Genomic DNA, 130,631 nt, shown 5'->3' with positions numbered 1-130,631 from the left:
ATTCTATATGTCATAACTTCATAAATGGCGGCGTTTTGATACTGAAATGAATATATAACCATTACATACATCTATTGTTTGTCATTATTTTCTTTCTAATATTGAATAAAACATATATTAAAACAGGACTAGTATGCATAAAATACACATTGTATATATGTATAAGCTTTTACTATAATAATTTTGAAAAGATATTATTTTATTTATTTCCCTGCCCTTTGAATAGGGTCTGAGGCCCTTTGATCTTTCTTGCGGCCCTTTGACTTTTCCGTTTTGCGGCCCTTGTCATGTGTGGCCCTTTGGACTAGCCCTTTTTGGTGCATATGAGTTCAGTTTTGAGGATTTGTTCACCGTTTGTATGGTAGGCCTGCTTTGGCCTTCGGTAAACCATCTGTCAATGTTGTTGTTTTTTTCAACTGGAATCTTCCCATATTGTTTTTCTTTTATTAACGTTCGGGATCAGCCATGGTCCATCATGTTATGATCAGGGCGGATACAGCTTTTGAAAAGGGGGTGCATAGTTAATTTTGACCGAGACCAAATGGCAAGCTTAGAATGTGCGGCTTGGGGATAAGGTGGCAAATATACACAGCCTTCCACGTCACTTTGTGTCTTTGTGACTCCAATGGTTAGTTGCATACATTAATCTGCATAAGAGCTAACCTCAACCTGTAAAACTCGGTTTTCATTTTATTGTTTACCTGAAATTATCTTTCAAACACACAGACACTTTCACAGACTTGGCTGTGTTACAGTTTGTTACAGCCAGATGCATTAATTAGTTACTTGTATGTTACCTCTACACTAAGACTTCTGTGTCACAGAAAACTACTGATAGAGGATGCATTTCTCAAACATACACAGTCTGCGATGCTTTTTCACATATTTGTGAACTATCTCATCAGAAACTATTTTCTTTGTCCTGGTTCAGGTGGATCAGTGTCAGTCCAGTCAAGCGCTCCTGATCCATGGTACCCCTCAGATGCATCTTCAGCCTTTAAGGCTGGAAATGTCCTTCCAAGCCTAAGTGCTTGTAACTGGAAGTGTAACGGCAATTGTGAGCAGCTTACGGATGTTAGGGAAAAACATTCTCATCAGCAGATTTCAAAGCTTGGATTGCACCTTCAGAGGTATTCCCGTGACAACCAATGAAGGCGCCAACTTCGGAGTTCTGCCAGAAGAGAAGACACCATTGGCAAAGTCATTCTCCCAGAACATTAGGGTTTGCTTCCAACTGTAGTAGATCTGGTTGCTGTACAGCCGCACATGGCAGAAGACCAAACAGTTCAATCTCCAGGACGGTTCTCTGACTGAACCTTTGTGTTCATCTCTTCTTGCAGGTGGTCAAGGAAAGGAAATTCCATCAAATTCGAGCTTGAAGTGTTCTTGGGGAGATTGGGATGGTGTATTCGCTTTCTGTGTCATCCTTCACAATCCGAGGAAGACGTATTTCAGCATCATCGCTGTTCTGCAATAGCACAAGCTTCCACATACCAATCATGACTCCTTTGATCTACATCAGCCCCTCATGGTTTTGATCATTGATACCATTTCGTCAATAAGTTTGTGCTTCATGCAGATGTCATTGTCCCTTTTTGAAGTTTGACTGCCAGTGGTTTAACAGCCTCAAGCGCATTATGGCCACACCACAAACGCCATGATGTGTTGCGAATCTCTCAGAATGGTCAAAAGCCCTTTGTGCTTTTATGGTTGTTCCTCTTTTGTCCCATGCCCAGTTCTCATCATCACGATAAAATGTCTGCATGGTTTCTGAGGGATATAGGATGGCCTCAAACATGTGCAAATGTGGCTATACAACGTTTGAAAGACCTCAAAGCACACATGCCTCTCTCAACCCATCTAGTCTTGCAAAATCCCCTTAAAGACGAGTTCTTTTTCGTATCAGTGCAAGACGCTTTCAGAACTCTCTCTAAAACCTCTGGCGTTTTGATGAATTTCAAAAAAGAGCAAAACTTTGGTTGATGTTGTCCATCATGTTTCTGATTGAGGGATTTTGCATGAAGCCGCAATACTCAGATTCAGAACATGGCTGCTGCAATGCGTACAAAGCCGTAGGTGCCAATGTTTTGACATGAGCCTGAACACCAACTCGAGATGAAGACATGCAGGATGCACCATCATAGCTTTTCCCTCGACACTTGGTGATATCAATACCTTGGTCTTCAGTGACTTTAAGATAGCCTCTGCAATATGCTGACCTGTTGTTCTTTTCTAAATGTACATAATCAAAGAATGTCTCTTTCATAGTCATTGTATTTTGATCAACATATCTCAGGCAAAACCAAGAACCCCAAATATTGGAAAACGTATTCTTTGGTGACTTCATCTGCAATCACAGAAAACACAGCCCCTTCTTTTTTGAAGCTGAGTGACCATCTCTGAGCGAATGTGGTCACCAACTACTTCAATGAGTTCAGTTTGAACTGTTTTGCTGGTATATTGCGTTTCATCTGCCAAAACTAAATGATGACGTAGTTCGTCATCTCTATCCGCCAGTAGATTTACTATGGCCAGCAAGTTTCCCTTTGTTTGGTTGTTCTGATGTCCTGTCATCTCTGTGCCCCTCAGAGACAAAACCTTTGTCTGCCACAGAGTATCACTGTGTCAACTATTTGTTTCAGAATGTGGTGCAGTTCAAGTCGTACATCTCCCCTTATTCTGTTGAGATGTTCCGATAAGGTAACGACTTTTCAGGTTCTTTGTAAATGCGGAGGAAGTCCAACGCCCCAAGAACAGCTTGTTTGTGAAAAAAGGTATTCTGGTGAGTCTCAAATGCACCATTTTTCGCAGTTGCTTTAGACAAATTTGTGAAAGGATACTTTACTAAAGACCCTGCGCACTTTCGCTCATCACCCAGGTTCAGAAACAGAACACACATTATACATAAGCCTCCACCTGCTGCTGGACTGTACACTAGCCAACTGTACTTATTCAACCAGCTGTGCTGGAATACAAGACGTGTTACTCGTTTCTGTTGTGGTCGAGCTCTTGTTTGCGAAACAAACCCATCATATTCTGAAGTGGGATGAAAGTGATGTTTCGGGTATTTGTATTTTGATCTTTACCAAAAGTACTTTCGAGGTTAAGTTTCCTGAAATAATATCCCCGACGTCAATCCCGTCATACCCAGCAGACGTGCTCTCCGTCTCAACTGGATCAATGCCAGGCACCGACATTTTCGGCTTCTTGTTAGCTGGTTCACTGCTGCTGTCCTTCATATCCCTGGTATCGGATTGTGAAAACCAGACGTTGTGAAGCCTTTTCGGGTGCCTTTTCCCCATACACTATCAGCTGAGTATGTGTTACCCAGATTCACACTTTTTCACTTCGGAAAACTCTGTATCTGGCAAAGCACACTTACTTTCCATCTCTCCAGTTTCAATAGAGGCCACAAAATGGTTTCCATCCCGCTGTGTTCGAAGCTGGTCATGTGCGTCCACATTATACAGAAAGTGGGGTCTTTATTTCCCCAACGAGTGGTGTGATGGTTTGGTGCATATCCTTTCGATCAGTTGCTACACTGAATGTTGGGATAAACCGATATGACCCTGCGCTGAAAGGCATTGCCTTCCGCGTATGTGTATAAGAGAGGAATACCGTCCATTGTTTACAGTGTTAAGTACCTCTTTCTTTCCGAAATGTGTGTTGCATAGATGAAGTCGCAAGCGATTCAGCAGCTGCTGAGGGGTAACAACGACATACTGTAACAAGTTCTTGCTTTTCCTGGCTTTCCCACCTGACACATAGAAGCAAGTGATGACTGGTTGATGTATAGCTTCTTTTCATGACAAGTTCATTTATGATACGCACTCGGCATTCCAGATGGTGAGTTTCATCACCCCCAGCGATTTGGTGTAAGGGCAAACCAGACACCTGACCAGCTGAAAACTCTAGGGTATGCGCCAAATATTGGGAATGGTTATTGTCGTGAAGAGATATGGCACCGCTGTCCCATTGAAAAACAATGTTATAGACTGTTGTATCTCAGAAATTACAGTGGAGATGGATTGGCTGTTTTAAGACTTTTTCTTCATAATCATCTTAGTGTGAGATACCGATCATAGGTCCACCGAAAACTTTGAAAGGGCGGGGGTGCACCGGTTTTCACGAGAGTTTCAATGGTCTTTAATAACTTTCAGGACAAAATGGGGGGCGCGCACCCCCGCACCACCCCTCTGGATCCGCCTCTATGAATGGTACCTTTACAGTTTCACTTAGTATTTCAGCGCTTTGCGCGTAGGGAATGTCAACACCAGTCTTTAACAAATAAAAACTTCTCTGAGCGCCATAGGCTTCGCCAATTGAAACAGTGTAGTCTATCTTGTTCTTATTGGTTTGATTTTAACAGAATGGGCCTGCAGATTTCATCATTCAGGGCTTTACAGGCATTTAAGGCCTACTGGCGGCAGCAGGCCCTGATGTCCAACTGGCAAATTAAAGTATTGCATACACTGTGTTAAAGCAAAGTTATTTCTAAACGAGTCCATTTGTAATATCATGCAGAATTCCTATGCCAGTGACCAATGTGCCGAAACAGATACAGCAGGGCTATTCAGTCAAGTTATATAATACTGTTAAAACGTTCACCCTGTTCGATCAAGCAAAAACAAAAGTGCTTATTGTCGTAAAGGTTCATGGCTTGGAGGGAGGAACAAGAAATCTTACTTAATCTAACTCGTCTGTGTGCATGAGCGTGCGTTGTGCATGTGGATGTGTATGCTTTCTTATGCGTGAGTGTGGGTCTCTCCTGCACTTCTGTGTGTCTCTGTGCGTGTGACGTCAAGTTGTCAACCAATGAGATTACATTAACATGGTCCTGCATTGTTAAACATAGGCCAGATGTTGTTAAGCCACCTCTGTGGAGATGGAGATTTAGAGTGACAAAAACCTCCAAGAGGCTGTTTGGATGACAAAAGGGATGACTTCAACTTTCTTTTCATGTCGAGTAATGTTACAACAGCTTTAGCCTTTGGTGTTTACATTTCACAACATTTAAGGTACAATCGGACATGCTTTTTTCTACCAAGCATTTCAAACAGCGCTAAGATTTCAGAAGGTGTTCGATAAAGCTTACAACATAAAAAGGGATAAGTATAAGTTTATGGTAGACCTGTGGAGGGCATTTGAAAATATGATACAGTAGTAACAAAAATTATGTCGGATGCAATTCCTATTTTGACTTGTACCATACGTTCCGATTTTGGTCAGGTGACTAACCTTTGCATATATTTGGACCGGTGCCACTGATACAGCTATGGACACTTACTATTGCGAACACCTGGTGTCCTCAGTGTCCATAAACACATACTCTGTCATGCTGTCAATCACTGGACTCGCTGTTCCAGACTCAATTGGTTTACAGTCCACGTCGTACAGCTGTAACACTACTGAAGAATGTGGCGTCAAAGCAATATTCTCATTATATATGTCGTCAGAATTGTACGATCAACTGTTCCTTTAGAAAAAATGTCACTTCGATGAAGAAAAGGTTTTACCGTTTCTATTTACAGATATGGAACATGGAACTACAATTATTTCCAAGAAACAAGGCATCCCGGGGCCAGCACCAACGTAAGTTGTATTGAAACACTGGTCTCTGTAGGCTTCATAAAACTGTGTTGTCCCTTTCTCCTTGTGTCGAGCCCTTGGTGTCATTATCCGCAATTTAATCAGCGTACAATCGAGCATGAGTTTTCTTTTCACCTATATATCTTTGTCAAAAGTTGTTGGATCATGTTTGAAGCATTCACGGTATTAGCAAAGTTTTCGAAAATGTTTTCGAAGGACATTTGGAGGATATCTTTTACATTCCATGATCCTAAAATAGACGGAATAGTAAAATGAATTTCAGCAGTCTGAGGTTTCTAACCCATTCAGTTATCTATCTATCTATCTATTTAACTAAAATTGTTACATAAAGAAGAATATGATTCGTTCAGGCTACAAAATGCCGATTGCCCTACAACGAAATGACTGCTAGACAGAGGGGAACATTAAATCTTGAAAACTGAACAGGGACTAACCTTGTTGACCTATTTACTGGAGACCTTGGGAAGAGATTTGGATATTACAATGAATGTGCTTGTGTGGGGGCTAAATATTATTGAACCTAAACTGAAGTATTAGCTTAATGTCATTCTTATATAAGTGATGGCAGGATTTGTATATTTTTTTTTTCTTATGTTTGTGACAGTGCAAAATATTGGTCAGGGAACGCTCATCTTTCCTCATGAGCTGTTGTATGGTGTTTCGTGACCCTTCTGATGACACAGCAGGAATTTTATGATTGAAGGGGAATTAAAAAAAAAATGTCTCTTTTATATCGAATTCAGCATCTGATAAAACGAATCGTACATAGTGAAGCCCCATCTCATCCCATTGCACGCTTTTTGTTTTAGTTTACAGCATACGTTTATATTCTATTGACAATAATCAATCCTTTTAATCTTTGTTTTCCCTTCAAATTTCACTTTTGGATTCAAATTCAGCATTCGGTAAAACATTTGCACTTTGGAAGTAGGTCTTGAGATTTTCAGGATCCTTTGCCTTATCTTAAGCCTTTTTAGATTGCAGCATGCATTTATATTTTTTAGAAAATATTCTCTGCTGTTAAACTTGTTGTGGCAGATGACGAAACTGGAGAATATTTGAACGTAAGATAAACATAATAATGTCAAGTTAAAATATTGTAGCAAACTTGATTCAATTCATTTTTATGCAGAATTTCACACATGATCTGTATGTACGCCTGTAGTAAGCAATATGGAACTGTTTTATGGGTATGTATGTATGTATGTATGTGGGTATGTATGTATGTATGTATGTATGTATGTGAGTGAGTTATAATTTAACGTCACATCGGCAATATTTCAGCCATATCGTGACGAGAACATTTTACATTGTAATGGAATATGTATATATTATAAAACCTGTCATCGAAGGACAGTAAAACAACTAGAATATCACAATTAGATTTAAAACTAGTGTGGAAGGTTAAAACTAATAGCACTATTAGGACAATACAAGATAAAAACAGGCTATAGATCGCCAACAACTGAAGGTCGATCACCATACCAGGGACCATGGGGACTTACAGTACCTTGGCTACCTGCATGGACCCTAGTTGGATTTACACCATCCCTTCAGCTGCTGGCGATTGTAAGGAATGTTAGCTACAATTAAAATGACAAATATTCTACGTTTAAAAATCCTGGTAAGTTTAAATTGACTTGCGAAGTTTTGGGACTTACGTACCCTCTCAGGGGGACAATAATTTTACAATACTTCAACCTCCCTTGAGAGTACAGCCACTAACAATCTAAGTTACTTATACACACTACCAATCATTAAAACACAGCTATATACAGAATATATTAATCAAAATTCATTAGTGAAATCAATTTCTTTTATAAAACCAAGAATTAAATGAAGATGAACAGAATTAAAAAGATCCTTAACAGTTTTAACATTGAAATATTTATCCCTTATGATGGAGAATTCAACACAGTCAAGCAGGAGATGTTTGACTGTGACTCTCTCATCACAAGGGATACAAAACGGAGGATCTTCACCATTTAACAAATATTTGTGAGTATACCTTGTATGGCCAATACGACATCGTCGCATGATGACCTCATCAAATCTGGACTGACAACCCAAGTAAGTGTAACCGATATAGGGTTTTATTTCATGTTATTTATTGATACCTACTTGGGTGTCCCACTTCTTCTGCATCAGATCACGGATGTAGGTTCTAATGCAAGCTTTGTAATCAGAGTATGGGATAAGAAGTGGTGTCACAGATTTGTTGAGTGCTGCCTTGGCAGCAAGATCAGCCATTGTGTTCCCAGAAATGCCAACGTGGCTGGGTAACCAACAAAAGACGATGTCGCATTGGCCAGTAGCAAGATCATTATATAATTCGATTATTTCAATTAAAAGTGGATGTTTGCAAGAGAGATTTTTAATCGCCTGAAGGCAAGAAAGAGAGTCAGAAAATATTATATATTGTTTATGTTTGGGATGTCTTTCAATATATTTAAGAGCTGTTAAGATGGCGTTTGCTTCTGCTGTAAATATAGAGCTGTTATCAGGTATTCTAGAAGATATTGTTCTGATCCAATGACAGTGGCACATGCCACTGCGCCACCATCCTTGGACCCATCTGTAAATAAGGATTTGTATGTATTATAGTTATTTTTAATTGATTATATTCTTGTTTATACTGTAATTCGTTAGTTTCGGATTTTTAAACTTTGTCAGTGTTAGGTCAACTTGTGGCCTAACTAATTGCCAAGGAGGAGAAGAAAGAAGACGGGAAGGAGATATATTCTCCAACTCAATGCCAGCAGCAGAAATATATTGTTGGATTCTTATCCCAAGAGGTGGAACAAGTGAAGGTTTTTTATTATACAAGTCCTCATAAAGAGGATTAAAAACGCAAGTGTGAGCAGGATTGGATTCATTAGAATATAACTTTGTGATATATTGTAGGGACAATTTGATACGGCGAAGTTTTAAAGATGGCTCATCGGCCTCAACGTAGAGACTGTCAACGGGAGAGGTTCTGAAAGACCCAAGACAAAGTCTTAGACCCTGGTGATGGATAGAATCAAGTAGTTTGAGGTTGCTTTTACAGGCCCCACCATATACGATAGAGCCGTAATCAAGTTTCGATCGGACCAGTGATCTATACAAATGAAGGAGGGTGGTTTGGTCCCCTCCCCACTTTGAACTGGAAACGACTTTCAACAAGTCGAGTGCCTTCAGGCATTTGGCTTTTTAGATTTTTGATATGTGGCAGAAAGGTTAAATGCGAATCAAAGATGAGACCAAGGAATTTAGCTTCCTTGACAACTTTGATGGGTGTGCCATTTAATGATAATTCAGGATCTTTATGAGGTTTGTATTTCCTACAAAAATGTAGACAGTTGGTTTTGGATTTCGAAAATTTAAACCCGTTTTCAAGACACCATTTATGAATTTTGTTGAGACAAATTTGTAATTGTCTCTCAATAGTTCGCATGTTTTTACCACGGCAAGAAATATTAAAATCATCCACAAAAAGAGATCCATCGATTGAATCACTTAAAACCTTTGACAGACTATTTATTTTAATACTAAAGAGTGTGACAGATAAAATACTGCCTTGTGGGACACCCTGATCCTGATTGTAATGATCAGACAGGGTAGAACCCACGCGAACTTGAAATTGCCTGTCCGTTAAAAAACTGTGATATAAAAAGAGGCAAACGGCCTCAATCCAAAAATCGTGTAAATCTCTTTAAAATACCATGTTTCCATGTGGTGTCATATGCTTTTTCTAAATCGAAAAAGATCGACACTGCATGTTGTTTTAATAATGGCATTTTTAATAAAGGATTCTAAACGCACTAAATGATCGATAGTACTTCTGTTTTACGGAAACCACATTGAATGTCTGTTATAAGGTTATTAGTTTCCAAGTACCACACAAGTCGATTATTTATCATGCGCTCCATGGTCTTGCAAACGCAGCTAGTTAATGAGATTGGTCGATAATTCGAAGAATCAGTATGATCACGTCCAGGTTTAGGGATGGGTACAATAATAGCATCGTGCCATGAAGAAGGAAATTGTCCAGAAGTCCAAATATCATCAAAAATGTTTAAAAGGGTTTCTAAGCATGAATCCGGTAAGTAGTTTCAGGAGCTGATAATGTATGTTATCAGCACCTGTAGCCGTATCATGAGCTTGATCAAGAGCAGTATGAAGCTCATGAATAGAAAAATAGTTCATTGTAATCTTCCCATTATCTGAAATGAAATTAATAGTTTTCTTTTCCTGTTGTTTTTATAATTTTGGAATTGAGGTAAATAATTCGATGAGGAAGAGTGTTTGGCCAAAAGTTTCTCCAAGTTTATTTGCAATATCAGATTGACTAGTTAATAATTCGTCTCCATCTTTAAGATGCTTAATGCTAGATTTAGAACCCTTACCTTTTATTTTCTGGATCATATTCCATACTTTTGATATCGGCGTTCGTGAATTTATTTTGTGATACATACTTTCGCCAGGATTGACGTTTATTTTGCTTGAAGGTACGCCGTGCCTTAGCATTTAAAATTTTAAATGTATTCAAATTATGGACCATAGGATGGCGACGGAAATAATTCTCAGCTTTCTCCGTGCCTTCCTAGCCTGTTTGCACTCATTGTTGAACAATGGTTTTCGTATGTGTGAAATTGCAGAGGATTTGGGGATACACTCATCAGCAATATTAATTAGTTCATCAGAGAAATCCTTTATAGGATCAGTACATTCTATACAGAGTTCGGGTTTAAGTCTGCTACAACACAGAGCTTGATACAACGGCCAGTTAGCTTTTTTAAAGTTCCATCTCGAATATGGAGTAACATCAGTTGGGTATACAGGTTTTAGTATAGTAGGAAAATGGTCACTTCCACATAGGTCATCATGGACTGACCATTCAAATTCATTTAGTAATTCTGAATTCGTGATTGATAAGTCGAGAGCAGAATAGGTTCCTGTACCAGGGTGTAAATACGTGTTGGAACCATCATTATAAATACATAAATCATTGTCTGAAGAAAACTCCTCCAGTAGTTTACCTTTAGCGTTTGTATTGACACTACCCCAGAGTGGGTTGTGCCCATTTAAATCTCCCATAATAATACAGGGCTTCGGGAGTTGGTCATATAGAGCTTGAAGATCAGTTTTGTGAAACGTTGAAGACGGAGAGATATATACAGAACACAATGTAAACGCAACATGTAAAGTAATTCGCACTGCAACAGCCTGCAGATTAGTAGTTAATGAAACTGGGCTATGGATAACATTCTGTTTGACTAAGATGGAAGATCCGCCAGTGGCCCTGTCACCCGGAGGTGAAAAACAATGATATGCATTGAAAGAACGCAGGACAAAATCATCTGTCTGTTTTAAATAGGTCTCCTGCAGACAGAACGCTGATGGTGTTAAATCCTGACTAAAAGCTGCAATTCATTGAAATTAGTCCTTAGTCCTCTGCAATTCCACTGTAGGATATTATGCTGATAACCTATCTTTTAGGGGATTTATTGGGGATCTACCCCTGCACTTGTTTGGTGGGCGACAAGCTATGTGCCCTACTACGGACGTTTTCAGACACGTCCATATCCCTCAAGAGATCCATATTTGTTGAATAATTGAATTTGATTTTCTGACCCCTTTGGGGCTCTGCCACTGAGTTTTTGGAAACATCTGGCTTTTTAGTTTTGGTTTTAACGAGACTTTGCTGAGACTTTGTGGACAACTGAGAAGATGGTTCATGATCAGGGGATGTCTCTGATTGATTCGAGATGTACCGGGAAGTGAGTTTTACAGTTTGTGTAGATGTAGCAGGCGAGACAGGTTTAGGAGATTCTGTTTTGACCCAGGTTAAATCTGTCTGACAACTAGCAGATACTTTAGTTACTCTAGATGTTGCCTCAGCCGTTGTTCTGGCAATGGAAGCATAACTGTCTGTCTGTTCTGAGCCGTGGACTAGTTTCTTGGCATCTGCAAAACTAATGTTTTGCGTGAAGTTTATTTGATTGATTGCCATTTGCTGTTTCCATACGGGACAGTCCTTAGAGTAAGCTGGGTGGTTCCCCGCGCAGTTGATGCACTTTTTGACAGTGCTGTTACAATCTTCTGTTGTGTGTGTCTTTTCACCACAGTGAGCACACACAACAGACAATGTACAAGTATTTACGCCGTGGCCAAACTTCTGACATTTAAAGCACCTCAGAGGGTTTGGAATGTACGTCTCCACATTGAGGTTACAATAACCTGCCTTGAGAGATTTTGGGGCAATGGGTAAAGAAAAAGAAAACAGATAAGTATTGGTTTTGATGGTTGTATCGTTTTTACGTGTAGAAAAGCGTTTAACGTAGAGTACACCCTGATCCTTCATTTCGGAAACGATATCTAGTTCCGACATGTCAGCCAGCAATCGCTCACGATCTCTAACGATTCCCTTGCTCGTGTTAAGGGTCTTGTGAGCCGTGACGTTGACGGGAATGCCGACAAAAGTTTCAGTGTTCAGTAGGTTGTTTGATTGGTGCCTCTTGCCACACTCAATTAACAACGCACCAGAACGTAATTTTTTAACGTTCTTCACATCGCCAGCAATGCCTTGGATACCTTTAGACACAGCAAAAGGATTTAATTTTAATGGTGTATCATCTTTTGTCTGAATTACAACAAAACGTGGCCAGTAATCAGTTGGTTTGGGCAGTCTAAGGTCGTTGTCAATAGGGTCATTGTCAAGAGGACGTTTGGTTTTTTGTTTGGAGTTTGATAAGCCATGGTTATTTTTTTAGATTTCATCATCCGAGCTCCCCACCCACCACGGAGTATCACAAGGACAATGCTAAAAACAAGTGGATTTCTAACTTGCGGCACCGAGGATACCCGGATGATATACTCAAGCAGAAGAATTAAAAGATTAATAATTCCACCAGATTGGCCCATGAGCCACCGCCTTCTGGGCATAAGACTCTAGGCAAAGTTCATAACATCATATTTCAAAATCACAAACGTTTTAGATAAACAAGTAAGCCCGAAATTAAAACAATTCCAAATCAAATGTGTGCAAAGACATAGATAGATATAGTCTATACACAGGGCTTGGCGTGACCAGCCGATTGATAGAACCGGGCCAGTTCTACCACCCGTCTAGGTGAAGTAAGGGGCGAAGTGGTGTGTTGGGCAAAGGAACACTGTTCCGGGAACCAATGCCCTCAACCACCAGCCTCCCGTCCTCCACCGACACAGGGGCGCAACCCACGGCAAACGGGTTGGTGGACCTAATATCCCCCCGGGTCCACAACGGGGGGTTGAAGGGCGCTTGGCGTGACCCAGCACCCACCACGAGGAGGTGGCCCTTCATGGCTGCCTTGTATGTATGTATGTATGTATGTATGTATGTATGTATGTATGTATGTATGTATGTATGTATGTATGTATGTATGTATGTATGTATGTATGTATGTATGTATGTATGTATGTATGTATGTATGTATGTATGTATGTATGTATGTATGTATGTATGTATGTATGTATGTATGTATGTATGTATGTATGTATGTATGTATGTATGTATGTATGTATGTATGTATGTATGTATGTATGTATGTATGTATGTATGTATGTATGTATGTATGTATGTATGTATGTATGTATGCTTATATCATGCAAAGTCGTGCAGACTATAAGAACTCGACGAGAAAACAGCTGGTAGGTTAACAACACGTGCACGTTACCTATAAGAGGGGACCTTAAAACAGCATATGGATAAATGATGTTTATTGGCATTCAAAAATACATTTTGTATCAGATTGTATATGTTTCTTTGAGCTCAGGTTCAGAAGATATGAAGTGTTTTGTGTAATTTAACCATCTATGACGTTTCTGTTGTGCAGTATCTTTCTTGGAAGGACTCCCACCTATATTATCGCCGATCTGGAAATTCTCAAAGAGGTTATGGTCAAGAGTTTTGACAATTTCAGAAACCGGGTGGTAAGTAAAACCATTTATGGCCCCTGAAAGCAATAATGTCTGCCTTTTTGACAATGTCATCCTACTAAACTAAACACTTAACACATCAGCACACACTAGCTATTGCTGTTACTCAGAGTAACAGATGTCACGTGGTGGTTAATCATAATTTTAACAACTGCTATTGAACCCTATAAATGAACCTTAGATTTGGGCGTAAAGATAATGTAAAAAGTGTAACCATACAAATGGAATGAAACTTAACTGTATTCCTTGCTTCTGTTTTCAGATATTTTCGGTACCCTACCCCTTAAATTTAGCTTTGTTTTTCTTGGAAGATAATGCTTGGAAAAGAGTGAGAAATACCATCAGTCCTTCATTTACTGGTGTCAAATTGAGGCGGGTAAGCGATTGTTTTCGTCTATATGCTGCGTGAATGAATACACTTTGAGCAGCAAGTCAAACCATTGATTACACAATGTAATTACAGTCGCGTTTCTTGCTTACTGGGTTCCGTCCTTTTGCGCAACTTAGTGCAATAACCAGTCCAGAATTTTGAGACCAACTCATTCAACTGGATATATATATATTAAATCAGTATTATTTGATACATCTAATCACTTGTATATGGCAACACTACGTTCCTTCTAATCCTTGCAAACAATCGTGCAGCGTGCTCTGTCGTGGAAATCGCAAAACGAAGCTCGGCCGCTAGAAAAGTTAGACGGTCTGGTATGGACTTGATATTATATCAATCACATTGTACGTCAAAACAAATACACTTAATAAGCGCAAAGAACACATAACAGGTGTGTAACCAGTGAGCCAGATGAATTGTGAATCATTGCACGACCCCTTCAAACAGGGGCAGTCTGTGACTAGTTAACGACATGCTGCCTAAACCTCGACATAAAATATCGAAATATGATTTTTTTTTTAGCTTTAAAATTAAAATTAATTTGTTAATAACATTTTCATATGAAACAAGGAATTGGAATTTACTAATAGTGTTACCTTAGTTGTTTGTAGTGTCTCTTTCACTCACACGGATTGGCTGAAAAGTAGGTCATTGTCTGAATTGGTTAATCAGACTCATGTTTCGGTTTGGATCAATATCAGTTAGAACTTGATTTTTTGGGGGGGGATTTTGTTATTGTTGAAATGAGACCTGAACTTAAAATAGATCCACACCGTATACAATCAAAACTGTGTCAATCATGACGAGGTGACAACAGGTTTAACGTCGATTTCACGATGATTAATTTATGTAGAGAGGTGCATACGCGTCTCTGTGTGTGACTTCTTGTACAGATGCCGACATATGTTGCTCTGTTAAAGCTAGACCACTGAGATGCTATACCACAGTTACACAAGGGTAATCCCCTGAGGCATATTACTGACTTCGAGCTGGCCAGTACTTGTTACCCTACAGATGTGCTTTGGTTTATAAAATCTGGAGATAGTGTCACAATTTGTGACTGCTATATGTATTGTCGAAATTAGTTTGTTTTTCCTTTCTGTATTTAGATGTGGCAGACAAGCTGGACCAACTGCATCGACTTACAAAGCGGTTGTGTTGAGAAATAAATGGGGATTGCATCGTTGCGTGTTCTGCCTCTAAATATTTTAGGCTCAAAACTTTGATAGCCCCTCGTATGGAAGGAATTAGGTTGTTTTTCGTTTCTGTATTTAGATGTGCGGAGCCATCAACGATTGTGCAAGGACTCTTACAACAAATTTCGCGAAGGTCATGGGGAAAGACGCTGGAGTCAATATGAAACAGTGAGTGTATTGTTCGCAGTATGGAGGTATTTAATTGTTTCGTTACATTTTGATGTAGATAGGTATATCACACAATTCCAAAAGATTATTCCTTGTGTGATCAAAAAGAGTGTCCTCCGCCATATTTTCAGTGTGTTAGTAAATAGTACAATTGGACAGTATGATACCAAATACCAGAGTTAAAGCCCGGACAAAAATTGGTAACATGCATGCCACACTCCGTCGTGAATCATTACTCATCCGTAATCACGTCCCTATCATGGCAAACTAATGATCATAATTTGTCGTATCTGTTTGTTGCTTGACGGCGCAATCCAATAATTGACAGATCAGAATTTGAAATGACTTTGGAATGATAAACCATATTAGAGAAAACTCTAGTTTACTGTTAAAACTGCAGTATTATACGAATCGAAGTTCGAAATGTTCTCTTTTAGATACTTTGGAGCTTTCTCTATGGATGTGATTTGCCAAACTGCATTTGGGATAAAGGTTGATTCGCAAACAGATTTCAACCACCCGTTTGTCGTTCATGCTAAGACGTTATTCCAACCAACAAAACTGGCAGTGGTATCCTCAGCATTGTCAGGTAAGAGACTAGGAAACTTATTCAATAATGCCGGTTAAAGTAAATTCCCTTCACGCTGCATAAATTCAGTAACAGTAGCTGAATGTAATGGCTTCGTTAAGTGAGTGAGTGTGGATTTTTTGCTTTTTTTGTTTGCCGCTTTTTGCAATATTCCAGCAATATCACAGTGGGGACACATGAACTGGGCTTCAAATATATGTGGGGATGCAAACAGGGCATGACATAAATGTGACGTGCGAACGCTTTAACCATCGGTACATCCCAATGCCTGCATTGTTATTAGGGGTCCATGCCTTCAGGCAGGAGACCTATTGTAATCGTTCGGATTATTATTATTATTATTATTTATTATTCCGCCGATTTTTGTACCAAAAATACCTCCTAAACCAATGATCCGAATCGCTTACAAGAAATCAAACAGATGCTCACCGAGGTGAAGATATTCCCCTTAAAATCTCTAGGCTCTAGGCCCAATAGCAAAGGGGAGATAATTCAAAATAAATTCCAAAATTTCAAAGTTTGACATCTAATATCTCAAGAACTCATTGTTCCAACACTTCCAAATCTCTTGTACAGATGCACAATCGAATTCCCAACAATTTTGCCTGCATGGGTCAAGTCGCTAAAATGTACCGTTTGGCAGGTATTTTTGTTTTCAGTTTTTGGCCATGTTTTTCAGCAGTTTTCTGAGTAGTTTGCTCCCAAAATGTGCTGAGCTCCAACCATCAGCTCTAGACATTCCAAACATTCCATAACTGATGTCCAGTAACCATTGTGCCGTAGACCCAAGAACAACTGAGATACAGCCTTTTAAAGAGGGAACTATTTCTTCTCCAGAACTTCTTTAAAGGTACCTCACCCCCGCGACCCCGGCTGTATTTGGAAGATCCGCTCGCCTGTCAAAAAACGTGTTCTGGCTTCGTTTTGGAATGATGATTTCTTGCCCTCAAATACAATAGATAGAACTAAAGCCAAGGATCCCTCATCGTTGCTTGCAACGACATTTTAAAGGTTGAAATGGATTCTGTTTCTGTTTGAAGATGCTGTTCCAGCACTTGGACCAGTCTTCAATAAGCTCGGCCTTGGACTCTTTCCACAAAAATCCGTTGCCTTCTTTGAGACGATCACGGGTGAAATGATGAAACAGCGTCGAAATGACAAAACACACCACCAAGAGATCAAATACATTTTCTATTCGTTGTTTTTAGTCTCGTCTATGACGTTCGTTTTCTTTGTCCATAGTTTGGATATTGATAAACTGTTTTATTCACTAACATTATCAAATAAAGAATCACGTAAATATTACAACTATTTATGTTTTATTGTGCTTAGAAATGTGACACATCAGTAGTTCATAAATAACGTGTTTCATATTATTCTTATTTGAAATTATTGTGAAGGTAACTCAACAAGAGTATACTTAAAGATAAGGAAGAGCAACTTTCTCCATCTCTGTAAGGTCCCCTGCCCTCTTTCTAACTCAAACGTTATAATCACTCACTCCAAATACTGGGATATTGACAGTCTGTGTTTGTCTGCCGCCAGGAGGAACCAAACTATGGCAACATTGGGAAACTGAAGTATCTGGACAACGTGATCACAGAGACGCTCAGGCTCTACCCGCCGGCTTTTGTGTAAGTGACACAATAGGGATATAAAGGCAATATAATGTAATCTAGTATTGTTTATAGCATAAGGCTACTACAGTTTGTCTAGTTACACGGTGGAATTCTAGGTTAGCAACCTATACTGGTGGTAGGAGATGACCATGTAGATCGTTTGGTCAGTCCTGGGGCCATTGTTGATTGTGTGTCGTTGTACCACGACTGATCAGATCTTTGATCACAATACTGTACATGTCCTTGTCTGTTCCTGGATCGATTGTTACAGCTCGCAGTCATATATAGGTGGAAGATTGCTCAGTGAGGCGTTCCACAACAACCAAACATTGGCATATCACCCTGCTATCAGAACTTACATACACCAAACTCACAGGGTTTGTAAACAAAGCAGTATTATCTTCCATATATCTTCCCACATTACTATAACTAAATACTGAACCCAGCTCAGTCATTCATTGACATAACATCAATAGTAGCTACCAAATGTAATGAACAGAAAGATCGAAAATTACCGAGTGTCTGGTAATCCTTCAAACATATTTTTGCAAGAAACCTGGTAAAATGTAACATGTTAAGCATCAATGCACAACAACTAAATCACATTTAAAAACATCTTGCCTTTCCCAAGCGTATCCAAACGTATTCTTCATTCTAGGATTGACCGAACTGTTTCTGAGCCCACTCAGATCAAAGGCCTAACTTTCTCTAAGGGTCAAGATATCTTCATTCCTGTGATGGCCATACACAGAAATCCTGAGCTCTACGACGATCCTGATTCCTTCAAGCCAGAAAGGTATGGGTCTGACATCGTGATATTCTAGCTGGTGATTTTAAAACATGCAAAACAATCAACTCTGGAATATATTGGTAACAAACATAACTGAGCCCCAGAATATCAGACGGTCGGCCTTCATTGAAGTCCATATAGAACAATATGGCCGTACTCGGCTATACATGGGATTAACAGGAAGTAAATGAGGAAACATCTAAAACCTACACCTCTTTTAACTTTCCTCCAAGATCTAGTTTATACTCTCTGCCATAACTGAAATACTGTTGTTTAAAGCGGTGTTATAGACCAGTGAAGAGTAACACATATTTCCGGACTCACTCATGCTTACTTTGAACCCCCATCGTGTACACTAACCATCCTACATTTTTCGGTACAATAAGTTTTGACTATTTGTTAAATGTATCACAGTAGCCTACATGTGTTCTAAGCATTGCCTTGAACAGATAGACTGAAATATTATAATTAAGTAACTGCAAGAAACTGTACTTCAGGTTTGAAGACCAAGACAAAACTGTTGCCTTCCAAGCTTTCGGATTTGGCCCCAGGGCCTGCATTGGGATGCGGCTTGCTCTTGTTGAAGTTAAAGTTGCTTTGGTTAATGTTCTGAGGGCCGTGAAGTTTGATCGTATGCCCGACACACCGGTAGGATTCTTTCATTATATAATTTTAGAACCAAGATATAGAACATCAGTGGAACATCAGTCGGTACAAAAAAAACCCAACTAAACTTAGCAATGAAATGGAAGATTCACTTAAATAATTTGCAATTACGAATACTGTGTATGAGTGCAAACAACCCTATGCTTATAAATAAAGAAAAACGTTTGGGAAATAGATTTGATCCACAACACCTTTTGGTCAGGTTTAATGCCTCGGAACAAACATTTCTTTTATTAACTTAGCATACTTAAATATACCACTGAACACACTATGAATCTCGGGGACTTCAGACCACCAGCACAAAACATCAACCCAGTCGAATTTAGATCGTTAGAGCAGAAGAATACGCAGTCCAGACTGTACACAGAGACAAATTCCGTACGATGTAAAGGGACAAATAGCTGTGAAAATTATATTATGAATGAATAACTGGAAAGCTAAGTGTTTGCCGAAAGGATAAGCATGCTCAGTCAACAAATGAAACAGAAATCACATCAACGAAGTTATCAAACAACGTTTTGGTTATGACCCAAACGTCAGGATTATCAAACGACAGCACTCTCATGCAACTTTCGGGTTATCATACTACGTTAGGGTTATCATACAACTTACTGGTCTCCATGCAAATATACATCTCTTCAGCGTAGCATTTAACATTTGCCAGATAACCAAACAGATTACATCTTTGAATTCATGTAATTCCGTATTGGTTTCGCTAACCTACATTTGAATATATTGTGTTAACTTAATAATGAGAAAGGCCCCCAAACAAATCACTGCTAACTTAGTCCTGTTTTGGTAATAAAAGAAATCTTAATTCCCAGGATTTTAGAGAATTGCTTTTTTGCTGGAATAAGGACAGTTTATTTCTAAAGGAAATTCACAAAACGGCTTTGCAATGGAAAAGGGTTAGTTTGTTTCTGAATGTTGTTCATTGATCATTGCGTTCTTGTTTAGGCTATAGACATAACCACGTACTCCTATTCATGTTACAACTGCATATATATTGTTTTCTTCACAGGAAGTATTGACGTTTGCTCAGAATCCAACTATTCTTCAACCAGACAAGGACATCATACTGAAAGTGTCTCCAAGATGTTGAAAACGGCGACAATGCAACATTAGTTCAAAGAATGTATATGTCTCCAAATTGTGTACAAACCAATGATTATATATATATGTTTTACCACTTTAAATCAGTGGGCATCGAAAACTGATTGTCTTCCACCTTGAATTCTTATAATAATCAAACGAGAAGCCTTGCACTTTTGGCACATCTGTATTGCTTGTAAATCTTGTTCTCTGGTGTGCTGTGCTGATGTGACACTCAGCCTGTAAGACACTCAATCCGTAAAGTGAGTGCCATTGGCTTAACCTGGCTCTGTATGTTTTAACGCAAAGTTTAGGTGAAACTTGAAGTTATGCAGGTCTCAGGCGTTTATTATCTTGGTGAAGCAAGATCAGGTATGACGCTAACCAAATGAAACACATTGAGGGACATGTGCTGATGCCGGTATGAGCTAATGCCCGCATTCAAGTGTGTACATTTCAGATACTTTCCTGTTTCCATGACATACTGAAATTTGTATATCTCATTATAGCTTCTGAATAAATTTTACCATAAGTTACTGTAATTATACATCTCAGAAATAGAGGCTAAGGGAGTTTTGAAATTGAGTCAACATGCAACCAAACACAATACGAAACAAAGCTTTCCCAATTTATATATCTCCAAACGCTTTGTAAGTATAAGATTTCTTGCTCTCACAGCATCGAATAATTCTGAAAAGACCATGCGATTCCCACCGACATGTAACATATTCTGAAAGCCATTAAAAACGCAATTGGTATTTGTTGTCCTGAAACTTACAAAAGTTCTATTGAAGATTTTTTCCTGCGATACAGAGGATGTAGGGATAAAAGGCTGTTATTCTGGCCCATTTCGAGTTCGAGTCCCGGAGCATTCCTCTCACATGAACTTTGATACTTAAAACTGAACCTTTGACATTTCTCGTAAACACAACCACATTCATGAAACACGTTGTGCACATGCATTACCTGCACCCAGGCCCTGTAAAAGCACAAGGAATTGTGGAACTCAATCACTTTGAAAAAATGCCACACTTGACACAAGACGAAAGGAATCAGGTTATCGGTATGGTCAGCCAAGGTGCTTCAGATGTGATGATTGCCAGGCACTTTAATGTGCATCCATCCACTGTAAGTCGACTCAGACAACGTTTTCGGGATACCGGAAGTGTTGCTGATCGTCCGCGACCTGGTGCACCACCTGTGATAACAGCTCGACAAAACCGCAATATCCGAGTTTCACACTTGCGAAATCGGTTCCAAACAGCTGATGATTAGGCAAGGAGGACAAGTGGGATAAGTCAACGTCTTTTCAGCGCCCAAAAGGTGCAAGGACGCCTTGCTGCCTTCAACATCCAGTGTCGTCACCCGTACAGTGGTCCAACCTTATTGCATCGCCACAGACTTACCAGACAGCCATGGGCAGCAAATGGGGCCAATCTTGGCAACAGGACATGGCCAGATGTCATTTTTTCAGATGAATCCAGGTTTAACTTATCCTTTGCAGATGGACGTCAACAGATTTATCTACGTAAAGGAGAAAGACTTGCGCCAAACTGTGTCCTTGGACATGATCGTTTTGGAGGGGGTGGTGTCATGATCAGACCACAGACCATCAGAAGCTGCAGACCATCTAACAGCTGTTCCTGAGAAATGTGTGTCTTTCAATGCCCCAAAGACTGCGAGCATGTCTTGCAGCGCACGGTAGACACACACGATATTGACTGCAAGTGACCCCCTCCTTTGTTTGATGTCGTTGTTGCTTCACTGATGTTGTTGTTGACTGGACATTTTCAGATAAAATTATTCACAGATGTTCATTTAAAACATATCTGCCAGTTTGGTGTATATATGTTGAAATTAGTGTGAGTAAAGAAAGTATGAATGTCAAATTGAATTTTTAATGGCTTTCAGTATATATTAAAGATTTATAACTGTATCGAAATGTTTGCGCTGTATTCATGCCGATGCATTGAACATATTCTGACTGTTTAACCATATTTTAACCTTTGTCATGCCAGTGTTTCCATATGGGTACATGTCATAAAAGGCTTTGTAACTCTTTTATGCGTGAAGATATGTTAATGCTTTTGGACCATATTGTTCTTAAGATAATTGCCAATGTTCTAACATTTCAAAATTATTCTTTGAATCTTTTTTAAAGAATTGACCAGGGTCCAAAAATGCCCCCCCAAAACGAGTTTTCAACCGAAACCGTTCAATAAAAGAATTGACAAATACAATTGCAGTATTTTAAGACTGTTTTCACATGTCCTTACAAACAAATGATATAAGGGAATAAACGGGCAAAATACATTTTATCATGGTAGCAGGAATTAAGGTCAAAATTTTGAATTGGCAGGATCATCGTTAAGATCAATATATTCACATAAACTGTATTAACAGATAAGAAAAACAACAAATTATCTGTTCAATTATTAATTTCGAATGATATATCGTCCTTGATAAAACCAATGAATTTATTTATGGTTATTGAATTTTCTGTCCTTTTGACAGCAATGTGATTGGCAGGATTCGCGAAAAGCATGCTAAATATGCGGGTCTCGGCTTTGCAATGTCTCGCTTGCTTCCCAAGTCTACTGTCATCAGGTTCCCCATTGTTCTCGCTGCCCTTGGTTTGGTACCTCCTGATCTCTTGGCGCAGATCAGGAGAGTGCCCGGGTTCTCAGCCAGGAGCGGGGAGTCTACATATTCTCCGGAAAGTTCTTGGTGGGTTCGACTAGGCAGCGTTTCCTGAGAGAAGTCCCATTCGCTGTCTGGGCTGCATGTAGAGGGGACAAGGCCCTGAGCTGATGATGAACCTTACCAGCATGACTGTGCCAGGATCACCAGAACGGTCTTTCCTATATACTATTTTGAATCTGAAAAACATTAAAATAATCTATTTCTATAGCGCCTAATTTCCTCCATCCATACAGGTTGCTCAGTGGAGCTTTGTACAGGACATATAAGAAAAAGTAATTGAGAATAGCTAGTCACAGGCTTGCTTGAAGAAAAGTCTTAAATGAGGTTTGTAAGAGAAAGTCCTTACAGGAAGAGGTGGATCGTTCCACAGTAGAGGATCTGAGGCAGAAAAAGCTACAGTGAGGACGAATGACAACAGAACTAGACTTCAGAGGAGCATGCTTATCCAATATTCGTGATACGCATACATCAGTCTTATCATCAACTCCACAAGAATCAGAGAGTGACTGTAGCAGCTCAGAAGATCCAATGTCATTAGAAGACTGCCTTATGTCTATATTTCATGTCTTCCTGTAGCTAATTTCTTTTCTCACTTGTTTAGTGAGTTTGAAAGAGCACTGAATAAGTGAATGATCATATATCTGTTTGTCACTAACATCAACGACATCGAGAATATGACAACTATCCTTGGGTATGACTAGGTCTAGTGTATGACCTGATCAATAAGTTGGACCAGACACGTGCTGTAGGAGATTGAAATATACCAGCATGTCACAGAAAGATGTAGCAAAGGAGTCAGACACAGAATCAACATGGATATTGAAATCCCCCCATTAAAACCAGATGACCTGGTTCAAGAGCAGGTTTGACAAGGCTGGACTAGCATTCAGGAACACTTGCCACATGGCTTTTGTCGCTGAAATTTTGCGAAGAAAACCCATTCCAGCTGCGTTAGTGGAGGTAGCAATCAATACCAATCCACTGTAAACAAATATTTCATTACCTAGGTATTCCCAGAACATTCCTCCATAATCAATTTAGGTGTTAAAGAATGTTTGTTCACTATATTTCAAAGAAATAGAAGATGTGTTACAAAAAAAGTAGTGATTGTTTCATTCTTTACGATGATCCTGCTAATGTTCCCATATGGGAACATACCTGTATCCCTGAAACCGTTCTTGATATCACTATGAAATTGTGGATTTTTCTTAGTCACACCATTATGAGATTCTCCTGTAAAGGACAAGGTATGATAAGGGTGGTTTTTGGCCCACAAACAAAATTGGCTGAACACATGTTATTTGTTTAGAGACAAGATGGCTTTGCATAAAAAAGCTATTTTTTAAATGATCTGAGGCCATAATTTCAATGTAGAGGGGCCAAAAATGGGTTTTATAAGTTCCCATGAAAAAATAACAAGAAATCTGAAATATCAGTGTGCCATAATGACTTATATACAACTATCAGTTTATTTACATACAAACAGTATCAGTTTTGCAACAGGTATTCATGATGAAGAAACATGTCAACATCAATCACAAGGTTTTAACTTCAAGGGGCCCAATTAGGGTTGCAATACATTGTGGACAGTAATTCAATTACTTGCCAATTGATTACAAAAAAGCTCATTATTCACAACTTTCTTTGCAAACATAAACTATAGGTCAATTTTACAACATGTACTTATGATAACCAATCATGTCCCACGAAAAATCACAGGGGGCCCATTTTAGGTCTAATTACATTTTGGGCACAGCTTGATTTTAACAAGTAAGTGTTAAAAGTCAGTATTCACAACCGGTTTTAGCAAATATACAGTAAACATCTTATTCACAACATGTTATTACAATAACCAATCATGTTGCACTAAAAATCACAGGTCTTGACCTCAAAGGGGCCTATTTCAGGTGAAATTACATTCTCGGCACAGCTTGATTTTAACACCATGTAAGTGTTAAAAGTCAGTATTTACAACATTCTTGCAAATATATACAGTAAACATCTCATTCTCAACATGTTGTTATAATAACCAATCATGTTGCACTAAAAAGCACAGGTCTTGACCTCAAAGGGGCCTATTTCAGGTGAAATTACATTCTTGGCACAGCTTGATTTTGACACCAAGTAAGTGTTAAAAGTCAGTATTCAAAAATCTTCAAAAAGTAATTATTCACAACTCATTCACTGCAAAGATATATAAAACATCCACTTTCACTCTTCATCCACATGGTCATCAATCTCTGAATCAGTTTCTGAATCACTGTCAAGAACTGCAGCATTCAACCGTGTATCACTAGAGTTGCTGGAAACTGGCATATTGTTTTGGTGTCTGTCATACCCAGATCTTCTCTCAACTGAAAAACAGATGACTTTATATCAAAAGAAAATTCTGTTTTAAAACTTTGATATTATAAATCTATTCAAGGGTAACATTACTTTTTTATTTTCAAATCTCAGTAATCTGGCCTTGAAGGCTTATGCAGATTTACTGAGACATCAGTATTTCTGAAATTCTGTCACATTAAATTAAAAAATTGAAGAAAAAAATATTGGTTATTTTTTAGCACTCATATAATGCTTACCTTCCACCTCAAGTTTTAAGTTGTCATCTTCATGAAATGACACTCCTGAAATCAGTCCAAGCAAATTTCTCTTATCTGAAATCAAATATTTGAAATCATAAAAGAATTATCATTATGTTCAAGAAATTGGTGCTTTCTAATTTTTCTAATGCTAAACATGTCAATAGTATAGTTATATAGGGAAGGGAATTGACCTCCAAAAGCATAATCAATTGTTGAGGCCACTTTTTGATCAATTATAGATATAAGATAAAAACAACTGTTAGAGCACATGAAAACAAAGGTAATCAGTCCTCAGTTTCAATATGACAATTGAAACCAATAGTCATTGATTCTGTAAACATATTTTTAAGAAGAAAGAGTGAACGCTGTAATTGATTATGTGATTTGGTTATCAGTAATTGACTGGCAGCCCACAAAATATCCATAAACTAATTATTTGTTTGATCAGTGCACCACTAATTAACAGCTCTGGGCAGTTTGTAAATATTTACTTAAAGAAATTACCATACTAACATTTTGAAACAATGCTTACCTTCTACAGGTTCTTTATTGTGTGGGAACAAAGTGGAAAAGTCAGTGTCTTCAGGCTTAAACAAGATTTACATGATGTTAATTCAAGTTTGTTTGAACAGTGTAACTTACATTACTAAACTTAAGAATTTTTTTTTACAAAATTTGTATTTCATGTGCACAAGTTTTGTCAGCCAATTTACAATGTTTAACTTAACTTTTGAAGAAAAAAAAAGAAGAAAAGAAAAAAATTATTAGGATTTGAACCTGAATGTCTGATAACAGAAAAAAATTCAGAGGCCATCACTGTAACCACTAGGCTACAGATTCTACTGTTACTATTTGTAACTTTAAGCTTATATATTACACTTTGCAACAATGTGTCACTTGGCATCTGCTTGTTTTTCATAATCTGCTAGACCTTGATACAATGTTCTTATTCTAACAATATTAAATGTAGCCTGATATATCCTAGCAAACATCAAGGTACATTACTTTTGTTAAAATGTGTATGTTTATACACAGTTACACCCAGTGGAATGCCAGTGTTATTTGACAGTGACAGGTGACACAGAGGGGTTTGCTAAACAGATGATAGAACAAATATGATAAAATTCTAGCATAATTACAAAGATTCTCACCTTTAGAATGCTGCCTGATCATATTTTGAAAAATCTTCTGATGTCTTCTTATTTTTCTAGCAGTGATCAACAGGGTCTCCAAAAAACTACCCTTGTTTACCTCAAAGTAATCAGCCTTGAGAGTCCCTTACGATATTGAAATTTGTTAATAAACATGTTTGATAAGTTCATTTTAGTGCTCTAAAACATTCCAAATAGTAATGAATCATGGTATAGTTGTGTAAATGTGACGAATAGTTTTCAGAGATATTACTTTACGCCAATGTTTATTTTTGAGATGTTGTATGGGGCAATTTCATACAACAGAAAAAATGTACTTTTTTAAACATTTTGATATGAGCAAAAGCGTGACCCACCACAATTTTTAGGAGTGCATTCTAATTTACTCTCTTCATGTGTGGTGAAAAAATTGGGATGGGTCAAGCTTTTGCTCACACTTTTTATCACTCTGAAAATATGAAAATGCAGGTTTTTCGAAGATATTGTAAAATAGGTTAACTTTGAGGTCTTCAAAGAGGAAAAAAACAGCACTAAAACGTATAAAAAAACATATGGAGGTAATTTCAACAATTTATTTAGCATTTTTTATGCTAAAATTATCATGTTGTAGAACTTTGAATATCATGAAATTTTGTGGGCCAAAAAGGGCCTTTATCATACCTTGTCCTTTGAAGTGTGTCTGACAATGGGATGTAGTACCGGTATGATAAAGGTTAAACAGGCTTCTGTACATGTGGTGTAATAGCTGCAAACATCAAACATTCATTTACGCTGAATTAACATAATAATCAAGGCAATGTCACTTTAGTGTTTCTAATCCATACTAATGATATATACAATTACGTTGGTTGTGCGAGGAAAAAACAAAAATATAGTTTCGATAGATGAAGCATGACAATCGGGACGAAAGAGAGAGAGCTGTTCACACAAGCGATGTCACAGCCATTACGATGAATATAAATGCAGGCAAACCTGACCAGCGAGGTTAGTTTTGTAGGTACATTTGCACGGATTAGGTGAGCGTCTTTGCGCTGGTTCTTTAGAAGTTCACTAGCTCTGAATAATCTTAGTCTCGCTATGTTAACATCATCAGGACAGACAAACCGTCAGAGGTTTGCGAAGATTGCAAAATTTCATATCAAGCCCAAAATGTTTTCATGTCACAGCAATGATAAATCTATAAACACTAGTCTTGCAAATAGATCCTCACAATACAGGATCACGAACACACGTTCATTCCCAGTCATTACTACCTATAGCTAGAGCAGACAAGCGCAGTGTATGCACACGACACCTTTTACAGTGAAGGTCACCCCTTTCCCGACCACCAAATGCAATCAGTATGCATGTGTCAATCCGGGAACTCAGCCCACATCACGGTCAAGCTGACACGTCCCCATTTCGCAATAACTAGGACACGTATGTTTGTTCGTCGGTGTTATAAGAGCCGTTTACTGATTTAGTCGTCATATCGACATGGAGATCTTGGGGCTTGTGGACGTGCCGCTGTCTCTCCTCCTGTGCTTGGCGGCCACAGTGCTGATATACATGTGAGTAAGGAACTTTGTTTGTGGAAAACAGTTAGCACCGTCGCAGCATATCTAGGAGGCTTCATTGTGTAACAGAATATAATTAGATATAATTTGACATGATATTGTCGAAACAATACTAATTCTAAAATGATTCCATTTTATAAATTTATGCAGAATACATTACCATTGACATCAGCAACAAATAGAGTAGGGTTACTCAGTCAAGTTATAACATACTGTTAAACGTTCACCCTATTCAAGTAAAACCAAAACGCTTATTGGCAATTTTATGTAAGCAAAGATACGCTGACGCATTTGAAACTCGCACGTTCATGGCTAAAGGGGAAGAACAAAGAATCTTATTTAATCTAACACATCGGTGTGCATGAACGTGTGTGGTCATGTGTATGTTTGCTTACATGTGTAAGTAGGGGCCTCCCCTTCTCACTCTGCGTGTCTGTGTGTGTGTGATGTCTATCAATGAGATTCTTTTACATAAACACGGTCCTCACATAGACCCGAGTTGTTTAGCCACCTCTCGTGAAGATGGAGATTTAGATTGAGAAACAAAACTCGAAGAGGCTGCATGAGAAAAGGGATGATAAACTTTGCTTATGTTTTGGAGTGGTGCCACTGACGGAGGAATAGACGCTCACCATTTCTTGAACACCTGGTATCCTCAGTGCTCATAAACACATGCTCTGTCGTACATGTCGCACAGCTGTAAGACAACTGAATGTAGTAGTCCATTGTATTATGTATTTTCGTTCAAAGAAATTGGAGATTAGCAACAGCATACATTTTCTTAAACCACTCACTACACTTGATGTAAAAAACAATGTTTCCAATTATTCCCATCATCCCATTGGTGGCCATCTTGGATTTCAAAATTGCTGCCACATTCAATAATGTGTCACCCTTTTTTTTCACTTTTAAGTACAATTCTGGTTCTATTTTCAGTATATATTTGAAGATTTTATGCTGTTAAGGATTACTTGTATACACCACAGTATCAAAGACACTGTTACTGTGTATACATAAAGGGGAAATGTGTTATTATATACAAAATTTAAACATTACATATTTCATATCAGCTATTTATGATATATATATCTATACACTGAACTCCCAGACACTTGTATATTGTTATACTTATTTTGCTCTGTATAAAACAAGAATATTATGAATGTTAAGATAACCACATTAGCTGTTAAAAATCAATGAAACTACTAACTTGTTGATCAGTGGTGTAAGCATAGGAACAGGTTGAAGATGAATGTCCACAATGTCACAGAATTGATAGGTTAATGTCTATCCTCAGATGTTGCAATCTTCAGACAGTATAAGCACCAAATACACAACACCATTTACAGCAAGTCATCAATATCATCGCGATTTCCATTTCAGACATGTAATCATATCTCCAATCGAAAAGTTGTCATTAATGATGAAGGTAAATATCCACAATGTCACCGAAAGGAGAGGTCTTTCACACTCATCATAAGATATATTTACAGCAGTTCATCAAAGTTATCATCAGGAACTGTTTCCTCCACTTGAGACTCTTCATTCTCACACTGATTACTGCATTGACAAAGTTCAGTACATGGTAAGTCCTTTGATTTGCATGTACACCGCTGAGTTGAACAGTCTGTCTTGCACTGGCATCGAACCATCTCGAGAATAGCCTGGGGAGCTGGCAGAACATCTGTGGTGACTGGTCTAAGCTGAGCATCCTTATTCCTATGAAACCCGTATCTCATTGGGTCCAAGAAGACTTGTTTGGCAACATGAACTTGAGCCCATACCCATGCCTGCATCTGAACTCTGTGAATGTGCTGTTTCAAGGCACCAAGTGTTGGAGGGAGCCTATCACTTTCAGCCATGTGCTTGCAAAAGAGATACCATCTGAGTTCAGGAATTTCATTCAAGGTGATTGATTTTGGACAATACACAGCACATACAAACCTAGCTAATGTTGAAAAGGTTTCTTCATCAAGATCTTCTCTACAATACAGCAGCTGCAAAGCTTCAACAGTGTCTTCGGGTGGCTCTTAGAAACGTCTTGAACCAAGTTGTCTTCCCAATGCGAGAAAATCTACCTGTGTTATCAGCTCCAGAAAAGGCATGGAAGGCTGGCAGAGCCTTCGCTTTTTCAACCCCAAGTGATTTCCATATAGGCTGTATTTGTACTTCACCTGATGCCATGCAGATAGATGTCTTTACTGGCAGGTGATCATAATTTGCTATGATTAGCACGAGGACGTCAGTATCTTGAGAGAAGAAAACAAGTTCAGAGTCACACGAGTTTCGCTGAGATGCACAGATGGCTTGGTAGATCATCAGTGTGTCAGCCTCTTCATGGTTGTTTGACTGTTACTGTTACTTCTTGTGTTACCCGATGCTGAAGAGCTTGATGAATCCTTGTTGTGTACTCCATGGTCTTTGTTGCTAGGTACTCTGCAAGGTCATCCTTGGTTTGGTCATGAGATAAGAATCGCTTCAATGTGATGTGATTGATTCTTGTTTCATCAGTTATTTGGTACTGGACAGGATCCTTGCCATGACGTCTTTTTTCCCTTGTTGACCATTTAAGTGAATCAGGTTTATAGGTATCAAACACAAGAATGACTTCATCAAATTCTCGTGTAAGGCTCATCAGTCGGTTATTGAAGCACTGACTTAGATCCTTTACTGTCTCCACTGCAGGAAGTAACGGTGTCATCTTCTGATGAAGAACCATACCTTCAGCTACAGCAATCCTATACACTGCAGAGTCAATTTGGTCAAGATGAGGGGCCATTTCTGGATCACTGATCATAATATTATGACTTTTACCCAGTTCCTCAAGGCAACTGATGAGTTTTGACTTGTCTGTACATTGTAACAACATGCCATCCGGGGAAAAGAATGCTCTTGGTGTCAGTGTAAATTCATAGTTCCCTATAGCATGTTTCAGGTCAATATCGCGGCTTGATCTGGCTAAAATCATCAGCCGTCCATACAAGTCCTTTGTTTCTTTCAGGTCCACAATCTTGTCTCGAAGTTTCACTGTTTGTTTCTTGCTGTCAGACATGTAGAGATGGTTGTTTTCCTTCTTCACTGGAGTCCATAGGCTGACTTTTCCATTGATTCTTTCTGCCACATATTCTTCATACAACTTTTGCCCGGTCTTATCTATGTTGAGTATCTGAGAGACATACTGATCTTGAATATATGCATGTGTTATCAGATTCTGCAGCTTGTCCCCTTCAACAGTAAAAGGATTCCCATGACTCAGGATAGCATTCTTGATTTTGTCAACTGCAATATGGTCCTGCTGGATAGCACCTGGTGCAAGGTCATGATGCTCCTTGACTTTAGCTGCTTCAAAATCAAACTGACTTTTGAACTCATTTGCTAAGCGTGACAACTCAGGTGCTGCCAGAAAAAAACGCTGTCTTGCATTTGCATTCCGTGATATGCCAACAAGACCAGAGTGTACCTTCATTAGTCTGTTCAGTTGTTCACATGCATGATCAGCTCCAGTGGACACAAGGGGATACCTTTCTTCGAAAATGATTTATTTCCATTAGCCAGTTCATTCCATGTGTATGGATCTTTTGACCTCAGAGCATACATATCTGCTAAGTGTCTGGGCCACAGTCTTTTGTATTTGATCCGATCCATTGCAAAAAAAGAGTTTGCTCAGTTCTTCACCAGCCTCTAGATGCAACCTAAGATCTGCATTCCTTGATGCAGCTATGAAAATGAGAATGTCTTCAACACGGTGTAAGTAGTTCATCATTGACTTGAACATGGCATATAGCGTCAAATCAACACATTCTCATTTTATCGTCAGAATTGTACGATTTTAGAAGAAATGTCATTTGGATGAAGAAAAGGTTTTGCCGTTTCTATTTACAGATATGGAACATGGAACTACAATTACTTCAAGAAACAAGGCATCCCGGGGCCACAACCAACGTGTTGTATTGGAAACACTGGTCCGGTAGGTTTTATAAAACTGTGTTGTCCCTGTCTCCTTGTGTCGAGCCCTTGGTGTCATTATCCGCAATTTAATCAGCGTACAATCGAGTTTTCTTTTCACCTATACATCTTTGTCAAAAGTTATTGGATCATGTTTGATGCATTCATGGTATTAGCAAAGTTTTCGAAAATGTTTTAGGGGGACATTTTTCGAGGATATTTTTACATTCCATGATCTTGAAATAGACGGAATAGTACAGTGGATTTCAGCAATCTGAGAAACCCATCTCGGTTATGTATCTATCTTTTTAACTAAAATTGTGTAATAAAGACGAACATGATTCGTTGATGCTTCAAAATGTGGACTGCCCTTCAAAAAGCTGACGGGTGGACAGAGGGGAACATTAAATACTGAAAACTGAACAGGCACTAACCTTGTTGACCAATTTACTGATGACCTTGTCAAGAGATGTGGCATTACAATAGACGCGCTTGTGTGGGGCCTAAATATTATTGAACCTAAATTAAAGCATTAGCTTCATGCTATTCTTATGCAGGTGATGACATGATTACATATATGAAATAGACCAAGGAAACTTATTCCACTACGTAGACGTGACTTTTGTCTTTTGAACAGGATATCAGGCTGTGGATCTATAATTAATAATGAAAATTGTGTGCATCTTTCCAAATGGTATATACGTCTAGCATCATGATGAATTTCCAATTTTCAGGCAACGCAAAGAAAAGATGTGAGTGTTGCTAGTACAACCGTGATGCAATACAATGAGTTCAGCAGCCTGAATTCTGATACGTTTAGAGTCCTGCGAGTCCTTAGATTAGTTATCCTTCGCCATATTTTGACTTCTTTCCCGCATTTCCTCGGGTCAATACTTGATTTTCTTTTGTATATTCATTTCTCATGTTTGTGACCGTACCTAATGTTGGTCAGGAAACGCTCACCTTTCCTCAAATATCATCCCTGTTTTATTGTGTTTCATGAACCATCTAGTGACATACTTGGAAATTGTAAAACGGACTCTGCGTAAAAAAAACCCCTCTGTTCTTTCAAAGTCAGTGTCGAAATCCAACAGATTTCCGGGATCTGATCCCATTTCACGCCTTTTTAGTTTGCAGTATACGTTTATATTCTTTTGACAATAATCTCCCCTTTTAATCTTTTTTCAACGTTCCCTTTTGGCTTCAAATTCAGCATTCGGTAAAGCAGATGTTTCGAAGTAGGTCTTGAGATGTGTTGATATTCCTTTGACAATATTCTCTCCTGTTAGACTTGTGGCAGATGAGGAAAGTGAAGAATATTTGAACATAAGATAAATATAATAATGTCAAGTTGAAGTATAACAGCAAAGTTCATTCACTCCATTTTATGCAGAATCTCGGACATGATCTGTATGCCTGGAGTAAGCGATATGGGACTGTTTTTGGGTATGTATGCATGTATGTATATTCAGTTATATCAAGCAAAGTTAGCCAAGCTCGTATCGCCGTCACACACAGACCAGATTATAGGAACTCGATGCGAAACCATTCTCGTTAGGTGTAAGAACGTGGCCGACAAGACAGTGACTTAACAACATATGAGTATTGGCTTTTCAAAATACATGTTTGCATCAGATTGTATTTGATTCTTTGAGATATGGAGTGTCTTGTGTTATTTAACCATCTATGACGTTTCTGTTGTGCAGAATCTTCCTTGGAAGGACTCCCGCCTATATTATTGCTGATCTGGAAATTCTGAAAGAGGTTATGGTCAAGAGTTTTGACAATTTCAGAAACCATAGGGTAAGCAATGCCGATTAAGGCCCCTGAAAGCAATAATGCAGGCTTTGTGACAATGCCATCCTTCTAACCTAAACACTAAACACATCGGCACATACTAGCTACTGCTTTTACTCTGAGTAACAGATGTCAGATGGTGGTTAATGATCAGAATAACTGTTATTTGAACTCTATTAATGAACCTAGGATTCGTGTGTATGTATCAAGTTTCACCATACAAATTAAATGAAACTTTATTTTGTCAACTGTAATCCTTACTTCTGTTTTCAGATATTTTCAGTACCCTACCCCTTAAATTTAGGTGTGGGTTTCATGGAAGACGCTGCGTGGAAGCGAGTGAGAAATACCGTCAGTCCTACCTTCACTGCTGTCAAACTGAGGCGGGTAAGTGACTCTTTTCATCTATATGCTGCATGAATGAATATACATTGAGTAGAATCAATATCGTTAGAACTTGATTTGCGTTTTCATATTTTGATATTGTTGAAATGAGACCTGAACCGAAAATTTACCACACAGTATGCAACTGTGTCTGTCATGAACTTCAGAAGTGAAATGACGAGGTGACAAAAGGTTTAACGTCGACTTCACGATGATTAATTTATGTAGAGAGGTGCATAGGCGTCTCTGTGTGTGACTTCTTGTACAGATGCCGACGTATATTGGTCTGTTAACGCCTGACCACTGAGACAACACACCGCAGTTTCATAAGGGTAATCCCCCGAGTCATATTAGTGACTTCGAGCTGACCAATATTTGTTACACTTCAGATGCGCTGTCCACTTGACCAAGGCTGTGGTTTGTAAAATCTTGACATAGTGCCACAATTTGTGACTACTACATATATTGCTGAAATTAGTTTGTTGTTGCTTTCTGTATTTAGATCTGTGGGGCCATCAACGATTGTGCAAGGACTCTTACAGCAAATTTCTCCAAAGTCATGCAGAAAAACGCTGGGGTCAATGTAAAAGCGTGAGTGATTTTATCCTAGTCAGGGATATGTGTTGTTTTCGTTACATTTCAATATAAATAGGTATAGTATTTCCATAAATTATTGAGAAAAATGTTTCGGCAAATATCTAATACATGTATTCATAATTATATAGACGGTTTACTTAACTGAATATGTTGAGATACGATTCTCTTACAGTCTAAGCGTCTTTTCTGTATTTGTGAGACCTCCTTGCCATACAACCAATACACAACTGAATGCGCCGAGGTACAGTACCGATCAAAGTTTGAAGGAAATGATCGTGTGACAGCGTATCCCAATATTCGACCACTTCTTTCTTCATATCCTCAATATTTCTAAGTCCTGTTTGATTAATTTTGTTCTTCATTAGTCCCCACACATTCTCAATAGGGTTACGATCTGGGTTGCAGCTGGGCCAGTCTAAAACTTAAACATTTTCGTCCGACAACCACTGTTTTGTGTAGCCCGCAGTGTGTTTTGGGTCGTTATCATGCTGGAAAATCCAATTATCTTCATATAGTGTTCGGGCCTTTGGAAGGTGGTGATCATTTAAGATGTTAACATATCAAATTTCCAGTGAAAATACACAAAGGCGTCACTCCACGTGATGATATCCCACCCCACATGTGAAATTTCGGGCTATCAAAGGCTATTTATGGCAATGGTGAGGGAATTCCGCGCTTTTTCACCCATTCTTGTCTAAGAGTTTCATTACATACCTGAGGACGTCCTCTATTAATCATCCCATTTCTGATATTCTCAACGCTTTTCAATTTTCCCCTACTCACAAAAAGTCGCCGGCGATCCGTAGTACTGGTCCCGGACTTCCTTGGCTGCCCTGCCACTGTCTTGTGCTCAGTCCCAACTCTTGACTGAATATTCTTCTGTTCTGTATACTGTAGACAGAAGAATGTCATGTCTACCAGATAACTCTTTTGCATTAGTTTAGAGCAAATTTTCACACAGTTCGGAAAAAGGCAGACAAAAATTTCATCAGAAAGAAAAAAAAATTATCACGATCTTGATTTTCGTGAGCCCTACACCAGTTGAAACGTCTTTCTTTTTGTGCACCTTTCATCAATGGTGAGGGAATTCCGCGCTTTTTCACCCATTCTTGTCTAAGAGTTTCATTACATACCTGAGGACGTCCTCTATTAATCATCCCATTTCTGATATTCTCAACGCTTTTCAATTTTCCCCTACTCACAAAGTCGCCGGCGATCCGTAGTACTGGTCCCGGACTTCTTGGCTGCCCTGCCACTGTCTTGTGCTCAGTCCCAACTCTTGACTGAATATTCTTCTGTTCTGTATACTGTAGACAGAAGAATGTCATGTCTACCAGATAACTCTTTTGCATTAGTCACAATCCTTTCAAAGTCATTTAGAAACCAGCTTTCTTTTCTCTACATAACGTAACACCAATTTCAAAATTCTATTATTAGTATCAGGAAACAAAGATTTTCTCAATAATATCTGGGAATACTTTATATCACACAATTCTAATGATTATTCTTTGTGCGACTAAAACGAGATCTCTGCCATATTTTCAGTGTCTTAGTAAATAGTTCAATTGTTGAATCCCTAAATGGATCAAGGACAGTATGATACCAAATACCAGAGATAAAATTCGGAAAAAATCTTGTAACATGCATGCCACACTCCTTCCGTCGTGAATCATTTTCATACGTAATCAGGTCCCTAACAAACTAATGATCATAATGTGACGCATCTGTTTGTTGTTTGACGGCGTTCTGTAAAAAATCGACTCTGAACTAGACAATCCAGTGACTGACAGATAAGAATTTGAAAAATGACTTTGGAATGATAAACCAGATTAGAGAAAACACTAGTTTACTGTTAAAAATGCAGTATTGTATATACGAATCAAAGTTCGAAATATTCCCTCTTAGATGCTTTGGAGCTTTCTCTATGGATGTGATTTGCCAAGCTGCCTTTGGGATAAAGGTTGATTCGCAAACAGATTTCAACCACCCGTTTGTCGTTCATGCTATGAGCATGTTCCGACCAACAAAACTTGCATTGGCATTCTCAGTATTGTCAGGTAAGTGACGAGAAAACTGACTCAATATACCGGTTAAAGTAAATTTCCTTCATGCTGTAAATCTAGTAACAGTAGTGGCATGTATTGGTTTTGTGAGTATTGTTGGTTTTTTTTCTTTTCTTTTTTTCCACATCTAGCAATAATCCAGCAATATTACAATGGGGACACCAGAATTTGGTTTAACTTTTTACACGCATGTGGGAAATCAAATCCACACATTATGTCGGCATGAAGACACGCGTTAACCACCAAGCCATCCCAGTCCCCGCATTGTTATTTAAAGCCTGGCACCCGTGAAGAGCCACCTCCTCGTGATGGGTGCTGGGTAACGCTAAGCGCTCTTCAACCGCTCGTTGTGGACCCGGGGGTATATTTGGTCCACCAACCCGTTTGCCATGGGTTGCACCCCTGTGTCGGTTGAGGGCACTGGTTCCAGGAACAGCGTTCCTTTCCCCAACACACCACTTCGCCCCTTACTTCACCTAGACGGGTGGTAGAACTGGCCCGGTTCTATCAATCGGCTGGTCACGCCAAGCCCTGTGCTACAGCTAAATAATGTTGCACAAAATATGAAAATTATTAGATGATATTTTTAAGTCTTGGCAAATTTTTGAACTGAGAATTTCAAATACACAAATTCATGTTTGTTTTTTGCCTAGAGTCGTATCCCCAGAAGGCGGTGGCTCATGGGCCAATATGGTGGAATCATTAATCTTTTAATTTTCCTGCTGGTGTATATCATCCGGGTATCCTTGGTGCTGCAAGTCGGAGATCCGCTTGTTTTTAGCATTCTCCTTGTGATACTCCGTGGTGGGTGGGGAGCTCAGATGACGAACCTTGAAAACTTAACCATGGCTTACGAAACCCCCTTGAAAAAAAACAAACGTCCACTGGACACTGATCCAGTTGATAATGATTAACGACTGTCCACGTCCATTGAATACTGGCCACGATTTCCTGTAATTGAAACTGTTGAAAAGACACCATTAAAGTTGCCATATCTAAGGGTATTCAAGGCATTGCCGGTGAAGTTAAAAATATTAAACGTTTACGTTCCAGTGCTCTGCTGGTTGAGTGTGGAAAACAGCAACAAGCCACCAACCTTATGAGTACAGAATCGTTTGTCGCCGTTCCAGTCACAGTCACGGCTCATAAAACATTAAACACAAGCAAAGGAATCATCAGAGACCGTGATCGATTGTTTGCAGATGTGTCAGAACTTGACATTGTCTCTGAGATGAAAGATCAAGGCGTACTCTATGTAAAACGTTTCACAACCCGGAAAAATGATGCTGTTCTAAAAACCAATACCTACTTGTTTTCATTTTCTTTACCAAATGCTCCAAAATCTCTTAAAGCAGCTTATTGTAACATCAATGTAGAAACGTACATTCCGAACCCTCTAAGGTGTTTCAAATGCCAAAAGTTCGGTCATGGCGTCAATACTTGCACATTGTCTGTTGTATGTGCTCACTGTGGTGAGAAGACACATACAACAGAAGATTGTGACAGTAATATAAAAAATGTACAAACTGTGCAGGGGATCATTCCTCTTACTCTAAAAGCTGTCTTGTTTGGAAACATCAAATGGAGATAAATAAAATCAAATTAACCCAAAACATTAGTTTTGCAGATGCCAAAAAACTAGTTCAAAGCTTAGAGCATAAAGAGAGCTATGCTCCTATCACCAGAACACCGTCAGAAGCGACAGCTAGAATAACAAAATCATCTGCATGCTGTCAGACAAACTTGACCTGGGTTAAATCTGAATCTCCTCTGAATTCTCACCTGCAATATCTACCCAAACAACAGAATCAGTTCCTAGTCCGTCTCAAAGCCAATGTGAAACATCCTCTGATCTTGACGCATCATCTCAGTCGACATCACAGTCTACACAGCCCCTTAAAGGCAAATGTAAGAAGCAAGATTCTTTGTAAAAACTCAGTGGCAGAGCCCCACAAGGGTCAGAAAATCAAGTCAACTTATACAACAAATATGGATCCTTTGAGGACATGGACGTGTCCGAAACTGTCCGTTCTAGGGAGCACAGCTTGTCGCCCATCAAAAAAGTTCGGGGAAGATCCCCAATAAATCTTCCCAAAAGATAGTTTATCACAATCATATTATACAGTGGAATTGTAGAGGACTGAGGACTAATTTCAGTGAATTACAACTTTTAGTTCAGGATTTAACACTATCAGCATTCTGTCTGCAGGAGACCTATTTAAAACAGACAGATGTTTTTGTCCTACGTTCTTTCAATGCATATCATTGTTTTTCACCTCAGGGTGACCGGGCCACTGAAGGATCTTCCATCCTAGTCACACAGAACGTTATCCATAGCCCTGTTGCACTTCCTACTAATCTTCAGGCTGTTGCAGTGCGACTTACTATGCACGTTACGTTTACATTATGCTCTCTCTATATATCTCCGTCTTCAACGTTTCACAAAACCGATCTTCAAGCTCTATATGACCAACTCCCGAAGCCCTGTATTATTATGGGAGATTTAAATGAGCACAACCCATTCTGGGGTAGTACAACTACAAACGCTAAAGGTAAATTACTAGAGGAGTTTTGTTCAGATAATGCTTTATGTCTTTATAATGATGGTTCAAACACATATTTACACCCTGGTACAGGAACCTATTCTGCTCTCGACTTTTCAATCATAAATTCAGAACTACTAAATGAATTTGAATGGTCAGTCCTCGATGACCTCTGTGGAAGTGACCATTTTCCTACTATACTAAAACCTGTAACTCCATCTGATGTACTCCATCATCAAGGCGGAATTTTAAGAAGGCTAACTGGACTTTATATGAAACACTGTGTGCTACAAAACTGAAACCTGAACTTTTTATTGACGTCCCTGATGCTATCAACTGTTTTTCTGATGAACTGAATGCCATAGCTGATGAATGTATACCACAGTGCTCTGCAAATCCACATATCCATAAACCATGGTTCAACAATGAGTGCAAACAAGCTAGGAAGGCAAGGAAAAAAGCAGAACATTATTTCTGTCGCCATCCTATGGTGCATAATTTAAATAAATTTAAAATGTTAAATGCTAAAGCGCGGCGTACCTTTAAACAGAATAAACACCAATCTTGGCAAAATGATGTATCCAAAATAAATTCTCGAACGCCCATGTCCAAGGTATGGAACATGGTCCAGAAAATTAAAGGTAAAGGTACTAAATCTAGTGTCCATCATCTTAAACATGGAGATCAATTACATACCAATAAATCAGATATTGCGAATAAACTGAGTGAAACTCTCGCTAAACACTCTTCCTCTTCTAATTATGTGCCTAAATTCCAACAATATCAAAAACAAGAAGAAAAGAAAACTATTTATTTCAATTCAGATAATGGGGAAGATTATAATGAAACATTTTCTATTCATGAACTCCATACTGCTCTTGAGCAAGCTCACGATACTGCTACAGGTGCTGATAAGATAAATTATCAACTCCTGAAACGCTTACCAGAATCATGTTTAGGGACGCTCCTACACATTTTTGATGATATTTGGACGTCAGGTAAATTTCCTTCCTCATGACGTGGCGCTATAGTAGTACCAATACCTAAACCTGGACGTGATCATACGGATCCGTCCAATTATCGACCGATTTCACTAACAAGCTGTGTTTGTAAAACCATGAAACGCATGATAAATAATCGACTTGTTTCCGTAAAAACAGAAGTACTGTCGATCACTTGGTGTGTTTGGAATCATTTGTTACAAACGCTCTAATTAATAAACAACACGCTGTGTCTATCTTTTTTTATCTTGAAAAGGCATATGACACTACGTGGAAATATGGCATTTTAAGAGATTTACATGGCTTCGGATTGCGAGGCCGTTTGCCTCAATTTATAGCTAACAGACAATTTCAAGTCCGCGTGGGTTCTTCCCTGTCTGATCATTACAATCAGGATCAGGGTGTCCCCCAAGACAGTATTTTGTCTGTGACTTTATTTAGTATCAAGATCAACAGTTTATCCAAGGTTTTAAATGATTCAATTGATGGATCACTTTTTGTGGATGATTTTAATATTTCTTGTCGTGGTAAAAATATGCATACTATTGAACGGCAACTGCAGTTGTGTTTAAACAAGATAAATAAATGGTGTCTTGAAAATGGCTTTAAATTATCTAAATCCAAAACTAATGGAATACATTTCTGCCGTAAATACAAACCTCATAAAGAGCCTGAACTATCTCTAAATGGCACACCCATCAAAGTTGTGAAGGAGGCCAAGTTCTTGGGTATTATTTTTGACTCACACTTAACGTTTCTACCGCGTATTAAATCCCTTAAAACTAATGCCTGAAGGCACTTGACTTGTTGAAAGTCGTTTCCAATTCTAAGTGGGGAGGGGATCAAGCTACCCTCCTACATCTATATCGATCACTGGTACGTTCCAAACTTGATTATGGTTCCTTCGTTTATGGTGGAGCCTGCGAAAGCAACCTCAAACTATGAGATTCTGTCCACCACCAAGGTCTCAGACTTTGTCTTGGGTCCTTTCGGACTTCTCCTGTTGACAGTCTCTACGCCGAGGCCGATGAGCGATCTCTTTCACAACGCCGTATAAACTTATCCTTGCAGTATGTAACCAAACTATATTCTAATTAATCCTGCATTTAACTGTGTTTTTAATCCTCTTTATGAGGATCTGTACAACAAAAAGCCTTCTCTTGTTCCGCCTCTTGGTTTGAGAGGTAAACCATTCATTTCTGCTGCCGGCATTGAGCTGGAAAATATATCTCCTTCCCGTCTTCTTTCTTCTCCTCCTTGGCAACTGGTGAGGCCTGAAGTTGATCTAACTCTGACAAAGTTCAAGAAATCGGTAACTAATGAATTAAAATATAAACAAGAATATAATCAATTAAAAAATAAATATACTACACACAAATCCTTATTTACAGATGGATCCAAGGATGGTGGGGCGGTTGCTTGTGCCACTGTCATTGGATCCAGAACAATATCTTCCAGACTACCAAATAACAGCTCTATTTTCACAGCAGAAGCTAACGCCATATCAACAGCTCTTAGATATATTAATAAACACCGTAAATATAAACAATACATAATCTTTTCCGATTCTTTCGTGTCTTCAGGCTATTAAAAATGTTTCTTGTAAACATCCACTTTTATTAGAAATTATTGAATTGTATAATGAGCTTGCTACTGGCCAATGCGACATCGTCTTTTGTTGGTTACCCAGCCACGTTGGCATTTCTGGGAATACAATGGCCGATCTTGCTGCTAAGGCAGCACTCAACAAATCTGTGACACCACTTCTGATCCCATACTCTGATTACTAAGCTGCTATTAGATCTTATATCCGTGATCTGATGCAAAAGAAGTGGGACAGCCAAGTAGGTATCAATAAATTACATGCAATAAAACCAACTATCGGTTACACCTACTTGAGTTGTCAGTCCAGATTTGAAGAGGTCATCATACGACGATGTCGTATTGGCCACACAAGATATGCTGATGAGTACCTATTAAAAGGTGAGGATCCTCCGTTTTGTATCCCTTGTGATGAAAGAATAACGGTCAAGCATGTCTTGCTTAACTGTGTGGAATATTCCATCACAAGGGATATTTATTTCAAATCACAAACTATGAAGGATCTTTTTAGTAATATAAGTTCTCATTTAACTATTGCATTTTAAAAAGAATTAGACTTGTTAACTGATTTGTAAATAGATACATATTATACTATTGGTAGTTTAGATTAGTAACTGAGTAACTATAAATCCAACTATGGTCCATGCAGGTAGCTAAAGTACTGTAAGTCCCCATGGTCCCTGGTTTGGTGATCTACCTTCAATTGTTGGCGATCTATAGGCAGTTTATATATTGGATGGTCCAAATAGTGCTATTAGTTTTAATTTTCCACACTAGTTTGAGTTGTAATTGTGATATTCTAGTTGTTTTACTGTCCTTCGTCGACAGGTTTTTATAATATACATCTATTCCATTTCAATGCCACATATGTTCTTGTCACGACATGGCTGAAATATTGCCGATGTGACGTTAAATAATAACTCACTATTTAAAGCCTGAAACAGATTCTATTTCTGTTTGAAGCTGCTGTTCCAGCACTTGAACCAGTCTTCAGTAAGCTCGGCTATGGAATCATTCCACGAAAATCCGTTGCCTTCTTTGCGACGATCACGGATGAAATGATGAAACAGCGTCGAAATGATAAAACACACCACCGAGAGGTTTGATTAAATCTAATTGCTTTTATCAGAGAGAGATACGCACATGAACATGCACGTGAATGTGTATGAGAGAGATGCATCTCCTTGTTATTAGGAGATGAGATGTATAATTGTCTGTTATGGGAACATATCAGATATCTCGCCTGTCATCTAACCATAAATTATGTAATATCGTATACTGAACCACAAAAGAAACGTCGCTTTGCAAAACCAAATGCAAAATTTTGATCTTGCAAGGTGGTGTTTTTATTATGTTTGTACCGTTTTCTTAACATGTTTTTCAATCCAAATTGACAGTTATTACCAACATCAGTGTGTTTTCTGATGAAAACGCATATCGACCAAACGCACCGAAAACGGCAGACATGGTAAAAGGTTCCGTATGACATTCGTGAAAATGAAAATGCACGTGCATGTCGTGACAACCCTACCAATGAAAGCAGGTCCCAAGTTCTCCTGAAATCGTTTTTGTTTTGACACAACCACCATGCCACGTCTTACGAGAGATCAGAGGAACCAAGTCGTGGGACGATTGCAAGTTGTCCAGACTGCACGGAGGGTAGCCAATGATTTTAATGTTCATGTTAGGACAGCAGGAGTGGTATCAGGTCACTAAGAACACTCAAGACCGTCAACGCAGTGGGCGACCACCAGTAACATCACAACGTCAAACATGACAGCATGGGCGCAACCATCTGCAGGATCGCTTCCCCAGAGCAACGGAAACAGCACGCCAGACCATTTCTGACTCAAAACAGACACATCAGTGCCGATACAGTGCGTTGGCGTTTGAGCGGAAGAAACTTTTGCTGTCACAGATCATATCACAGTCCTGTCTTCACCGCTCATCACCGCCAAAGCCGACCAAAATGGGCAACTCAGCATCGAAATTGAGGATATCGACAATGGAGAACTGTGCTGTTATCTCATGAAAGCCGATATTGTGTTTCGACAGTCGATGGCAGAGTGAGAGTATGGCGAGGGCGTGGTGAAATGTTTTCCAATGAGTGTATTGTTAAAAGAGACTCGTGGGGTGGTCCAAGCATCATAGTGTGGGGTGCAATCGGTCTGAACAGTTAGCTGACACCGTGGTGTTCCAGAATCTTGGTCCAGGATGAGGAAATGACATGACAATTGCTCGCTATATTTTTTAAATCATAAGACCCCACGTTGTACCACATTTTGGACATTACAGAAATCACATCTTCCAGCAAGACAACGGTCGTGCCCACACTGCCAGAGCAACATTGGACTTCCTAAGACAACATGACATCCACACCCTACAATAGCCTGCACTCAGTCCGAATTTAAAACCAGTAGAACACCTTTGAAACGAGATTCAAAGAAGACTGAATGGCCTCCAACCAAGGCCGACAACTGCGGCTCGACTCGATCAGGCATTTCGCAGAGTATGGACCCAAGTGCCTATGGCCTTCATCAACCGGCTAATTCATTCCATGTATAGACGATGCAACGATTTCATCGATGCCCATAAAGGCCACACACGATACTGAGTTTGGGGTATCTTATATGGTACCATTTTGGTGATTTGTTTGTGTGAAATCTAAATGTGATTCCCGAAAATGTGTTTACGATAACTGTCAAGTTTGAACTCAGTCCTCCTATTTGATTGTTAATTAGAGTGAATTAAAGTGTGTGCTTTAAGAAACCCCTATCAGTGCGACTTTTCTTTTGTGGTTCAGTATATATATTGTGTTTCGTGCGAGGGCAGTTACGAACATTAAGTTTTCAATATTTACACTAGGGAACAGACTTCCTGCAAATGATGATGGATGCTTCGATAGAAGAGGGGAAAGACAACAACAACGATGATGGTCAAACGGTCAAACATTCAGTCAGGCGTAAGTAGGCACTTTTGGGAAAGAGCAGACCCCCGTTTATGAAAGCGCTGTTTTTCTTATATTTGTTTGCGTTTCATTGTCACTACCATGCATTCACCCGGCAATGACCTTTTTTCGATTAGTCAGATGTATTTATTGTACGTAACGTCATCGGACTTTGTCGAGGAAGTTAGTTATTTGCCCTCTCTATGTTTTACTGATCGTTGTTACAGGGTATACATTATTTTGCAAGCAAACAAAATGGAACACATATACTATGTATATACTCAAGACAACTAGAAACCTGACACCACTTCATTGGTAACAATTAGGAGGGGGTCAATTTGTTTTAGGTTCCTGTTCTGCCATACACACGGCCATGACATGTTGGGTGTTTCAGCGTGGTCTTGGTGACCGATACTATGGATTGGAAGCATTTTGTTCCAATGGTCGATTGACACGGGATTGTCCAATCATGCTACCAAAGAGTATTTGTTGTGACTCCTTCTGCTTGTATATGGTCCTGTACTGACATTTTAATATGACAACGCCACGTCCAGTACTACAGTTCTGACGTTTTATATTAGTTTACCTACATAATTGTATATAATAATGCATTATTTTATTATAACTATGCTGTCATCTACTTTTCATCGCCCGTGTTGTTACCTGACGACAACAGTATGACACACAGATATTTTCATAATAATGCACAACTGCTTCTGACGTAACTTTTGTCTCATGACAAGTTTTTAATTGAGTGGAGTATATGTACTTCAGAAAATTGAAAACACTAAAATTGTAAATTTACAATCATGTGTGTCTAGAATGACATATCCAGGATAATTATAGAACGAAAGTGATGTGACAGATGCTCATTAGACTAGTGTCAAATCCACATTTTACAGGTAGTACGGGTAACAAAAGTTTCAACTTACAGATCTATCGACGGATGAAATAGTTGCTCAGTGCATTACGTTCTTTGTCGCTGGTTACGACACTACTGGGACTGCCCTTACCTTCATATCTTACAACCTGGCGAAGAACCTGGATGTACAGGAGAAGGCCTACGGTGAAATCAAGGAAATGTTGGGAAATGTCAGTATCAAAAAGTATAAGTTGTCTTTAGGTAAAGGTGGACTGACAATTTATGTCTGTTGTTTTCAGCCTCGTCTATGATATTCGTTGTCTTTGTCCATAGTTGGGACTGTTTCATTTACTAACATTATCAAATAAAGAGTCGCACAAGTATTACAGCTATTTATGTTTTATTGTGCTTCTAAAATATAATATACCCCATAGCAATGTGGCACAGTAGTTCGGAAATGACTTGTTTGATATTATTCTCAAACACTGTAACTACCCCTGCCCTCCTTCTAACTCTAACGTGATAATCACTCTTCCAAATACTGGGATATCGCCCGTGTGTTTGTCTGCCTCCAGGAGGAACCAAACTATGAGAACATTGGGAAACTGAAGTATCTGGACAACGTGATCTCAGAGTCGCTCAGACTCTACCCGCCTGGCTTTGTGTAAGTGACACATGTTTAACAATAGGGATATAAAGGCAATATAATGTAATCTAGTATTGTTTATAGCATAAGGCTACTACAGTTTGTCTAGTTACACGGTGGAATTCTAGGTTAGAATGGTTCCCAGCAACCGATACTGGTGGTAGGAGATGACCATGTACACCGTTTGGTCAGGCCTGGGGCCATTGTTGATTGTGTGTCGTTGAACTTTGTCCACAATACCGGACATGTCCTGGATCGATTATTACATATTATTAGTCATATATAGCTGGATGGTTGCGTTCCAACACAAACAAACATTAGCTTATCTCCCTGCTATCAGAACTTACATACACCGAACTCACAGGCCTTGTAAGCAAAGCAGTATTTATTCTATGTATCTTCCCTCCATAATATAACTGAATGCTAAACCCAGCTCAACCTTTCACTGACATAGCATGAAAAGTAGGTACCAACTGTAATGAACAGTAAAATCTTGAAACTTACCGAGTACCTTATAATGCTCCCAAAGTATATTTGCAAGGAACCTGGTACAGTACAGCATGTTAAGCTTCAATGCATAACAACTAAATCACATTAACAACATCTTGCCTTTCCCTAAACTGATCCAAAAATATTTTTCGTTTCAGATTGGACCGATGTGTTTCTGAGACCACTCAAATCAAAGGCCTAACTTTCTCTAAGGGTCAAACTATCTTAATTCCTGTAATGGCTATACACAGAAATCCTCAGCTCTACGACGATCCTGATTCCTTCAAGCCAGAAAGGTACGGGCTGACATCGTGATATTCTATCTGGTGATTTTAAAACATGCAAAACAATCAATTCCCGAAAATGTTGTTAACAAACATAACAGATTCCGGAAACTGCTGTTACAAAAAATAACCCAGCCACAGAATGTCAGATTTGTCGGCTTCCATTCAAGTCAGTTTTTTTCCCGTGTCGCATTTCGTTTCGCATAGTTGGGACCCTGAGTAGGTCAGAAACATGATTCGAGTATTATTCGACAATCGCCAGAACCATAGAGCTATATTCGTGGCAGTAACAAGAAGTAAAAAGTAAACATCCTACAGTTTTCGGTACAGTAAGTTTTGACTTTTTGTTAACTGCATCACAGTAGCGTACATGTGTTCTTAGCGTTGCCTTGAACATGACAGACTCAAATATTATAATCGAGTAATTGCATAAACTACACTTCAGGTTTGAAGATCAAGACAAAACTATTGCCTTCCAAAGTTTCGGATTCGGCCCCAGGGCCTGCATTGGGATGCGGCTAGCTCTTGTTGAGCTTAAAGTAGCCTTGGTCAATGTTCTGAGGGCCGTGAAGTTTAATCGTATGCCCGAAACACCGGTAGGATTATTCCATAATATAATTTTACAACCATACATGTGTCATCTTTCTGCAAGAGGTTCGAATGTTCCAATGTTTGAATAAATATATAGAACATCAGTGGAAAATCAGTCTGTAAACAAACCAGACACAAAACTGAGCAATGGAATGGAAAATTCACTTAAATAATTTGGAAATATGACTACGGTGAATGAGTGCAAACAATCCTATGCTTATATGCCTTAACGTTTGGAAAATAGATTTGATTTACAACTATCAGAAGGTTCTTCATTGACCATTGCGTTCTTGTTTAGACCATAGACAAAAACCACGTACTCCCATTCATGTTACAACTGCATATATACATATGTCTTGGCTTGTTTACAGGAAGTATTGACGTTTGCACAGAATCCAACCTTTCTTCAAACAGACAAGGACATCATCCTGAAAGTGTCTCCAAGATGTTGAAAACGGCGCAAATGCAACGGCAGTTCCAAGAATGTATATGAGAATATGTCTCTAAATTGTGTACAAACCAATAATTATATATGCTTTACCACTTTAAATCAGTGGGCATCGAAAAGTGAATGTCTCCCACCTTGAATTCACTTCCCTGATGAAGTGTTTTCAGGGAGAATGAAACACTTACAATATTTCCATGCTAAAATTGCAGTTGTGGCACATCTGTATTGCTTTTAAATCTTGTTCTCCTCACAGCAAATCCGAAGTGCTGTAAGATACTCAGTCCGTAAAGTGAGTGCCATTGGCTTAACCTGACTCTGTATTCAAGTTTTAACGCAACGTTTAGGTGAAACTTGAAGTTATGCAGGTCTCAGGTGTTTATTACCTTGGTGAAGCAAGACCAGGTATGACGCTCACACAATGAGAATCATATTCAGGGACAATCTTGTATTGGGACCCTCGACTATTGTTTGTTGCTTTTTTACCTGACTTTTGGGCGCAAATTGTACAATTTCGACTCGTCTGCCCATGCCCCCGGTATGAGCCAATGCCGGCATTCAAATGTATATATTTCAAATACTTTCCTGCTTCTGCATAATACTGCAATTTCTACATCTCATTATAACTTCTGAATAAACTTTACCTTTAGTTACTGTAATAATACATGCCAGGAATAGTAAAGGCTATATTTCATTTTTACAGCAATAGAGACTAGGGCAGTAATGTCCAGATATGTTTCTGTCTAACCTACAGTCGACGCAGTTTTGAAATTGAGTCTACATGCGACCAAAGACCAAACGAAACAAATTTTTCTCAATTTATATATCTCCCAAACTCTATGTAAATATACGATTTCTTGCACTCAAAGCATCGGATAATTCCAAAACGAACATGAGTCTACCGCCGACAGGTAACATATACTGTAGAATTGTACCTAAATGTTTGGGCTGTTGTTATGCCAATGCAATGGACATATTCTGACTGTTTAAACAGGCTTCTGTACATGTGGTGTAATAGCTGCAAGCATCAAGTATTCATTTACGCTGAATAAACATAACATTTAATGCAATGTCACTTTTGTGTTTCTGATCCAAACAATTGATATATAAATACAGTTACAGTAGTTGCGAGAGAGAGAAGGAAATATAGTTTCGATAGCTGCGAGACAATCGGGACGCTCATCAAACAGAATGTAAACAACAAAACCACGTACTCCCATTCATGTTACAACTGCGTATGTCTTCAGTTGGTTTGTTCACAGGAAATATTGACGTTTGCGCAGAATCCAAACGTACTTCACACAGACATGGACATCATACTGAAAGTATGTCCAAGATGTTGAAAACGGCGAAAATGGAAGGATTTATTTATCCCAGGATTTATCTGAGAATATGATACAAATGAGGTACATATTACGACCACCAAATCAACAAATAAATACGCTGTACCACTTTTGGTCAGTGGTCATTGAAACTAAATGTCTTCATTCCTGAACTCTTATTATTTTGTATCAGTCACGCCGAAGACTCGGATTCGATTCCCCAAATGGTTGCAGTGTGTGAAGCCCATTTCTTTTGTTACCCGCCACGATATAGCTTGAATATTGCTATTACGGACGTAAAACTAAACTGATTCATTCACTAGTACCTCGGTGAAATGGGAAAGAGTTCCAGGGCTTGGGATTCGGATGCCTTGTCTTCCCATGCCCTGGAATCAGTCAATGTCCTCATTCAAGTATATACATTGCAGATACTTTCATGCTGGAATTAGTCAATGTCCTCATTCAAGTATATACATTGCAGATACTTTCATGCTGGAATTAGTCAATGTCCTCATTCAAGTATATACATTGCAGATACTTTCATGCTTCCTTGACAAACTGAAATTTCTATATCACATTATAACTTCTGAATACTTTTACCATCAGTTACTGTAATAATTCATATCATGAATAGGAAAGACAATATTTAAATTTTCAGCAACAAAGAATACCGCAGAAGTGTTTTGTATCTAAACTGCATGTATGACAACTTTCCTAGCAACACATCGGACGAAAGACACAAACATTTCATCATTGTCAACAGAGACAAGACTGTCACTTGAAAGCAATCTAATTTTTGCATATCGTTAATAGACCAATCAAACGTTTCGACTGGTTTCAACTATGACAAAATGTAGTTGATAAAGAGTAAGGATTAGTATGAATATTGTATTTCGAAAGGAATCTTTAATAATACAAAATCACATGTGTTCAAAGCTTAAGGTAATTATAACTCTGAGAAACCAGAAAACTAAACATGTTCTAATACGAAACTTTGTAAAATGATGCCATACGCATTTGCTAGAATTATTTGTATATTGTAATTGTATGTCTATGTATGTACACATTCGCTATATATTAAAGAACACTGGCTTATCTCGATATACAAGCGAATAATAGTGTATAGTTCAACGGTGTCACGCACTTCCTTGTGTGTCGTCTCTAGGTGTTAGGACGTGGATCATTTCTTCTGAAAGAGTAAACAGAGGAAGGCCATTCACTGCTGGTTATGCAAATCTAGCAGCTGTTCTCAATCGCTCTTTCAGTCACATAATCTATGACACTGTTCGATGTACTTGCGTTCATGATGACCGCCACCATCACGACAACAAGGATACCACTGATTATACGATGCTTCTCTAAAATGTTATACACGAAGCTATTAACTTGTAGTGTAGCTTCGGCTCGTGTCTCTATTGGTGTTCCCTGCACAAGTAGGATTAGGTATTGTGTCTCTCAGTGTTCCTACAATCATGTCATTGGTGCGGGTGATGCAGTTTATTCATATACTAAGAGTTAAATTATCAATGAGAAATTGTTCCCTACACAAGTATGATTATATATTGTGTCACTCAGCGTTCCTACAATCATGTCATTGGTGTGAGTGATGCAGTTTATTTATATATTAAGAGTTAAATTATCAATGAGGAATTGTTCCCTGCACAAGTAGGATTAGATATTGTGTCTCTCAGTATTCCTACAATCAGTGCGAGTGATGCAGTTTATTTATATATTAAGAGATAAATTATCAATGAGGAATTGTTTCCTGATCTATGAAAGGCCACCACAGTAGAAATGAAAGCCTTGATACATTGTCAAAACATGTACCCCAGCCACAACGTAAGCACAACACTACGTACAATATAGTTCTGTGTTTCAGTCAGACTAAGTGACCCGCATTGTAACTATCTACTTGTACTTGTTAATGTACTTGATATACACCCACCCACGCATGTACGTACACAAGGTTTATTGAGGTTGTTTGCCATATATATTCATGTTGTTTGTGATATATTCAGTCAGTGATATTTTCCTGCTGTTTGTGATATATTCAGTCTGTGATATTTTCCTGCTGTTTGTGATATATTCAGGTTGTTTATGATATGTTCAGGTTGTTTGTGATATATTCAGGTTGTCTGCGATGTATGTATACTGCTTATTGCATACCAGGTTGTTTATGTTTTTTGTTTGCCAATATTCAAGTTGTTTGCGATACATTCAGGTTATTTGCGATACATTCAGGTTGTCTGTGAAATATTCACGTTGTTTGTGATATATTCAGTCAGTTTGTGATATATTCGGGTTATTTGTGATATATTCACGTTGTTTGCAATGCATTAAGGGTATTTGTAAATAGATATATTTAGGATTCTACTTGTTTATGCAGAGTGTTTCTGACAAGCAGCATAAAAAAATATATAATTGATTGGAAAATCTTTTGCGTTGATGATTATTTGCCTACCAGCAACGCTCCATACACTCAACGGAGTAGGAGAATGGGAGCTGTGAGAATTGTTCTCAGAGAATGTACTAACAATGACAACGCCAGTTTGGGAAATTTAACATGGTTGTTCAGGTACGAACAAATGTCATTCCAAAAGATAAATATAACTGAACGTCTCAAACATGCAATGTCATTTCACAAACAAGGACATGTTTATCAACGAGACAGATGCACTGTATACACTGATAAACCTAGATATGCCAGTGCTGCAAAGATATCCTCACAATACATGATCACACAGAAATCTGAAACCTCCTCTGAAAACTGAGCACGCATCTCTTTTATATCCAGAGTAGGCAAATACAACTGGGAGTAAAGGTCACCCCTGTCCCAATGCAGACAGATAATTGCATTCAGCACTGTAAAACTGACACGACCCCTTTTCGGAACAAGTAGGACACGTTACATACTGTTGTTTGTTTTGTGTGATAAGAGCCGTTCACTTTTCAGTCGTCATATCGACATGGAGATCTTGGGGCTTGTGGACGTGCCGCTGTATCTCTTACTGTGCTTGGCGGCCACAGTGCTGATCTACATGTGAGTAGGCAACTTTGTGCGTAGAAACTTTTGATCTTTACGACAGCATCTTTAACAGGCGACATTGTATAACAGAATATATTTAGCTAGAATTTCGTATGTCAAAACAATACTATTTCTAAAATGAATCCATTTTGTAAAATCATGCTGAATAAATGACACGTGATCGTTGTTCAGCTGACTATATATCCGAATGGACATTTTCAAATACATCTGCGAAGCGTTATTAAGTCATGAAATACTGTTAACCTTTCAGCCTGCTCGATCAGTCAAAACAAACGCGCTAATTATCAACTGCAAATATACAAATCAAGTTACCGTTGTGTCAATAATATACTTGACATTCGACTCACGTTATCTTACATTTGCAACCTGCATGTCTCATGCTCATGACAGCTATATTTGTACGGACGAACAATAGGTTAGTGAAGACCTCCAAGGCCAGGTATCAATATTTGTACATGCTAGTCGTGCCTATGTAGAGTAAATGTGTCTGCTAAGTAATGTTTAAATACTGGGGTTTCTTAGTTGTTTAATGCAGCAGTCTGCCATAGTGTCAATGATTGACGTCACCAACGTAGATCTCCCGAACAGGGATACGGTGACATGTGTCAATCGAAATAGCGCGAATGACCAAACGATCACATTAGTTCGCTCTTATGAGCATGGGTTGGTGAAGACCAGTTCTAACCCGTATATTCACGGGTCAAATCGATGCGTATTTATTAGGGATAAGCGAGACTTTTACAGTTGTGTTCACAATGGAGATCCATGGTATATTTATGTACAATAAGCCTTACATACCAACCATATTTATGATGCCCTTACTGTTCTTTAAACGAATTTGTTCTCCCTTACAGATGTGTTCAAAATGGACATCCATCATATATCTATGTACATTAGGCATTACATTATACCTAAGAATATATTATCTACTCACTTTTCATTCAACGAGTTTAAAATCTGATCATTTCTTTGTTAGCTTCCAAAGAAAGATAAGCGCACATCATTATAACCGACTTCTTCAATAATGGCACTGTGCAAACATTACTGAGTCTAGTGATCAAATGCATCAGGGTATTGATGACTGGATGCTGTGTGAGGACCTTAGTATGGTGATCTACCTAAGCCCATTTCTACATTGTATTGTCCAAAAATAATTTTCTACTTTTAAAGATAGATAGTTTTAACTCATTTTGTGATAACCTAGTAATTTTACTGTTCTTCGTTGACAGGGTTTTATATATTATATGTATGTATTATGAATTTAGAACTAGTCACGATATGGCTGAAATACAGCAGGATAGATATTTCCTGGTATGAATACAAGTAGCACCACATTGTACCTTCAGATAGTCAGTACTGACTATGCTCTAGTCCTTTGAAATCTGTGTGCGCTTTAAGACAAGATGTAGCAGTAAAACAACTAGAATATCACAGATATGTATGTAAAACTAGTAAGTAAACTAAAATATGGTACTTTTAAATGACAATACAATATAAAAACGGGCTATTGATCGCCAACAACTGAAGTTAGATCACCATACTAGGAACCATGGGGACTTACATTACTTTTGCTACCTGCATGGACCCTAGCTGGATTTACACCATCCCTTCAGCCATTGGCGACAGAAGAGAAATCTAGCCACACATTTAAAACACAAATATACTACGATTAAAAACCTGGTACACTTAAACTGACTTGAAATGTTTTGGGACTTACGTACCCTCTCAGGAGGACAATAATTTTACACTACTTCAACCCCCTTTGAGGGTACAGCCACTAACAATCTCAGTTACTAATTTAATTACCAATAATAAAATATTTATCTATTTACAAATCACTTAACAAATCTAGTTCTTTTAAAAATTCAACTATTAAATGATAATTAACAGTATAAAAAAGATCCTTCAATGTTTTGACATTAAAATACTTATCCCTTGTGATGGAGTACTCAACACAGTCAAGCAAGACATGCTTGACCGTGATTCTTTCATCACAAGGGATACAAAACGGAGGATCCTCACCTTTCAATAGGTATTCATGCGTATATCGTGTGTGGCCAATACGACATCGTCGCATAATGACCTCTTCAAATCTGGACTGACAACCCAAGTAAGTGTAACCGATATAGGGTTTTATTTCATGTAATTTATTAATACCTACTTGGGTGTCCCACTTCTTTTGCATCAGATCACGGATATAAGATGATATAGCAGCTTTGTAATCAGAGTATGGGATCAGAAGTGGTGTCACAGATTTGTTGAGTGCTGCCTTAGCAGCAAGATCGGCCATTGTATTCCCAGAAATGCCAACGTGGCTGGGTAACCAACAAAAGACGATGTCGCATTGGCCAGTAGCAAGCTCATTATATAATTCAATAATTTCTAATAAAAGTGGATGTTTACAAGAAATATTTTTAATAGCCTGAAGGCAAGAAAGAGAGTCAGAAAAGATGATATATTGTCGATATTTAGTGTGTTTTTTAATATATTTTAAGGCTGTTAATATGGCGTTTGCTTCAGCTGTAAAAATAGAGCTGTTATCTGGTAAACGAGAGGAGATTGTTCTGGATCCAATGACAGTGGCACATGCCACCGCGCCACCATCCTTGGACCCATCTGTAAATAAGGATTTGTATGTATTATATTTATTTTTTAATTGATTATATTCTTGTTTATATTGTAATTCATTAGTTTGAGATTTCTTAAACTTTGTCAGAGTTAGGTCAACTTCAGGCCTCACCAGTTGCCAAGGAGGAGAAGAAAGAAGACGGGAAGGAGCTATATTTTCCAGCTCAATGCCGGCTGCAGAAAGAAATGGTTTAATTCTGTGCCCAAGAGGCGGAACAAGAGAAGGCTTTTTGTTGTACAACTCCTCATAAAGAGGATGGAAAACACAGTTAAATGCAGGATTAGACTCGTTAGAATAGAGTTTTGTTATATACTGTAAAGATAGTTTGATACGACGGTGGGTAAGGGATGGCTCATCAGCCTCAACATAGAGACTATCAATAGGAGAGGTTCTAAAGGACCCAAGACAAAGTCTTAGGCCTTGGTGGTGGACAGAATCAAGTAGTTTTAAGTTGCTTTTGCAGGCTCCACCATATACGATGGAGCCATAATCAATTTTCGAGCGGACCAATGATCGATATAGGTGGAGGAGGGTAGTTTGATCCCCTCCCCACTTTGAGTTGGAAATAACTTTCAACAAATCAAGGGCCTTCAGGCATTTAGCTTTAAGTGATTTAATATGCGGGAGAAAAGTTAAATGAGAGTCGAAAATTAAACCCAAGAACTTGGCCTCCTTGACAACTTTGATTGGAGTGCCATTTAAAGATAGTTCCGGGTCTTTATGGGGCTTATATTTTCTACAAAAATGTATACAATTAGTTTTGGATTTAGAAAATTTAAAACCGTTTTCAAGACACCATTTATCTATTTTATTTAAACACAACTGCAGTTGCCGTTCGATAGTATGCATATTTTTCCCACGACAAGAAATATTAAAATCATCCACAAAAAGAGATCCATCAATTGAATCGTTTAAAACCTTTGATAAACTGTTGATCTTAACACTAAACAAAGTGACAGACAAAATACTGCCCTGAGGGACACCCTGATCCTGACTGTAATGATCAGACAGGGTAGTCCCCACTCGGACTTGAAATTGTCTGTCTTCTAAAAACTGTGATATAAAAAGGGGTAAACGACCCCTCAAACCAAAATCATGGAGATCTTTCAAAATTCCATATTTCCAGGTCGTATCATATGCCTTTTCAAGATCGAAAAAAATCGACACAGCATGTTGTTTATTTAGCATGGAATTTTTTATGAAAGACTCCAATCGTACCAAATGATCGATGGTACTACGATTTTTCCGGAAACCACATTGAATGTCAGTGATGAGGTTGTTGGTTTCCAGGTACCAAACTAGACGGTTATTAACCATACGTTCCATTGTCTTGCAAACACAGCTAGTTAAAGAAATTGGTCTGTAATTAGACGGATCTGTATGATCCCGGCCAGGTTTAGAATAGGAATGATTATGGCATTGCGCCATGATGGTGGGAAATTACCAGAAGTCCATATACTGTCAAAGATATTTAATAATGTTTCTAAACATGATTCAGGGAGATGTTTAAGAAGCTGATAATGAATATTATCGGGACCTGAAGCAGTGTCATGAGCTTGCCCAAAGGGCAGTATGGAGCTCATGAATGGAAAAAGATTTCATTATAATCCTCCCATTATCTGAATTAAAATTAATTTTCTTTTTTCTTGCTGGTTTTTAAATTTCTGAAAAGTTGGTGAATAATTGGATGAGGAGGAATGTTTGGCTAAAGTTTCACCTAATTTGTTAGCAATATCAGATTTTTCTGTTAAAAAAGAGGCACCCTCCTTAAGATGGTGCACACTACATTTGGAACCTTTACCTTTTATCTTCTTCACCATATTCCATACCTTAGAAATAGGTGTACGTGAGTTAATTTTAGAAACATAATTTCGCCATGAATGTCGTTTATTTTGTTTAAATGTACGACGAGCCTTGGCGTTTGAAATTTTAAATTGATTTAAGTTATGGACTGTTGGGTGCCGACGGAAATATTTTTCTGCCTTTTTCCTAGCCTTTCTAGCTTGTTTGCAGTCAATAGTAAACCATGGCTTACGGATGTGTGGGACCATAGAGGACTTGGGAATACAATCATCAGCAATCATATTTAATTCATCAGAAAACATCTGAATAGGATCAGACACAGTTAGAAAGAATTCGGGTTTTAATCTGGTATGGCATAAGGTCTCGAACATAGACCAATCTGCCTTGTTAAAGTTCCACCTCGACGATGGTGCAGCATCACTGGGGTTTATGGCTGAAAGAATAGTAGGAAAATGGTCACTTCCACAAGGGTCATCATGGACCGACCAGTCAAATTCGTTATATAAATTAGAGTCCACAACGGATAGATCCAGAGAGGAGTACGAACCAGTTGCAGGATGAAGATATGTGTCAGAGCCATCATTGAAAATGCATAAATCATTATTGGAGAAGAAATCCTCGAGTATCTTCCCTTTTGCATTGGTCGTGTTACTACCCCAAAGTGGGTTATGACCATTTAAATCTCCCATTATAATGCAAGGTTTTGGGAGCTGATCATAGAGCATCTGAAGATCACATTGCTGTATAGAGGATGATGGTGGTATATATAGTGAACACAAAGTAAGTACAACATGTAGTGTCACGCGGACAGCAACGGCTTGAAGAGGGGTATTAAGTGGAATAGCGCTATGAATCGTGTCCCGACTCACCAGAATAGAAGATCCCCAGTGGCCTTATCACCAGCTGGAGAAAACGATGGTAGGAATCATAATTCCTTAAATCAAATTTATCTGTAGATTTCAGGTATGTTTCTTGTAAACATAGTGCTGATGGTCTGAAATCCTGGATTAAAAGCTGTAAATCATTATAATTGTTCCTAAGACCTCTACAGTTCCACTGTAGAATATGTGAAGACATTACCTTTTAGGAGGATTAATTGGCGATCTGCCCCGCCCTTTCCTGGAGGGTGACGGGCTATGTGTTCTCTGACTACTGATGTCAGACACATCCATATCTTCAAGTGAACCGTATTTGTTGAACAACTGGATCTTGTTATCAGATCCTTTAGATCTCCTGCCACTTTGGGGCTGTTTGGATTCCGGGATTGGTTTTATTTTGTTTTTTACCACTTGTTTTACATTTGTTTCTAACTGTGTGATCCTAGACGACTGAGATGATGGTAGATCGTGTGGAGGTGTTTGTGAACTGGCCGATTCCACAACAGGAACTGTTGCTGCAGTGATAGAGACTGAAATTAACTTAGGAGCTTCGGTGTCAGTCCATGTATAATCGGTCTGACAACCAATTGATGTACATGGAACATGTTGCGGAACAGACTGTGAAATTGGTCGAGCAACGGCTGCAGAATAGGAACTGTGTATGGACTGTTCTTCGCCAAGAACAATCTTCTTTGCATCTTGAAAAGATACATTCCTTTCATGTTTGATTTTCATGATCTTGGATTCGCGTTTCCACATGGGGCAATCTTTGGAAGAGGAAACGTGATTACCGCCACAGTTGACACATGAAGGATCTTTGTTACATTCAGTACTGTCATCACAGTTACCGCCACAACGATTGCAAGCAGCGTCTTTATTGCACGTTCTAGATCCATGTCCATAATGTTGGCATTTGTAGCATCTCAGAGGATTAGGGATGTACAGATCCACTTTGATATTACAATATCCAGCTTTAATTGAGTTAGGTATTTTGGAAAGACCAAAGGTAAACAGATAAGTGTTGGTCTTAATGATCGCGCCATGTCGTTTGGAAGAGAAACGTTTTACAGATATAACATGTTGGCTCTTTAGTTCTTCCAAAATGTCATCCTCAGTCATGTCAGCAAGTAAACGACCACTATCTCGCACTATCCCCTTACAGCTGTTCAAGGATCGGTGTGGGGAAACCACAACTTGAACATTCGCGAGGGTCTTGGTGGAAAGAAGATTGACAGCCTGTTTCTGACGTCTACATTTAATAAGTAGACAACCACTGCGTAATATTTTGGCATCTTCAACATCGCCAGCAATGCCCTGAATAGCCTTCTCAATGGCAAAAGGATTCAACTTGGAGTGGAGTGCCATCCTGAGTTGAGATAACCAAGAATCTGGGCCAGTTTTCAAAAGTCACAGAAGGCGTTCTCGGCCTATCTGCATCACACAAATCATTTGACTCATACGAGCGTTTTTCATTGGGGTTCCATGGTTGTAGTGATTTTGGTTCATCCTCCTGGCTCCCCACCCACCATGGAGTGTCAACAAGGACGATGCCTCATGCCTGTGGGTCTCCAACAGGCGGCACCAGGGATACCAGGGGATATACTCAAGTAGAAACATCTTCAAGATGTAGCCATCCCAACGGACGACAAACCTCCCCACAAGGCTGTATGACAAAAAGGATTCTTTCAACTTTCCAACAGTCAACGTTCCTTTCATGTCGACCAATATTCTTACAGCTCCAGCATTTGGCGTTCACATTTCATGAATTTTGATTACAATCGGATATGCGCTTTCTACCAAGATTTTAAAGAGCGCCATACGACTTGCTCCAGAGCTCAGAACTTGTTGGATCAAGGTTACAAAATAAAAGGGATCTCAAAAGCTTTCAAAACAATTTATGGTACACATGTGACTGATATTTGATACATCAGTGTCAAAATTACGTCCGACGCAGTTCCCAATTTCGACTTATAAACCATACATTCCTAATATTTTTCAGGTGAACACATGATTAACCTTTGCATATGTTTTGGACCGGTGCCACTGGTGGAGCAGGAGAGCCTCACCTTTTCACAAAGAACTGATATCATCAGTGTTTGAAAGTGACTCATATACATACTCTAGTATTTCATGATGTCACTTGATTGTCTGGTGCAGACTCGATGTGTGAACAGACCACGTCGTACAACTGTAATACTTCTAAATATGGCATCAAACAAACACTTACTCATGATATAGTTAAAATTGTACAATCGATTTCTTATGGATTCCTTATGGATGTGGGAAGAGTTTTGTCCTTTCTATTTACAGATATGGAAGATGGAACTACAATTACTTCAAGAAGCAGGGCGTTCCAGGGCCAGAACCAACGTGTTGTATTGGAAACAACACTGGTGCGGTAGGTTTGATAACACTCTTTAAAAGCGGCTACAACAGACTGCTAGTGGCCGTTGTTAAAACTGCAAGGGTAGACTTTCAATATGTTGGGTTTCAATATGTTGAAAATAATGTTGTCCCTCTTCTTGTTATGTCGAGCCCTTGATATCATTATTTGCAATTTAATCAGTGTATCAATGAGCTTTGTTTTACATGTATATCTTTGTCGAAAGTTGTTGGATACATACATACATATAGACACATTTGTATAGCGCCAATATCCAGTACAACTTCTCAAAGGCGCTTTGTTTTCCCTCGATCATTGGATTTCCACCACAACGGCATATCGTATTTTCAATCTCAACTCCCTGGGGATCATACAACTCTTGCTGCCTACTAGGCGCACCGAGTTAATGTGGCGTTCCCATCCTTACGAGGTACCCATTCACAGCTGGGTGGACTGGGACACATTGTCACAGTACTTTGTCCAAGTTCACTGCACGTTGCTGTACCCGCAAATAGGTGCTTGCACGTATTTATGTGGCCACCATCTGGTCATCTACCAACGGATTCGTGGGTTCTTTTAAGTGCACAGGGTTGTGTACTGTACACTAGGGGTTGTGACAACACTTAAAGAGTCTGAACACAAAGTTGACTCCAAGGTTTTTTACACCCGGTCACAGGTGGGCTGGATCATGTTTAAAACTTTCAAGGTTTTAGAAAGATTTTCGCATATTTATAATATATGAAGGCAATTCAGTCCGAAGTTTTATCTTTTTTAACAATATATCTGGAATATGAGTTCGTATTTAGTGAGGCTGGTTTTTATCTATAAACTATAACTAAAACTATTATCTTTTATCTGTATTTTCCTAATACAGGAACTCATATAATTATGCCACTTGTTATGGATCTGTCATTAATAATGAATTTTGTGTAAAGGTTACTTCATAATATGTTCAGTGGTTTGGATCTTTCCGAGTTTCAGATAACACAAAGTTGTCATTCCCGCCAGTACCATGGGGATACAATACAATGCGTTCAGGAATCTGAATTATAATAGGATTACAGCCTGTTTAACATTGGAAATTGTTGACTAAGGATACGTTATCCTTTCCTTATTTTTTCCCCTTTTCTCAGGTCAAAAGATGATATTTTGGAGGGGATAGGATTTAATAGTTTGAAACTTTCACTTTCAGTTTCAGTTTCAGCATTCAGTAAAACAGTTGTCCTTTATATAGTGAAGTCCAACATATTTCCAGGTTTCGATCTCTCCTAATGCATTTTTCCAGATTGCAGCATGCGTCTATATTCCTTTGGCAACATTATCTCGTCTTAAACTTGTGTATTTTGGCAGATGAGGCTAGTGAAGAATATCTTAGATAAGATTAGATAACATAAACATAATTATGTCAAGTGGAAATACTGCAGCAAATTTTATTCACTTCATTTTATGCAGAATTTCGGACATGATCTGTACGCCTGGAGTAAGCGATATGGAGGTGTTTTTGGGTATGTACGTATGAATATATTTATACTTATATCATGCAAAGAGATCAAAGTTTGTCTTGTCAAACAAAGAGGCATTAACTGGGAACCTAAACAGCAGATGGATAAAAACTTTAAAATATTCCGTTGTATCAGAGTATGTTAAAACAAAGACGTGTGTATGACTTCTAACAAATATGTTCGTTTGTTTGAACACAGGTTTACGAAATATTACGCACCTTGTGTTATTTAACCATTGTTAACTTGTGGAGGAAACAGCTAGGGAGTTAGCAACGCATGCACGTTACCGATAAAACAGGGGACTTAAAAACATGCTGATGGATAAAAAAACCCAGAAATATACTTATGTGTCAGATCATATTCAAAAGTGTGTATGACAGCACCTCTGTAAAATATATTTGTTTCTTTGAGCTTAGATATTAAGTACCTTGCGCTATTTATAACCTTATTTGACGTTTCTGTTGTGCAGTATCTACTTTGGAAGAGCTCCCGCCTATGTTATCTCGGATCCTGAAATTCTGAAAGAGGTTATGGTCAAGAGTTTTGACAATTTCAGAAACCGGGTGGTAAGCAATGTTGTTTATTTAGTCATGATCTAGGCCCGTGAAAGTAATAATTGTACGTTCTGATAATGCCATCCTGCTAAACTAAAGTCTTAACACAGCACGGACTAGTTACTGCTGGTATTCTCTGTAACAGATGTCACATGGTGGTTGATGATCATAACAACTGCTATTGAAGCCTGTAAATGGACCATGTGTTCGGCGAAAAGATTATGTAACACGTGTGATCACACAAATGAAAGATTAAATTGTATTTTGGTTTCCTTCATTTTGCCTGTTTACTTTTTTCTGTCTTCAGATATTTCCAGTGCCCTACCCTGTAAATTTAGCTTTGGTTTTCTTGGAAGATGCCGCGTGGAAGAGAGTGAGAAATGCCATTAGTCCTACATTCACAGGTGTCAAACTGAGGCGGGTACGTAGCTCCATTCGTATATGTATTGCGAGAATGAATTATCAGAATGATTATCAGTTAGCACTTGACTTTTCCATTTGTTTTCATTGTCCAAAGACCTGAACTTACATGATAATATACCCACACCGTATACAAGCAAAACAGTGGCCCATGAACTTTAGAAATGACATTTGGTGAGGTGAGTTGACAAGAGGTTTAATACCACGTTGAAGATGATTACTGATTGTAGTGTTGACCGAGATCAGCCGTTTGCACAATTTGGCCATGATTAGTGTCCCAGTTTGTGACTGCTTTATGTACGAGGGGCAATCAAAAAAGTTTTGAGCCTAAAATACATCTGATTTGTGCATGAGAAAAATATCTGTATGATATTGAAGAATGGTTAATATAATTTACATAAACGTAATATTGACATGCACATGTTGCTAGTGTAAGGTCACGTGACATTTAATCACATGTACGGCAGAAATGGATTAGCTTGAGTACAGAGCTGTCACAAAGTGTCCTCGAGGGCCACCCGGCGAAGCAAATTAAAGAGCAAATGACAGCAGTATATGGGAAGTCTTGCCCATTCTCTGCCACCATCAAGCAATGGGTGAGGGAATTCCAGTGCGGTACAGAGGGTCTTGAAGATGACCCCCGACCTGGTCGGCCCACAACTAGCCCCAGCCGGGAAAACATTGACCAGCTGCACAACCTAGTAATGAGCAACCGTAGAATCTCCATCCATGAGTTAAGAGCAGACAAGTGGCATCTCCTGTGAATCAATTGTATCCATCCTGCATGAACATCTTCACATGTTTAAGGTTTACGCAAGATGGGTCCCAAGAACGCTCACCAGCGAAATGAACAACAAGTAATGCCACGACAACAAGATATAAACAAAACCAGATGATTTTCATTTTAGGTTAGTTACTTGTGATGAAACGTCGATTCATCACTATGACCCTGAGAGCGAACAGGATTCCATGGAGTGGAAGCACGTCAAGTGCCCTCCGACCAAGGCAGACGTTTAAGTCGTCCAGATCGACCAGGTAGGTTATGGCCACCGTATTTTGGAATAGCCAAGGAATCATCCACATAAATTACCGTCCACGAGGAACTACGATGAATGGGGAATACTGTGGTACCCTACTGAAGAAAGTGAGAAAGTCCACCAAGGAGAAGAGCCGAGGCAAACTCAGGCGTGGAGCTCTTCTTCATCAGGACAAAGCTCCAGTTCATATCAGTCGTGTTGTACTGGCCGCTGTTGAAAAACGTGGATGTTAAATCCTACCTCACCCACCATATTCTCCAGACCTGGCACCAAGTGACTACCACCTGTTACCTAATCTGAAGAAGCATTTCCGTGGTAGGATCAAGAAATGGACTTCTATAGACAAGGCATGAATGTCAGGCAGACAAGATGGACCAAGTGCATCGACTTTCACGGCGATTATGTTGAAAGTGAGTGAGTTAAGTTTTACGCCGCACTCAGCAATATTCCAGCTACATGGCGGCGGTCTGTAAATAATGGAGTCTGGACCAGACAATCCAGTGATCAACAGCATGAGCATTGATCTGCGCAATTGAGAACCGATGACATGTGTCAACAAAGTCAGCGAGCCTGACCACCCGATCTCGTTAGCCGCCTCTTATGACAAGCATAGTCGCCTTTTGTGGCAAGCATGGGTTGCTGAACACCTATTCTACCCCGGATCTTCACGGGTCGATTATGTTGAGAAATAAATGGGGATTGCATATTTAGCTCAAAACATTTTGATAGCCCCTCGTATGGCAGAAATAAGTTTGTTTTCCGTTTCTGTATTTAGATGTGCGGAGCCATCAACGATTGTGCAAGGACTCTGACAACAAATTTCTCGAAAGTTATGGGGAAAAACAGTGGGGTAAATGTAAAAGAGTGAGTACTTTGTTCGAAATGTTAAAGGATTTGTTTCTTTACAAGTGTTTCATTTGTTGAATCCCTAAGTGCATCAAGGCAAGTACGACACCAAATGAAAGAGGGAAAACTCGAAATGAATTTTGCTAGACAAAATGCTTTAGCTGTGAATCATTGCCCATGCTGCTGAAAACCAGATATTAACATCCCATTGCAGTCTGATATTGTTAATGTGAAAAACTGATCTGATAAGACCGAATATGAACTTGACAAACCACCAATTGTTATTTCGAGCCATGATCCTCACCAATATGGTACATTGCCTAACAGAAAATAATTTTTCAACCCGCAGTATTATAATACTCAAATATGAAATGGTCTCTCACAGATACTTTGGAGCTTTCTCTATGGATGTCATTTGCCAAACTGCCTTTGGGATTAAGGTCGATTCACAAACTGATTTCAACCACCCGTTTGTCGTTCATGCTAAGAAGTTATTCCGACCATCAAAGCTGTCATTGGCATTCTCAGTATTGTCAGGTAAGTGACAAGGAAACTGACTTGAATTATAGGTTAAATCAACTACCCTTCATGCATAGGCCTTCGTGTCTTTGCGAGGATTAAAGATTAAAAAAAAAATGAGATGACCCCCTGACTCGAAATGCTTCACAGTACAATAATCAGTACATCATCATTTACTGTAGTGGTGAAGCATTTCGGGTCCGGAGTCATTTCAATTTTTTTTGTAAACTTTAATCCTCGCAAAGACCCGAGGGCCTGTGCCTTCATGCTGTAAATCCAGAAACAGAAGTTTCAATTTTTGGCTTGTTAAGTGAGTGAATGATTATGTTTTTGTTGTTTTCTTTGTTCGCCTCTTTAGTAACATTCCAGGAATATCACGGTGGGACACAAGAATAGGGCTTTACATATTGTACACATGTCTGGAATCAAACCTGTGCATGGCGTGCGAACCCCTTAACCATTAGGCTATCCAAGTACCCACATTGTTCTTTAAAGGTTGAAATGGATTTTATTTCTGTTTGAAGCTGTTATTCCAGCACTTGAACCAGTCATCAGTAAGCTTGGCTTGGGAGTCTTTCCACCAAAAGGCATTGCCTTCTTTGAGGGAGATCACCAAAGAAATGATGCAACAGCGGCGGAATGATAAAACACGCCACCTAGAGGTTTGATGAAATCAATCACTACACGTATATACAATCTGTCTAGAATTCTTCCTTTTGTATAGCAACATAAGCAGAAACTTGCTGTACACAAAGACGATAAAGTTGTCTTTCTGTATAAAATCAGAAGAAGCACACATGTTGTATCTTCACAGCCATTATGATGTAAATAAGAGCTGGCAAACCTGACCAACGAGGTTAGTTTTGTGGGTACATTTGCATGGATTATGTGAGCGCCTTTGCGCTGGTTTTTCTTAGTTTTGTAGATTCACTTGCTCTGAATAATCGTAGTCTTGCTCTATTGACCTTATCAGGACAAACAAACCGTGAGAGGTTTGCGAGGATTGAGGGATTTCACATCATGTTCAAAATGTTTACATATCACAGCAATGATAAATCTATAAACACTAGTCTTGTGAGATCATCACAACACAGGATCACGAACACACGTTCATTCGCATTCACTACTATCTGTAGCTGGACCAGACAAATGCAATGTATCCACACGATACCATTTACAGTGAAGCTTACCCCTTTCCCGACCACCAAATGCAATCATCATGTGTCCATACGACACCTCAGCACACAGCACGGTCATGCATAATTAACCCGTTATACATACATTCTTTGCGAATTACATTTATTTAAATATTCGTGTATTTTCTGTTTGGTGCGACGGCAAGAGCAGTATGTCTTCAATCAATACGATGTTCTTAACAGGGAACAACAGACTTCTTGCAAATGATGATTGATGCTTCGATAAATGAGGTGAAAGACGACAGCAACGCTGATGGTCAAACAGTCAAACATTCGGTCAGGCGTAAGTAGGCACTGTAGGGCAATGATAGGTCCCCGTGTTAGCAAGTTAAACTGTATAATTAGAAAGATATGTGTCTAGACTGATATATCTAGGATATCTATAGAACGTAGATGATGTGATAGATGCTTATTCGACTTGTCTCAAATCCAATGTTTGCTAGAAGTACGTGAAATGTTTAATCAGGCTTCATACGCTCTGTGCACAACATAAAGTGTTGAAAAGCAATAACAAAAGTTTCAACTTACAGATCTATCGACTGAAGAAGTAGTTGCTCAGTGCATACTGTTCTTTACCGCTGGTTATGAAACGACTGGGTCAACCCTTACTTTCCTATCTTACAACCTGGCCATGAACCCGGACGTCCAGGAGAAGGCTTACAATGAAGTCAAAGAAGTACTGGGAAATGTCAGTATCATAAGTTGACTTTGAGTTGAAGTTGGACAGCCATTTTCAATCTACAGTTTTCAGTCTCGTACATAATGGTCGTTATTTTTGTCCATATATAATTGGGATATTGATAGACCGTTTCATTGAGTGACATTTCTAAATATAAAGACACACAATAATTACAACTACCTACGTTTTATGGTGCTTCTAAAGTATAGCATCTGATTCACAGTACCCTTTTAAGAAGGTGACACACCAGAAGTTCAGAAATGAATTATTTGATATTATTGTCAAAGTAACTCAACAACGTATACTTAAAGAAAAGAATGTTTCTCCATTTCTGTAAGTTCCCCAGTCGTCTTCCTTATTCAAACGTTATAATTACTTTTCCATATCCTGGGATATTAACCATCTGTGTTTGTTAGGAGGAGCCAAACTATGACAACATTGGGAAACTGAAGTATCTGGACAACGTGATCTCAGAGACGCTCAGACTCTACCCGCCGGGCTATGTGTAAGCGGCATGTTTAACAATAGGCATGCTCTTCCCACGTAACCTCTGTTCTAATACGGCCCTTTCATGGTGCGAGTGTTCAGGATTCGTGATTGGTTGCAGTCAGATTTAGTCTTGTTTCAAAAGTGTTCATTCGCAAAGTCTCGGTAGTTTTCCTATGCTTCGGGAAAACTAAAACCTCTTCCCCTGCGCGATGCGCAAACGTTTCTTCTAGACAGAACTCATGATAAGGCGGACTCGTTCACAACGGACAAGCTAGCCATTAAATGTCTTGTGTGTCACATCGACATATCATGAAGTCCAAAGATTAGTGGGAAATGCTCCTCAGGGAAATTTTTTTCGGAGAAGAACCCTCCTCTGGATCCGCCCCTGACGTCACTACGGAGCATATCCTTGATATCTTAATGCTATTTAAAACGACGTTTAACCTAACTCAGTCATCCATTGATATAAAATGGAGGATAGTCATGAAAAAGACCGTTAATATTGTCTGATAATGCTCCCTAAATACATTAATTTTACATCGTCTTACCTTTCTCCCAGCTTATCCAAGCTTATTCTTCATTCTAGGATTAACCGAACCGTTTCTGAGCCCACTCAAATCAAAGGCCTGACATTCTTGAAGGGTCAAAATATTTTCATTCCTGTGATGGCTATACACAGAAACCCTCAGCTCTACGATGATCCTGATTCTTTCAAGCCAGAAAGGTACAGGTCTTACATCATGATATTCTTGTTGATTGAAAACATGCAAACAGCTGGTTCCCGAAAATAAGGTTAAAGGGCCGTCCATAATTTATGGCAGGAGGGGGTGGGAGAACATGTACAATGTGTATGACCCTCCCCTCCCCAAAAATTAAAACTACGTACAAAGTAAGCACACACACCCCCACCCCACACACATATAAGGTACAAAATCAATTCAATGCCCCCTCAATCAATTACCCAATGCTACACTTGATATTTATTGCAATATTATTATGTACAAAACAAAAAGACTCCCTCCTCCTCTCCCCCTCAAATTAAATGAAAAACAAACTAAAAAACCCCCAAAACACCCCCCAAAACCCCCAAAATATAAAAAACAAAATACAGCAAAACAAAAAAACAACAATTAAAAACCATCATCACCACCCCAAGCCATACATTACAGATGTACGGTCCCTAAAGATACACTGCAATCCCAGAATTTCAGTTGGTCGGTCTTCACTCTGGTCACTTTCCATTTCGGGGCACGTGCGCAATTCGTTGCGAATTATGGTTGTGAGTTTGAATTTCGAACCTTGAAAGGGGAGGTATGCCCAAGAGAACAGTAACACATATTTCCGCACTCGTTCATGTTCACTTTCAACACGTACAGTATCGCATAATCAGACCATCCTAAATATTTTCAAAGGGTTGGTTTTGACTATTTGTCAACTGCATGAGCATGTTCTTAGCGTTGACTTGAATTTGATTGACAGAATATCATAGTAATTGCAAGAAAATGTACTTTAGGTATGAAGACCAAGACAAAACTATTGCCTTCCAAGCTTTCGGATTTGGTCCCAGGATCTGCATTGGGATGCGGCTCGCCTTGGTTGAGCTTAAAGTTGCCTTGATTAATGTTCTGAAGGCTGTGAGGTTTGATCGTATGCCCGACACACCGGTAAGATTCTTTCAGTAATATTCTTCACAAACATACATTTTATCATCTTTCTAAACAATGTAAAGACGTTTAGTTCTTCTTTTACAAGAGAAACGTCATGTGATGTAAAGGATAGAATATTCTCCACACTTGTTCGATGAAGAAAACCCCCACAAACATGTTTAAATCTTGAAAAAGAATGTTAGGGGACAGCAAGTCTTGACTCTCTTCGGAAACATATTCCGTTTGGTATAAAGGAAGGAATAGCCGTGAAAAATACATGAATGGATTACAGAACATCGTGTAAGCATGCCCTGCCCGCCATTCATGAAACATGCTGAAAAATGGAAGCATTTCGCTGTCTGATGCTGTACAGCAGTATTCCTGCCGTGAGACGGTGGCCTTTAGAGCAACCAAACAATCAGCTATTGATGAAACGGAAAATTCACCCAGATAATTTGGAAATACAACTGCTGTCTAGTATTCAGAGATCCAAATGGAAAATATATCTGTTTTACAACACATGGGGGTTAGGTTTAATGTCTGGGAACAAACATTTCTTTTGAAGTTAACACTGAACTTCTGATGAATCTCGGGAACTTAAGTCAACCAGCAGGAACATTGATCCAGTTGAATTAAATATAAAACGCCAGGGAAAAGTATATCCAGTTTTGACTTTCCTCAGAAACAAATTGTGTGCGGTGTTAAGGGAAAGATAGCTGTGAAAATTATATGAAAGAATCACTGATGATCAATGGACAAATGAAACCGAAACTATATCGACCAGACAATCATGCAATGTCTGGGTTATCACCAACACGTCCGGATTATCATAGTCTGGGTTATCATGTTGTGTCAAGGTTATCATACAGCCTACTGGTATTCATGCACATGTACAACATGTTTTCAGTGTAGCATTTAACAGTGGCCAGTTGTTCATACTGACCACATATTTGAAAGCAAGCAATTCCGTATTGGCTTTGCCAGCCTCCATTTCAATACATTGTGTGAACTGAATAATTCGAACGGTCTTAGGTGTAAAAGAAATTGTAATTTAGAGCTTTTTAGAGAAAATAGTCTTGCTACTGGAGGGAATTAAGTAAACGAAAAGACTTTGCAATGGAAAAGATTTCTGAAGGTAGTTCATCGATAATTGCGTTTAAGCCATAGACAAAACTCTCATTCATGTTACAACTGCATATGTCTTGGTTTGTTCACAGGAAGTACTGACGTTTGATCCGAACCCAAACATTCTTCAAACAGACAAGGACATCATACTGAAAGTGTCTCCCAGATGTTGAAGACAGCAAAATGCAACATTATCACAAATGTCTCCTGTGGTTTAAATGAGTGGGAATCAAAACTGAATGTCTGCCACTTTGACTTCTTATATTTATGTGTCAAACGAGAAGCATTCCATTTCCATGATGAAGTGATTTCCGGCAGAATGAAACACTTAAAATATTTCCATGCTAAAATTGCAGTTGTGTGAAAGGCATATTTCACATCTATATTGCTTTTAAATCTTGTTCTCTTCACATCAAATCCGATGACACTCAGCCTGTAAGAAACATAATGGTTTAACCCGACTCTGCATTCAAGTTTTAATGCAACGTTTTGGTGAAACTTGAAGTGATGCAGGTATTAGACGTGTATTACCTTGGTGAAACAAGACCAGGTATGACGATTACAAAAGAGAAACGTATTCAGGGACAATCTTGTATTAGGTGCCGCGATCATTGGGGCGCAAGTTGTACATCTTATATAAATAATTGTGACTTTATCAAATAGGACTAAACAGCACATTTTGTATATTTTATTCAATAACGTGAATACTAAATGCTGTCTCAGTTAGTGTTGATCTTCATTTTCCAAGTTGTAAGACAATTAGCATTATGTGTTAAGCTTTAAGACTACATGCATGGTCCGTCTATGTTTATGATCTGTCAGTATCGATATACGCTCGTCTTCATCCCCAAGTTGTATATTTTATTGCGTGTTTACAATCAAAGTGTATGCCAGTGAATGTATTTCTAGATGATCATTATGTGTGTGTGCTTAATTCAAATGTTGCATGCTACCTTTCATCAACCAATGTTTAAACAATGTGCATGTTACGTGAGATAACTATACTGTACACACAGAACTCGTGAGCGCACATAAACGTTGTTGTTTCATTCTGTTGCTCAAATATTGCTACGTTCTCAGTATCGTTAAGCTCGATTTATGTATACGTTGAACACTTTCAATAACATGCCGTTCGGAATATTAACTTTAGTAAATCACGATAGTCTAGATATTCAGATGTGGTCATATGATTCAACTAGCAGATTGAACATTCATGTTATTTGTGTATTCTTATTATTCTGTTTGAGTATTCTGTTGGGATGTAGCACAGTAACGCCCATCATTTACGACCTCCATAAACATTGAAGATAATTTTAGCAAATGATAGCACATGTACTAGGTGTCTTACTGAAGAGTTACCTGATCATTCTCTATGCATATTTATCAGCTTCGCTACATCACGTGTATTATGTTTTCCGATATGATATGAAGTGTCCTCACTTCCGTGTAATCTTAGCAATTGTTTATTGTAAGGTATATTGTCAGTAAGGTTTATGTAATTATTAATTCACATGATTTTCATATGTATTACTTGTCCAAGTTTGAAATATTGCTAATGTTTAATTATATAATATATGACTCATGAAATGCACCGAATAAAGACTGGCCACAAATCGATGCTTCTCTTGGTTATTTGAAGGTGTTGCGGTCCCAAGGTAATTCCCCTACAACAAATTCTAGGTATTATTATTATCCTTGACCAAATATAAACCCTAAAAAGGTTACTATAAGGTCAAGGTCATTATAAATGGTGGAGGAAATACTAGATGACAGGGTCAAGGTTATTATACATGTGATAAATATGTACATATATGACGAATTTGCTTCGACAAGTCAGTGTGAACCCCTGAAAATAATCTCCATATGTCTCTACAAATTTGGAGAGAGAGAGAGAGAGAGAGAGAGAGAGAGAGAGAGAGAGAGAGAGAGAGAGAGAGAGAGAGAGAGAGAGAGAGAGAGAGAGAGATTTCATATCATGCCCAAAATAATCACAGCAATGCTAAATCTATAAACACTTGTTTTATGAGATCCTCACAATACAGGATCACGAACACGTTCATTCGCATTCACTACTACCTGTACCTAGGGCAGGCAAACGAAATGTATGCACACGCCACCATTTACAGTGAAGGACCACAAATGTGTTCAAGCAGCACGGTCAAGCTGACATGTCCCCATTCGGAACAAATAGGGCATGATCGGCGTATTAGGAGCCTTTTACTCATTTAGTCGTCATATCGACATGGAGATCTTGGGGCTTGTGGACGTGCCGCTGTATCTCCTACTATGCTTGGCGGCCACAGTGCTGATATACATGTGAGTTGACAACTTTGTTTGTGGAAAACAGGTAGCACCGTTGCAGCTAGCCGAGAGCCACGATGCGGTCCTATACAGTCAAGACATGACCCTGCATCGCGGCCGAGAACACCACCTTCATAAATCCTATTCAGATTCTAGTGGCCGATTACCCCTCGTATTTTCTTGAGATTTTTAAAATATATTTCCTGTGGGTTTTTGACTGAAAAGTCGATATCGATGTACTCCCAGATAATTTCCCTATACATACACGTAACTGTCATATTTTTGTGATCATACATTTAGATATTAATGGGCCTGAAACCCGTTGAGTTCTTGTTTCAACGATAGCGAGCTGACATGTTGACATGTTGTGCGCATGCGCCAAATTTCTATAGTTCGTATCGGAGGACGTTCTTCATAGCGGTACGCAATACTCACTCTCGCCTCCCGTTTCGCGCGCTCGTGCTTTGGGTGAATAACACTTAATGTATATTATATTCATCTGCTTTTTGTCATAATTTACAGATTTTCCTTGCAGAGAGGATTCCATTCATATCTCTACAAAAAGATATGACCATGGGATGTAGCAGATTTATTAATGTACAACGCAGTGCACAGAAGAGTTAACCCCCTGGAAGCAGAGGTTTATTTTATCTGAAGTTCTGAAAAATGAACGTTGAGCGAGAATTGCGTTAGTGATGCACTGCTTCTAGCTACGGCTATAACACAGATATGTAGAGTATTTAATTTCCTATCCGATGATGTAAATTTGAAGCTCAAATACACAGGCGATTTGGAAAGTAGACTTTGTTAAAAGTTGTCCGCAATTTTATTATGCGTTGAAAAGCAGTACATGTATCCGTTTACAGCGTGATGATTTCTTTATTTGGAATCTTTAATGAAACTTTGTGCGAATAAAATACTGCGTGATATCTGAACGACATAACAATATATGAAATTGATTTGAATGCTTATGTATAACTTTTTACGTTCAATGTGAAAAATGGCTTGTTGACGAAAGTTGATTTTCCTCTGACGTAAAGCGACAACAGAGAGGACACACGCACTCACGTACGCACGTACGCACACAGACACACACAAACATATACACGATGAGCCAATCTGTTTCAATACAAAAATCCACATTGTAACCGGATACGTTTTGGTAGTATCACAAATTATAATGAATTAGGAAATCGCTCATGAGAAAGGAGGTAATAGCTAAATGGATGGTGCTATCTACCTAGAAATTAGTTCTTAGATTCCCAAACTCTCTTGATTTTGTGGATGTATTTTGACTAACGTTGCATCATTATTAACAGAGATCGAGCCTTATTTTCAAATGTAATGAAATTACTGAAAATACGACACCACATTAGTTGCATGTTGTAAATATTTGGCAACGCCGGAGAAAGATGACATCTGTATGTTGTTTAGTATATATCTCACCTAATTTCCGTTCAAGGTATAAAAATCTCGGTTTATCATAGTATCAAATGGCTGTTTTTTTAGCTATCATTAGATCTTATATTCGTAATCTGATGGAGATGAAGTGAGTGTGTATTGTTTTACGCCACTTTTAGCAATATTCCAGCAATATCACGGCGAGGGACACCAGAAATGGGCTTCACACACTGTGGCAGAATAAGTTGGACACTCAAGTAGGTATCAATAAATTACATTCAATAAAACCAACTATCGGTTGACGAGGTTATTATGCGAAGAGGTCGTGTTGGCCACACAAGATATTTACTAAAAGGTGAGGATCCTCCGTTTTTGTGTCCCTTGTGATGAAAGATTCGCAGTCAAACGTATCCTGCTTGACTGTTTATTTTTCCATCAAAAGGATAAATATTTCAGTGTCAAAACGGTTAAAGATTTTTTAATAATGTTAACTGTCATTTAATTATTGATTTTATATAAGAAAATGACCTGATCGATAAAGTTTGATTGATCTGTTTTGAAGATACATGTACATGTATATGCATTTGTGATATAGTCGACGTCTCATCCGTCCATCCGAAATCATTTTGTTTCCGGAGCATAACTCATTAACCGTTCAATACTTCTCAACACAAATTGGTAGATATAGTAAACAGAACCTAAAGTGGTGCCTTTTGCTACTTACCAATTTTTGTCATTTTAATTTTTCGCGGCTTCGATGGAAACGATTTTGACTTTGTCTCAAAAGGAGGGGTGCGCTTCGTTTCCGGAACACAACTCGAAAACCGTTCAATATCTTTCAACAAAACCTATGAGATATATGTGACATACCCGAATGTGGTTCCTTTTACTATTTGCGGATTTTGGACGTTCATATTTTTCCAGGTTTCCATATAAACGATTCGGACTTTAAGCAGGTGTCAAATGATCATCTTGTTGAAATATATTGAACGGTGTTTGAGTTAAGACTCTGGAAAGAAAATTACATGCCGGGGTTTGGGGTGGGTTGGGTTGGAGGGAGTGATAAATGAATATTATTGTTTTAGTCACGATATGGCTAAAATATTGCCGGTGTGACTATAATCTCAACTCACTCACTCACCATTTGAATAATGTCCTGGATAGATAAACAATTGGATAGTTTACCATGTATCTTACTGTGTACAACGCGAGCACCTGTTTCGCGAAAATCAATAGTATTTATGCTCGAATATTATGCCCGGATCAGGCTTCTGATTGTTCATTATCATGTGGCTATTTTCTTTATGATTATACGAAGAAAGGTGAACTTAAAAATACCCTTTTGGTACGGAACTATCAGAGGGATGCTTGCAATTGGTCAAAAGGAGGACATGTCATGGTTTTTAAAAAATAAAATTGGTACAGTTCTTGCAGAAATAAAGTGAACAGTTTAATATCATGTCATTAGATGGGATTATTGGCAATATATAGTGATTACGTCGTGTATATTATAAGCAAGAGTCATCAGAATGTGACATATCCCCCCGGCCCCCGCATATTTGAAAGAACAAATCATCTGACAGTTACTTAAAGTCCAGCTTGATTTTTTTTTAGACTAAGTCCAAATCGTTTCCATGGAAATCATGAGTAACATAAATGCCAAAAATCTGTAAATGGCAAAAGGCCCCACTTCAAAATTTACCTGATATATCTGCCAAGTTCTGTTGAAAAATACTGAATGCTTTTCAAGCTGTGCTCCGGAAATGAAGCCCACCCCTCCCTCTTGGGACTAAGTCCGAATCGTTTCCATAGAAACCGAGAAAATAATAAATCACAATTATCTGCAAATAGCAAAAGGCACCACTTAAGGTTCTGTTTCATATATATCTACCAGGTTTTGTTGCAAAATATTGAACGGTTCTTGAGTATTGCTCCGGAAACGAAGCCCACCCCTCCCTTTTGGGACTAAGTCCGAATCGTTTCCATGGAAACGGGGAAAAACATAAATGACAAAAATCTGTAAATAGCAAAAGGCACCACTTTGGCATCTGCCTTACATATCTGCGAAGTTTTGCTGGAAGATATGAAGAAGTGTTCCAGTTGTGCTCCGGAAATGAAACCAGCCCCTCCCTATTGAGACTAAGTCCGAATCGTTTCCATGGAAACCGAAAAAAATATAAATGACAATACTCTGTAAATAGCAAAAGGCACCACTTCAAAATCTGTCTCATATATCTGCCAAGTTTTGCTGAGAGATATTAAGAAGTTTTCGAGTTGTACTCCGGAAACGAATCGTTTCCATGGAAACCGGGAAAATTAAAAATGCCAAAATTCTGCAAATAGCAAAAGGCACCACTTAAGGTTCTGTTTGATATATCTACCAAGTTTTGTTGAAACGAAGCCCACCCCCTTTTAAGACTAAGTCCAAAACTTTTCCATGGAAACCGAGAAAAATGAAAATGACAATACTCTGTAAATAGCAAAAGTTATGTTTGACATATCTACCAATTTTTGTTGAAAAATATCGAACGGTCTTTGAGTTATGCTCCGGAAACAAAATGATTACGGACGGACGGATGGACGGACGTGGCGACGACTATATCCCCCCGCATTACATGCCGTGGGGATAAAAACATGTACCAATATAAAATTGTAGCATATTCTCTGTATTCTTTCTGCAATGCTGAAACTGAAAATATCATTCATTTGTTATTTGAATGTACACAGGTGAAACTATTGAGCCACAACCTTATAAAATAGATAGAAAATAAATCCGGTACTAAACTAAATGTAGAATAGAATCACCTCAATTTTGGATTTAAAGAAAAATGTAATGACGTCTGAATTTAATATACCTTGCAACAAACATTACGTCTACACAAAAAAGTATCTCCATAATACTACCGAACTAAAACACACCTCCTGAAATTTAATTCATTCAGAAAAATATATCTCATACGCAGTCTGTTAATACGACAGATTTGTGACCTTGCTTTACATAACCATACTATATTGTACAGCTATGTCTACCCCGCATGTTTAACGATAATTTACAATAGATTAACTTCAAACATTCATATTGTCCAGCGAAATGTAATTTATGACTGTAATAACTAATAACATTCTAATCTTAAACTAAAGTCTGCTTGGATTTTTTTTAACAACACAGAAACGAAAATTTGGAGAATACTTGAAATTCTCGGCCAGGCGTTGAACTGGAAAAATCGTGGTCCCGGAGAGTGAAAGTGACAAGATCGTGCCCCCTTAAGTTTCCTGTGCACTACGTTGTACATTAATAAATCTGCTAGATCCCATGGACATATCTTTTTGTAGAGATATGAATGGAATCCTCTCTGCAAGGAAAATCTGTAAATTATGACATAAAGCAGATAAATATAATATACATTAAGTGTGATTCCCCCAAAGCACGAACGCGCGAAACGGGAGGCGAGAGTGAGTATTGCGTACCGCTAATGAAGAACGTCCTCCGATACGAACTATAGAAATATGGCGCATGCGCACAACATGTCAACATGTCAGCTCGCAATCGTTGAAACAAGAACTCAACGGGTTTCAGGCCCATTAATATCTAAATGTATAATGACAAAAATATGACAATTACGTGTATGTATAGGGAAATTATCTGGGAGTACATCGATATCGACTTTTCAGTCAAAAACCCACAGGAAATATATTTTAAAAATCTCAAGAAAATACGAGGGGTAATCGGCCACTAGAATCTGAATAGGATTTATGAAGGTGGTGTTCTCGGCCGCGATGCAGGGTCATGTCTTGACTGTATAGGACTGTAAAAGGTTCTTTAAGAAACTATCATTAACATTTTGACACAGTTCACTATTTGTTACGAGAGAGGAGTGCAGAGAAAGGGACAGCCAGGTGTGCAAGAAAGGATTGAGACGGCACAGCACAAGCTAATGAATCGATAACTTGGTGGGCACTTGTGCACGTGCTTCTCTAACACCTGGCTGTCCCTTTCTCTGCACTCCTCCCTCGTAACAAATAGTGAACTGTGTCAACATTTTAATGATAGTTTCTTAAAGAACTTTTTGGTGGAGTCCGGAAAATTTTCAAATATAAGAAAGCTGTTGGGTATTAGTAAATGATAAACATGTGTACTATTTATATTTATGTGGAAATTTTGTACAATGATAAAATTTGCAATTCATCGGTCCGTTTCTGACTCAAACGGACTGTAGTCAAAAGGGCCCAATATAATAAAATAATAATAATAACATATATTTTCACAATTATTATAGTAAAGGTTATACATGTATACAATGTATATTTTATGCATACTAGTCCTGTTTTTAATAGATATTTTTTTCAATATTAGAAAGAAAATAATGACAAACAATAGATGTATATAATGCTTATTTATTTCATTTCAGTATCAAATACTTGTCATTTGTGATTATGACAAATATAATGTGTTTAACAATAGTACCACAACACACCAGTAAGAAACTAAAATATTACACAAAAACACATATACACAACATATCCCTTTCATGCCATATTTGTGTTTTGACTATCATGTAAGTTGTCACTAATCCCTAGGATGTCTTGTTTTCTCTGGTCTTCAGTGAATATTGTTTTCTTTGTTATTAAACCTTACAACTGACATTGAGTTGACTCTGTGTCAATGTGTGACTATAAAATCATGGACAAACTTGTTTATGATATCACTTCCCTACACTATGGCAGTAAAGTGTGTGACGTGTTTGAAAACAGTGGGGAAGAACCAGCATGCCATCAAGTGTGATTGTTGCACAAGATGGACCCACAGGGCATGCGACCCAGGAGTACAAGAGACCAGTAGTTACAGCTTGTGGACAGTGGGGATCGTTTTCCTTTTAGCTGTCACATGTGTCAGTACACAGAAGATGCTGCTGCATCTGTCAGTATAGAAGTCGGTCATTTCCATCTGACGTTGGAGACTTCTACAGGAGATGGATCAGACCAAGTCCCTTGTGCTGATATACGAGACATCACAGACTTTGCTGAGAGGTCCATGGAGCTTTCAACTGAAGAAAGTGTGTTATGTCCAGGACAACCAGAGACAGTTGACTACACAGTACTGGATAGGGGCACACAGAAGGGGAAGGCTCTCCTCGTTTCGGGAGGATATACTTATGTTCAAAAGGTTGGTATACGTCAACATGTATAATAGTAATAGAAATAATTCAGACTTTTGCATGATGGCAAATTGAAAATGTACACAAGAAGAACAGCCAGCAGGACCCAGGAGGAGGTGTTGCTGCCTGGAGGCTCTTTAAGAATGGAGACATTAGCCCGATGGAACTGCTGAGCTTGTGTTCGAGGCTGACAGGACCAGCCCAGTGTGGAAATTGAATGCGATCTGTTGAAATGATGACTTAGTGTGCATATGTCATAATCATAAATGACAAGTGTTTTGATACCGAGATGAATACATAACCATTACATACATCTATTGTTTGTCATTATTTTCTTTCTAATATTGAATAAAATATCTATTAAAAACAGGACTAGTATGCATAAAATACACATTGTATATATGTATAAGCTTTACTATAATAATTTTGAAAAAAGATGTTATTATTATTTTATTTATTTCCTGCCCTTTGAATAGGGGTCTGAGGCCCTTTTGACTTTCTTGCGGCCCTTTTGACTTTTCCGTTTTGCGGCCCTTTTGTCATGTGGCCCTTTTGACTAGGACCCTTTTGGTGTATATGAGTTCAGTTTTGAGGATTTGTTCACCGTTTGTATGGTAGGCCTGCTTGTGGCCTTCGGTAAACCATCTGTCAATGTTGTTGTTTTTCAACTGGAATCTTTCCCATATTGTTTTTCTTTATTAACGTTCGGGATCATCCATCATGTTATGATCAGGGGCGGATACAGCTTTTGAAAAATAGTGCATAGTTAATTTTGCCCGAGACCAAATGGCAAGCTTAGAATGTGTGTTTGGGATAAGGTGGCAAATATACACAGCCTTCCACGCCGCCTCTTGTGGCTTTGTGACCCAATGGTTAGTTGCAGACATTAATCTGCATAAGAGTTAACTCAACTCGTAAAAACTCGGTTTTCATTTTATTGTTTACCTGAAATTATCTTCAGACACTCTTCACAGCTTGTGTTACAGTTTGTTACAGCCAGATGCATTAATTAGTTACTTGTATGTTACCTCTACACTAAGACTTGTGTCACAGAAAACTACTGATAGAGGATGCATTTCTCAAACATACGTCTGCGATGCTTTTTCACATATTTGTGAACTATCTCATCAGAAACTATTTTCTTGTCCTGGTTCAGGTGGATCAGTGTCAGTCCAGTCAAGCGCTCCTGATCCATGGTACTCCTCAGATGCATCTTCAGCCTTTTAAGGCTGGAAAATGTCCTTCCTGCTTCAGTGCTTGTAACTGGAAGTGTAACGGCAATTGTGAGCAACTTACGGATGTTAGGGAAAACATTCTCATCAGCAGATTTCAAGCTTTCGATTGCACCTTCAGAGGTATTCCTGTGACAACCAATGAAGGCGCCAACTTCGGAGTTCTGCCAGAAGAGAAGACACCATTGGCAAGTCATTCTCCCAGAACATTAGGTTTGCTTCCAACTGTAGTAGATCTGGTTGCTGTACAGACGCACATGGCAGAAGACCAAACAGTTCAATTCCAGGACGGTTCTCTGGACTGAACCTTGTGTTCATCTCTTCTTGCAGGTGGTCAAGGAAAAGGAATGATCAAATTGAGCTTGTTCTTGAAGTGTTCATTCGCTTTCTGTGTCATCCTGAGGATGGTGTATTTCAGCATCAAGCTTTCTGTGTCATCCAAGCTTCTTCACAATCCGAGCGAACGCCGACGTATTTCCCCACAGCATCAAGCTGTTCTGCAATAGCACAAGCTTAAACTCAGTCAGTACCAATACCAATCATGACTCCTTTGATCTACATCAGCCCTCATGGTTTTGATCATTGATACCATTTCGTCAATAAGTTTGTAAGCCATGCAGATGTCATTGTCCCTTTTTTGAAGTTTGACTGCCAGTGGTTTAACAGCTTCAAGTGCATTATGGGCCACCACAAACGCCATGATGTGTTGCGAATCTCTCAGAATGGTCAAAAGCCCTTGTGCTTTTATGGTTGTCTCTTTGTCCCATGCCCAGTTCTCATCACGATAAATGTCTGCATGGTTTCGAGGATATAGGATGGCCTCAAAACATGTGCAAATGTGGCTATACAACGTTTGAAAGACGTCAAAGCACACATGCCTCTCAACCCATCTAGTCTTGCAAAATCCCCAAAGACGAGTTCTTTTCGTATCAGTGCAAGACGCTTTCAGAACTCTCTCTAAAAACCTCTGGCGTTTTAATGAATTGTCAAAAAAGAGCAAAACTTGGTTGATGTTGTCCATCATGTTTCTGATTGGAGGGATTTTGCATGAAGCCGCAATACTCAGATTCAGAACATGGCTGTTGCAATGCGTGTACAAAGCCGTAGGTGCCAATGTTTTGACATGAGCCTGAACACCAACTCGAGATGAAGACATGCAGGATGCACCATCATAGCTTTTTCCTCGACACTTGGTGATATCAATACCTTGGTCTTTCAGTGACTTTAAGATAGCCTCTGCAATATGCTGACCTGTTGTTCTTTCTAAATGTACATAATCAAAGAATGTCTCTTTCATAGTCATTGTTTTTTGATCAACATATCTCAGGCAAAAACCAAGAACCTCAACATTGGAAAACGTATCTGTGACTTCATCTGCAATCACAGAAAACACAGCCCCTTCTTTTTGAAGCTGAGTGACCACCTCTGAGCGAATGTGGTCACCAACTACTTCAATGAGTTCAGTTTGAACTGTTTTGCTGGTATATTGGGTGTTTCTTCTGCCAAATTCTAAATGATGACGTAGTTCGTCATCTCTATCCGCCAGTAGATTTAATATGGCCAGCAAGTTTCCCTTGTTTGGCTGTTCTGATGTCCTGTCATCTCTGTGCCCCCTCAGAGACAAACCTTGTCTGCCACAGAGTATCACTGTGTCAACTATTTGTTTCAGAATGTGGCAGTTCAAGTCGTACATCTCCTTATTCTGTTGAGATGTTCCGATAAGGTAACGACTTTTCAGGTTCTTTGTAAATGCGGAGGAAGTCCAACGCCCCAAGAACAGCTTGTTTGTGAAAAAAGGTATTCTGGTGAGTCTCAAATGCACCATTTTTCGCAGTTGCTTTAGACAAATTTGTGAAAGGATACTTTACTAAAGACCCTGCGCACTTTCGCTCATCACCCAGGTTCAGAAACAGAACACACATTATACATAAGCCTCCACCTGCTGCTGGACTGTACACTAGCCAACTGTACTTATTCAACCAGCTGTGCTGGAATACAAGACGTGTTACTCGTTTCTGTTGTGGTCGAGCTCTTGTTTGCGAAACAAACCCATCATATTCTGAAGTGGGATGAAAGTGATGTTTCGGGTATTTGTTTTTTTGATCTTTACTCAAAGTACTGAGGTTAAGCCGAAACAATCCCCGTCGTCAATCCCGTCATACCTTACAGACGTGCTCTCCGTCTCAACTGGATCAATGCCAGGCACCGACATTTTCGGCTTCTTGTTAGCTGGTTCACTGCTGCTGTCCTTCATATCCCTGGTATCGGATTGTGAGAAACCAGACGTTGTGAAGCCTTTTTCGGGTGCCTTTTCCCCATACACTATCAGCTGAGTATGTGTTACCCAGATTCACACTTTTCACTTCGGAAAACTCTGTATCTGGCAAAGCACACTTACTTTCCATCTCTCAGTTTCAATACAGGCCACAAAATGGTTTCCATCCCGCTGTGTCTGTGCTGGTCATGTGCGTCCACATTATACAGATAGGTGGGGTCTTTATTTCCCCAACGAGTGGTGTGATGGTTTGTTGCATATCCTTTCGATCAGTTGCTACACTCCGAATGTTGGGATAAACCGATATGACCCTGCGCTGAAAGGCATTGCCTTCCGCGTATGTGTATAAGAGAGGAATGCCGTCCATTGTTTACAGTGTTAAGTACCTCTTTCCGAAATGTGTGTTGCATAGATGAAGTCACAAGTGATTCAGCAGCTGCTGAGGTAACAACGACATACTGTAACAAGTTCTGCTTTTCCTTGGCTTTCCCACCTGACATAGAAGCAAGTGATGACTGGTTGATGTATAGCTTCTCTTTCATGACAAGTTCATTTATGATACGCACTCGGCATTCCAGATGGTGAGTTTCATCACCCCCCAGCGATTTGGTGTAAGGGCAAACCAGACACCTGACTAGCTGAAAACTCTAGGGTATGCGCCAAATATTGGGAATGGTTATTATCGTGAAGAGATATGGCACTGCTGTCCCATTGAAATCAATGTTATAGACTGTTGTATTCAGAAATTACAGTGGAGATGGATTGGCTGTTTTTAAGACTTTCTATTCATAATCATCTTAGTGTGAGATACCGATCATAGGTCCACCGAAAACTTTGGAAAGGGCGGGGGGTGCACCCCCGTTTTCACGAGAGTTTCAATGGTCATTTAATCACTTTCAGGACAAAACTTTCGTCCATAATAACATGTTTTCTACATGTAACAATCTTACTTAGTCAACAAGATAAATTTAAAACCAACAGGTACACAAAAATTATTGCAAATCGGAAAAAAACTATGGAATGAACACAATAGCACATTGGCCATCTGTAAGCTGAAACTAAATTTATATGAAACAAAATGAAAACTACGAAAACGAACTATGAAGCCCTATTTTGGCAACGTAACTAGATAATGAAATCTAATCCAAAAATGATTGATTTATCATGAAATTACGAATTAGCAACACTGGGATGAGAAATCCTAGAAAAACAATTGTCAAAGGTCTATACTGCTCGAGAACCGAGATGAAAGACCAGTTATAAAGAATGCAGCCAGTTATTACTATTCGCAGCAGCGATGTGTTGGTGCGTCTGGTCAGAACGAAAGGCGAGCGAGAAGTGACAATGCCTGCTTTGGACTGTGAACCTTTTGGTGCATTCACAGCACCTGGACATGGACCAAGTCACACCAAGCGATTTGGTGTAAGGGCAAACCAGACACCTGACTAGCTGAAAACTCTAGGGTATGCGCCAAATATTGGGAATGGTTATTGTCGTGAAGAGATATGGCACTGCTGTCCCATTAAAATCAATGTTATAGACTGTTGTATTCAGAAATTACAGTGGAGATGGATTGGCTGTTTTTAAGACTTTCTATTCATAATCATCTTAGTGTGAGATACCGATCATAGGTCCACCGAAAACTTTGGAAAGGGCGGGGGGTGCACCCCCGTTTTCACGAGAGTTTCAATGGTCATTTAATAACTTTCAGGACAAAATGGGGGGTGGGGTGCGCACCCCTGCACCACCCCCTCTGGATCCGCCTATGAATGGTACTTACAGTTTCACTTCCTAGTATTTCAGCGCTTTGCGCGTAGGAATGTCAACACCAGTCTTTAACAAATAAAAACTTCTCTGAGCGCCATAGGCTTCGCTAATTGAAACAGTGTAGTCTATCTTGTTCTTATTGGTTTGATTTTAACAGAATGGGCCTGCAGATTTCATTCAGGGCCTGTACATTTTAAGGCCTACTGGCGGCAGCAGGCCCTGATGTCCAACTGGCAAATTAAAGTATTGCATACACTGTGTTAAAGCAATGCTATTTCTAAAATGAGTCCATTTGTAATATCATGCAGAATTCCTATGCCAGTGACCAATGTGCCGAAACAGATACAGCAGGGCTATTCAGTCAAGTTATATAATACTGTTAAACGTTCACCCTGTTCGATCAAGCAAAACAAAAGTGCTTATTGTCAAAGTGTTCATGGCTGGAGGGAGGAACAAGAAATCTTACTTAATCTAACTCGTCTGTGTGCATGAGCGTGCGTTGTGCATGTGGATGTGTATGCTTTCTTGCATGTGTGAGTGTGGGTCTCTCCTGCACTTTGTGTGTCTCTGTGTGTGACGTCAAGTTGTCAACCAATGAGATTACATTAACATGGTCCTGCATTGTTAAACATAGGCCAGAGTTGTTAAGCCACCTCTGTGGAGATGGAGATTTAGAGTGACAAAAACCTCCAAGAGGCTGTATGACAAAAGGGATGACTTCAACTTTCTTTTCATGTCGAGTAATGTTACAACAGCTTTAGCCTTTGGTGTTTACATTTCACAACATTTAAGGTACAATCGGACATGCTTTTTCTACCAAGATTTCAAACAGCGCTAAGATTTCAGAAGGTGTTCGATAAAGCTTACAACATAAAAGGGATAAGTATAAGTTTATGGTAGACCTGTGGAGGGCATTTGAAAATATGATACAGTAGTAACAAAAATTATGTCGGATGCAATTCCCTATTTTGACTTGTACCATACGTTCCCATTTTTGTCAGGTGACTAACCTTTGCATATATTTGGACCGGTGCCACTGATACAGCTATGGACACTTACCATTGCGAACACCTGGTGTCCTCAGTGTCCATAAACACATACTCTGTCATGCTGTCAATCACTGGACTCGCTGTTCCAGACTCAATTGGTTTACAGTCCACGTCGTACAGCTGTAACACTACTGAATGTGGCGTCAAAGCAATATTCTCATTATATATGTCGTCAGAATTGTACGATCAACTGTTCTTTTAGAAAAAATGTCACTTCGATGAAGAAAAGGTTTTACCGTTTCTATTTACAAATATGGAACATGGAACTACAATTATTTCAAGAAACAAGGCATCCCGGGGCCAGCACCAACGTGTTGTATTGGAAACACTGGTCTCGTAGGCTTCATAAAACTGTGTTGTCCCTTTCTCCTTGTGTCGAGCCCTTGGTGTCATTATCCGCAATTTAATCAGCGTACAATCGAGCATGAGTTTTCTTTTCACCTATATATCTTTGTCAAAAGTTGTTGGATCATGTTTGAAGCATTCACGGTATTAGCAAAGTTTTCGAAAATGTTTTAGGAGGACATTTGGAGGATATCTTTTACATTCCATGATCCTAAAATAGACGGAATAGTAAAATGAATTTCAGCAGTCTGAGGTTTCTAACCTATTCAGTTATCTATCTATCTATCTATCTATTTAACTAAAATTGTTACATAAAGAAGAATATGATTCGTTCAGGCTACAAAATGCCGATTGCCCTACAACGAAATGACTGCTAGACAGAGGGGAACATTAAATCTTGAAAACTGAACAGGGACTAACCTTGTTGACCTATTTACTGGAGACCTTGGGAAGAGATTTGGATATTTCAATGAATGTGCTTGTGTGGGGGCTAAATATTATTGAACCTAAACTGAAGTATTAGCTTAATGTCATTCTTATATAAGTGATGGCAGGATTTGTATAGTTTTTTCTTATGTTTGTGACAGTGCAAAATATTGGTCAGGGAACGCTCATCTTTCCTCATCAGCTGTTGTATGGTGTTTCGTGACCCTTCTGATGACACAGCAGGAATTTTATGATTGGAAGGGGAATTAAAAAAAAAATGTCTCTTTTATATCGAATTCAGCATCTGGTAAAACGAATCGTACATAGTGAAGCCCCATCTCATCCCATTGCACGCTTTGTTTTAGTTTACAGCATACGTTTATATTCTATTGACAATAATCAATCCTTTTAATCTTTGTTTTCCTTCAAATTTCACTTTTGGATTCAAATTCAGCATTCGGTAAAACATTTGCACTTTGAAGTAGGTCTTGAGATTTTCAGGATCCCGCCTTATCTTAAGCCTTTTTTAGATTGCAGCATGCATTTATATTTTTTAGAAAATATTCTCTGCTGTTAAACTTGTTGTGGCAGATGACGAAACTGGAGAATATTTGAACGTAAGATAAACATAATAATGTCAAGTTAAAATATTGTAGCAAACTTGATTCAATTCATTTTTATGCAGAATTTCACACATGATCTGTACGCCTGGAGTAAGCAATATGGAACTGTTTTTGGGTATGTATGTATGTATGTATGTATGTATGTATGTATGTATGTATGTATGTATGTATGTATGTATGTATGTATGTATGTATGTATGTATGTATGTATGTATGTATGTATGTATGTATGTATGTATGTATGTATGTATGTATGTATGTATGTATGTATGTATGTATGTATGTATGTATGTATGTATGTATGTATATTTACTTATATCATGCAAAGTCGTGCAGACTATAAGAACTCGATGAGAAAACAGCTGGTAGGTTAACAACACGTGCACGTTACCTATAAGAGGGGACCTTAAAACAGCATATGGATAAATGATGTTTATTGGCATTCAAAAATACATTTTGTATCAGATTGTATATGTTTCTTTGAGCTCAGGTTCAGAAGATATGAAGTGTTTTGTGTAATTTAACCATCTATGACGTTTCTGTTGTGCAGTATCTTTCTTGGAAGGACTCCCACCTATATTATCGCCGATCTGGAAATTCTCAAAGAGGTTATGGTCAAGAGTTTTGACAATTTCAGAAACCGGGTGGTAAGTAAAACCATTTATGGCCCCTGAAAGCAATAATGTCTGCCTTTTTGACAATGTCATCCTACTAAACTAAACACTTAACACATCAGCACACACTAGCTATTGCTGTTACTCAGAGTAACAGATGTCACGTGGTGGTAAATCATAATTTTAACAACTGCTATTGAACCCTATAAATGAACCTTAGATTTGGGCGTAAAGATAATGTAAAAAGTGTAACCATACAAATGGAATGAAACTTAACTGTATTCCTTGCTTCTGTTTTCAGATATTTTCGGTACCCTACCCCTTAAATTTAGCTTTGTTTTTCTTGGAAGATAATGCTTGGAAAAGAGTGAGAAATACCATCAGTCCTTCATTTACTGGTGTCAAATTGAGGCGGGTAAGCGATTGTTTTCGTCTATATGCTGCGTGAATGAATACACTTTGAGCAGCAAGTCAAACCATTGATTACACAATGTAATTACAGTCGCGTTTCTTGCTTACTGGGTTCCGTCCTTTTGCGCAACTTAGTGCAATAACCAGTCCAGAATTTTGAGGCAACTCATTCAACTGGATATATATATATCAATCAGTATTATTTGATACATCTAATCACTTGTATATGGCAACACTACGTTCCTTCTAATCCTTGCAAACAATCGTGCAGCGTGCTCTGTCGTACAACAGCGACAATCAGGAAATCGTGGAAATCGCAAAACGAAGCTCGGCCGCTAGAAAAGTTAGACGGTCTGGTATGGACTTGATATTATATCAATCACATTGTACGTCAAAACAAATACACTTAATAAGCGCAAAGAACACATAACAGGTGTGTAACCAGTGAGCCAGATGAATTGTGAATCATTGCACGACCCCTTCAAACAGGGGCAGTCTGTGACTAGTTAACGACATGCTAAAATTAAAATTAATTTGTTAATAACATTTTCATATGAAACAAGGAATTGGAATTTACTAATAGTGTAACCTTAGTTGTTTGTAGTGTCTCTTTTCACTGTCACACGGATTGGCTGAAAAGTAGGTCATTGTCTGAATTGGTTAATCAGACTCATGTTTCGGTTTGGATCAATATCAGTTAGAACTTGAATTTTTTTTTTTGGATTTTGTTATTGTTGAAATGAGACCTGAACTTAAAATAAATCCACACCGTATACAATCAAAACTGTGTCAATCATGACGAGGTGACAACAGGTTTAACGTCGATTTCACGATGATTAATTTATGTAGAGAGGTGCATACGCGTCTCTGTGTGTGACTTCTTGTACAGATGCCGACATATGTTGCTCTGTTAAAGCTAGACCACTGAGATGCTATACCACAGTTACACAAGGGTAATCCCCTGAGGCATATTACTGACTTCGAGCTGGCCAGTACTTGTTACCCTACAGATGTGCTTTGGTTTATAAAATCTGGAGATAGTGTCACAATTTGTGACTGCTATATGTATTGTCGAAATGAGTTTGTTTTTCCTTTCTGTATTTAGATGTGGCAGACAAGCTGGACCAACTGCATCGACTTACAAAGCGGTTGTGTTGAGAAATAAATGGGGATTGCATCGTTGCATGTTCTGCCTCTAAATATTTTAGGCTCAAAACTTTTGATAGCCCCTCGTATGGAAGGAATTAGGTTGTTTTTCGTTTCTGTATTTAGATGTGCGGAGCCATCAACGATTGTGCAAGGACTCTTACAACAAATTTCGCGAAGGTCATGGGGAAAGACGCTGGAGTCAATATGAAACAGTGAGTGTATTGTTCGCAGTATGGAGGTATTTAATTGTTTCGTTACATTTTGATGTAGATAGGTATATCACACAATTCCAAAGATTATTCCTTGTGTGATCAAAAAGAGTGTCCTCCGCCATATTTTCAGTGTGTTAGTAAATAGTACAATTGGACAGTATGATACCAAATACCAGAGTTAAAGCCCGGACAAAAATTGGTAACATGCATGCCACACTCCGTCGTGAATCATTACTCATCCGTAATCACGTCCCTATCATGGCAAACTAATGATCATAATTTGTCGTATCTGTTTGTTGCTTGACGGCGCAATCCAATAATTGACAGATCAGAATTTGAAATGACTTTGGAATGATAAACCATATTAGAGAAAACTCTAGTTTACTGTTAAAACTGCAGTATTATACGAATCGAAGTTCGAAATGTTCTCTTTTAGATACTTTGGAGCTTTCTCTATGGATGTGATTTGCCAAACTGCATTTGGGATAAAGGTTGATTCGCAAACAGATTTCAACCACCCGTTTGTCGTTCATGCTAAGACGTTATTCCAACCAACAAAACTGGCAGTGGTATCCTCAGCATTGTCAGGTAAGAGACTAGGAAACTTATTCAATAATGCCGGTTAAAAAAAATTCCCTTCACGCTGCATAAATTCAGTAACAGTAGCTGAATGTAATGGCTTCGTTAAGTGAGTGAGTATGGATTTTTGCTTTTTGTTTGCCGCTTTTTGCAATATTCCAGCAATATCACAGTGGGGACACATGAACTGGGCTTCAAATATATGTGGGGATGCAAACAGGGCATGACATAAATGTGACGTGCGAACGCTTTAACCATCGGTACATCCCAATGCCTGCATTGTTATTAGGGGTCAATGCCTTCAGGCAGGAGACCTATTGTAATCGTTCGGATTATTATTATTATTATTATTTATTATTCCGCCGATTTTTGTACCAAAAATACCTCCTAAACCAATGATCCGAATCGCTTACAAGAAATCAAACAGATGCTCACCGAGGTGAAGATATTCCCCTTAAAATCTCTAGGCTCTAGGCCCAATAGCAAAGGGGAGATAATTCAAAATAAATTCCAAAATTTCAAAGTTTGACATCTAATATCTCAAGAACTCATTGTTCCAACACTTCCAAATCTCTTGTACAGATGCACAATCGAATTCCCAACAATTTTGCCTGGACGGGTCAAGTCGCTAAAATGTACCGTTTGGCAGTTATTTTTGTTTTCAGTTTTTGGCCATGTTTTTCAGCAGTTTTCTGAGTAGTTTGCTCCCAAAATGTGCTGAGCTCCAACCATCAGCTCTAGACATTCCAAACATTCCATAACTGATGTCCAGTAACCATTGTGCCGTAGACCCAAGAACAACTGAGATACAGCCTTTTAAAGAGGGAACTATTTCTTCTCCAGAACTTCTTTAAAGGTACCTCACCCCCGCGACCCCGGCTGTATTTGGAAGATCCGCTCGCCTGTCAAAAAACGTGTTCTGGCTTCGTTTTGGAATGATGATTTCTTGCCCTCAAATACAATAGATAGAACTAAAGCCAAGGATCCCTCATCGTTGCTTGCAACGACATTTTAAAGGTTGAAATGGATTCTGTTTCTGTTTGAAGATGCTGTTCCAGCACTTGGACCAGTCTTCAATAAGCTCGGCCTTGGACTCTTTCCACAAAAATCCGTTGCCTTCTTTGAGACGATCACCGGTGAAATGATGAAACAGCGTCGAAATGATAAAACACACCACCAAGAGGTTTGATTAAATCTATCGCTTTTATCAGAGAGAGATACGCACATGAACATGCATGTGAATGTGTATGAGAGAGATACATCTCCGTGTTATGAGGAGATGAGATTTATAATTGTCTGTAAGGTCGTGCTTGAGAATATTTCGCTCATATGACGACGTGCATGCGTGTGTATGTGTATGTTCGGCGGCTTGTACTAGCCCAGACTGAAGGTGGTTTTATAGTGCTAGCCCACTGAGATACCATGCCGCAGTGAAGCATGAATACCCCACTCAGACACATTATACTGACTCCGAGCCGACCAGTCCTTGTTGTATCCATTAATGCCGAGCGCCAGGCAGGGACCAACAAGTACCACATTTTAACGTCTTTTGGTATGACGCGGTCGGGGATCGAACCCGCGACGTTCCGCACTCCGGGCAGACGCTCTAACCACTACACAACGGAGGCGGTCTGTCTGTAAGGGGAACATATCAGTTACCTCACCTATCATCTAACCATACATTATGTAATATTGTGTTTCGTGCGAAATTAAGTTTCCAAAATGTATAAAAGGGAACAGACTTCCTGCAAATGATGATGGATGCTTCAATAGAAGAGGGCAATGACGACAAAAGCGCTGATGGTCAAACGGTCAAACATTCAGTCCGGCGTAAGTAGGCACATTAGAGAAAGAACAGACTCCTATGTATTAAAACGATGGTTTTCTGACATTTTTTGCGTTTCATTGTCACACGTATAAATCATTTTTCAATGACCTTTTTTCGATTAGTCAGATGTATTTATTGTACGTAACGTCATCGGACTTTGTCGAGGAAGTTAGTTATTTGCCCTCTCTATGTTTTACTGATCGATGTTACAGGGTATACAGTATTTTGCAAGCAAACAAAATGGAACAAATAGACTATGTATATACTCAAGACAACTAGAAACCTGACACCACTTCATTGGTAACAATTGGGAGGGACAATTTGTTTTAGGTTTTGTTCTGCCATACACACGGCCATGACATGTTGGGTGTTTCAGCGTGGTCTTGGTGACCGACATTATGGTTTGGGACAATTTTGTTCCAATGGTTGATTAACACGAGATTGATTGTCCAATCATGCTACCAAAAAGTATTCGTTGGGACGAGGTTTTGAATGTCAGACTCCTTCTTACATTGATTCTTCAACATGGTCCTGAACATTTTAACAAGACAACGCTAAGTCGCAGTTCTGACGTCATGGAACGTCACATATTAGTTTACTTGCGTATATATAATAAATTATGCATTATTTCATAAGAACTATGCTTCCAACTACTGTTCATTGCCCGTTTTGTTACCTGACAACAAAAGTATGACACATATACTGGTGTAAAATAACTAATTTGTCACGTGGCAAATTTGCGGTGTAAAATTTGCCACGTGGCAAGTTTTTAATCGAGTTGAGTATATGTATTTTAGAAGAAAACCCCCATTAAAATTGTAAAGTTACAGTGATGTGCGTTAAGAATGACATATCCAGGATAATTATAGAACGTAAGTGATGTGACAGATGCTCATTAGACTCGTGTCAAATTTACAACTAGAAGGAAAAACAAAAGTTCCAACTTACAGATCTATCGACGGAAGAAATAGTTGCTCAGTGCATACTGTTTTTTGTTGCTGGTTACGAAACTACAGCGTCCACCCTTACCTTCATATCTTACAACCTGGCGATGAATCAGGATGCACAGGGGAAAGAAATGTTGCGAAATGTCAGTATCCCAAAGTACAAGTTGCCTTTGGGTTTTAAAGTTGACTGTCATTTTCTATTCGTTGTTTTTAGTCTCGTCTATGACGTTCGTTTTCTTTGTCCATAGTTTGGATATTGATAAACTGTTTCATTCACTAACATTATCAAATAAAGAATCACGTAAATATTACAACTATTTATGTTTTATTGTGCTTAGAAATGTGACACATCAGTAGTTCATAAATAACGTGTTTCATATTATTCTTATTTGAAATTATTGTGAAGGTAACTCAACAAGAGTATACTTAAAGATAAGGAAGAGCAACTTTCTCCATCTCTGTAAGGTCCCCTGCCCTCTTTCTAACTCAAACGTTATAATCACTCACTCCAAATACTGGGATATTGACAGTCTGTGTTTGTCTGCCGCCAGGAGGAACCAAACTATGACAACATTGGGAAACTGAAGTATCTGGACAACGTGATCACGGAGACGCTCAGACTCTACCCGCCGGCTTTTGTGTAAGTGACACAATAGGGATATAAAGGCAATATAATGTAATCTAGTATTGTTTATAGCATAAGGCTACTACAGTTTGTCTAGTTACACGGTGGAATTCTAGGTTAGAATGGTTCCCAGCAACCGATACAGGTGGTAGGAGATGACCATGTAGATCGTTTGGTCAGGCTTGGGGTCATTGTTGATTGTGTGACGTTGTACCACGACTGATCAGATCTTTGATCACAATACCGGACATGTCCCTGTCTGTTCCTGGATCGATTGTTACAGCTCGCAGTCATATATAGCTGGAAGATTGCTCAGTGAGGCGTTCCACAACAAACAAACATTAGCATATCACCCAGCTATCAGAATTTACATACAACAAACGCACAGGGTTTGTAAACAAAGCAGTATTATCTTCCATATATCTTTCCACATTACTATAACTAAATACTGAACCCAGCTCAGTCATTCATTGACATAACAATATTTTTGCAAGGAACCTGGTAAAATGTAACATGTTAAGCGTCATTGCACAACAACTAAATCACATTTTAAAACATCCTACCTTTCTCCAAGCTTATCCAAGCTTATTCTTCATTCTAGGATTGACCGAACTGTTTCTGAGCCCACTCAAATCAAGGGCCTAACTTTCTCTAAGGGTCAAGATATCTTCATTCCTGTGATGGCCATACACAGAAATCCTGAGCTCTACGACGATCCTGATTCCTTCAAGCCAGAAAGGTATGGGTCTGACATCGTGATATTCTAGCTGGTGATTTTAAAACATGCAAAACAATCAATTCCCGAAAATATTGTTAACAAACATAACCGAGCCCCAGAATATCAGATGGTCGGCCTTCATTGAAGTCCATATAGAACCATGTAGCCGTACTCGGCTATACATGTGATTAACAGGAAGTAAACGAGGAAACATCTAAAACCTACACCTCTTTTAACTTTCCTGCAAGATCTAGTTTATACTCTCTGCCATAACTGAAATACTGTTGTTCAAAGCGGTGTTATACACCTGAGGAGTATAATACACATTCCCCGGACTCACTCATGCTTACTTTGAACCCACATCGTGTAAACTAACCATCCTACAATTTTCGGTACAATAAGTTTTGACTATTTGTTAAATGTATCACAGTAACGTACATGTGTTAAAAGCGTTGCCTTGAACAGATAGACTGAAATATTATAATTAAGTAACTGCAAGAAACTGTACTTCAGGTTTGAAGACCAAGACAAAACTGTTGCCTTCCAAGCTTTCGGATTTGGCCCCAGGGCCTGCATTGGGATGCGGCTTGCTCTTGTTGAAGTTAAAGTTGCTTTGGTTAATGTTCTGAGGGCCGTGAAGTTTGATCGTATGCCCGACACACCGGTAGGATTCTTTCATTATATAATTTTAGAACCATACATTTTATGATCTTCCTGTAAGAGGTGTGAATGTTCCAATTTTGAATAAAGATATAGAGCATCAGTGGAACATCAGTCTGTACAAAAACCCACTAAACTTAGCAATGAAATGGAAGATTCACTTAAATAATTTGAATTACGAATACTGTGTATGAGTGCAAACAACCCTATGCTTATAAATAAAGAAAAACGTTTGGGAAATAGATTTGATCCACAACACCTTTTGGTCAGGTTTAATGCCACAAACATTTCTTTTATTAACTTAGCATACTTAAATATACCACTGAACATACAATGAATCTCGGGGACTTCAGTCCACCAGCAAAAAACATCGACCCAGTTGAATTTAGAGCGTTAGAGCAGAAGAATACACAGTCCAGACTGTACTCAGAGACAAATTCCGTATGATGTAAAGGGACAAATAGCTGTGAAAATTATATTATGAATGAAGAACTGGAAAGCTAGGTGTTGCCGAAAGGATAAGCATGCTCAGTCAACAAATGAAACAGAAATCACATCAACGAGGTTATCAAACAACGTTTTGGTTATGACCCAAACGTCAGGATTATCAAACGACAGCACTCTCATGCAACTTTCGGGTTATCATGCTACGTTAGGGTTATCATACAACTTACTGGTCTCCATGCAAATATACATCTCTTCAGCGTAGCATTTAACATTTGCCAGATAACCAAACAGATTACATCTTTGAATTCATGTAATTCCGTATTGGTTTCGCTAACCTACATTTGAATATATTGTGTTAACTTAATAATGAGAAAGGCCCCCAAACAAATCACTGCTAACTTAGTCCTGTTTTGGTAATAAAAGAAATCTTAATTCCCAGGATTTTAGAGAATTGCTTTTTTGCTGGAATAAGGACAGTTTATTTCTAAAGGAAATTCACAAAACGGCTTTGCAATGGAAAAGGGTTAGTTTGTTTCTGAATGTTGTTCATTGATCATTGCGTTCTTGTTTAGGCTATAGACATAACCACGTACTCCTATTCATGTTACAACTGCATATATATTGTTTTCTTCACAGGAAGTATTGACGTTTGCTCAGAATCCAACTATTCTTCAACCAGACAAGGACATCATACTGAAAGTGTCTCCAAGATGTTGAAAACGGCGACAATGCAACATTAGTTCAAAGAATGTATATGTCTCCAAATTGTGTACAAACCAATGATTATATATATATGTTTTACCACTTTAAATCAGTGGGCATCGAAAACTGATTGTCTTCCACCTTGAATTCTTATAATAATCAAACGAGAAGCCTTGCACTTTTGGCACATCTGTATTGCTTGTAAATCTTGTTCTCTGGTGTGCTGTGCTGATGTGACACTCAGCCTGTAAGACACTCAATCCGTAAAGTGAGTGCCATTGGCTTAACCTGGCTCTGTATGTTTTAACGCAAAGTTTAGGTGAAACTTGAAGTTATGCAGGTCTCAGGCGTTTATTACCTTGGTGAAGCAAGAACAGGTATGACGCTAACCAAATAAACACATTCAGGGACATGAGCTGATGCCGGTATGAGCTAATGCCCGCATTCAAGTGTGTACATTTCAGATACTTTCCTGTTTCCATGACATACTGAAATTTGTATATCTCATTATAACTTCTGAATAAATTTTACCATAAGTTACTGTAATTATACATCTCAGAAATAGAGGCTAAGGGAGTTTTGAAATTGAGTCAACATGCAACCAAACACAATACGAAACAAAGCTTTCCCAATTTATATATCTCCAAACGCTTTGTAAGTATAAGATTTCTTGCTCTCACAGCATCGAATAATTCTGAAAAGACCATGCGATTCCCGCCGACATGTAACATATTCTGAAAGCCATTAAAAACGCAATTGGTATTTGTTGTCCTGAAACTTACAAAAGTTCTATTGAAGATTTTTTCCTGCGATACAGAGGATGTAGGGATAAAAGGCTGTTATTCTGGCCCATTTCGAGTTCGAGTCCCGGAGCATTCCTCTCACATGAACTTTGATACTTAAAACTGAACCTTTGACATTTCTCGTAAACACAACCACATTCATGAAACACGTTGTGCACATGCATTACCTGCACCCAGGCCCTGTAAAAGCACAAGGAATTGTGGAACTCAATCACTTTGAAAAATGCCACACTTGACACAAGACGAAAGGAATCAGGTTATCGGTATGGTCAGCCAAGGTGCTTCAGATGTGATGATTGCCAGGCACTTTAATGTGCATCCATCCACTGTAAGTCGACTCAGACAACGTTTTCGGGATACCGGAAGTGTTGCTGATCGTCCGCGACCTGGTGCACCACCTGTGATAACAGCTCGACAAAACCGCAATATCCGAGTTTCACACTTGCGAAATCGGTTCCAAACAGCTGATGATTAGGCAAGGAGGACAAGTGGGATAAGTCAACGTCATTTCAGCGCCCAAAAGGTGGAAGGACGCCTTGCTGCCTTCAACATCCGGTGTCGTCACCCGTACAGTGGTCCAACCTTATTGCATCGCCACAGACTTGCCAGACAGCGATGGGCAGCAAATGGGGCCAATCTTGGCAACAGGACATGGCCAGATGTCATTTTTTCAGATGAATCCAGGTTTAACTTATCCTTTGCAGATGGACGTCAACAGATTTATCGACGTAAAGGAGAAAGACTTGCGCCAAACTGTGTCCTTGGACATGATCGTTTTGGAGGGGGTGGTGTCATGATCAGACCACAGACCATCAGAAGCTGCAGACCATCCAACAGCTGTTCCTGAGAAATGTGTGTCTTTCAATGCCCCAAAGACTGCGAGCATGTCTTGCAGCGCACGGTAGACACACACGATATTGACTGCAAGTGACCCCCTCCTTTGTTTGATGTCGTTGTTGCTTCACTGATGTTGTTGTTGACTGGACATTTTCAGATAAAATTATTCACAGATGTTCATTTAAAACATATCTGCCAGTTTGGTGTATATATGTTGAAATTAGTGTGAGTAAAGAAAGTATGAATGTCAAATTGCATTTTTAATGGCTTTCAGTATATATTAAAGATTTATAACTGTATCGAAATGTTTGCGCTGTATTCATGCCGATGCATTGAACATATTCTGACTGTTTAACCATATTTTAACCTTTGTCATGCCAGTGTTTCCATATGGGTACATGTCATAAAAGGCTTTGTAACTCTTTTATGCGTGAAGATATGTTAATGCTTTTGGACCATATTGTTCTTAAGATAATTGCCAATGTTCTAACATTTCAAAATTATTCTTTGAATCTTTTTTAAAGAATTGACCAGGGTCCAAAATGCCCCCAAAACGAGTTTTCAACCGAAACCGTTCAATAAAAGAATTGACAAATACAATTGCAGTATTTTAAGACTGTTTTCACATGTCCTTACAAACAAATGATATAAAAGGGAATAAAAGGGCAAAATACATTTTATCATGGTAGCAGGAATTAAGGTCAAAATTTTGAATTGGCAGGATCATCGTTAAGATCAATATATTCACATAAACTGTATTAACAGATAAGAAAAACAACAAATTATCTGTTCAATTATTAATTTCGAATGATATATCGTCCTTGATAAAACCAATGAATTTATTTATGGTTATTGAATTTTCTGTCCTTTTGACAGCAATGTGATTGGCAGGATTCGCGAAAAGCATGCTAAATATGCGGGTCTCGGCTTTGCAATGTCTCGCTTGCTTCCCAAGTCTACTGTCATCAGGTTCCCCATTGTTCTCGCTGCCCTTGGTTTGGTACCTCCTGATCTCTTGGCGCAGATCAGGAGAGTGCCCGGGTTCTCAGCCAGGAGCGGGGAGTCTACATATTCTCAGGAAAGTTCTTGGTGGGTTCGACTAGGCAGCGTTTCCTGAGAGAAGTCCCATTCGCTGTCTGGGCTGCATGTAGAGGGGACAAGGGCCCTGAGCTGATGATGAACCTTACCAGCATGACTGTGCCAGGATCACCAGAACGGTCTTTCCTATATACTATTTTGAATCTGAAAAACATTAAAATAATCTATTTCTATAGCGCCTAATTTCCTCCATCCATACAGGTTGCTCAGTGGAGCTTTGTACAGGACATATAAGAAAAAGTAATTGAGAATAGCTAGTCACAGGCTTGCTTGAAGAAAAGTCTTAAATGAGGTTTGTAAGAGAAAGTCCTTACAGGAAGAGGTGGATCGTTCCACAGTAGAGGATCTGAGGCAGAAAAAGCTACAGTGAGGACGAATGACAACAGAACTAGACTTCAGAGGAGCATGCTTATCCAATATTCGTGATAAGCATACATCAGTCTTATCATCAACTCCACAAGAATCAGAGAGTGACTGTAGCAGCTCAGAAGATCCAATGTCATTAGAAGACTGCCTTATGTCTATATTTCATGTCTTCCTGTAGCTAATTTCTTTTCTCACTTGTTTAGTGAGTTTGAAAGAGCACTGAATAAGTGAATGATCATATATCTGTTTGTCACTAACATCAACGACATCGAGAATATGACAACTATCCTTGGGTATGACTAGGTCTAGTGTATGACCTGATCAATAAGTTGGACCAGACACGTGCTGTAGGAGATTGAAATATACCAGCATGTCACAGAAAGATGTAGCAAAGGAGTCAGACACAGAATCAACATGGATATTGAAATCCCCCATTAAAACCAGATGACCTGGTTCAAGAGCAGGTTTGACAAGGCTGGACTAGCATTCAGGAACACTTGCCACATGGTTTTTGTCGCTGAAATTTTGAGAAGAAAACCCATTCCAGCTGCGTTAGTGGAGGTAGCAATCAATACCAATCTACTGTAAACAAATATTTCATTACCTAGGTATTCCCAGAACATTCCTCCATAATCAATTTAGGTGTTAAAGAATGTTTGTTCACTATATTTCAAAGAAATAGAAGATGTGTTACAAAAAAAGTAGTGATTGTTTCATTCTTTACGATGATCCTGCTAATGTTCCCATATGGGAACATACCTGTATCCCTGAAACCGTTCTTGATATCACTATGAAATTGTGGATTTTTCTTAGTCACACCATTATGAGATTATGTCTGACAATGGGATGTAGTACCGGTATGATAAAGGTTAAACAGGCTTCTGTACATGTGGTGTAATAGCTGCAAACATCAAACATTCATTTACGCTGAATTAACATAATAATCAAGGCAATGTCACTTTAGTGTTTCTAATCCATACTAATGATATATACAATTACGTTGGTTGTGCGAGGAAAAAACAAAAATATAGTTTCGATAGATGAAGCATGACAATCGGGACGAAAGAGAGAGAGCTGTTCACACAAGCGATGTCACAGCCATTACGATGAATATAAATGCAGGCAAACCTGACCAGCGAGGTTAGTTTTGTAGGTACATTTGCACGGATTAGGTGAGCGTCTTTGCGCTGGTTCTTTAGAAGTTCACTAGCTCTGAATAATCTTAGTCTCGCTATGTTAACATCATCAGGACAGACAAACCGTCAGAGGTTTGCGAAGATTGCAAAATTTCATATCAAGCCCAAAATGTTTTCATGTCACAGCAATGATAAATCTATAAACACTTGTCTTGCAAATAGATCCTCACAATACAGGATCACGAACATACGTTCATTCCCAGTCATTACTACCTATAGCTAGAGCAGACAAGCGCAGTGTATGCACACGACACCTTTTACAGTGAAGGTCACCCCTTTCCCGACCACCAAATGCAATCAGTATGCATGTGTCAATCCGGGAACTCAGCCCACATCACGGTCAAGCTGACACGTCCCCATTTCGCAATAACTAGGACACGTATGTTTTTTCGTCGGTGTTATAAGAGCCGTTTACTGATTTAGTCGTCATATCGACATGGAGATCTTGGGGCTTGTGGACGTGCCGCTGTATCTCCTCCTGTGCTTGGCGGCCACAGTGCTGATATACATGTGAGTAAGGAACTTTGTTTGTGGAAAACAGTTAGCACCGTCGCAGCATATCTAGGAGGCTTCATTGTGTAACAGAATATAATTAGATAGAATTTGACATGATATTGTCGAAACAATACTAATTCTAAAATGATTCCATTTTATACATTTATGCAGAATACATTACCATTGACAGCAGCAACAAATAGAGTAGGGTTACTCAGTCAAGTTATAACATACTGTTAAACGTTCACCCTATTCAAGTAAAACCAAAACGCTTATTGGCAATTTTATGTAAGCAAAGATACGCTGACGCATTTGAAACTCGCACGTTCATGGCTAAAGGGAAGAACAAAGAATCTTATTTAATCTAACACATCGGTGTGCATGAACGTGTGTGGTCATGTGTATGTTTGATTACATGTGTAAGTAGGGGCCTCCCCCTCTCACTCTGCTTGTCTGTGTGTGTGTGATGTCTATCAATGAGATTCGGTCCTCACATAGACCCGAGTTGTTTAGCCACCTCTCGTGAAGATGGAGATTTAGATTGAGAAACAAACTCGAAGAGGCTGCATGAGAAAAGGGATGATAAACTTTGCATATGTTTTGGAGTGGTGCCACTGACGGAGGAATAGACGCTCACCATTTCTTGAACACCTGGTATCCTCAGTGCTCATAAACACATGCTCTGTCGTACATGTCGCACAGCTGTAAGACTACTGAATGTAGTAGTCCATTGTATTATGTATTTTCGTTCAAAGAAATTGGAGATTAGCAACAGCATACATTTTCTTAAACCACTCACTACACTTGATGTAGAAAACAATGTTTCCAATTTTTCCCATCATCCCATTGGTGGCCATCTTGGATTTCAAAATGGCTGCCACATTCAATAATGTGTCACCCTTTTTTTTCACTTTTAAGTACAATTCTGGTTCTATTTTCAGTATATATTTGAAGATTTTATGCTGTTAAGGATTACTTGTATACACCACAGTATCAAAGACACTGTTACTGTGTATACATAAAGGGGAAATGTGTTATTATATACAAAATTTAAACATTACATATTTCATATCAGCTATTTATGATATATATATATATCTATACACTGAACTCCCAGACACTTGTATATTGTTATACTTATTTTGCTCTGTATAAAACAAGAATATTATGAATGTTAAGATAACCACATTAGCTGTTAAAAATCAATGAAACTACTAACTTGTTGATCAGTGGTGTAAGCATAGGAACAGGTTGAAGATGAATGTCCACAATGTCACAGAATTGATAGGTTAATGTCTATCCTCAGATGTTGCAATCTTCAGACAGTATAAGCACCAAATACACAACACCATTTTACAGCAAGTCATCAATATCATCGCGATTTCCATTTCAGACATGTAATCATATCTCCAATCGAAAAGTTGTCATTAATGATGAAGGTAAATATCCACAATGTCACCGAAAGGAGAGGTCTTTCACACTCATCATAAGATATATTTACAGCGGTTCATCAAAGTTATCATCAGGAACTGTTTCCTCCACTTGAGACTCTTCATTCTCACACTGATTACTGCATTGACAAAGTCCTTTGATTTGCATGTACACCGCTGAGTTGAACAGTCTGTCTTGCACTGGCATCGAACCATCTCGAGAATAGCCTGGGGAGCTGGCAGAACATCTGTGGTGACTGGTCTAAGCTCAGCATCTTTATCCCTATGAAACCCGTATCTCATTGGGTCCAAGAAGACTTGTTTGGCGACATGAACTTGAGCCCATACCCATGCCTGCATCTGAACTCTGTGAATGTGCTGTTTCAAGGCACCAAGTGTTGGAGGGAGCCTATCACTTTCAGCCATGTGCTTGCAAAAGAGATACCATCAAGGTGATTGATTTTGGACAATACACAGCACATACAAATCTAGCTAATGTTGAAAAGGTTTCTTCATCAAGATCTTCTCTACAACACAGCAGCTGCAAAGCTTCAACAGTGTCTTCGGTGGCTCTTAGAAACGTCTTGAACCAAGTTGTCTTCCCAATGCGAGAAAATCTACCTGTGTTATCAGCTCCAGAAAAGGCATGGAAGGCTGGCAGAGCCTTCGCTTTTTCAACCCCAAGTGATTTCCATATAGGCTGTATTTGTACTTCACCTGATGCCATGCAGATAGATGTCTTTGCTGGCAGGTGATCATAATTTGCTATGATTAGCACGAGGACGTCAGTATCTGGAGAGAAGAAAACAAGTTCAGAGTCACACGAGTTTCGCTGAGATGCACAGATGGTTAGGTAGATCATCAGTGTGTCAGCCTCCTTATGGTTGTTTGACTCAAAGTTGATGCTGCTGTTACTTCTTGTGTTACCCGATGCTGAAGAGCTTGATGAATCCTTGTTGTACTCCATGGTCTTTGTTGCTAGGTACTCTACAAGGTCATCCTTGGTTTGGTCATGAGATAAGAATTGCTTCAATGTGATGTGCTTGATTCTTGTTTCATCAGTTATTTAGTACTGGACAGGATCCTTGCCATGACGTCTTTTTTCCCTTGTTGACCATTTAAGTGAATCAGGTTTATAGGTATCAAACACAAGAATGACTTCATCAAATTCTCGTGTAAGGCTCATCAGTCGGTTATTGAAGCACTGACTTAGATCCTTTACTTTCTCCACTGCAGGAAGTAACTGTGTCATCTTCTGAAGAAGAACCATACCTTCAACTACAGCAATCCTATACACTGCAGAGTCAATTTGGTCAAGATGAGGGGCCATTTCTGGATCACTGATCATATGACTTTTACCCAGTTCCTCAAGGCAACTGATGAGTTTTGACTTGTCTGTACATTGTAACAACATGCCATCCGGGGAAAAGAATGCTCTTGGTGTCAGTGTGAATTCACAGTTCCCTATAGCATGTTTCAGGTCAATATCGCGACTTGATCTGGCTAAAATGATCAGCCGTCCATACAAGTCCTTTGTTTCTTTCAGGTCCACAATCTTGTCTCGAAGTTTCACTGTTTGTTTCTTGCTGTCAGACATGTAGAGATGGTTGTTTTCCTTCTTCACTGGAGTCCATAGGCTGACTTTTCCATTGATTCTTTCTGCCACATATTCTTCATACAACTTTTGCCCGGTCTCATCTATGTTGAGTATCTGAGAGACATACTGATCTTGAATATATGCATGTGTTATCAGATTCTGCAGCTTGTCCCCTTCAACAGTAAAAGGATTCCCATGACTCAGGATAGCATTCTTGATTTTGTCAACTGCAATATGGTCCCGCTGGATAACACCTGGTGCAAGGTCATGATGCTCCTTGACTTTAGCTGCTTCAAAATCAAACTGACTTTTGAACTCATTTGCTAAGCGTGACAACTCAGGTGCTGCCAGAAAAAAACGCTGTCTTGCATTTGCATTCCGTGATATGCCAACAAGACCAGAGTGTACCTTCATTAGTCTGTTCAGTTGTTCACATGCATGATCAGCTCCAATGGACACAAAGGGGATACCTTTCTTCGAAACTGATATATTTCCATTAGCCAGCTCTTGCCATGTGTATGGATCTTTTGACCTAAGAGCATACATATCTGCTAAGTATCTGGGCCACAGTCTTTTGTATTTGATCCGATCCATTGCAAAAAAGAGTTTGCTCAGTTCTTCACCAGCCTCTAGATGCAACCTAAGATCTGCATTCCTGGATACAGCTATGAAAATGAGAATGTCTTCAACACGGTGTAAGTAGTTCATCATTGACTTGGAACATGGCATATAGCGTCAAATCAACACATTCTCATTTTATCGTCAGAATTGTACGATTTTAGAAGAAATGTCATTTGGATGAAGAAAAGGTTTTGCCGTTTCTATTTACAGATATGGAACATGGAACTACAATTACTTCAAGAAACAAGGCATCCAGGGGCCACAACCAACGTGTTGTATTGGAAACACTGGTCTGGTAGGTTTTATAAAACTGTGTTGTCCCTTTCTCCTTGTGTCGAGCCCTTGGTGTCATTATCCGCAATTTAATCAGCGTACAATCGAGTTTTCTTTTCACCTATACATCTTTGTCAAAAGTTATTGGATCATGTTTGATGCATTCATGGTATTAGCAAAGTTTTCGAAAATGTTTTAGAGGGACATTTTTCGAGGATATTTTTACATTCCATGATCTTGAAATAGACGGAATAGTACAGTGGATTTCAGCAATCTGAGAAACCCATCTCGGTTATGTATCTATCTTTTAACTAAAATTGTGTAATAAAGACGAACATGATTCGTTGATGCTTCAAAATGTGGACTGCCCTTCAAAAGCTGACGGCTTGACAGAGGGGAACATTAAATACTGAAAACTGAACAGGCACTAACCTTGTTGACCAATTTACTGATGACCTTGTCAAGAGATGTGGCATTACAATAGACGCGCTTGTGTGGGGCCTCAATATTATTGAACCTAAATTAAAGCATTAGCTTCATGCTATTCTTATGCAGGTGATGACATGATTACATATATGAAATAGACCAAGGAAACTTATTCCACTACGTAGACGTGACTTTTGTCTTTTGAACAGGATATCAGGCTGTGGATCTATAATTAATAATGAAAATTGTGTGCATCTTTCCAAATGGTATATACGTCTAGCATCATGATGAATTTCCAAGTTTCAGGCAACGCAAAGAAAAGATGTGAGTGTTGCTAGTACAACCGTGATGCAATACAATGAGTTCAGCAGCCTGAATTCTGATACGTTTAGAGTCCTGCGAGTCCTTAGATTAGTTATCCTTCGCCATATTTTGACTTCTTTCCCGCATTTCCTCGGGTCAATACTTGATTTTCTTTTGTATATTCATTTCTCATGTTTGTGACCGTACCGAATGTTGGTCAGGAAATGCTCACCTTTCCTCAAATATCATACCCGTTTTATTGTGTTTCATGAACCGTCTAATGACATACTTGGAAATTGTAAAACGGACTCTGCGTAAAAAAAACCCCTCTGTTCTTTCAAATTCAGTGTCGAAATCCAACAAATTTCCGGGATCTGATCTCATTTCACGCCTTTTTAGTTTGCAGTATACGTTTATATTCTTTTGACAATAATCTCTCCTGTTAGACTTGTTGTGGCAGATGAGGAAAGTGAAGAATATTTGAACATAAGATAAATATAATAATGTCAAGTTGAAGTATAACAGCAAAGTTCATTCACTTCATTTTATGCAGAATCTCGGACATGATCTGTACGCTTGGAGTAAGCGATATGGGACTGTTTTTGGGTATGTATGCATGTATGTATATTCAGTTATATCAAGCTCGTATCGCCGTCACACACAGACCAGATTATAGGAACTCGATGCGAAAGCATTCTCGTTAGGTGTAAGAACGTGGCCGACAAGACAGGGACTTAACAGCATATGAGTATTGGGTTTTCAAAATACATGTTTGCATCAGATTGTATTTGATTCTTTGAGATATGGAGTGTCTTGTGTTATTTAACCATCTATGACGTTTCTGTTGTGCAGAATCTTCCTTGGAAGGACTCCCGCCTATATTATTGCTGATCTGGAAATTCTGAAAGAGGTTATGGTCAAGAGTTTTGACAATTTCAGAAACCATAGGGTAAGCAATGCCGATTAAGGCCCCTGAAAGCAATAATGCAGGCTTTGTGACAATGCCATCCTTCTAACCTAAACACTAAACACATCGCCACATACTAGCTACTGCTTTTACTCTGAGTAACAGATGTCAGATGGTGGTTAATGATGAGAATAGCTGTTATTTGAACTCTATAAATGACCTAGGATTCGTGTGTATGTATCAAGTTTCACCATACAAATTAAATGAAACTTTATTTTGTCAACTGTAATCCTTACTTCTGTTTTCAGATATTTTCAGTACCCTACCCCTTAAATTTAGGTGTGGGTTTCATGGAAGACGCTGCGTGGAAGCGAGTGAGAAATACCGTCAGTCCTACCTTCACTGCTGTCAAACTGAGGCGGGTAAGTGACTATTTTCATCTATATGCTGCATGAATGAATACACTTTGAGTAGAATCAATATCGTTAGAACTTCATTTGCGTTTTCATATTTTGATATTGTTGAAATGAGACCTGAACCGAAAATTTACCACACAGTATGAACTGTGTCTGTCATGAACTTCAGAAGTGAAATGACGAGGTGACAAAAGGTTTAACGTCGACTTCACGATGATTAATTTATGTAGAGAGGTGCATAGGCGTCTCTGTGTGTGACTTCTTGTACAGATGCCGGCGTATATTGGTCTGTTAACGCCTGACCACTGAGACAACACACCGCAGTTTCATAAGGGTAATCCCCGAGTCATATTAGTGACTTCGAGCTGACCAATATTTGTTACACTTCAGATGCGCTGTCCACTTGACCAAGGCTGTGGTTTGTAAAATCTTGACATAGTGCCACAATTTGTGACTACTACATATATTGCTGAAGAAATTAGTTTGTTGTTGCTTTCTGTATTTAGATCTGTGGGGCCATCAACGATTGTGCAAGGACTCTTACAGCTAATTTCTCCAAAGTCATTACAGAAAAACGCTGGGGTCAATGTAAAAGCGTGAGTGATTTTATCCCTGGTCAGGGATATGTGTTGTTTTCGTTACATTTTAATATAGAATAGGTATAGTATTTCCATAAATTCTTGAGAAAATGTTTACGGCAAATATCTAATACATGTATTCATAATTATATAGAAGGTTTACTTAACTGAATATGTTGAGATACGATTCTCTTACAGTCTAAGCGTCTTTTCTGTATTTGTGAGACCTCCTTGCCATACAACCAATACACAAACTGAATGCGCCGAGGTACGAGTACCGATCAAAGTTTGAAGGAAATGATCTTGTGACAGCATATCCCAATATTCGACCACTTCTTTCTTCATATCCTCAATATTTCTAAGTCCTGTTTGATTAATTTTGTTCTTCATTAGTCCCCACACATTCTCAATAGGGTTACGATCTGGGTTGCAGCTGGGCCAGTCTAAAACTTAAACATTTTCTTCCGACAACCACTGTTTTGTGTAGCCCGCAGTGTGTTTTGGGTCGTTATCATGCTTGAAAATCCAATTATCTTCATATAGTGTTCGGGCCTTTGGAAGGTGGTGATCATTTAAGATGTTAACATATCAAATTTCCAGTGAAAAAACACAATGGCGTCACTCCACGTGATGATATCCCACCCCACATGTGAAATTTCGGGCTATGTTTGGGGCAAATTTTCACACAGTTCGGAAAAAGGCAGACAGAAATTTCATCAGAAAAGAAAAAATTATCACGATCTTGATTTTCGTGAGCCCTACACCAGTTGAAACGTCTTTCTTTTTGTGCACCTTTCATCAATGGTGAGGGAATTCCGCGCTTTTTCACCCATTCTTGTCTAAGAGTTTCATTACATACCTGAGGACGTCCTCTATTAATCATCCCATTTCTGATATTCTCAACGCTTTTCAATTTTCCCCTACTCACAAAAAGTCGCCGGCGATCCGTAGTACTGGTCCCGGACTTCCTTGGCTGCCCTGCCACTGTCTTGTGCTCAGTCCCAACTCTTGACTGAATATTCTTCTGGTTCTGTATACTGTAGACAGAAGAATGTCGTAATCTACCAGATAACTCTTTTGCATTAGTCACAATCCTTTCAAAGTCATTTGGAACCAGCTTTCTTTTCTCTACATAACGTAACACCAATTTCAAAATTCTATTATTAGTATCAGGAAACAAAGATTTTCTCAATAATATCTGGGAATACTTTATATCACACAATTCTAATGATTATTCCTTGTGCGACTAAAACGAGATCTCTGCCATATTTTCAGTGTCTTAGTAAATAGTTCAATTGTTGAACCCTAAATGGATCAAGGACAGTATGATACCAAATGCCAGAGATAAAATTCGGAAAAAATCTTGTAACATGCATGCCACACTCCTTCCGTCGTGAATCATTTCCATACGTAATCAGGTCCCTAATAAACTAATGATCATAATGTGACGCATCTGTTTGTTGTTTGACGGCGTTCTGTAAAAAATCGACTCTGAACTAGACAATCCAGTGACTGACAGATAAAAATTTGAAAAATGACTTTGGAATGATAAACCAGATTAGAGAAAACACTAGTTTACTGTTAAAAATGCAGTATTGTATATACAAATCAAAGTTCGAAATATTCTCTCTTAGATGCTTTGGAGCTTTCTCTATGGATGTGATTTGCCAAGCTGCCTTTGGGATAAAGGTTGATTCGCAAACAGATTTCAACCACCCGTTTGTCGTTCATGCTATGAGCATGTTCCGACCAACAAAACTTGCATTGGCATTCTCAGTATTGTCAGGTAAGTGACGAGAAAACTGACTCAATATACCGGTTAAAGTATTTTTTTCTTCATGCTGTAAATCTAGTAACAGTAGTGGCATGTATTGGTTTTGTGAGTATTGTTGGGGTTTTTTCTTTTCTTTTTTCCACATCTAGCAATAATCCTGAAATATTACAGTGGGGACACCAGAACTTGGTTTAACTTTTTACACGCATGTGGGAAAGCAAATCCACACATTATGTCGGCATGAAGACACGCGTTAACCACCAAGCCATTCCAGTCCCCGCATTGTTATTTAAGGCCTGGCACCCGTGAAGAGCCACCTCCTCGTGATAGGTGCTGGGTAACGCTAAAAGCGCTCTTCAACCGCCGTTGTGGACCCAGGGGTATATTTGGTCCACCAACCCGTTTGCCATGGGTTGCGCCCTGTGTCGGTTGAGGGCACTGGTTCCAGGAACAGCGTTCCTTTCTAACCACAACACTTCGCCCCTTACTTCACCTAGACGGGTGGTAGGAACTGGCCCGGTTCTATCAATCGGCTGGACACGCCAAGCCCTGTGCTACAGCTATATAATGTTGCACAAAATATGAAAATTATTAGATGATATTTTTAAGTCTTGGCAAATGTTTGAACTGAGAATTTCAACTACACAAATTCATGTTTTGTTTTTGCCTAGTCGTATCCCCAAAAGGCGGTGGCTCATGGGCCAATATGGTGGAATCATTAATCTTTTAATTTTCCTGCTGGTGTATATCATCCGAGGGTATCCTTGGTGCTGCAAGTCAGAGATCCGCTTGTTTTAAATTCTCCTTGTGATACTCCGTGGTGGGTGGGGAGCTCAGATGATGAACCTTGAAAACTTAACCATGGCTTACAGAAACCCCTTGAAAAAAACAAACGTCCACTGGACACTGATCCAGTTGATAATGATTAACGACTGTCCACGTCCATTGAATACTGGCCACGATTTCTTGTAATTGAAACTCTTAACAAGACACCATTAAAGTTTAACCATATCTAAGGGTATTCAAGGCATTGCCGGTGAAGTTAAAAATATTAAACGTTTACGTTCTGGTGCTCTCACTGGTTGAGTGTGGAAAACGGCAACAAGCCACCAACCTTATGAGTACAGAATCGTTTGTCGCCGTTCCAGTCACAGTCACGGCTCATAAAACATTAAACGCAAGCAAAGGAATCATCAGAGACCGTGATCGATTGTTTGCAGATATGTCAGAACTTGACATTGTCTCTGAGATGAAAGATCAAGGCGTACTCTATGTAAAACGTTTCATAACCCGGAAAAATGATGCTGTTCTAAAAACCAATACCTACTTGTTTTCATTTTTCTTTTTACCAAATGCTCCAAAATCTCTTAAAAAGCAGGTTATTGTAACATCAATGTAGAAACGTACATTCAAACCCTCTAAGGTGTTTCCAAATGCCAAAAGTTCGGTCATGGCGTCAATACTTGCACATTGTCTGTTGTATGTGCTCACTGTGGTGAGAAGACACATACAACAGAAGATTGTGAGAGTAATGTCAAAAAATGTACAAACTGTGCAGGGGATCATTCCTCTTACTCTAAAAGCTGTCCTGTTTGGAAACATCAAAATGGAGATAAATAAAATCAAATTAACCCAACACATTAGTTTTGCAGATGCCCCAAAATAGTTCAAAGCTTAGAGCATACAGAGAAGCTATGCTTCTATCACCGGAACACCGTCAGAAGCGACAACTAGAATAACAAAATAAATCTGCATGCTGTCAGACAAACTTGACCTGGGTTGAATCTGAGATACTCTCTGATATTCTCGTCTTACCAGTATCTACCCAAACAACAGAATCAAGTTCCTAGTCCGTCTCCAAGCCCATGTGGAAACATCAGCTGATCTTGACGCATCATCACAGTCGACATCACAGTCTACACAGCCCTTAAAGGGCAAATGTAGAAGCAAGATTCTTTGTAAAACTCGGTGGCAAGAGCCCCAAGGGAGGTCAAGAGAATCAAGTCAACTTATGCAACAACAAATATGGATCCCTTGAGGGACATGGACGTGTCCGAAGCTTCTGAAACATACATCACTGGGCGCACAACTTGTCGGCCATCAAAAAGTTCGGGGAAGATCCCCAATAAAACCCTCCCAAAACCTAGATTTATCACAATCATATCATACAGTTAGAATTGTAGCATGGGACTGAGGACTAATTTCAGTGAATTACAACAACTTTAGTTCAGGATTTAACACCATCAGGCATTCTGTCTGCAGGAGACCTATTTAAAACAGACAGATGTTTTGACCTACTGAAATCTTTCAATGCATATCGTTGTTTTCACCTCTCAGGTTGACAGGGGTCACTGGAGGATCTTCCATCCTAGTTAAACAGAACGTTATCCATAGCCCTGTTGCACTTCCTACTAATCTTCAGGCTGTTGCGATTACCGACTAACGTTGCACGTTGCGTTTACATTATGCTCTCTCTATAGCCTCTCCGTCTTCTGGCGTTTCACAAAACCGATCTTCAAGCTCTATATGACCAACTCCTGAAGCCCTGTATTATTGGGAGATTTAAAGCGGCACAACCCATTCTGGGGTATAGTGACATAACTACAAACTTCGCTAAAAGGTAAGAAGAATTACTAGAGGAGTTTGTTCGGGTAATGATTTGTGTCTTTTTAATGATGGTTCAAGCGCATATTTTGCGCCCTGGTGCGGGAACCTGTTCTGTACTCTCGACTTGTCAATCCACAATTCAGAACAACGAAATGACCTCTGAATGGTGAAGTCCACGTGATTTCTGTGGGAGATGACTATTGTCCTACTCTAAACCTGTAACTCCATCTGATGCTACCTCCGTCATTTAAGGCGGAAGGTTACAGAAGGCTAACTGGGCTTTATATGAGAAACACTGTGTGCTACAAAACTGAAACCTGAACTTTCTATTGACGTCCCTGATGCTATCAGCTGTTTTTTCTGGTAGACTGGTGTACCTGGCGATGGTCTTTATATACCACAGTGCTCTGCAAATCCACATATCCGTAAACCAGCAGTTGACAATGAGTGCAGAAAAACAAGTTAGGCAAGCGGAAAAGCGACAGAATTATTATTTCCGTCGCCATCCTATGGATGCATAATTTAAATAAATTTAAAATGTTAAATGCTAAAGCGCGGCATTACCTTTAAACAGAATAAACGCCAATCTTGGCAAAATTATGTATCCAAAATAAATTCTCGAACGCCCATGTCCAAGGTATGGAACATGGTCCAGAAAGGTCCTAGGTGAGTGCTAAATCTAGTGTCCATCATCTTAAACAGCTGGAGATCAATTGCATACCATTAATCAGATATTGCGAATAAACTGGGTGAAACTCTCTCGCTAAACACTCTTCCTCACTACAATGGTGTAACACAAATTCCAGCAATATCGGAAACAAGAGAAAAACTGTTTATTTCGAATTCAGATAATGGGAAGATTATAATGAAAACATTTTCTATTCATGAACTCCATACTGCTCTTGAGCACTTCGACTCACGATACTGCTACAGGTGCCGATTAAGGTAAGTTATCAATCTCCTGAAACACTTACCAGAATCATGTTTAGGGCAGCTCTTACATTTTTTGATGATATTTGGACGTCAGGTAAATTTCCTTCCTCATGACGTGACGCTATGGTAATTCCAATACCTAAACCTGGACGTGATCATACGGATCCGTCAATAATCGACTCCGATTTCACTAACAGGCTGTGTTTGCAAAACCGTGGAAAGCAACATAAATAATCGACTTGTTTAGTACCCGGAAGCTAATAACCTTATAATAACAGATTATACAATGTGGTTTCCATGAAAACAGAAGTACTGTCGATCCTTGTAGTTGCGTTTGGAATCATTTGTTACAAACGCCTGAATTCAATAAACAACAAAACGCTGTCTATCTTTTTTTATCTTGAAAGAAGGCATGTGACACTACAGTGGAATATGGCGTTTTAGAGATTTACATCATCAGTTGCCTCAATTATGGATTGCGAGACCGTTTGCCTCAGTTATAGCTAACTTTTACCCTGTCAGACAATTTCAAATTGCAATCAGGGTGTCTAACAAGGCAGTATTTTGTCTGTGTCTTTATTTCGTATCAGAGATCAACTTGGTTTATCCAAGGTTTTAAATGGATTCAATCGATGGATCCACTTTTTGTGGATGATTTTAATATTTCTTGATAGTCGTGAAATATGCATACTGGACGGCACGCTGCGGTTGTGTTTAAACGAGATAAATAAATGGTGTCTTGAGAACGACTTTAAATTTTCTGCAAATCCGCGAAACTAATGGAATGCATTTCTTGCGTGAATACAAACCACGCATAGAGACCCTGAACTATCTCTAAAATTTGGCTACCATCAGAAGTTATTGAAGGAGGCCAAGATTCTTGGTCATTATGTTTACTCACTACTTAGCGTTTCTACCGTATGTGAGTCCTTAAAACTAAACGTGAAGGCACTTTACTTGTTGGAAGTCGTTTCCAATTCTAAGTGGGGAGGGATCAAGCTACCCTCCTACATCTATCGATCAATCTGGTACGTTCCAAACTTGATTATGGTTCCTTCATTTATGGTAGAGCCTGCGAAAGCAACCTCAAAACTAATAGATTCTGTCCACCACCAGGTCTAGACTTTGTCTTGGGTCCTTTGGGACTTCTCCTATTTGACAGTCTCTACGTCGAGGCCGATGAGCCATCTCTTTAACGCCGTATAAACTTATCGCGCGGTAATGTAAAACTATATGTTCTAATGAATCCAAATCCTGCATTTTTAACTGTGTTTTGATCCTCTTTATGAGATCTGTACAAACAAAAGTAGCCTCTTGTTCCCGCCTCTTGGTTTGAAATTAAACCATTCATTCTCTGCTGCCGGCATTAGAGCTGGAAAATATCTCCTTCCCGTCTTCTTTCTTTGTCTCCCTGCTTGGCAGCTGGTGAGGGGACCTGGGGAGTTGATCTGGCTCTGATAAAGTTCACGAAATCAGTAATGAATTAACAAAGTATAAACAAGAATATAATCGAGTTAAAAATAAATATAATACATACAAATCCTTATTTACAGATGGATCCAAGGATGTGGTGGCACTTGGCAATGTTATAACTGTCATTGGATCCAGAACAATATTCTCGACTACCAAATAACAGCTCTATTTTTCACATGAAGCTAACCCTTATTAACAGCATCTTAAATATATTAATAAACACCGTAAATATAAACAATACATAATCTTCCGATTCTTTTCGATGTCTTCTGAGCTATTAAAAATGTTTCTTGTAAACATCGACTTTTATTAGAAATTATTGGAATTGTATAATGGCTGCTGCTAGCCAATGCGACATCGTCTTTTGTTGGTTACCAGCCACGTTGGCATATCTAGGAGTACAATGGCCGATCTTGCTGCTGAGGCATACTCAACAATCATGACACCTACAGTCCCATGCTCTGATTACAAAGCTGCTATTAGATCATATCCGTGATCTGATGCAAAGTGGGACGAGCTGGTGGTATCAATAAATTACATGCAATAAAACCAGCTATCGGTTGCACCTACTTGAGTTGTCGGTCCGGGTCTGAGATTAATCATACGACGATGTATTATTGGCCACACAAGATATACTCATGGTGTATTAAAGGTGAGGATCCTCGCGTTTGTATCCTTGTGATGAAAGGAATATGTATGATTCAAGCGTAATCTTGCTTGCTTTGTGTGGAATATTCCCATCACGGGGATATTTATTTCAATCACCGGTCTATGGAAGGATAACAGTAATGTAAGTTTCTTGTTTAGCTGTGTTTTAAAAGAGAATTGGAGCTTGTTAGCTTCGGTTTTGAAATGGAGTACATATGCTGTTGGTAGTTTAGATTGGTAACTGAAGGTGACATAAGTCAGCTGCCAATGGTATTAATAATCTATTACAAATCAGTTAACTCTTTAAAACAATATTATAAAAGACAATTTATCGTGTGCCAATGATGATATTCCACACGGTCAACAGACATCTTGACAATTATTCTAAATGCAAATACAAAACACTGCTGCAATAGATACTCATGTTCTCTGTTATTGACCATCGTCGTGTTCTTCAATCTTGGACTGATAGTACAACTGTCCCATCGAATGTAATATCTGGTCTGCAGATCGCCGTATCGATATGTTTAATAATGTCTGTTCCAATGGCGTATACAATTCAATTTCAAAAGAGGTCGTGTTTACGAAATATTTAATGGCCATACAAAACTGATATTCGGCGATATGCTGTAAACGACAAATGGTCGAAAGACAACTGGATCGACGGTATTCATCTGTAAATATGGTTGTGTAATATATTTTTTATTGATTATATTCTTGTTTATATTTTAATTCGTGGTCCATTTCTTGAACTTATCGTCTTCGAACTTCACCAGAAAACGGGCAATACATGTAATCGAATCTCAATGTTGCTTTGATCTCATAAAGTACCGGATACGTAATGGACGCATACTGCGGAACGCTGCGGCGTTGGGCGGCAGTCGAGACAGACGGTGAACGAACGTCGGTTGCTCGCAGTTTGATGCTTACCCAACTTAGGAGGCCGAAACGACGAACAATTATAAAACAGCGCAAAGGATTACCTTTCCTTCACGACCAGACGATATGACGTTTTGTAGCTTCTTCATTCCGTGGACTGGTTGAAGCCATTTCAAAGAACGCCATTATCTTGTTTAACAGCTTTGCGATTCGACAATTTCGCTATTTATACCGCGATAAATCATCCTGAAATGATCAATAATTGTTAAACAACTAACTGACCCGATCGATACTAAATAAGTACTGAACGATGCTAATCGTCTGACATGATGAACATATGACAATGTAAACCGCTGTTTCGAATGTCTGTACTTTCAAACAAAAGACTGAACAGCACGGTGACGACGTTTGTAAACAATGTTACGCCAAATCGACAGTACTTCTGCGAAATTACGTATCGGTAGGTATGTTTTACAAGCGCTGACAGCTCGTCGACGTGACGCACTAGCAGCACTGCACGTTGATATCATCAAAATATTGATAAACATGATGCAGTAGCGTTCGGAGTTGATAATTTATCGGCACCTCGCTTTAGGCGTGGTTAATAATGAAAATGGCTCATTATAATCTTCACGTATACGAATAAATAGTTTTCTTTCTTCTTATTTTTATTGATTGTAGAAGAGGAAGTGTTGGCAATTTCACCGATTTATTCTTCGTGATGAACGCTTGTACTGTAGGACTTTCTGGACCATCGTTACCTTGGTTTGAATGTGCGGCATGGATGACGACGGCAATGTTCTTCGCCTTCTAACGCTGTTTATGAATATTAATTTTGCGGAGCGCGTTGTCATTGTAATTCGGTCGTTTGATCGTTCGAACCGTTTTGTGGCTTTGTTTATATGCTGTTTAGCCTTCCGCCTTGATAGTACGATAATTTTGGGTGCGAAACAATCAGGACGGTCGTGACTTACCATTCAAATTCGTTGATTCTGAATTCGTTGATGAAAACCGCCGGTGTGGAGTTTCATCGAACGCCAAATCGTGTCTGTTTCACCTTTGGCATTTATTACCGTGGGGCATTAACTCATTAAATCTTCGCGGGGCGGGCGGTTTTATGGCGTTGAACGGAGACAGAGCATGTGCTGCTGAAATTATTGATGAAGGCGGATGAAGATGACTTCGAAAAACAATGATATGAAATGAGAGGACGAAAGCTTATCTGTCTGTTAAGCGATTTGAACGAAATCACGAACTAAAAGTTATGCAATTCGCCTGCTAAATATATGTTGATAGTGTTTTGGGGGAGACGTCCAGGCGATGAACGCCTGCTCGGCGCGTCGTCGAGATCCGCTATTTGTTGTATGCTTGGATTTTGACGCTTGTTTCATACCAATGAATCTTTAGGCTGTCGACTGTGATCAGTGGCTGGACTATTTAGTGCGGGTAGTTTAACGGCTGCGAATGGTTTTGTTATTATTATTGATACGTCTGATAAATAACAGCGAACATTTTGGAGACAATATTGACGAGTTAATTGTTTAATGTTCAAACAGAACATGCACGGTTTATTACGACGTTATGCAATCTTCTGTTGGCTGATATTTCTCGCCACGTAACGCTGAGCAATATTCACAATGTGCGTAACTGGCATTTGAAGAGTTTATTGATGATGTTAACTGCTATGGTAATAATAATGATGATGATTTTAGGTTTTGTAGGTACGCCGTCTCGGTTAATGTCGACATATCTGCAAACAATCGTCCGCGATCTCTATTTAACTGCTGGCGATGCTCCCGGGTAACTGTTGATCATCCCCATCAACAACAGGCCTGAAAGGCCGTAAACCGTTGTGTACAACTTCACCGGCTGTGCCAGATAACGTTGGTGTCTTCGACGAAATTTCCGGAAATCGTGATAGTCGTTAGTCATTGTCGGCTGGATCGTCGTTGTTTCGTAGTGATTTCATCGTACGAGCTCCCCACCACCAAATTCTGAAAATTCTAGAAACGAAAGGATCTCCACTACGTAACCAGCAGGAAAACAAAAGATTAACCGATTCACATATTCGGCGCTGCGGATACGATGGTATGAATTCTCCGGTTAAAGCAAAAGACATCGTCGTATTTTCATATTACCAATAACGATACCAGCAGGCGATTGAATAGTGAAAAGAAGTGAAGAACGATCCTCGACACGAGGAAACTATGTTTCATTGGTGTTGAACAACGGAAGGTAAATGCGAGGACAGGTGATTATTGCCGATATGTAATATCGGTTACATGCGTGTATGAAGCCAGTTCGAGTTATTGCCAGATATGGAAAACGCAATGCCATACTGTTTTTAGATTTGGCAACAAGTATGTCGTCGCGGCAATGAGCTGTTGGTCGATGAAACTGGCAATTTGTTGCCGAATCGTGGAAATCACATCCAGCAAACAAAGCGTGTCGGAACCCGATTTGTATGCAATACTGCATTTTAACGACCAAAATTCTGTCTGTTTATCATTCTGATCATTTTCAGAGGTACAGCACTGGATTGAAGTCATTTTACGGAACGCGAAACGATCGTCATTGTTGTGGCAATGATTCACGGAAAGAGATGCATGTTAGATTTTCCGATTTCTGGCGTTGATATGCTACTGAAGGTTGTTTATTGAACGCTGGTCTCGTTTTATCACTGAAATGGAATTCCGATATTGATATGATATTGACAATAATGAATTTGGCGAAATGATGAAAAGCGGTGGCGGTATTGACGTTCTTCGATATCGAACAAATCGTCGGAGGATCTACGATTAACGAAACTCTTGAATAATTATCGATTGACGAGCTCGCGAAATCAGATGAAATTTTTCTTTTCTGATATTTCTGTCTGCTGGAGCGATGATGCGGCGAAATTCGGTGGTCATTTCAGTTTTCGCTGGAATATTAACGTGATGCCGCGACTAATTTATATAAACGACGACGAAATTGCGGCGGTGTTGGCAACAACGCCGAATCTTATTCTTCAATGATGATGAAGAACAGCGGAACTTAGCGGTTAATGAAGAAAGTTGGTCGATAATGATAAGTCTTCCTCAGGCGGTCATTGCTCGTATCGATGCTCGCTACGAAGAACTGAATGAAGGTAAACGAAACAAAACTACCTTCGCGACCAACGGACCAGATGCCGAGCTCGAAATTTATGGAAATACTGCTGCGAAATAACGGCTTTTGACTAAATCGCTCGCGCTGCAGCGATCTGATGATCTAAATACGGCGGCGCAATGCTGTTATATCGAGATTTTACAGACCACCGGCTGATCAATGTTTGACGGAAGATAATGACGTCATAATGATTATATGGCTGCGGTGTCGGGCGATAACGAACCGATATCGCCGTCATCTATACGAAGGGTTTTATTCGCTCGACGTCTTCGAAGTTCGTGTTCGGTTCGGGTCTCGTCGGCAATATCGAAAGCTGAAAACGTAGTAACGACGATTCTGCTCGAAAGTGCTGTGCGTCATGCGGCATATAGATGAGAAATATTGCCGGTGGCGCTTTCGCTTCCCGCGCGGCGACACAAGTGCCAGGGCGGAAAGCCAATAAACGAAGTAGGGCGGTTGACATAAAGTTTCATTTGGTGACATTTTCTCCCGTAGAGTGGCTTCAACCACCATCACGACATCTGTTGCTCAGGTAAAGTATTGGCTCAATGGTCTTTGTTTGCAGATAGAGATATGGCGTATTGCTTTCGGAACTCTGTATACCCTATCAGTTTCTGAAATTGTCGAAACTGAACCGCCAACCTGAGCTTTCCGGGCGATTGCGCAACATGAAGTTAAGCGCAGGAACGCTCCGCCATCTTTCAAAGAATGACCGTCTGATACTGGCATGTCACCAATGCTTTCGCATCGGTGAACGTAATGAATAATATACCCAGGCTGATATTCTGCATGGAAATCGAAGTGAATTTTGCTGTTATTATGACGTAACGAACATATACTGAAAGGCGATGAAATGAGCTCGGTTCGTGCCAGTGAAGTCGTCGTTTCAATTTCCGAAACAATCGTGCGCGGTCATCAATAACAGGTATCGATGTTGAGAAAGTGAGCATTTCCTGACCGCGTACTGATAAATCGAATATCAAAAGAAAATCGAAACGAAAGAATATGACGCTGGAACGTGTCGATTCGGGCTGCTGAACTGTGTGCGCGCGGTTGCTGCCAACACTCACATTTTAACGTTGCCTGTTGGAAATTCATCATGACTGAACTGCTGGAAAGATGCACCTGACCTAAACCCATTGATAGATCGGCCATTCAAAGTGCGTCCTGAATGGAGCCTTATTTGCATGGCGGCAATAACTTTCGGCATGTGAGGGCCCCTGCCGCATCTTGAGCAGATAAATCGTGAACCGGAACGAATTTAATGTTCCTGTCGAAGCAGAATCACGGCGAAGAACCGATCCGGCAATGTTATCTTTATTGCATTTTGGTTAAAGACGAACGCCAACGGTGGTTTCTCCCGGGTACAGCTTTGTCGGTATGTTCAAGCTATCTTTCCTCTAAACAAAGCTTGGCATGCAACCGATCCCTGGCTTTTGACGAGGTATGGTGAAAGGCGAACCAAGCGGTAATGATGTTTACGAAAGGGGTTTTAACACGATTTTATAAACCTGCCAGCTACGTGTTTCCAATACTGGCTGCGTTATTATTCTGCTTGGTAGTTCCCATGTTCCTTATCTGTAAAATAAGCGAAACTACTGGCTTCATCCAGTATTCTCGAATCGTACAATTCGACGATGAAGATGGTTTGATATCATGTTGGTCGATGCACGCCGTATCGAATGCAACCCAGGTTGCGGCTCATTAACGTATAAATGCTCTTTGATCATCACGAAACTGACTATCAGATATAATGGGTGCAGAAGGTGCCGTGTCGATGAACTGATCATGCTGTTGACTTCAGTTGTTGCGCTCTTTGTTGACATCATAATACTGAACGGCGTTACGGCGGCTGTCGCGGCGTGGGATTTGTTTGAGCGGCTGGGCACTTCGATCGAATTTATCTGAAATCTGCTGACGGTACGTACATATGTTAAAGACGGTAATGACCGGATGCTCGCGGACCGGGTGAAATGACGTAATTGGCGAATGTGGAAAAGTCGGCCATCGACGAAGTTGTTTGAACTTCGGACGGGTGGAACGGCATCGGACGGCGATGTTTGCAGCCGAATCGCGACGAAGGCGGCCAGTATGGTCGCGGTTCGGATGGCATCGACCTGTCTGTCGGTTGTGAGCAGAACAAAGTATCGCGAATGTATAAAATTGTGGCAGTTGAAGGCAATGGTTAACAATTTCGAAGATGATCGCGGAAGAAAGGATACTAAGTCGTCTTCCTTTGCGAAAATTTTGACGAAGTCATTCTTTGTCGTTGATTCACTTAAATGATAAACGCGTCATGATCAATGCTAAGTAACTGATGAAACGCTTTGTCTCGACCAGGCGGAGCGCGGCTCTTCGAGCAACACAGTAACGGCATCGGCTTGTGTAAGAAGACTGACGCGTGTTTACCGAAGCCATTCTGTTCATCTCAGCGACTGATTTTCTTCTCGATGCTGAGCGTCCTCATTAATCATGGCAAATTGATCACCTGCCAGCAAGACGTCTTATCTGCATGGCATCAGGTGGTAAATGCAACCTATGAAATCGCTTAAGGACGGCGTATTTTCAATTTTGCGTTGGGCTGACGGTATAGCCTCGAACACCGGCATTGCTGAAGATGGCTTCAGCAACTGGAATTTGTATGGTATGTCGAAAATCAGCTCTTGTTATTTTACTGGCACGTATTTGAAGCTCCTCCGGCACTGGTGCTGGCTGAACAAATATGCGGGTCATGGACGGGCTGAAACCTTCGCCACACTGGCTGCTGACGTTTCGACTCGGCGGTATTACGTACTGAAATCAGGACTTTGTCGGCTCCAGTGTTATTCTGATGATGGTTCCATATTGCGACCAGTGTTCATTGGATACCTTCGTCATTTCGTTGGCGTGCAATCACTATTTACGACGCTCGCTGATCGCGGCAACTACGCCCGTCGACGAAGTTGGTAGTTTGTTTGGCTATCGGTTATCTTATTATTTGTTTTTATACCGGAAACTGGTAACAATATACCAGTTCGGTATGAATATAACATGTCATGGCGTTATGGTAATAATGTTTGATTTGATATGCGTACGCACGCTGCCGGATGAATTAAATTATTGCCAAAGTGAAAGAGTGACGCGGTATTGAATCCAAAGATGACACCGGTAAGTGAGCGGTGGTCGGTTTTGCTGTTGGCAATCTTCAATTTCGACAACCGTAATACGTCGGTCTTGCGGCTTTATTAACGGCGACGCGAATTCACCGATTCGAATGGTGATGTCATTTTGTCCACTGCTCGCTCGACAAAGTAATCGACCGAGGTGAAGAATCGCCAGGTGACATACGCACCTGGGGCGGAAATTCACCCGCAATGAGCATGGATACGTTGATGCTTTCCTTTGTTCTTCCCTGAACTGATAACGATGGCGCACGTAAAATTGCCAATAAGCGTTTTGTGGAATAGACGAACATTGTTATGTTAATGTTTCCTACTCCATTGTTCGCTGCTGACTCAATGCTGCATAAATCTCAAAGGCGTTACAGAGATTGGTATTTGTTCGTCATCGATACATTCTATCTGATGCTGTTCTGTTACTGAAACCTGTATTCTTGCTGCAAACCAAAGTTATACGTAATATGTCGGCTGTGTTACGCCAGAAGGAGATACGGCGACTGCGATAGTCAATCTTATAACGTCGTCATCAAAACGGCAATGTTGTACATGCGCCTTGTTGCGTTGATTCGGAAGAACCAGCGAAATTCGATAGTATGCGCTGCTGGCTCGACTGGGCGGGCGTATGTTCGATCTGTAACCGACTGCCGGATGAAAGTCGTTTGCCTGAATTTATCGTGCTGTGGCGGTTGAACGATATGAAATTTTACGTCTTGATGCGTGTCGATGATGTTAATTCTTCTAAAGATGCGCAAAATTTCACCTAAGACGCATAAATAAACGCTTCTCTCTTTGTTGTTGTCCATGAAACTTCTTTGTTTTCCTCGCACAACCAATAATTAATATATATATCGCTTCGAGCGGATGAAAACACTAAAGTGACATTTGCCTTGATAGCCAATTCAGCCTTCAGTAATGGTTTGATGTTTTTGGCAATGAAGCTTGTTATACCATTTATTGTCGAACGCACTGCCTTGCGGATATCGATACAATCTGAAAAACATTCGAACAGTATGTTCCCCATATGGCGTGCTGGACGTAAAAAGAACATCGCGTAACATATTTCTTTCTTTGAGCTGAAGCACTAAACGTAGATCATTTATACGATAATTGACGGTGATAACACTCACTATCTTTTCTTCTCGAAAACTGGTAAAACCATCAATGACGTGTTCTGTTCGGCTCCGGAGTCGTCATTTCCTTTACTATTCGCAATGACATCGCACAATTGCTCACAGCTTGATGGGCGATAACCACCAGAAATCAGTTGATATGCTCGATCGTCGTTATCGGCCGTGACAATGAATATGCTCGTTATTCGCCATTCAATTCTTTCATAAACGTGGCAGGCGTAAATGCCGATGCGACGCCGCTCACGATTCCAGTTGTTTGTTGTATGGCGCTGTGAAACTCCTGGAAATTGCCGCTACTCTTTTGTTTTCCTTCAAAAGTATGAAAGGGCGTTCTGTTCTTCGTGGTGAAATAAATGACCTGATAAACAACGATCAGGGCGGCGCGAAACCACCAGAATAATGGCCGACGAATAATATTAACTGAACACGATGATGAAACGACCCAACGCCCTTTAAACGTCAGAACGAAAATTCAATCCGGCCGTGGTTGCGATCATTCGAGTATTGTTGATGCGAATTGTTGTTTTCTTAATCGCCAATTCTCAATTCTGACCCTTCCTAACGCCATATTTTGTACTTTCGCGCATCATTTGTTTTCGTAACGACGAAAGTCTTCATACTGCGGTGTCGGTCTTTGTGGGCTGCGGTTTCGACTGGTCGACCACGGGTGAAAATGTTGAGGCGATGACGACCATCTTGACAATATGGTCAGCGACGCGCGTTACCGAAAAGCACATGATACCCCATATGGTACTGCTGACGCGTTTCGTATGTGGAATATGTTCAATATAGGCATGAAGCCGGCGCAAACATTTTATACGGTATAAAATCTTTATTATCTTCAATGCATTAAGCGCAATTGCTGCTCAAACTATTTCTCTTCCAGGCGAGACGATGAACATCTGTGATATTTTATCGCAATATTCGATCAATGCAATCGTGAAGCTGGCTAGCGACATCGGAGATTTTTGATCTCGTCTTCTGCGTAATTTCTTTCGCCGATCTTTATTAACGGCGGAATCGCTGATAATGACTCACGATGATCGTTACGCAAAGCGTCCATGTCAGGCACGGTTGAAATATCGCGTCATATCAGCAGATAGTTAAACAAAAGGAACGAACTTACCCATCAATCTTAATGACGGCGAATCTTTGAGCTGACTTATCCCCGCTGATATAACGCTTATCATCTGTTTGAAACCATTTTCGGTCTTGGTTTCGGGCTGGCAGGTACCGAACCGAACGACGAAACGTCGTCTGTCGGATGGATGCACGCTCGGCTTTGATGATTCGCTTCGTCTATTATTCAATGATGATTCTGCGAGACACCAGTATCTGTAATAAAATTCGTTGGTTGGAAATCTTAGGGCGGCTTATCTACGTCTGTATCGCGAAATGTTCGGCACGGCAAAGATTTCGGGATCTTCAATGCGTTTTTGTAACTTTCATTATATCATTCGAGTGACCGATAACAATGGTAGGCGCGGTTTGGAATATGGGCCAGAGTGATTTCGTGACGATGTTTGTTTATCGTTGACTCATTCCGGATATGACGACATGGTGAAATTTAAATAGAATGCGGAGCAGCTCATACCTGTCGTTTTTGGTGAAATCAAACGCATTTCTTCGCGCGGAAACGACTAAACGCAGTTCTACGCTGGCGTTTCGTTAGGCCGGGTTAATGCTCGCTGACATGATCGACGCAGCCTTCAGTAGATTAAACGGCATTCGTTATTATTGAGAACTGGTGGTATCGACTTCATAAGTGGTATGGAACGCTAACGACTGCGTGATGAACGCCGGTAATCTTGTCTGACGAACGTCTTCAATATGTAGATGGGGAGTACGCCAGCCTGAAGCAAACGCGGCGATAAACTAACACCGATAAATTTCGCGAAAACGTCGCCCATTCAACGAAACATTCTTGGAGTACTGCCCCAAGTTAACGGTATTCTCTGTGGTTAACACAATATTCCGTCGTGAGTTAGCGAGCAATACCAGTACAGAATTCAAAGGTATTAAGCTCTGGCAATATTAATGCTTACGCTGGCATGTTTCGGCTGGCTGTGATAACGGCGGCGCCGATACCAATTGTCTGACGTTTGGTGTTTATTAACTCGTTATTTCATTGTGGCTGGCGCATCACTAAACGCTCGCTTCCAGTTCTTCATTCATATGCATTTTTCATTCGTACCCCGGAGGCTGTGACTAACGCTCTAAAGACCGATGTTTTGTTTCAGTCCCCGAATTGGCTGGTATTAACTGGAATGGCGAAATGTTTGTGTCGTGCGTCTGAGCATTTTTGTTGTAGTGCCGACCGTGTTAAATTTCATTATGTTTTCGACACGAACGATGTTCCGCGGGCGCCAAAATTTGAACATTCACCGGAAGATCATGGTTCGAAAGAATCTACTGCAATCAACGGCCGGCAAGCAGCTCAACGAAGCTGGCTGCGGCCTGGCTGGAACGGTCTTTCAAACCTGAGAGGAGTACTGACTCTTTGCGGTGCCCAATTATAATACCGGTCATCACCGAGCAGCAGCGTAACTTTACTGTGATACGTTATCGAAATTGGCCACTTAACGGGTCGTTACGCGATGGTTCATGGCTCGAGAGTATACTCGAAGGTGTGCCAACAGGTAACGACAAACTGGGAAAGTGTGAGTATCACGTATTGTAACCGGTACATGATTCTAATAACCGAAGGCCGACCGTGTTGCATTCGTTGATCGTAAGTACGCTCGAACACCTTTCGGCATCCGGGATAAGCGAAGCCGGTTGTATTGACGCTGAAGTTGAGCCCTTGTTTGGTGAGCTCGAAACGGATCGACTCTAGAATGAAGACAGCTTGGATAAACTTGGTAAGGATAGTAATGATGACGTACATTTACCGGGTTCATCCGGCGAATGACGAGCTGATTCGGCGTGAAATAGCATGGAATAACTTGCTGATGGTGACGCTCTTACTAATGTTTGTTGTCTTTACTCTCCAACCTTCTGCCGACTAATCGATCTTGAAGGTGAACGGGCATGTCGGCGGCGTCGTCGTGTCACGCAACAATGACGAAACTTAACGGTATGGTCGTACTCCTGCACTGTATGGTACGCCGGGTGAAATTCTTATTGGCTTGCCGAAACAATACTGAATTACATTATATTGCTTGATATCTATTGACGATAACTTTACCGTATTGTCACTGAGCGACCTCGACAACGTCTTGGTGATATCCCAGCGATTGCTAACGTTTGGCATTGCCGTTGAAGTTCTTCACCCGAAGTATGCAGCGGTTCAAAATGAAACGGCGTGACGAACTGCCGGCAAGCATGAAATGGTTGCTGTGCGTGATTCTTCGGCGATTCAGTGAGCTGTTGTATCCCAGTATGGACGAAAACGAACGTCTGGAACGAACTAAAAACGGCAATGAAGCGGTCAACTTTAGGCAAAGGTAAATCCGAGTGAGGTGTTGCTGAACCGGTAACTAACCGCGTCGTGGGCGTATTTTGGTTAATGACGTCTTCATCAGCACGGTATGCGGATATAACCTTTAACTACGGTGAGTTTTTCACTCCACGTTTAAAAGCTGCGCTCGACGTAACGTAGAGATGGTGCTTGAGATGCGAACATTAATGGCCATATTGATTGTTGTTTCAGCCCGTTTGTATTTGTGGTGTTCGTAGTCCCGAAAATAGTTTGCATGTTCAACCAGTTTCCGTCTGTGTTCACTGGATTGTTTATTATGAGTAATTGAGAACCAGTTTTAATTTTGATATGGCGCTATGCAAAACTTGCCGTGACGGGGTACACGCAAAGTGCCGGTACCATTATGTGATAAACCTGTCGGTAATAACGAACGACGAACGGCAGTTGAAGCGGATTCAATAATCGGCGCCAATTTATTATAGTAGGCGGGCGGACGTTCCGACGTCGAACTTCGACCAGCATTGTCGATGTTCGAACCGTGTTGATGCGAGCACTCTTTAACGATACTCGTGATTGTCAACCATTGGAACGGAAGTGATCCCCAAACCATAATCGTCGCCAGCGAAACGCCAATGACCGACAATTAAACCTAAACATACATTATTTTGACTCTGTTGATCTTGAAGTACGCGAACTGCTGCGAAAGTCGTGAAATGGCAACTTCTCGACGCGTATCGATGACGGTCATTAATGATTTATGCGATGGTATATCGAAAACCGTCGTTTCAATATTGCCGTGTTGATGCAGCATCTTTAGCCGCTCGAAACTGGCGCAGTATTATTTGGAAGCCGATAGTGGTATGAACCGAACAGACCGCTCTATTTGCGATGTACAGACGTTAAAAATGGTGCTTGTTTGACGTATGGTGGCGATCGGCTCATCGGTGTACCGTATTAACGCCGCGGTGAACGTACGCATGCGTCATAATTATATATGGCGGTCTCTCTCATCGATTGTGCGATAGTATCATATAAAGCTTGATAATTATCAACTGATGATGATGAACATCATTTTCGACGCTGTTCATTTCACCGGTGATCTCGAAGTGACGATGGTGAGCGGTATTGGTCCCGTCATCGAAAGAATCGTCAACCCCAAACGATGTAATCACAACTGTTATCTGTGTGTTTGGTAAAATCATCATTCGGAACAGTATTTTTGACAGGCGGCGTTAGCGGGTGTTAAAGAAGTTCTGGAAAAACCAGTTCCTGTCTTTAAAGAACGTCGATTAATGACGCTGTCGGTGTGGAATGTTTGAATGTTTGGACAGGCGGCAAAAACCACTCGAAAAACATCGGTAACAGTACTGCCAACATTTTGCTGACCTCAATAGCACTGCTGTGAATAGTATTAGATGTCGAAGCGAATTACAGACTGACTACCTTGAAATACCGAAGTCGATGACGTTAACCGAAGCGATTCGGATCATTGTTTAAGGAAGTTATGGCGGAATATCAAATAATGGCGAACGATCCCGGATACCTTGAGCATGGATTCGAACTACGTAATGGCGCGTCATAAATAACCTGTTTGCATCTGACTATTGCTGGAATGACGAAGCGACAAAAGCAAAAGAATGCAAAAGGCCATACTCGGCTATGTGTTAACCACGGTCTTGCCTGACAGTCTTCTGTTTGTTCGAGCGGCGTGCCGTATGACGAATTGATTGGTTGCGGAAATCGTAAATGCGGTTGGCGTCGCTGTTCGTCTGCGGTTACAATACGATATTAAGGTTTTTAACCATGTTATCATTCATCTGTTGATGTGGTGCGCCGTCAATGAAACAGACCTGGTCGTTGATTTGAGACGTGATTACGGATGATGGCATGCATCGGGCACAACTTTCTGTCCGGTGTTACCGTATGGCGAATTTTTGTTTACAAAGGAACGAACGCGATTTTCGTGTATCAACGAGCTGGTCATGCTGCAATACATGTTTGAAAACGGGCAATAGAAGGGCTATCAGTTCACGAATTTCGGAAGCGAGCTCGGCGGTACGTCGTTATTCTCGAGACAACCGCTTTGATCGATTAAATCTGAGAGAACAAAACACAACGGTGCAAAACGACGCTATCTTATGACGAAAGCGGGAGCGAGGCGCGACCAAACATCAATAACGCTAAAGGCTATTGACCGTATGGTTAACACCAACGGAAGCGGCGTCGTCTGTTCGCACTGGCATGCACCACGGGTGTCGTCGTGGAATACGATTGTTATGCGGTGATGGATGTTGGTTCGAAGATCTTTCGTTTATGCGCGAAATACAACGTTATGGTCAACGTGGTGCTACAACAACTTGGAACTCCAGTTATAACGTTATTAATAATTGATTGCAATTTTAAAACCAAAGTAATCTGAGTTGAGCGGCAACGAACTGGGGTCGATGCGGCTTAAATCTGATTCACTGGTACGCTGTTAATAGTGTTGTTATTCGCGAACCGATGGTGGGTAGCGGACGACCGATCGACTTGCCTTTTACCCGAGGAGTTAGAAGGGCGTAATGCCGTGATTGAGTTGTCGAAAACCGCGGTTGAACATATAACCGGTGAATGGTTGAAATTTGAACTGGTGTGCCAATGAAAAATTGCGTTTATTACATTATGTGTATCAATAACAATTCGCGCGTATGAACGAAACCGGTAACTGCTCGGCACCGATGAAGGTCTGATGTTTTCGCTCTTTCGAACCTATCTGAAGGCGACGATACGGTGCTGACAATGGTTACTGCGTACGGGTTCAGCGATTGAAATTATGATTGACCGCATCTGTTAGCGGTAACGTATTAGCTGGTGTGCTGATGTTCGTGCGTGTTTGGTTGACAGGATGACATTCTGCGGTTCAATTGTCGAAAACATAACGAAATTTCGGATCGCTGCGAAATGCTACTGGCTGAAACGACCAAAACATGAATGATAATACTGATGCAAATGTACAGTAGCAATCAGCATCATTTACCCGCTCGCTGATACTGTTAACCTACCGGCGCTGCGTCGGAACATCAGTCTTTGACGTGATGAAGTAAATATGCATTTACGTAACCTCCAGGCATTAAGATCGCGAAATTCATCAGTTGCTTTACAATCGGTATCTTGGATAAAATGTTACGAAATCGCTGAATCAAGGAGAATTTGAAGGAAAACAGATTAAAGTTGTTCATCGTCGGCTCAGATTCGGGCGATAACAACAACAAGCGTTTATTAAGGACTGATTTCATATGTACGATTCGTTTGCCAGTTCTTCGGTATAAAGACGTTTCGCCGGAACCATAACGATAACGACGCCGGAAACTGATGTCGACAATATACAGTATAATCATATAAAGATGGCGTGTAATAGCGGTTTAATTCCGTATTGGCTACTAAATTCATTAACGGATCTCCGGTGGTGAATCCCTGTTCGATTTTCGCTGTCTGGCAGTCACATCGACGCCTGTCTTTATTATTGAAATGAATGAATAAAGACTCGAAACCTCGGACTGCTGAAATTCATGCGTTCTGTTTGGAACAATTCGGGTATCTCGTCACCTAAGGGCATACGATCGCACAAACGTCCGATGACTTTGATAAAGTGGAGTGAAAAGAAAAACATTGGTTTGCGGGCTGGTAGGAAGGTTGACGTTTTTCATGGACATACGAACCATTCGACTTTCAATGCGTTGGATATTTAACTGACGTTCCATGTTCGGACGGAAAAGACGGCAATCAGAGGCGACGGCATGAAGAACGGTTGATCGGCATTCGACGTGAGATGAACATTGATGGTGTTACCGGAACTGGTTCATCGTCGTTGGAATGAACGGCGGTCGGTGACGATGGACGGTTCAAATGGTGAACATTAAATAAGGACGTTCGATATGGCGGTGATGTTTGATGGAATATGGGACGATTAAAATGGAACATCGACATGAACGCATTGTTATACGAATAACATGGTCTGCCAGCAAAACATATCCATATTGGCAAACATATGGGGCGCAACAATCGACTATTTGAAATCGGTGAAAATAATTACGCTTAAAATGTTGAAATCATGAAACGCCGAAGACAATTCGATATGACATGAAGGATCGAAATTATCGCCTATACGATGGGTTTCGTCATCAAATCAAATATACGGAAGTGTTTGACGGCTTCATTATGTTGATAGGTTATCGATGAACCGTGGACGTCGGCACATTAAAGAACATATGGCGCATCCATGGTTAAATTGATGAATTCGTTTATATGAAAACGAACCGGG

At 39.6% G+C, this 130,631-nt stretch overlaps 4 protein-coding genes and 1 long non-coding RNA gene across 6 annotated transcripts; 4 read left to right on the top strand and 1 right to left on the bottom strand.

Moving 5' to 3' along the window:
• The first annotated feature begins 13,378 nt into the window (after nt 1-13,378).
• Nucleotides 13,379-20,576, top strand: LOC124272228 (cytochrome P450 3A28-like). The gene is made up of 10 exons (XM_046707381.1): nt 13,379-13,563; nt 13,832-13,945; nt 15,236-15,324; nt 15,762-15,913; nt 16,954-17,043; nt 17,314-17,327; nt 17,459-17,547; nt 18,191-18,328; nt 18,820-18,970; nt 20,010-20,576. The coding sequence occupies exons 1-10, from the start codon at nt 13,447-13,449 to the stop codon at nt 20,088-20,090; spliced, it is 1,035 nt and encodes a 344-aa protein (XP_046563337.1). The 5' UTR covers nt 13,379-13,446; the 3' UTR covers nt 20,091-20,576.
• Nucleotides 20,577-27,911: 7,335 nt separating this feature from the next.
• On the top strand, nt 27,912-49,341 carry LOC124272229 (cytochrome P450 3A29-like). Of its 2 annotated transcripts, XM_046707384.1 has the most exons (15): nt 27,912-28,069; nt 31,958-32,042; nt 33,414-33,466; nt 33,727-33,823; nt 34,091-34,204; nt 34,704-34,792; nt 36,704-36,855; nt 42,971-43,107; nt 44,873-44,969; nt 45,889-46,046; nt 46,392-46,480; nt 47,110-47,247; nt 47,681-47,831; nt 48,198-48,311; nt 48,975-49,341. In XM_046707384.1, exons 1-14 carry the CDS (start codon nt 27,996-27,998, stop codon nt 48,276-48,278), a joined length of 1,515 nt encoding a protein of 504 aa, XP_046563340.1. In that variant the 5' UTR covers nt 27,912-27,995; the 3' UTR covers nt 48,279-48,311; nt 48,975-49,341. The 2 variants fall into 2 exon arrangements, with proteins under 2 accessions (XP_046563340.1, XP_046563339.1); XM_046707383.1 differs by having other exon boundaries at nt 27,913-28,069; nt 48,198-49,341.
• Nucleotides 49,342-52,523: 3,182 nt separating this feature from the next.
• On the top strand, nt 52,524-95,867 carry LOC124272227 (cytochrome P450 3A29-like). The gene is made up of 14 exons (XM_046707380.1): nt 52,524-52,633; nt 60,260-60,347; nt 61,785-61,837; nt 62,304-62,400; nt 62,696-62,809; nt 89,218-89,306; nt 89,743-89,894; nt 90,932-91,068; nt 91,619-91,715; nt 92,664-92,803; nt 93,212-93,300; nt 93,887-94,024; nt 94,517-94,667; nt 95,747-95,867. The coding sequence occupies exons 1-14, from the start codon at nt 52,560-52,562 to the stop codon at nt 95,825-95,827; spliced, it is 1,500 nt and encodes a 499-aa protein (XP_046563336.1). The 5' UTR covers nt 52,524-52,559; the 3' UTR covers nt 95,828-95,867.
• On the top strand, nt 66,943-70,600 carry LOC124272230 (cytochrome P450 3A19-like). Its single transcript, XM_046707385.1, has 4 exons — nt 66,943-67,094; nt 68,161-68,298; nt 69,088-69,238; nt 70,438-70,600. Exons 1-4 carry the CDS (start codon nt 67,069-67,071, stop codon nt 70,516-70,518), a joined length of 396 nt encoding a protein of 131 aa, XP_046563341.1. The 5' UTR covers nt 66,943-67,068; the 3' UTR covers nt 70,519-70,600.
• LOC124272231 lies at nt 82,646-88,336 on the bottom strand. Its single transcript, XR_006897288.1, has 3 exons — nt 88,241-88,336; nt 85,656-85,657; nt 82,646-82,656 (listed from the first exon to the last, which is right to left on the bottom strand). It is a non-coding gene; the product is annotated as an uncharacterized LOC124272231 (long non-coding RNA).
• Nucleotides 95,868-130,631: the final 34,764 nt, after the last annotated feature.

Source organism: Haliotis rubra, unplaced genomic scaffold (assembly GCF_003918875.1).
Source record: "Haliotis rubra isolate DU_JTF1 unplaced genomic scaffold, ASM391887v1 Scf1675, whole genome shotgun sequence".
NCBI classification, from domain to species: Eukaryota; Metazoa; Mollusca; class Gastropoda; order Lepetellida; family Haliotidae; genus Haliotis; species Haliotis rubra.
The sequence above is the reverse complement of the archived record's forward strand: the minus strand, read 5'-3'. Positions and strand labels throughout refer to the sequence as shown.

What these genes read in the sequence shown, in the direction of transcription:
- LOC124272230 (XM_046707385.1), top strand. Translation starts at nt 67,069, where the DNA reads ATGAAGTCAAAGAAGTACTGGGAAAT. An exon ending in TCAAAGAAGTACTGGGAAAT is followed by an intron (nt 67,095 to 68,160) that starts GTCAGTATCATA and finishes TCTTCATTCTAG; the next exon opens with GATTAACCGAACCGTTTCTG. An exon ending in ATCGTATGCCCGACACACCG is followed by an intron (nt 69,239 to 70,437) that starts GTAAGATTCTTT and finishes GTTTGTTCACAG; the next exon opens with GAAGTACTGACGTTTGATCC.
- LOC124272227 (XM_046707380.1), top strand. Translation starts at nt 52,560, where the DNA reads ATGGAGATCTTGGGGCTTGTGGACGTGCCGCTGTATCTCTTACTGTGC. An exon ending in GGTCAAACATTCAGTCCGGC is followed by an intron (nt 91,716 to 92,663) that starts GTAAGTAGGCAC and finishes TCCAACTTACAG; the next exon opens with ATCTATCGACGGAAGAAATA. An exon ending in CTCTACCCGCCGGCTTTTGT is followed by an intron (nt 93,301 to 93,886) that starts GTAAGTGACACA and finishes TCTTCATTCTAG; the next exon opens with GATTGACCGAACTGTTTCTG.
- LOC124272229 (XM_046707384.1), top strand. Translation starts at nt 27,996, where the DNA reads ATGGAGATCTTGGGGCTTGTGGACGTGCCGCTGTCTCTCCTCCTGTGC. An exon ending in ACAATTTCAGAAACCATAGG is followed by an intron (nt 33,824 to 34,090) that starts GTAAGCAATGCC and finishes TTCTGTTTTCAG; the next exon opens with ATATTTTCAGTACCCTACCC. An exon ending in TCAAGGAAATGTTGGGAAAT is followed by an intron (nt 46,047 to 46,391) that starts GTCAGTATCAAA and finishes GTCTGCCTCCAG; the next exon opens with GAGGAACCAAACTATGAGAA.
- LOC124272228 (XM_046707381.1), top strand. Translation starts at nt 13,447, where the DNA reads ATGACGTTTCTGTTGTGCAGTATCTTTCTTGGAAGGACTCCCACCTAT. An exon ending in ACAATTTCAGAAACCGGGTG is followed by an intron (nt 13,564 to 13,831) that starts GTAAGTAAAACC and finishes TTCTGTTTTCAG; the next exon opens with ATATTTTCGGTACCCTACCC. An exon ending in GCTGGAGTCAATATGAAACA is followed by an intron (nt 15,325 to 15,761) that starts GTGAGTGTATTG and finishes GTTCTCTTTTAG; the next exon opens with ATACTTTGGAGCTTTCTCTA.